The sequence below is a fragment of the Vanacampus margaritifer genome, chromosome 20 (genome assembly GCF_051991255.1).
Source record: "Vanacampus margaritifer isolate UIUO_Vmar chromosome 20, RoL_Vmar_1.0, whole genome shotgun sequence".
NCBI classification, from domain to species: domain Eukaryota; kingdom Metazoa; phylum Chordata; class Actinopteri; order Syngnathiformes; family Syngnathidae; genus Vanacampus; species Vanacampus margaritifer.
The window spans coordinates 7,400,966-7,545,144 of record NC_135451.1 but is presented as its reverse complement, the minus strand read 5'-3'; the positions used below and the strand labels follow the sequence as shown (position 1 = coordinate 7,545,144).

The following is a 144,179-nucleotide window of genomic DNA, read 5'->3' as shown; positions in this document are numbered from 1 at the left end:
CCTATAAATGAAAAGTGTGCTTGATTACTGCAGGAAAGATGATACAATGCAAGAAAGGTTATATTACTACGTATGATGTGGATGATACGTCACTTTAAAAGGGTTACAGTTGCACCATTATCTTTGAACTTCACAGGGATTCGGCAATTTGCTGAAGGGAAAAACATCCCCGTTATCGCGGCTTCATTTTGCTTAGCTACTTCATGAAAGGGTTTATGTTTGTGTTATGCTAGTTTCCTTTGACCATTGATGATTCAGTCCTAAATCAATGATGATCTTAACGGGGTTTTTGTTGACCTTTGTCAAAGGTGAGATTATGTATGCCGCAGTCAATTGTTGTGGTTTAACCTTTGCACCAAAATTGTGAATATACATCTGACAAAAAGAACGCAACAAATTATGGGGTCAAGCGTTCACTCATCCAACTTTCTTGTCTTATTATTATTCATTTGGGAATGTCCATAAGTAGTCTCTGCTATGTAGTCTGGCAATTTTGATTCTGACTTTTTTGTACAGAAGTGTGGAACTGCCAATGTAAAGTAAGCATTTTTGACTGCCGAGTACGTTCGAACTCCTTTGTGAGCACGTTTGAACGTATTTAAATATGTTTGAACGTACTTGCAAATACGTTCAATCATACTTGCAATTACATTTGAAGAAACTCACAAATACGTACTTGTAGGCTAAATGCTACAAACATAGCATATATTCCCATTGGGTATTACTTGTGCATGCAAACATAATAATAAATCATGAAAGTTACGAATAAAAAATGTTTTCTACTTAATTCTGAACATATTGGGTTAATGTGGACCAAATGTGTCTTTAAAAAAGTTTTTTGTTTGTTTTTTCATTCACGCATGCGCAATACACTGTGGCATTATGAGAAAATATGTTTGAAACATTTAGCCTACAAGTACAGTACGGACTCGCAAGTAATTTCAAACATATTTGTGAGTATGTCTGGACGTACTTGCATGTATGTTTGAACATAATACGTTTGGACGTACTCACAAATACGTTCAAACGTACTTGCCAGTCAAAAATGCTTATTTCTACATTGGCAGTTCCGTACTGCCATATTTTTTTTGTCATTGTTCAAAAGAGAATTTTTTTTAAGCTTTTCATCTTTCATTACTTGATTTAAATGACTCACAATAAATTATGCAAAAACTATTTTCACTCCTATTTTTTGAAGTATTCAGCACAATATTGCAACTTTTCCAGGTCCCTACTGTGCCCCCCGAAAGAGGCACATTATGTTGTTTTTTTCCTCCTACCCCTTGTCTTGTTTTTCCTTTTTTCTATCTTTTTTTCCCTTTTTTTCTTTTTTTTTTCTTGGAAGGTCGAGGGCATGTTTAATTTACAAATACGATGTCAAAGAAGAGAGCCAAGAAATCAATTTTTCGTTAGAATGGTACACTTACAAAAGCATAGGTATTGCCAACATCCAGTCTAACCTGCCTCTGGGCAGATTCATGCCCTGCGTCGTGCCGGATTTGCACCAATCATGAAAATATTGCTTCTTTTATAATTCACATGTCAATAGGATGAAGAAGCAGTAGCAAAATCACTTCACATGCTACAAATCCACTGAAAGGTTTGGACAATTAAATATTTTATATTTATAAGTTATGTCTTAGCTTGTGTCTGATGTAGTAGGTTTGAAGTTAGGAAGGTTTTTTTCTATCTAATAAACTTGAGAGGCTAAGTAGCGAAACGCCAGGGTTGTAATTCCTTGTGTGTTTTTACATACTTAGCCAATAAATCTGATTCTGATTCGCATTTGTGTACGGGCCTCAACGCGTCACATCATGGTTTGGTAATATAACATAGACACACAAATAACATTTAAACACTTAGAATAAAAAAAACTATTTGAGTAGTCTGAAACAGGATACAGAGAGAAATGTATTATTCAATTCTACCTGGGAGGAATGTTTACCGTTTTTCATAACTGAAAGTAAACCCCTTGTGTATGCCTTTGACGGTGTTGATGTACTTATTTCACTGGCTCGCACCTCCCTTTGATTGCAACCTCTGCTGGTTCTTAAAGTGAGAATCTAATTTGATGCCAAATCGTGTTTCTGAGGCCTTTTCACTCTTCAAAATTGACTCTCATCCTTAATTTATAAGGCAGCCTCCAACCGTCAGCACCTGCTCATATCCTCTCACCGCATCAACATATGGTGGCACACATAATCAGCCTGCTGACATGTAAACACATGCATGGTATACATTCACGGTCATATGAAGGACCACAAGCTTTTCACTTTTGTCAAGTTGTTTGGCTGTGTGGACCTGGAATGTCATCTCACACAGTGCTTTTTATGTTTGGCTTTGTAAGACTTTGCTTCCAATTTAACGTCATATTTTCAGTCATTTGACTTCCTAACCTTTCCATTTTCAAAGGGTCTTATGTATGTAACTGTTGCTTTTTATTTTTATTTTTTTACAGCACTCTGTGTTGCTTAAACTTAGAGAAAACAACCAATTAGTCAGACGCAGCCACTGAGGAGTCCACAGTTCAGAACAAACTTCTGAAAATGCAAAATGTGTCACTCAACAGTGTACACATCCATAGGGAAAGCTATATATATTCATAGGAATTTCTAAACAATGACAGACTAAAGTCAGGAGGGGACAAATGTATTGTTTGCACATTTAAATGAGGCTAACTTTCGGCATGTATCTCATTTGTGAGCAGGAAAATGTTCACAGCACTTGATGTCAGTTGCACAATGGTGAGGTGATTATTATATAGTTCATCGTATTTTACTTTTTTTACGGAAGCGTATTGCATTCACTTGAAAAAAAAGTTTTTCTGACAAATTTTTATGGGAGCTTTGTTTTTTGAGTATTTTTTTTTTCAGTTTTATTGAATATTTTTTTACTGTTTTTTTTAGGTTTTTTTCTGTTTTGCTGAGTAATTTTCACTGCTTTATAAAATAATTATTTTCCTGTTTTTCTGAATATTTAAAAAAAAAAAAGGGGTTTTCTTCAGAGATTAGAGAATAAACCACAATACAGTATACACATTCATTCCTTTATTGAGAGCCAGTAAGTAAACATGACCATCTTATTGCATATAGAGAGGTATGCCGGAAAGTGTCCGATTCCGCTATTAGCGAGTCTGCAACAAGTCACTTGGAGTTCAGAGTTTAAAAAAAAATACTCAGAAAAACAGAACACCTGCTCTGTTTTTCAGAATATTTTTTTTTTCTGTTAAAAAAAATATTTTAAAAAATCCTCTTTTTTTAAATTATGTTTTCCCTGTTTTTTTTTGAGTAATTTTTCCTCCTGTTTTTCTGAATAATTTTTTTCAGCCTGTTTTTCTGAATATTTTTTGACAGAAAAAAAAATTCAGTAAAACAGAAAATTAATATTCAGAAAAAAAGAAAATAAAATAAAAAAATACTCTAAAAAACAAAGCTGCCCCAAAAAAATTGTTTTGTTTTAGTTTTTTCAAGTGAATGCAATACGCTTCCGTATTTTTTAGAATGAATGTCATAATAACAATCCACCCATTGCTGTGCATTAGTCCTTGATAGAAATGCTTGTCATTAACATGCATCCCTTATTTGTTAAACGTCACAAAAGCTTAAAGACTTCTGCCAGGCAATAACATTTTATCAGTCTAAAAAAATGCCTTCTACAAGCCATATGAAAGCACCTGCCGTTTTGTAGCCCAAGGTTAAAGGCCCACACTGGGCTACGAGCAAATCATAATGGTCCACGCTCCCTGGCTGACACTTGCAGCCTGGGAGTACTTTAATAAGCTGCTGGCTGACAGACAGAGGCAGAGGAAGTGAGGCGCTCTCTTTGGGAACGACACCTTGCTCTCCCTGACGGGCGAGTATGTGCCGAAGTTATAATAAGAGGTTCAAAAACCTCTTGGCTGGGGTGATATCATAAGATTTCAAAAGAGATTGCCAAGCTACAGTACATGCTGATCATAGGTGAGACCCGGAGTAGATTTTGTATTATACAATATATTAATTGTTAAGGGCAGGTTATGTAGAATTTGAAAACTCAATTAAAATATATTTTGAATGGTCATGCTGTGTGTTAAATATTTTATAACTTGTTTTTTTGACGCTGTGGCACCTTGCTGTGTAGCCTCAAGCCAGACCAATTCCATTATGGGAGTGAATAAAATTGTTCTGCATTCTGCATTCAAGCCACATGGAGAAAGTCATTTCGGTCAGAGCAATAAGAGTGAATAAAAGGCGTTGCAAGTAACATTAAAAGAAATGAGTTAGCTACATTATAAGGATATACAGTATCAAATATATTATTTTGAACAGTGAGATGTTAAAGCAAAAATAAATCTGTTTGTATTGACAACTTCTCATGGAGAGCGTGGAACTGCCAATGTGGAGTATGTTTAAACATATTTGCAAGCACGTTTGTACATATTTAAATATGTTCAAATGTATTTGAAAAAACATTCGAACGTACTTGCAAATATGTTTATGCGTACTTGCAAGTATGTTTAACCTATTCGCAAATATATACATGTAGGCTAAATGCTAAAAACATTTTTTTTTAGCATTTGGCCTACATTATCCTAATATGTTCCAAATTTAAGTTAACTTAATTTTTTTTTTTTGTTCATTCGTTAATTAAAAATTAAAATAATTTTACCGATTTGACATGTCATCATCATTGCTCTAAAAAAAGAAAAAAAGAAACTTAATTTATTTGTAATTTTTATGATTTATTTTTATATCTGCAGTGCATGATTTTTGTTCTTCTAGTTTTTAGGATTTAGGTTACAAGTACATTTGAACATACTCACAAATATAATTTAAACGTGTTTGCAATTGCATTCAAATCTATTTGCCAGCCAAAAATATTTACTCCACACTGTCAATTACACGCTTACGTACATTCACAAAAGCGTTCATCAGGCACAAATACACTACGTTCGGTTCACGTTCGCCCAAAATATGAACAAGTTCATGAACTTTCATTCGTTGCACTTGTTCAGGTGCAAAACTTCCCCACAGAGAGGATCAACTGTTTTTGCAGTGGCCAGTAGTGCGAGATATAAACACCCCTGTTAAAAGATTATTCTTATCAGTCATCTGTGCATTGACTGAGCCAGCCCTCCGCCATGTAAAAGAATATCACCGCCTGTCCCAAGATTAGAGTTGTATCACAGTGACTTTCCATTGCAGGGCAATAAAAAGTAATATACCCAGCTTTCACTCACAGGTTTATACGCCGCCGAGAGAATAAGGAATTGGCAGTTAAAACGCAGGAAAAGATAAGCAACCTGTAATGATGCAGCTCTGTGGGAAATGCGGATAATGGGAGGCAAACTGCATGAAATATTGTTTTCACTGTCACACGTCATCCAACTGGTGTCCAACTCTAGTATTTAGATTTAAATGATACTAAGAGACAAACGGATCATGGTGCAAAATGTTACTCACCCACATTTTAGCATAATGTACGGAATGTGGCGTGAACATTTTTTATGGAAAACTCATATTTGCAAATACTGTTGAACTTATTTAAAAGTACCTTCAAACATATTTGCAAATACGGTCGAACATATTTAAAAGTACATTTGAACGTATTTAAAAGTGGGTTTTAACGTTTTTAAAAGTACGTTGTAATATAATTAAAAGTATTTTCAAACTTATTTGCAAGTACGTTTGAACATATTTGCAAATACGATCGAACATATTTAACAGTACATTCGAACGTATTTAAAAGTACGTTTGAACATATTTAAAAGTATGTTCAAATGGATTTCAAAGTGTGTTCGAACATATTTGCAAATACAGTCGAACGTATTTTAAAGTACGTTCGAATGTATTTAAAAGTACGTTCAAATGTATTTAAAAGTGAGTTCGAACATATTTGCAAATATGGTCGAACGTATTTTAAGTACGTTCGAATGTATTTAAAAGTAAGTGTGAACGTATTTAAAAAAAATTTGTTCAAATATATTTAAATTTATATTTGGACATATTTGCAAGTATGTTCAAACATATTTGCTGAACATACTTTTGAACAAATACATTTGAACATATTTAAATATGTTCAACCGTATTTGTAAATAAATTTGAATAAGTTTGCCAGTGAATTTTTTTTTTTTTACTCCACATTGGCAGTTCCACGCTTTCGTACTAATGGCCTGCTGTCATGCTGTGATTCGGCAATTTTGGAAGTGATTGCTCTTCTATAGTGCTTCTCATTAAATCCAATCTAAACACACCATACTGTGTATATGAGTCATGTTTCACACCTGAAGTCCGGGTTGTTCGACTAACTAGTCCATTTTCTTGGCTCCAATGCAGTTGGTGGAAGTGCTTTTTAAAAAAATTAAATGTAGACATACAATTAATAAAATCAGTCGTCCGACCAATTAATTAATGACAACCACTATCTTCCATACTAGAAAAAATATATATTCAAAATAAGCCACCAAGATTTCTATTTAGAAATCTGACCTCAATGAACTATCTGTTCACTAACAAAGTCATGATAATACATGTTAATGTATGTTTTACTGTCCGTGAAGTAATCTTGGGATTTCCGACGGATAACGTTAGAATGTGATAATTGCGGCAGAGGATGTTGACGAGAGAGCAAGCGGTTGTTGAAGTCAGGCAGGAGTTTTGATTTGACTACATTGGAGACTGATGCTAAACCCTTACGATACAGGGATCCTAGTAAATACCGTCCTTTTTTATAGATCATACTTGTTGCGCATGAAATATGTTTGCCACTTCAAATGACCTCCAAAACCCATCAACATTTTACCGAGCTCCAATACTTTTTCTGCCAATCTACTGGGATTCATGTTTCTGCATACAATAGTTAAACCCAAGTGACATACGAGATCTCTTTACAGCTCACTTCACATTTCATCTCAGAGCCACAAAGATAAACCAGCAGCCTTCACTTGCTCTGTCGGCGCTTGCTGCTGAGGCAATAGGACAGGAAATCATCGTCATCAAAACAATCTCGAGGAAGGTCAGCCAAATCAGGGGAATTCAATTAGTCACCTTGAGGAAAAGCAGAGACCTCGGAACCCATGTGGGGACAAACCCGGAGGCAGAGACACTCGCTAAATGCCACATGACAAAAGAAATTGAGTGTGTACTTTCTAATCAAGATGTGTAATTTGATCAGTCTCTTCCTAATTAGAAATATAGTTATCTGATCATCATTTTCAACAATGGCATACTTTTTTTTTTAGAACTGTATCTTCAGAACACTGAACACAGAGAGAAAAAAGGAGAGAGGAAACAAGCAAGGGAGATAGCGAATAACCAGTTTGCAGCCAAAGACTGGAATGCTTTGAGCGTCGGGATTGTTTCCACTTAATTTACATACAACTGTGCAATCTCATCTTCCAGAAATGTGTTCCCATTGTTGGAGACACAGAAGAGCTGCTGGGTCTTTTCAGCTTAGGGATTCATTAGACAAGCAAATCATTTGGATGTTTGTATGTCAGACACAAAGGCTGTGACTGTATTCTAGAGTCGTCAGGCAGAGTGAAGCAATGGAGAAGGTGGTCATGCTTATTGTTGGTTAAAGGACTTTTATGAATCAATAACACGTTCTAATGCGCATATGCTCTTATTTGGGTTTTCAAAAAAGAGCCGAGTTACCGCTTTTCTAACCCAAATATGTGGTTATATACGCGTATCTCATTTGAACATAACTTTAGTTTGTGTTCTGAACATGCTCTCATCGCAAGGAATCTTGGTCTGAACTATTTGTATGCACGGCGGCCATCTTACGTTGCCACTCGCTGAACCTATTTTCTGTCTCTCTCTGTCTGCCGCGCAACCCACCAGAAATACTCAGGCAGCGGTAAACAGTGTTCATTTTTTACGCCAACTAGTTCAGCTCACAAATTTTAAAATGAACTAGTTCAGTTGTTAAACTACGTTCATTGGTCCAAAAATAAAATCGTTTTTTAATTTTTATTTATTTTTTACTTGTACTTAAATGAGAAATTAAATTTGTAGGAGAGTAATATAAGAATACTGTACACAAAAATAAATAATGCATGACTTGACAATTTATAATAAATAACAAAAAACAAAGACATACCTGTTCCTGCGCATGTTGACCTCTTAGGGGCAGTGTGGTGCCGTGCATGCAATCAGATGGAAGAAGGTCGCATTTGAGCTCTGATAATACAAATCGTTTTTCACAGCTTGGGAAAAAATTGTGCCTTTGAGTAATGTTATCTTATCTGTGTGTATGTGTTTCCAAAGCGTTTGTGTGTGAAAAGAATAATTATTTGAAAGAATAGCACGCCCGAAGTTGATGATGCAAATTTTTTCTGTTAGCATTCGAATGAGATCTGCCGTCGATTTTAGCATTAGCTAGCACTAGCAATGTTTTATAAACGAATCATGTTTTGTATTTAAATAAACGATGTGTGTTATTCGTATGTCTCCGCTGTGGTTACCAGATAATGGCATTTCCCGCCTAATTAAGGCCCGTTTACGGTGTCTTTACTCTGTTTTTTTAACGGGAAAACCTGGCAACCTGGAGAAAAAAATTAACTGTGTTCAAAGCCGTTCATCTACCTCAGAATGAGCTCATTCATAGAAATGTTCAATGTTGCAAAAATGAACTAAGTTCAGTTCACGTTCGCCCAAAATATGAGCGAGTTCATGAACTTTTGTTCATTGAATTTGTTCAGGTACAACACAGGAAATAAACAGTGGTGGGGTTTCCATCCACCCGTTTTTATTCAAATTTTCAAGAAATGCGAAAATAAAACTGAATGAAAACGCTAGAAATTCAAAATGGTGCCCAAAATTCGCCAAAAAGTTTTTACGCTTGGCGGGGGTGGATTTTGAAGCGAACCAAAAATAGGAAAATGGCTATGGAATCAGGTTTTGCGAATAAACGCACGTTTTGACTGGATATTAAGTCACACGTACGTTTGTAGTCCCAAAGCAATGGCAGACGATAAAGTAAGATATGTTTGGGGGGACGACGAAACAGAAATATTTTTGGAATTAATTAAAGAAGCGAATATTAATGCAATTTTAGATGGAAAAAAGCAAAAAAAAAAACGCTACGGTTTATCAAGAATTGCAAAAGCAAACTCACACAACGTCATCGCACAGCGCAGTCGCTTCCTGTTCTTCTTCTCTTAAAGTACTGGTGGATCACATCTCTATGGTGTATACTGCCACCTACAGCGGCGGAGTCTCCTCTCAATATTCGCCAAAGATTTTTAATGAATTTGCTTAAAAAATTTGAAACAACTGACTAATGGTGAAACATGGCGGCGCAGGTCAGAACCAGACTTTTGGAGCGAGGAGGAAACCATTTATATTTATAAGTGTGATGATTGACATGAATATAAAGACATTTGTATGCAGGACGAACTCATGTAAACAGGTTAACCAGAATGATTAACTTAACTTGAATATTGCATGTTACCGTAGTCATTGAACAACAAATAAATGTAAAAAAAAAAATAAAATAAGTGAGTAAGAATTTGATGGTTATTTATACCTCATTAGTCAAATGCCTAGGGACAATATTTCACCCCAACTGACTGTATCCAGGGACCTCACCGCAGAATCGTGTCATTTACAGCACATTGTATGTCTTGGCACTTTCTTCCAGGCAATATAGCAAACTCCTAACTGACTCTCTGGGGATAGAGAATGACCCAGGCTCACTAAATATCCAGTGCAGCAGCCCAAAGTAGCCATTTAAGACTGCAATGTAATGTCCCTCCTGGCACTTCCTGCCCGGCCAATTAGAGGTCCGAACAGAAGTGCTCAGGCTGAGCGCTGCTTTGGATAGATGATGTCATTGTTTGGGGGATGAAGCTCAAGCCGTTAGGCTCGGCGAGGATCCCCAAGTGCAACTTTTTGAAATGCAAATGAAAGGCAAAAGCTTTCTCAACACTTTTCAGAAAATAGCAGCCTCTCTTCACATGCCACTGTTGCGTCTTTTATTCGGTTATGCAGGTGGACAAAAATAACTACACAATTCTCTGTGTTTATGCTCCAGAAAATATGTGACATTATGTTGAAAAATGTGGCTTTAGACCAAGCAATGAGCTGTGTGGAAAACAATGTGTTTGGTGATGAACTGTAACAGTAAGTTTATGTTGCTTCGGGACAGCGTTCGCCTTGTGGGCTCAGATTGTTTCTCTCACTGGTTCGCATGAGGACATCAATACCACCCAAGGCAAGACTCACTTTCGGTCATCTTTGTCCAACAATAGAAAAACTGGGAAAAAAAATCTCCTTTCCTATTTACAGTAACTCACAATACCATTACATTTATCAAATAATCAGAACTTAATTTTAATTGGTTGAAGTTGGAAAAATATGCATGAATGGTGGTGATGAGATTTAATTTGCGGTTAGTCCAGATTTTACTTGGCATAATCCACGTCTGTAGTGTGCCAGAAAACAGGCGGGCCAGAACATAATGAGGGTAGTGTTGTAAACAAACTACCAATCACGGCTGTCATGGCTCGCAGGCTACGGCACCGTTCCATTAAGCTGTTAAGCAGCTCATTATCCGTTTTCCTTTATTGTCCCTCCCGGTGCTTGCCATCATTCAAAAATGTAAATGGGTTTAGAAAATATCAACAGATTAAGAGATTAAACTGACAAAAATTGTACATTCGGACAGTACTTTTCCATGATGACACAAGCTTTTTCAGCAATATTGAGTCTTCTCAGCCGATCCCAAATGGAAACAACGCGGTGATCTGGACAAAGTAAACAATGCCTCATAAATTCAGGCTCTCTCTTGTTTCCATTTAAAATTCTCAACATCAGATAATGTGGCATAAAATCCTTTATCTGACCACTCAAGCTCTTTAATTTCATATTTTCATTTCAACTGGTTGAGGTTGTGCACAGATCGATGTATGCAATTAGACACGCAAGACTCAGCAATTGTGCTAATGGGCTTCGATGGATTTTCCCATTTGTGTGAAGGTAACCAATAGTGTACATCTAAATCTGTAGGCCTGGTCCTTATGGTCAGCATCTCCTTGACAAAACAGTTAAAGAAGTCTACAGTGTCTCTGTGCTACAGTGCATTGTTAATCCAATGGGGCCTTCCTACTCTATTTCAGAGTAATGGTATGGGCCCATCGCATATCAAGACGCGATATTATGCAGGACACTTAATAAGAAATGAAAAATGTTTATATTTTTTAGAGCAGTGGTTCTTAACCTAGGTTCGATCAAACCCCAAGTTTGGTGAGTCAGCCTCAGGGCTTCTGATGATTTGGGATGTCATGCCTGGCTTTGCCCTCTTTGGCTGCAGGTAATCACTTTATTCATTTAATCCCTTCATACTATGTCGAGCAAAAGAAAGAAAGTGGTTGGATGAATATGTGCGATAATGAGTGAAATCACATGTATGACAACATATGGTGTTCCACAGGGTTCAATTCTGGGGCCTCTGTTGTTGTCAGTTGCAGTTGGACCGTATTTTTCTCAAGTACGGGGGCGGCTTTTTAACTCTTTCACTGCCAGACGTTTTCAGAAACGGGTTGTCCCCATTGCCAGCCGATTTAAGCATTTTGAGTGATCTTTCAAGGTCCACAGAAAATGTTGTGTTTGGACTATGGAAACACACATACTACCAAATGAAAGATTGGACTCTCAGCTTTCATCAGAAAAAAAAAGTTTGTTTCTACCTTATTCCGTTCTTCAGTAATCAACAATAGAAAATGGTTACTTTCACCGAAATTCTCTGTTTTGAAACAAAAAACGGAGAAAAAGAGCTTTTTGTGAAATGATGGTATTTCATGCACTCTAGTGAATTGTACACTTCTTTTTGTCCATGAATGATGCCACAAACGCCTAAATAGTGCTTTACTTCTGTAAAACGCTTTCACCAACAATGAAAAAGTGTTTTTTGATTGCAAAATACGTTTATTTCCATTCAACAGTGTAACAATTTGACAAAACAATTTCGCAAACTATTTACAAATGTGTGCAACTGTGGTACTACTTACAATTATGTGGATGTTTCAAATACAGTTTTTCCTTTTGTAACACTCTCCTGCGTGCAAGGAGACGCCACGACTCGCACAACAGTTTACTTTCACTTTCGCATTGGTCCGTTTTGCGTGCAAACGTTACACTTTCTTGACGGCCTTTTTTTCCGGGGAATAAAAAGCAAGTAGCAGACTGTACACACTTCCTCCGATGAATATGCATTGGACTCGGGGCACTCTCCGTCGTCCGATCGAAGGTCCGCCTGTGCGTGCTCGGTTGCGCTCCGCGTTACGACACCGTCATAGCCGCCGCGTCAGCGGTTCCAATTTCGCCGTCAAGCTCGGATTCACCTTCATCATCATCGATGATGATAAATCGTCGTCATCAATGTGCTCTTTCAACGATGCTTTTGGTCTTTGAAAAAAACGGCTCGGGCGTGAGCTCCTCGCGACCGGCCGCCATTTTTCCTTTGTCTTCCATTCTCATCTCCTGCTCGACGCTCTAGCTCCGCCTCTACTGACGCCCACCCGATCTTGTCAAAAGAGAGTCATCGCTGCCCTCTAGGGGCCAAAAATAGTCATTAGGCACAACAGACCGGCTGGAAACGTTCACCACAGCTCCGGAAGCCTTGCCCGCACCCGTTTCAAAAAAATAAAAATTGGATGACGTCTTTAGATGTCATTGGCAGTGCTCCGTAGGTTTTTACTTGACGTCTATAAACGTCAATGGCAGTGAAAGAGTTAAGGGTGATTTTTGTGGCGTATTATACACGAGTGAGTGTTATTTTATGGGTACTTTATGACATATAGCACCAATTCAAAACTGAAGTTGTCTCTAGGCACTTTACATATAGAGTTTCAAACTACAAGTGTACAAGAGATTAGTAGAAGCTTAATATTCTCCATCAATTACCTAATTTAAGAGAAACGATTTTGTGCATAGAGATGTAATGATATCCAAACATCACGATACCATAAATATCACGATGTGAACCTCACGATACAATAATTATCACAATATTTTGGGGAGGTTGGCGATATTTAAAATAACTGTGTAAGAACTCACGATATTGCAAGAAAAAAAATTGAATATATTTGCTTGTATGACTGATTTACATGAGAGATAATCACTGCAGTGGCCAAAACATTCCTAATTAAAATAAAACTTCCCTAATAAACTAACCACCAGAGGGTGCTAGAACTACACAAATGGAATACAACCTAACCTTTTAACAGATGTTCTGCTTTTAATATCGTGACATGATGACGACGACATTGTGGCAATTTCAATATCGCAATATTGCAGTTATCATTATGTCACTTCGTGCATAGAGAATGTTATCAAAATGGTATTGCATACATTGTATTTGACAGGGAATATTATTTAAATGTTTGTGCTGAAGTACATTTGAGAGTTTGAGGTCTCAAACAACACTATAACTATACTTATATTGTAATGTACTTACTATTGAAAAGTAGGTTACATCTTTGCTCTGATTCAGAAAATATGAAAGAAAAAAGTGGGGGAATTTCTGGCATTTATCTTACTTTGTATTTAATTTAGCCTACGTGCTACGTTGCCATTTATATGCCCAATTTTGACACTTTTGTTTAATCAGAATAATTAGTTATACCGGCAAAGTTAGCGTCATTTTGTTAGCATTTTGCAGTTTTTTGGTGGAGTCATCATGCATGATTTGCTAATATGCTACATGGCACATAACAAGCTCAGCCTCAAATACTCATCGTAGTATAAAAACAGCTTTGCACGTTAAACTTTTCATGGTTAAGTGAACTTGAACATGCTGGCTAGAATAATTTTACAAATGTAAATTCCGCTGTGTGAATAGCCCTTCGATCTGCATAAACATAAAGAAACAGCTCAAATGAGAAAGCGGGCTTCTTATTATGTGACTTAAAGCAACGTGTCAGTGCTGCTCAGATATACACTATCTGTGTCCCTTAATATCCATACAAGCGTTCCTGTGCGAATGTGTCTGGGCCTGTCTGCTCAGATAAACGTCCTGCTGACACTAACTACCAGCACAGGTTCTCTCTTTGGCTGTCTTACCTTCAGGGTGAGATGCACAGCACCTTAACAGAAAGTGAATACTGCCTTCTGTCCCTTTGAAAGAGCATTGATTTTTTTTTTTTTTTTACTTTGCACAAACCAAGGTCAGCGGGAAGAACAAGCCGGGAGCGTCTTATCGCCTCCAAAATACCAGGCCTGTCTGTCAGTCTATTTGTTGAGAACAAAATAAACTCAAAATGCAGATACTTGACGTATCGCGTCCTTGTAATTATGACAAAAGAAAGTTAAAACTTCAGTTTAAAGAATCTGCATCTCTTTTAGGGCTTCTGCTGTAAAGTATGAATGTCAGCGCTTTAAATGGCTTATCTACCCTTTCACTGTTGAAATGTGCCTCTTAACCTCTGGCATAACAGTCCCTTGGTTGCTTGTGAAATCATACTTCTTTTTTTTTTTTACTGTGAAATGGACTGTGAAAAGCCGACACGTTCGCTCCCAGCGAGACATGAACAAGTAATTGGCCTAATCATGGCAGGCGACAGCATCTTCCTAATGAATTTTTCTCAAATGACTTAAACCTAGCTCCAAATACATGAGCTACTTTTTGAAAACCGCACATCATTTTTGAGCAGAAAAACAGACAGGCTATTATTATTCGTGGACCCCAAACACAATACAAAGAATTGAACTTGGGGACGAACTGATTTCTTAGTTGGCTTCATCGGTGGGGAAACACACGCACCACATTGAGAATGCAAAATAGCGCAACTTAATTTCAGGTTCACAAGCTGAATTTAAATGTGCCCAGCATTAATTACGGAATCTTAGCGCGTTAAGAGGTGAAGTTAGCATAATGGAGGACCATCATTATGGTTTAATGTGTGTTTGTACCCAAAGATCCGAGCTACATATATTCTTTTTGAAAGTTGGTTGCAGTCATTTTGTTGGTGTTTCTAACCCTTATAAGACTGTTGAAGATTGGATGAGTTAGTTCAATCATTGCTACTGAAATATAAACAGACGAACGAGTACGTATCAGGCCGATACCCGGCCTTGTTTCAAGGTATCGGTACTTCCAGCCAATAATGGAATTGTCCGTTTTACAACCAGGAACTACAAATTAGAAGAAGAAAATTGTCATTAATTTTATCTGGAAAAAAATCCTAATGAATACCATGAAAATATTGAGTTGATCACTTTTAAATGTTCTGCATTTTTTAGTTCCTTTTCACTCTGCCTTGCCTTTCTAGTCTCAAATCACACACCCACGATCCTATTGAGGTTAAGTGAAGAGGAAAATGGATTGATGGATGTATTATTACTTGCCAGTAAAGAGTCTTGTGGAGGTTTGCAGAATTCCATTGGGGCACATCCAGTTTGTTCTAATATATGAATGTAGTCATCAGATAAACGCCATTAAAATACTTTATTTTTTATAAATTGTCAGTTATTCCATCATAAGCATCCTCCTCCTACATACGGGGGCCACATAGGGCTTGTACTTGGTAATTAGACTTGATTGCATTGTAATGTCACTGATATTTGGATGCATGAAGGAAGAAGTCTACAGGGAAGTGGATGTAATTAATGAATTGATTTCCCGGGATGTGGACTGACGGGCCAATGTCTTGCTATGGGAATGGCTGGTGCGACAGTGTGTGGTGGCTTGGTGACTGGACAAATAAGAGAGTGGAAACCCCCCGGGCAAGAGATTTTGCTTTGGCCATTGTTAGAAGTTTTCCGCTGATAAACTCTGGCACATTTTTCTGATTCTGTGCAGTGGTATGCCAAAGTGAGAAATAAAATGACACACAGTTTGAAAAGGCATCTGGATAGATCCAGTTGTGGAACACGTTAGTCACTGGGTGTGCATTTATGGATGAAGTGGATGTGAATGTGTGGTATGAAAGACTGGCTTCACCTATTTGGGTCTTTTCTTTTGTGAGACAGATATCCAAACAGCCACCTAATGATCACCAGGAAGAATTCATTGCACCCTAGTTTTGTTGTTGAGCAGTACAGAATTCACTAAAACGTGATTGTGTAAAATGTGATAATTGTTTTGTTTGCTGGGTAAGGGGAGCGTTTTTGGGGGGGTGGTTCTGAATGTATTATGATTATGAAGTTACTGTGTCCCTTATGATGAATTATTATGCTTATGCAGGTCAGGGGGTCGTCGTGTTTTGAATGTATTATGCTAATGCAGTTACTATGTCCGTTATGATGAGTTATTATCCTTATACAAGTCAGGGACCATTGTGTTATGGGTTTATTATGGTTATGCAATTACTATGTCCCTTGTAATGAGTTATTATGCTTGTGTAGTCACTATGTCCCATATGATGAATTATGATGTTAATGCAGTTCCTATGTCAATTATGGTGAGTTATTTAGCTTATGCAGGTCAGGAGGCATTGTGTTATGAATGTATTATGCTAATGAAGTTACTATGTCCCTTATGATGAGTTATTATGCTTATACAAGTTAGGGACCTGTTTTAGGTTTATTATGATTATGCAGTTACTATGTCCCTTATAATGAGTTATGTTTATGTAGTTAATATGTCCCTTATGATGAGTTATTATGCTTATACAAGTCAGATACTGTTTTGTTATGGGTTTATTATGATTATGCGGTTACTATATCCCCTATGATGAGTTAGTATGCTTATGTAGTTGCTATGTCCCTTATGATGCGTTATTATGCTTATGCAAGTCAGAAGGCATTGTGTTATGGATGTATTGTGCTAATGTAGTTACTATGTCTCTTATGATAAGCTTTTATGCTTATACAAATCAGCGGTCATTGTGTTATGGATGTATTATGATTAAGCAGTTACTATGTCCCTTATAATGAGTTATTATGCTTAGATACAGGAGGGGTCATATTGTTATGTATGTATTGTGTTTATACGATTACTATGTATATCATGAAGAGTTAATTTGCTTGTACAGGTCAGAGGGTCATTGTGTTACGGATGTACTGTATTATGCTTATGCAGTCACTATGTCCATTATGATGAGTTATTTTGCTTTTGTGTGCCAGTGGGAATTGTGTAATGGATGTATAAAGCTTATGTAATTACTACGTCCCTTATGCTACTAATATGATGCTTTTTTCGCTGTATTAGCCACTCTTATTTTGCCAAATTGTATGCTATGCTATGTGCAGTTTATCCAGTCACTCTTTATTTTATCCTAGTGGTCTTTGTTCTGTCATATAGAATTGTGCCTTGCCTAGTTGCAGTTTCCGAGTGACACTTTTGTAGGTACGTCGAGCTCCTTTAGACGCGGTTCTCTCAGCACAAAGAGGTTTCCCATCCTTCTTCTACTTTTAGTTCTGTATCCAACCCGCTCAAGGTTCTTAGTCAAGGTTTCTCCGTTGTGTTTTCTCCAAGGCTATCTGAATCCAGACCAACTTTATGCTTTCTTTTGTAATTTTTATACAAATACTCTGTATTTCCCAACTACCATGTCTTGTGTGTGTTTGTTTGGGTCCTAATTCCACACCTCTCGTGATAGTTCTTCTGCATATAATATATACTGTGCACATTAGCATACATTTCATGTGACTGTGCGGATTCTGTGCGTGCAATCTGTGCATGCTCGTGTGCGCTTCCAGGAGAATGTTGTGATCACGTTTGTGTGTCAGCTGCAGCAGCTGACAGGTCCACTATTACTAACAGCGCACAGGCAGCTCCCATGAGGTCACACAAGCTGACCAAGAGGAAGAACAGCTGCTGGTGGCCTTCGTGCAAAGCCAAACCAGCGTTTCTTCCTTATATCTCTACTTGCCCCCCGATACACGCATACGGTTATACAACACTTATCACCTTATTTATTTTTTATTTAGCTTGTATTTCTCTTGCACACACAACCATTTTTTTGCATTCTTATATCGACCTATAAATTGATTGGCCACACTCCACAAGTCTAATTACCAATTTTACTATAGGACAATCAGCGTGAGAATCAATATAGCATTTCGGAGATTCACTCTCTAGGAAAATCCGTCTGAGAGGGCGGCCATTTTGTCACTCGCTTCCAATTGAAAATGACATCACAGTTGCTCAGGGCTCAGATAACAACCAATCATGGCTCACCTTCGACCAATCACGGCTCACCTTGCAAACGTCACATGACCAAACTTAGAAAACAGGTGAGCCGTTATTGGTCGTTACCTGAGCCCTGAGCATCTGTAATGTCATTTTCAGTCTACAGCAAATGACAAAATGGCCGCCCCCCTGAGATGGATAACAATATGGGTAATTTGCTGCCTAATTCGTATTACACAAACATATTGTATGTAACTGAAAAATAGTAATTAAAAAATAATAATAATTGGGGATTGACTTCCTTTTTAAGAGAACAATATTGTCACAAACTACACCTTTGAAGAGTGCCGCTCATATTTACCTTCAACTTTTGCACTTTTAGTTTTAAATGTCATACTGTATGCTCATGTTTTGGCAATATATGATATATTTTTGCAACTTTAGGTCCTCAGTAAGCGATTCTATTTCTAATACTGTGCCTTGAGATTAAAATGAGAACCTCAGTATTAAGGCATTGCCATGTACATGGCCTGATTACTTGTCTGTGTCTTTTGGATCGCATTGGACATCGTCCCACATTAAATTAAAACATATCTGTGTAATGGGCATGGCATCATACTTCCTTTCCAACTTGAACTCATTCATTTGACACGATGTCAGAAAAAGATGAAAGCAGCCAAAAAGTAGATTTCCTCTATGTACGAATACAGAGGATTTGTAATTCGCAATGTAAAGATGAAGGTAAACAGAGCCAGCTGACACAGTGGGAGCCGGACGCTGGCTGTATTGGGGTTTGGCAGCAGTTCTACCTGAAGCCTGAGAGGAGGAGATGACAACATGGCCAACGGGCTTCTTGTCTATCTGCCGGGTCCGGCAGCTATGCTTCCATCCTTCCTGCCAAGTTCATACCATCACAATGTGTCTGGATTTCACAATGCAGTCATGCATCCAACTGTAGATGCCCGACCTTACTTTGCACATCATCCAATTTTGCTTCTGGCGATACATCAATCAGAGAATCAGCTCCTTCAGTGTTAAGATGGATTTTTCATGTGTCTGATTCAACATACAAGGACATTGCGCTTTAAAAAAAAGAAAGAAAGAAGATTATGCTCGTTAGCTCATGATTGCTACTGTTCTAAGCTACATACAAAGCTGAATACAAAAAAAAAAGTCCCCTTTTCTTTCTTTAATAATAATAATGATAATGGCCTCAGTACTAATTGTATCCGTATGGTTAAAAAAAAGCCTTTTTGCAGGCCATTTAGTTTCTACATTCCACTATGCTTCAAATAGTATAACTTGAAACTCTCTTTTGCTTTGTTTTGTTCCTCAAATCTCTGCTTTTTCTTTCATGTTTTCATCATTATAACATACAGCTCCTGCTTGTTTGGCCAGTATCGTTTGGCAAAGATCTCTAAAAGTCCCATAGGACCATCAGGGTGAGAGTTCTGGCTGCCATAACTTTGGGAAAATCTCCGAAGTCTTGTGTGTAGCTTGTTAAAAGGTAAACCGCGTGGATGTTTAGATATACTGTAGCACATGAACAGAGGCGTAGATGTTGCAGTGTTACTAATCTCCGACAGACACGCATTTCCTGCAGATCATATCTATTATGTCATGGAATGTTGCTGCTGAGTATACAGTCCAATTTTTTTTTTTTTTAAGGGGAAGAAGACATTCAATATTTCGATTATGATTGTGTTTGTAGAATAATTAAGCAGCATAATATACCCATTTTTATCCATCTCAGTGGTCAGCCATTTTGCCACTGGCTGCTGACTGAAAATGACATCACAGGAGCACAAGGGCTAATCACTGCCAATCACGAAAAAGGAAAAAAAAAATCTATCACAGTTTGCGAATATCACACGATCAAATTCAGAGCATTTGAGCTGCAATGGCTGTTACCTGAGCCTTGAGCTACTGTGATGTCATTTTCAGTCAACAGAAAGTGGCAAAATGTTCGCCTCCTGACAGAGATGGATACAAATGGGTGGATTTTGCTTCTTAACTCATATTCCACAAATGCAATAGTAATCAGAATGCCGTGTTTTGGAGGCACATACAACATGTTATTGTTAAGAAAATTGTTGGATTATCTTTATTTAAATAACAATGCCACATCTCTCATTTACAATAACACATATAACGAAACACAAGAAAATGATTCACTTAGCTAAAATCTAAAATAAAATAAAAATAAGATAAATTTGAAAAGGCAGATATGTTTGAGAATATATTATTTTGTATAATGGTTATTGTTGGAAATAATGTATCGAGAATTCATCCTGTTACGTAAATGCTATATGTACCACCTTCTCCCGGTCCCCGAAGGCACCATCCAACTGTCACACCATTGCCGCTTTCTTGTGGGAAATGTAGTCCCTTGTAGCTTCACGTACGTGTATCGCGTGCTGTTTAAAACTACAAATCCCATTTTCAACAATGCGGAAGTGTCACACAGAGAAAAGCTTCTGCCGGTGGTGAAAATGTCTCATGTGGCGAAGAAGCGAAAGTTCGACAAAACCCGACAGGACAGCTTGTACTTTGATAGCTATTCCGATGTGACAATACACGAAGAAATGATAGCGGACCATGTACGAACCAACACGTACAGATTGGCCATTTTGAAGAACAGTGAATCGATTCGAGGGAAGGTTGTGCTGGACGTGGGTGCAGGGACCGGCCTTTTGAGCATCTTCTGCGTCCAAGCCGGTGCCAAGAAAGTGTACGCCGTTGAAGCGTGTTCCATTGCCGAACAAGCTGTGAAAATTGTCCGACAAAACAACATGGAGGACAAAATCCAAGTCATACGAGGGACTGTTGAGACTGTGGAGCTGCCGGAGATGGTGGAGGTGATAGTGAGCGAGTGGATGGGTTATGCTCTCCTGCACGAGTCCATGCTTAACTCGGTCCTGTACGCTCGCGATAAGTGGTTGAAAAAGCCCGGCGGGGTCATCCTGCCCAACAAAGCCGAACTTTTCATCACGCCCATCTGCGAGCCAGTGGTGGAGAACCGTTTAGACTTCTGGTACACGCTCAAAGACAAGTACGGCGTCGACATGTCATGTATGAGTGACTTTGCCAGGAAATGTATCAAGAACTCTGACATTTCTGTCAGCCCGGTGACCGCCGAGGACGTGCTGTCTCATCCGGCCCGGTTCGCCGAGCTGGACCTGCACACGACCACAGTGGAGCAGCTGCGGTCCGTCAAGGGCCACTTCAGGTGCGAGTCTTTCGGCTCGGCTGCAGTCAACGCATTTTGTGTCTACTTCACGGTCTCGTTCCCTTGTCCGGACAAACCGCAACCACTCGTTCTCTCGACGTCCCCATTCAAACCCGAGACGCACTGGAAACAAGCAGTTTTGTACTTGGATGAGCCAGTGGACGTGGTGCAAGACACGCTGGTGACTGGGGAGGTCAACATGTACCCATCGGAGGAAAGTGACAGACATGTATGCATTCACCTGGAGTACACCATTGGAAAAGATAAAACACACTCTAAGACTTTTTCCATCCCTGATTGGACCTCTGAAACACTATCATAACTTAATTTGCTGTCCTTAAACGCACCACCATATCCTATTTGAATTTAGTATTGCCACTTTGTGTCTATTTAACCGCCACACGGGCATTTTAGTTAAAAGTTTGGGTTGTGACATTTCAGTACACCACAAATTTGGGAAACGAATGAACAATTTTAAATTGAATTAAATAAATTGTTTGACTGCACTTTGAATTGTGTTGTTTCAGTTCTGACATGTTAATGTGCACAAAATATTCCACATTGCGTACCATTGTCTGGTTAGTTTTATTAAAGCTTAGATTACTTGCAAAGTTAGTTGTTTACTTTATTTTTGTTTTTTAACGTGGACTAGAGCGATAGATTCAAGCCAAAAGACAAAGTTAATTTTACTGTCTCAAAAACAATAATACATCTTGCAATTATTTTACCAGATAAATTAATCAATTATCAAATAATCAAAAACTATTTTAATAATTGAGTATTTGTTTGGAGCTATATTGTTAAACATATTATTGTCCAAATGCTCAGATTTTAGCCTCCCAAACAGGTATGATTCACTGATTTTTGTAGTTCTTCACGAAAGCAGACTGATGATCTTTTTTGTTTAATCAAAATAAAACATTTAAAACACAACACACAAAGGTTGGTGATTACATCAATCCCCACTTTTTAATCACTAATACAAAATAAACAACAATCAATAAACAGTCATCGGGGGGAAATGCTTTTGTAATACATTTTAATGCAAAAAAAGTCCTGTTTTTTTGTGTTTTTTGTTTGTTTTGGGGCTTTTTTTGTGAATAGTTTTTTCCACCAATTTGCTGTTATTTGATTTTTTTCCCTGTTTTTTTCTTTCAAATTTTCTGAACATTTTTTCTTGTTTTTCTGACCCCCCCCCCCAGTTTTCTGTGCATTTCCCACCTTTTTTTCTGAATATTTATTTTTCAGTTTTTTAATGAAAAATATGCAGAAAAACAGGAGTAGATTTTTTTCTCTCAGAAAAACAGAAAATTAAAAATAATTATTCAAAAAACCAAAGGCCCCACAAAAAATAGTCAGAAAAACAGGATAAAGTGATGATCAGTATAAGCAAATCGGAATGTAATGACTTTGTACTATATATAACTTTTTTACCAAATTATAATTTTTGTTCGAAGTAAGGTACTTTTTTTTTAAAGAGAGTACTGTATTTTCTTGGTCCTGTATGTAGCCAATCTAAGTGATTGATGCTCAATAATTTTTTCTATGAACAATGCTCGTTTATGGCCAAATGACAGTAAACCGTTTATCATGAGAACAAAATAGGATCCCATGAATGTGAATGGAAATGTCAAAAGGCAGGCAGTCCCAGAATCACACTGATGCATGCGTGGCCACACTCGGCTGCTAACTGCGATACTAATTGTGCTCTGTCCCTGCCTGAAATGATTGAGAAAGCATTAGAGGCAAGCGGGGCAAATTGAAATGTGATTATTTATGTTGCCGCGCAATGTTTGACACAAAGACACAGGTTAAGGTTGTGTATTGTAGTTTGTGACCGCTAGATGAAGTAGGGTTGTCCTTGAATTGTCCACCACTTGAAATGAGGGGAATAGCTCATAGCACATCTGTTTTTACCAGCAGAGTATTTTCAAGGACCCGATATTCAGAAAAATATAATATTGTGCAAAACAACCAAATGTATGGACAATGAAGAGAGAAAAAAAAAGTTTGGCAGGATTCTCACTTTATTCTCAGAATTTTCACGTTTAAGTGAGAATTCTGACTTTAACTTTAATCACAGAATTCCTACTTTAAAGAGAATTATGACTTTATTATTTGACTTTATTCTCAGAATCAGGGCTGGACTGGCCATCGGCAAACCGGGCAGATGCCCGATTGGCCGGTGTCCTTTGGGGTTGATGTGGTGCTATTCAATGATTATTTTCCTCCATTTCACCCCGAGAGACTGACCCACAATTTCGAAGGAGCAGCCCATTCATCCATTTTAAATATAGAGATCAAACTGCACCAATAATCATCACTGGTAGAGCTATGTGGTAGGCGAGGGCGGTCAGGAATTGGGCTGGGCCGGCGGGCCTAAGTCAAAATGCCAGGGCCGTTTATTTATGCTAGTCCAGTCCTGTTCAGAATTCTGACTTTAAAGTCAGAATCCTGCCAACTTTTTTTTTTCCTCTTCACTGGCCCTAATCCTCTAACGTATGTATGTGACAGTGTAGTTTACAAAGAAACCTAAACAGTATAACTTGAAGAAAAACAGTTGTTTCACAAAATTGCACACTAGTAACTTGCTAAACTCATCTTTTAACAGATTAACACGTGTATCAAATTTCTACTCCCGCTATCATTTCAAACCGGACAAATTATTGAACGTGTTTACAAGCATCTTGTTTGTCGATTGCCTCTGAAACCTGACTGGCGACGCAGTATCTAATCACGGCTACTCATTCATCCTTGTATGCTAATGACAGCATGAATAAGCCAATGGGATTCAATTCCCGCAGTCAGTTACAGTAAGCAATATTTCCGTCAGCACATCCTGACCACACAAATTAGAAGCACGGTATTGACAAAAGCTAATTTGGTGGACCAACCCCCAAAGAGGTAGGCTTCATTTCTCAGGGGGAGGGGGGAGGGGGGGTGCCAAGTAGACAATTTGTCATCATTAGCATTAGCTACCGGAACTGACCAGTAGATCCTGTGTCCACTGCATGGATAGCAATAAAACACTGTTAATTTTGACCCTGGGCTGCAAATCTCAGTCAAGAGCGACGCCGTCTTTTCCTCGACGTCCATCTTAAAGCACCGAGGCATGACGACATGGACGGACGCGCACCGTGTTAAGAAACCAAATCACTGGCACGTAAACCATAACAAGGTGGCCCCAATTCACAATCGACCCGAGGCTCTCGGCTCTCGTACAATCTACCAAACTGTGTGGGCCACTCCTCCCCCTGCCTTGCTAATCCTTTTCCAATCATGCACTTTTTGGATTATGCCTCCATGTAATTCTTTGCAGGTATTGTTTTATAACTTAATATGATATTTCAATTTAGGCGAGATGGTGCATGGGCTTAGAATAGCATATAGGATTGGATCAGCGGCGGAGGTCTGCTCGCAGCAGATTGGAGCCCAGGGTTAGCGCCAGGCTGATAAACACGGAGACTGACCTGATTCGCTCCTTCAACCCATCCCATATTGAAATGGCAAGTGACTTTTCACGATGTGACGGTCCCTGAAGGATGCTGGCTCAGCAGGTGGCGATCTTTTACAAGGGAGTCCAAACACCGCAAAGCCAATGACAACATGTGGTCATTTTATATTCAAATAAAAAGTCTAATTAGCCGGCTTGGTTACGCCAACGCCGTATTATCTACTTTGTGAAATTCACAGCAAGCAGTACAGTTTGGTTAAGCATGTTATCAATATACTGTAATTGTGAGATACATATATATATATATATATATATATATATATATATATATATATATATATATATATATATATATATATATATAGTTAAGTTTGATTGAAAACTGGCTGACAATTTTTTTTTTTTTTAAATATCTGTCCAGACCAATGTTATTACAATTAACGAAACCAATGAAATAACGCAAACTAAAACTGAAGAATTTTTTTGGGGGTGGAACAAAAAACATGCTTTTCATAAAACTGAAAACTAACTGAAACTCCATCTTAAATTAATAAATCTAACTTTTACTCTAATTATTGTGAACATTTTCTTTGTTTTCATCTTTGTCAGGTAGTATCATATGTAAGCTTTTGGCGTACATTTTAAATGTATTTATTTCTGTATTATGTACATATGAACAGAATAAGGAAGGCCAAACTAATGTTTAAGAATTGTAGTTTACTTTATTACACAACAATTATTGATATTTTATTAATTTTAGACTTGGTAAATACAAAAAAATAAAACTAATTCTAAAACTAAAACTAAATTAAAACAAAGCATCCCCCCCCCAAATAAAACTAATCAAAACTACCAAAACTTTTCAAAAAACTATTAATACTAGGTAAATAAATAAAATAAAAAAGTCTAAACGAAATTAAAATTAAAGAAAAATGCTTAACTATTATAACCCTGGTCCACACGGCTCTTGTCACTCATGACAATATTCAACAAATAGTCTATGATTTTTTTTTAAAATAAATACTAAAGTGAGATTTAAAAAATAAAAAAATAAATAAATAACAATAATCAAAACCAACAAATCTTCTCTGAAAATGAATTTAAACTACCTGTAGCTGAAAAAAAAAAGTCTCAACAAAATAAAAACTATTATAACCCTCTGGACATTGCTTGCGTTGTAGCTTTGGCGTCCATGCTCACCACACATTCAGATTTGTTATCCTTTCGTCATGGTAACAGAAGGCAATTCTTTGTAACAGCTCATTTTGACGGAATGTTTGGACTCTAAGGACTACATACACACACACACACTGTATACAGATATATATATATATATATATACACACTGTCTGTCTACACACACTCTTTCCCAAATGACAACAAAGCAACATTAGCCTCCTTTGAACAAGTCCTAAAATCTATGCCAACACAACACGACATCAATTTTCAAAAAACTATCATGTGATTTGGCGAGTGAGGAAAAAGGGAGGAACTTTATAAGACACAGGGGTGAAGGTGTAATATTGGAACTGGGAGCTTTAATCCTCCTTAACTCATTCACTTCCAGCCTTTTTTTTTACTGAAGCAACCCCCTTCGCTCCCGGCTGTTTTACTGGATTTTGACTGATTTTGCAAGGCCCACTGAATATTGTGTTCTATTGCTATAAAAACAACAATGACCAAAAGAAAGATTAGAGTCTCTTCTTTTATCAGGAAAAAAAAGTATATTTCTATCTGTTTCCGTTGTGCAGCAATTAGCATTAGAATATAGCTTAGTTTCATCATTATTCACAAATCTGTTTAAAACAGTGAGTGAAAGAGCTTTTTGCTACATGGCCCTGTTTGATCTCTTATACTCTGCTGCCACCTGCTGGCTGTTTTTGTAATAACTTCCATTGCTTTAAGCGTTCGCTTCAGTTCAGAGGCTGCATCAAAGCATTTAAAAAAACATATAAATACGTCTTTAGGCGCATGGTAATATTTAAAATAGAACGTATTTATAGTTTTTTGGCAGCAGATGAGTGAAAGAAAAATAAATGTCTTGAACACTAGTAGACATGAAGACTGACTGTTTTAGCATGTAGTTAGCATCTTAAACTATAGCCTTGTTGCTATCTGACTTCAGCAGAGGTGGCAAATCCAGTTCCAGAAAGTAAAAGCCCTGCCACAGTTTGGCTTCAGCCTCAGGTGCTAGACAGCTAGCTCCCTAGCTAGCTCCCATGGTGCATGGTGCTCGTTTACCTGCTAGGAAGCTAGCTAGGGAGCTAGCTAGCACCAGGGGCTAAAGCCAAACTGTGGCAGAGTATTTACTTTCTGGAGCTGGATTTGCCACCTCTGGGCTTCAGTTCAAGTGCACATATGCTCTGGTTTATTTCTACAAGGCTCAACCTTTGAATCAAAGAAAATAACAGGAATCTATATGGATTAACCCTCCAAAATGTATCTTGAGTGAACGTTTCATACGGCGCCGTAGCGTTTTCGTCTGTACTTAAAGTGTCTCTTTGTTAGCTTGCTGCCGTGTCACCGAGTGAATTAGAAAAAGAGGTTGATGACAGGCAAGTTGCCTCGGGCTAAGAGACAGACACAAAGAGAGAGACGGCTGCAAGGAGAGGTGTCTCCACCGTCCCCACCCTTGACGAGTCCAACAATGACGAACCATAAGTGATCATGCATGTGCTTTGGATCTGCCACTCTTGGTTTGTTGCGTTGATCCATGACAAGGATTAATTGCTGTCAAAATCCACTTTTTCTCTCATAGTCTCGCTTGGATATGCGTATTTTTACACGACGACGCTGCTTAAAAATGGAGAAAAGTGAACATTTGGCATTCGGTTACCTTTGAGGCCTCTTGGTGGCATGTTGTTCCTAATTTCATCCGTGATTTGCTTCATCAAAACCTCTGTCAACATTTCTTTTTACTGATATATTCCATTAATAGTTTTCATACAGTATATATGAAACTCAGTGTGCTGCTTAGTTGCCGTAAACCCATGTAAATTGACTTCAAACCAAACTTTTTCAGTGCAAGACACAAATTATTTGAATCAAGTATTGCCATTACATTGACATTTTCAAGAAAATGGCTTGTTAGAAAATTGGTGATACTGTTTTTTTGACGGGTAACGCACTTTGGGTTTTAGAAGTTTTAGAAACAGCCCAACTTGGAAAAATTTCAATATTTGCATACAAAAAAAAACAAACATTTTGAAAGTGTTTGTGTATTTTAGTGTAGAAAATTGTATTATTTAAAAAAATATATATATATATTATTTGGGGATGGGCGAGTACTGATACCAGGTATCGGTATTGGGCCAATTTTACAGAAAAATGCTATATTGGTATTGGCTAGGTACTGTAGGTATAAAATTCTTTATTTTTTCTTTGCATTAATTTGTTTCTATAAATATATATATTAATATATACTAAAATTTATTTATTAATGTTTATTTTTATTTTTTATTCATCTTCTTTTTAATTATTTTTTTTAAATTTTCTTTTTCTTCTTTCTTAAAATTCTTCTTTTAAACAATCTGTCATTGTTGAGTACTCATACTGTTCCATCCATCCATCCATTTTCTTGGCCGCTTTTCCTCACTAGGGTCGCGGGGGTGCTGGAGCCTATCCCAGCTGGCTTCGGGCAGTAGGCGGGGTACACCCTGAACTGGTTGTACTCATACTGTTATCGGTCTAAAAAAAAAGTGATATGACCATCCCTAATAAAAATGATTATTGTACATAACCTCAAGACAGACAGTCACGGAAACCAGCCACGCTCCGGACACTCACTAGGCCACGCCCCCATAAAGTTACACGGTTGTTGTGACTTCTGGCTTGTCCCAACATGGGGGCATGTGTTATTATTAATAAAGGAAATTTGGAGTGTATTGTATAAAAACATGATAAAGCAAAGAGAATGTAAAACAATGAATTAATAACTTATTAATTACTAATTTATTTTAATAAAAAAATTTAACAAAATGCTTATGATGTTTTTGTTTGTTTGTTTGGGGGGCGTAGCTGAAATGGTTTAAAGGAATTTCACTTTATTTCAATTATGAAATATTGATTTGACATACGGTCACAAAACGAATTAAATTTGAAAGTCAGTGTACTGCACTGAACTTCCAATATTCACATCTAAACACTTTTACAATTGTCAAACAGTAGCATAACAACCGTGATTAGAGTAATGGTCCTCACTGTAACTGTCCAATCATGTTAGACTTGAATTCATAGCAAGTCCTTTGAAATCTCGTTTGATACCCTTGAAACACCTTCGTGCATTCTTGCTTTGTAAGATGCCGTCTGACTTGCTCATATACGTGATATTGCAAAAATAAATACATAAAATATATATATATTTTTTTAAAGTGTCACACATTCCTCGCTTTATCCAAACTTGTGACATGCCGATGCCGAGGCATCTTTGATGAATAAAACAAGTGCAGTTCAAGGTGGTGGCTCCCTGGCAGCTGCTGTCTGCAAAGAAATCAACTTGAGCTGTCAAAGGCTCACAATAGTCTGCATGCGCGCAGCCACTCGGCTCGGCTCGCTCGCTCTGCGCCTCTGACGCTCACGACCCCCCCCCCCCCCCCACTAACCCCCCCTCCACCACCAGAGCCACTTGGAATGTTTGCATCCAGCAGCTTCTACATTTCTGCAAACTTTTAAACAATTGCACAGCTTGAGGGAGCGTTCAAAGGTATTTTTTGCCCCCCCACCCCCCCTAGTAGTGTTGTCTTCTCCATCAGTGTGGTCGCGATACTGGAAGCCGTCTTGTCTAACCCTGCGGGAGGGCGGGCGCAAAATGCATGGTGGCACCTGCAGGTTGACATGTCCCGTCGGAAAGCGGATTTAGGCGGCTGCAACAGGCGGCATGGACGGCTCTCCACGGGGCTTTGAGACTAAGGTGAGAATTTCCTTCCCATCCGTTCCGCTCTCGGATGTTGGTAAACTTTTGAAGCTTTATGCGCGCCGATTTAGGGGAAGCGATTCGTGGTCAGGTGACAATTTTTTTATAATGTATTTTTTACAATAAGATCTGCTCAAATTGCGCTTTTTTTTTTTTTGCGCTCTAACTCAAAAGTTGATGTGAAAATGTGTAAATCAACAAGCATCTCACGTTTAGGGGGGGTTCAATTTTACCTCACATCAAAGTATTTTATTTATTTATTTTATACAGACATCTTAAATATTATTGGCTATTCTCTTTTTTTTCCTGCTGTGATTTTAAATATTTTTGTCAGTTTGACCATGACCTCACCTTCTACAAGAAAACTTTTTTTCGTAACTCACTTTCTGCATTAAACACAACAAATTGCTGTGTCGTTAAATATGCGGCTAAATTAATCCTCTTCCTGTTGTGATGATTTCGCTCGTGCGTAAACATACTTTTTTTTCCTTTTTTTTTTGCAATAGGTACAGGCTATACCCAATTTCAGCCTTTAGAGTCCAATAAAATCCAATGCTTATAGCACGATTATTTTCGCACTATACCGTCAATGTTTTTTTAATTAATTAATTTATTTTTTTGCCAATATGCAATCACGTCTGTTATTTATTTATTTATTTTGTAATATAGGCGAGCACGCTACTCGGGCGCATATTATTATTATTATTATTATTATTGTTGTTGTTCTATATATTGTTGTTGTTCTATAAGAGATTGTGAGCGAGCGTGTGGGTGGATGTGCACGCTTGGGTGGGGAGGATGAAAAAGGGCAGGAGAAGGAGGTTGGGTGGGGAGGGGATGAGACCACCCATAGGTGCGCGTGGTGGAGGAGTTGCAAAGCTGAGCGTGCGCCCGGGAGCGCACCATCCTCCTCCTGGCCGCCACATCTCCCATACTGGATTATCATTTGTAGGCTGTAGTGCGTTTCCACAACTGGGGAGAGGCGGGTGCGACCCCCGCGCGCGCCTCAATCGTCTGTGGGAATATTGAAGTTTGTTTTAGTGCCAGCGTCAGTGTGTTTCACCTCGATCAGCGATGGAGTGACACTTGGATGATAATGGACACTTTTGCTTCGGAGCTGGTGTCCAGAAGTGGTCCGGTTTGCATGACGCGCGGTGTTGAGCGAGCCCCCGGGACGACCGTCAGTCATTTGCGTTCATGTGGCAGGACAATCCTCTTGATCGTCCAAATAGAGCAATGGTGGTGCGCGCGGCGAGTCCTCTGAGACTGACGTGCGAACTCATCACTTTGCGGCTCCAGCCAGAGCGCGTCTTAAAACGCCTCATTCTTCATTCATGATCATTTTGCTGAACTTGTTGATGAGCGCGGGGACCTCGGAGCTCATGTGCGCGAGTGGACTTCAACGCTTGTAAGTTCATCCTATTGCTTACCTAGTGTGCGTTTGTTCTTAACATGTTTTTTTTCTCGCCTTGTATCATTATGTATCAAGACTTGCTTCAAAAACCACCAATTCTTCTTTTTTTGTTTGCTTTCGTCCGTTACTATTACTTCACATTTCTTTAGTGGCGCCCCCTTGTGGAAATCATCGTCGTTTTCGTCATAATTGCATTAATTTGTTGTCATTCGAGCTGCCAATTATAGTTAGACCTCCCTCGGTACATTTTAAACAGGCGCTTTAGTTTACCAGCTCATTCAAATGCATGTTTGACAAAATTGACAGTGCTTTAAATTAGCCATAGAGGCTAGATTGTGCTTGATGGCATTAGTGAAATAAACTTATGTTGGGTTATCCTCAACAATTATTATTTTATGTAGATAACAGTTGATGATTACCACAAAACTGTCATTGCTTAAAAAATACATTTCTATTCAGGGCTCAGGTTCAGGCGACAATTTATAGACACTCTTTAGGCCAACGTAATAATATTTCAGTGTGAACTCAAGAGTCAGCATGCTGCTTTCACTATAGTTTTATAAATGTCTCGATTTATTGTTTCTCAACGGGCATTCGAGTTATTTTAAGTGGATGCTACTTTTAGGCTATGTGACAAACAGGGCTTCATTAGGTAAATGAAAAGAGTCTCAATGCGACTCAGCAAAATTGACTATTGGTGTTAATTCAACACCTTCCAGAATTAAAATTCACCCTTTAAAAGTGTCTATACTGGTGCACACTATATATAGATAAAACTATTTATTTTATTTTTTTACACTTAGATGGAGTTAAAACAACTCTGATAGTAGTTTGAAATTTAACACTAGTTAACACTGGTCAGTGTTGATTTCACACCACACTACTGTATAGTGTTAAATTACACCATCTAGTGTTCTGCTTCAAAACAAGTTGCTTTCATTCATACTAGAAGTGTTAATTAAATATTCAATTCTCAATTATAATTTAACATTACACATTAGTGTAGTGTGAAATCAACACTGACCAGTGTTAAAGTTCAACTACCATCAGAGTTGTTTTAACTCCATAAAACTTTCAAGTGTTGTTTTAACTATATTTAGTGTGCACCAATATAGACACTTTTGAAGGTGTTGAATTAACATGACTGATTTTGTTGTGCAAAATGAAAAACTCCCTACCTTTCTGTCAAGTAATTTTGTTCTGCGCTTTGCTCTTTACCCGCATTTATTTCTTTTTCTGGCTTCTTTGCAGTATTTCCCGCTTGTCGCAAGCTACTTCAGTGAGCATCTTCCTTACAGCTAAAGTGGGCATTTTTGAGTATCCAGGCATGTCACTGTGGTTGCAGAGTAATGTGCATACCGCCTTTTAGGAAAAGTGTGTTTAATTATGCATTAGGTGTTCCTGTGTCGCAAAGAGAGCTATGCTCGGTGGTGAAAAGATGCAGAGTGTCTCGATGTGTGTGTGGAGGGGGGCGTCTCGCCCTCTCATACGGTGCCCCGCACGCCGCCACTTGTATGTGGCGTAACTGACGCCTGAGGGCTCCGGACTCAAAGTCGGGGCAGCGTTCTCCACGCCGCACCCGTCAAAAGTGCTGCTCCTGCACAAACACAGTGCGCGCGTCAGACCGGGCCCACTCAAGGGAGGACGGCCGTGTGCTTAGGATGAAAAACAGTCACTGATAGAAAATTGTGGCAGATGGAGGCCAGTGGAGGCAAGTGAGGCGTATCTTTAGCACTCACACATTGATTGCATTCAAAGGTCTCAGACGTGCGGTTTGCACTTGATCCTGGATGTGAGGACGCTTGTTTTATTTGTGGGTCCTGTAACTGGACGTTGCAACGCCAACAACCGATTCTGTCATTCAGATGACTTGCCAAAAAAAAGAACTGACATGAGGACTCTTGCATTGCTTTATTCTTTCACGCCAAAATCTTTTCTGAAGTATTTTTTCAGCTGAGGAAAGTAAAAGCTCAGTCCCCAGACAAACACGCTAAAGGCTGTGAGCAGTAAAAGGTCCATCTGATTGGATGCTAGTTAATGTAATGATCTTTGGACGATCTATGCTTTTAATGCTAATAATGTAGGTGATGCTAAAACTTAAAGAGGAAGTCAACGCCCCCAAAAATTATTGACCATAATATGTTATTTTTATCCATGTCAGGCGGCGGCCATTTTGCCACTTGCATTAGAGTATCACAGTTGCTCACGTCTGAGGTAACAACCAATCACAGCTCAGATTCAGAAAACAGGTGAGCTGTAGTGATTGGTCGTTGCCTGAGCCCTGAGCAACTGTGATGTCATCTTCAGTCGACAGCAAGTGGCAAAATGTCCGCCCCCTGAGATGGACAAAAAATGGCTGGATTTTGCTGCATAACTCATATTCCACAAATATAATATTAATCAGAATGTCATGTTTAGACTTGTGAGGTCACATATAACATATTATTGTCAAGAAATGTTTAAGGTTGACTTCCACTTTAAGGCAGAATAACAGTTTGAAAAAAAATAATAAGAAAAAACGGATAAGGCTTTAGTGTGGACTATCGTTCAGTGTTAAAGTGCTTTATAAATAAAGTTGAGTTTACGGTCCTCTTCAGACCATAGCTAACCATAGAACTTGTGAAGGTTGCTACACTATGTGGGCAGTGTATGTTGTTTGTGAAATGATGAAATTAAATGAAACTGTTCAACAGTCAATAAAGCCAAGTTAGGCAGTTTATCAACACCTTTGTTTAATCGCCATTGGCCTCTCACGCCGTCCTAGCAAAAAGGACGAAATAATACCAACGTTAGCTTAGCACTAGCTAGCAGCTGGAACCACACAAACGAATAGATTCAAAATTGGTCCATTAAATCACCATGAATGCGTTCTGTTATTGGCCAGTGAGTGAGTAGGGATCCGGTAAGTTAAAATAAATTGTTAACAATAATAGATAAAGAAATAGAGAAATAAAAACCTATATAGCATTTTTTTCCCTCTCATATAATTACATGAAATTAATGGCCACAAGATGCTGAGTACATTCCTTCAATAACGATCACGTGTGCGTAACGAGAATGGATTACTTCTCATCATTCACACAAAAACAACTCGCCCACCCGCCTTTTCCCGGTTTCCCGTAAAGGTGGCGAGTTTGAAATATGTGACACCAAAAACCAATTGGCATTCTTTCAGAGTTCGCTTTAACGACAGACCTCAAAACAATATGACATCACAGGTGAAAATGAAGCCTGGAAATTGGCTGTATGGCGCTAAGCCCCCCCCCACCACTCCATCAAGCAGCCAACTTCTCAGGCACTTAAACAACCGTCAGCACTGCACCCATTTGCCATGGGCCGACATGATTAAAAGTTCATAAGGCAGCCACTTGTAGGCGCCGACATTTTCAAAAGTGGAAACGTGATGAGCTGACTCGAAGGCAAGCCCTCGGCGTGCATTATAGGCGCGTTGCACAGGAATGCACGGCTGTCGTGTTTGCAGGGCCGAGCTCCACTCTTGACATGTTTATTCATGAGGACGGTGGTCCTATATTGGCAGGTTATTAACAGCTAAGATGAGCAGAGCAGACGGAAGCTTCCATCCTTATCTATCTTTCATCTACCTCTGACTGTCTGCCCTGCTGTCTTTCTGCCCTTCCCTCTCCCGTGTTTCTCCTTTTGTGAGGCACTGGTGGGGAATATGAAACAGGAAGAGGCAGGAAAGATGAAAGTAAAAGAGGCAGGACAGAAGCTGTGTCAGAAATTGCCCTTGAAAGTGCATAAAATGCGTGAAATTAAAAATAAGAAGGTGGGGATACATCCCTCGTATCGGTGTTTTACCTTAATTCCAGCTCAGTTTGTGCGGAGCTTGTCCTTTATGACCTGAAGTAGACTGTTTTGAAATTATTGGCCATTAATAATTTGTTTAATTGTGGAATAAAATTGCTGCTTTCACTTTCAGCCACTGTCAGTGACTCATAGCACATTAAGCGATGATGTCATTAACGGTTACATGAAATGTATGTTGCGTGAACAACTATGATCACAGTGAATTATATGCAAAAAGTCGACACCGAATGGTCATTGCATTTTAAAATGTTGGGTTATGTCTATTATCTAGAAGAAAAAATTCGAATTACAAGCACCCACATGCCACAATATTAGGTTTATTTGCACAATTCACTGAGATGTAATTCCAAGATGATTGTGATCGTATTTTTATCTCCTGGCATAACAAAAAGAGAGAGAAAAAAAAAAAAATCAAAACCACATTTTTGTTCACCTTTTTTGCAGTTCTGCAATAAACCAAAGGAAAAAAACCACAATACAGTACTTTATTACTTTTCAGAGCAAATCTGGATTGTGGATCCATAAATTGTTGTATTCATCAATGCAAAAACTTGATTCGCAAAGAATGGATGAGTAGGCTTCTTTTTAATTCTTTTGACTGGCGAACCATTTTGAAATGTGCAGTACTGCCACCTACAGGGCTGGAGTGGAACATTGTCAACCGATTTTTGACTAGGTGACTAGGGGGTGGCATGGCTCAGTGGTCGTATCCCAACTGTGAGGTTGTGGGTTCGATCTTCAGCCCTTGCGACCATGTCGAAGTGTCCTTGAGCAAGACACTGAACATTTTACATTTCTAGTTGATTCATGTTATTTTTTGTAAATTCTCACTTATTCTATGTAGCCTTTTTTTATGCACGAATTACGATAACCAACATTTTTAAGTACTTTTTAAAGGATTTTTCAGATTCATTCATATAGGAGAAAGTAACTTTTGAATAGCTGTCCACTCTAATGACCACTGTCCTTTAAAGGGTTCATTTAGAAATACTTTGATTAATTAATTAATTAATCCAGGTAAGGTAATTGAGAACTGACTGCAGAGAACAGAGTAAATAAATAAATAAATAAATAAATAAATAAATAAATAATCCACATTAATTGCACAGAAAGTTGCCACCATTCTGAAATTTCGCAACCCTTCTATGCACGCTACAGTAGCTATCATTGTACATCAGAGGTTTAGAAGTCCTTTTATGGCCTCATACTTTGATCAATGTCAAAAAAATCTGTTTGATTCCCAACTGGAATAATTTATGCTTTGCCCACTTCCTTTGGTTTACACATACGGTAATGATAAGGAGTAAGAAGACAAATGGGGAATGGAGTGTTTTGCTTTATTATCGAGGTTAAAAGTAATACACACATGCACATTTACACACATGCAGTCACCATTCCAGGGAGCTCTTTAGTGTGCCCCTTAACACAGTAATAGCATGTCTCCTAATGGGAGACAGGGAGCTCAATGCCAAGAGTTCTTCTGGATAATTGGCTGTTTCCTCACCTGCTGACTTCTCACCCATTCACATTCTCTTATTTTACATTTAAGGGTCCCTTCACCTCTCATCCCTTTATCACAGTAGGCAACTTGATTACCCCCCCCCCCCCTTTTAAATCAAACACGAGTCTTGGTCCATTGATCATTGACTGATTATTTTGGTTGTTGAATCCTCATATGGAGGATTATTGTGACTGTGACTGCACCACATGGATTCCAATAGATCCCTGACATACAACTAGTATGTGCCACATTTAAAGGGAATAGGAAGAGCTGCACTCTAGTCAAAACAGTTGGGGTAAAAATAATCCAACTATGAGTCAAAAATGGACCGATGCTCTACTTAGGCCAATTTGACCCAACTTTGAGTCAAGAAATGGGTCTTTTAGTGTAAAACAACTCATAAATAATGGTCAAATTCTTTACTTGCGTCAAAAAAAAATGGGGTCATTTTGTATAAAACAACCAAGACAGTTGGGTCAAACTGACCCATAAAGTGGATCGGTCCATTTTTGATCCATAAATGGTTTACTTTTGACCTAACTGTTTTTTAGAGTGTGCTTTGAATGGCCATGATTGAAGTTGGCTTTGGCCACTCCCACAGTGACGCAGTCCTTTAAATACTTGAGGTCCGCTGGCCTGCGCTTGTCTGTGAAATTACCAACGCTGGGTCTAACCCGCCGCTGTGCAGAGTCCCGCCACGTGCCACAAAGCCGTTCAAGAAAATTATGCCCTTTTCAGACACAGCATTAGGTACTCTTATGCTGACCATTTATATTGTTATAAAATACAGTTCCTGGATCCATTCCCATCGTGATGGTGTACCTAATGAAGTGTCCAGTGACAGTACATACAATATTGTGCTTATGCTTGGTTCGCTGATTCCATGCCATCGATTGCCATTCAGCATACTTCGTCTTTAATGTACTAAATTCAAGAAGCATGTTTTTTTTTTAAACCCATACTTCCAATGGCTACAGTGGATGCCACCACTTCCATCATCATAATTTATTTTATCCCAGTGGGAGGCACACTGTGCTGCTCTGCTCTTAGAGCATAGAGAAGGAGTTGTACTGTCTATTATGACAGAAATACCCCAAGGCATGCCAGGTGCCCCTGTGATTGCACACAGGATCTGCCATCATGCATGTCATGTTTTGAAAACACATTGGCGGAGAAGTAGAAGATACGTTCAGGTGGAAAACAACTTGGCAGCCGCTGAAAAATACGGACATATCTATAATAATCTAACTAAAACACTTCACACCACATCACACATCACGATCGACCTACATGTGTAAGTTTTTCTTAGCTGAGCCTTGCTTATAATTAAAATCTTGAATATGGACTAAATTCTTAAAATATTTGTCCTCTTGTCCAACCCTCATGTAGTACTCGAACTAAAGCAGGGTACACACACACCTAATTTAATCATTTGGTTCAATTCTCTTAATGCGAGAGACCCAACACATGACTAAGAAAAAAATAGCATCGCAACACTGTTAGCATGTTGTGTAGCATCCATCAACACACGTGAGTGCCCCCCCTCCCACACCCCCAACAAGATTTCTGTTGTAGTACCAAGACTGACCTGTTATAGATAATGTGGCACCAGTGAGCATCAAGAACGCTGAAAATTACAAAGAAGAAATTTTAAGAAAAGCTAGGCTAACTGTTATGTAACTCTTGCTAAATCCTTGTCAATTGTATTGCTTTGATTGAACCAGTTGCTCTACTCTTACCACACCCCACAGAATATTTCAGTGTTGTATTGTAAACTTTTATAATTTGATCCAATCCAGCCCATTTTCTCTATTCTGTTTGGCCTACAAACACCAACTTATTAGCATTCAGCCTTGCAATGCTTTCAAACAATGTCACTTCATCCCCATTCTCTGTTTCTCATTTCTCCACAGTTCCAGACCGCCACACAGGACGAGCACAATGACTGACAGCCAGACAAGCTGAGAAGACCTGTCACACATTGTCTTATCAACACGTCAAAGGGCTATCTCCTTCTCGCCAACCCCCTTTTCCAGCAGCCTCGCTCAATCTTGTCCTCTTCTCAATGGGCTGCTAACACTAGAGAGACAGAAATAGTAAAAAAAAAAAAAAAAACAGAAGACGCCTTTAAGCCACCAAAAAGACATGTCTCCCAATTCCCGTTGAATGAGCTGGTGTCAGTGGAAGCAGAAGTAGAAGCGGGGACCCTTGTTTATAAGTCTTCATAAGGAGATCCAGCTCCAAGGGAAAGGGGGGCTGAGAGAGGACCAGTCATGCGTATCTACTTGGCATTGGCGCTGCAGGCGATGTGGACTGGCGTTTGCCAGGCCGCCATGCAGCACTACCCTGCGGCATGGGGCCACTATGATGTGTGCAAATCCCAGATCTACTCGGACGAAGGACTAACCTGGGACTACATGGCCTGCCAGCCAGAGGCGGCAGACATGACCCAGTACCTGAAGGTGACTCTTGATCCGCCCAACATCACCTGTGGAAATCCTCCTGAGACGTACTGTGCTCTGGTGAGTACAGCCTTTATGGAGTAAAACACAAATGTTTAATCAGCTTTTTTGTTCAATGGATCGATTCTGTCCAATTAGTGGCAGACAACTGGAAAGCCTGCGTAGCATTAATATGGATAAAGACGAGGAGACTTGTGCCGACTGACGTCACGTTCTGCTGTTTAGAGAGCTGCTCCTCAGTGTGTTGTTGACACTGATTACTCACACAAAACACAGCATAATGTGACTTTGCCAGGGAAAACAAACACCATAGCCTCAGTAGTACTGCACTAATGCAACCATAACTGGAAAAAACGTAAACATACAAAAGCATGAATGAAGGACATTTAATTGGGAGAGCAAATTTAGCGTATTTAAAGAGTTAATAGTCACTATTTTTTGCCAAACATTTCCTTGTCTTATACTCACATATTGTAGCGAGTGAAAAATTGATATTTTAAAATAAGTGTTTTTCTATGTAGATCACATTTAACCCTGGAGAACCCACGGGGTCAAATTTGGCCCCTATAAATTCTGCTACTCAAATAACAAAGACCTTTTTTTTCTTTCTTTTTTTTTTTTACAAATTTAACTTCAAAATTCCAGAGTGTCACTTCTGACCCCTGCGTGGGGCCATCTAGTGGATGAATATTGCACTTACATGAGCCAGAGTGGTGGTGACAAGATGGCTGTCAACATGCTGTTTTGTTGAGCTAGAAATCAATCCAAACAAAACCATCTTCTCAGCAAACCATCAGATGATAAAATTGTGGGGTTTTTTTTTGTTCATATATTTCATATCATGTTGCAGAATGCCTAGGAGTATGTTTTATATATATATTTTGATCAATTAGCAACTCTGAGCTAGTTCAAAAAACAAGGGTTAAAATTGAAATAAACATATTTTGGTGTTCAGTGAACTTATAGCAGTCATTTAATGTATAATTCATAATTTTCCAAAGAAGAAAAGGGTTCTTGGGTTCTCCAGGGTTAAATTGTTTGTATTTGTAACAGTGCTATTGATTACGACAGAGTATTAGGACCACGCATAATAAAAACATTTTTTTTTAAAGTGGGTGTAATATTCCGAGAAGAAAACTCACACTCTTGACGTGAAGATTCGTTGGTGGTTAATGGAACAATCTTTATGAAATGAAAAGGCAGGATGGAGACAGATATCGAAACTTTACTCGTTACACACGGCAAGCTACACTGCCAACACTTCCTGACCCACGCTCAGCTGACTAACACTAACCAATCAGAAGCTAGCAGACTTTAAGTAAATGCATGTGAATGACTGAGAACAGCAGATTCAACACATCAGTTTAGCGACTTGTATCCAATGCTCCAAAGTCTGAATGCTTAAAATGATATGGTTAATCTCTGCTAATGCATTCTCTTTATTTGAAAACCCGACCGAAAAGTATTGGTACAAACATACGAGTATGCTACGTGTATTTCTTGCTAGTTTCTAAGTTTTTTTCTCACAAATTTGCCACTTTACAATGTCACAAAGTTGTGAGTTTTTTCTCATAAATTCGTGAGTTTTTTCTCTCGCAAATTTACCACTTTGTAATGTCGCAAATATACGAGTTTTTTCTCGTAAATTCGTGAGTTTTTTCTCTCGCAAATTTGCCACTTTGTAATGTCGCAAATATACAAGTTTTTTCTCGTAAATTTGTGAGTTTTTTCTCTGAATCTCAGGGGTTTTGTGGAGGTCAACACACACACACTTGACTCAAATGGCTTGGCCATCATTGGCTGCAGGGAAATTGGTGCGCTCAGTAGTCGACTTTTGACTGTCGTGATGGTACGTCGTGTGATTTCTTTATTATTTTAATCCATCCTAACTATTCGAGCAAAAAAAGAAAGTGGGTACAAGCAAATATATCTAATATAAATTCACATGTATAACGGAAGGTATGGTGTTCCACAGGGTTCAATTCTGGGGCTGTTTTTATTCTATCTGCTGCCCCTGGGTTTCATCTTAAAAAAAATGTGGTGATCTATAAAAATTGTTCAGTGATTAGAGTCAGCATCAGCAAAATAATTTTATTTTTCAATGAAGAAGGGTTCGGTGAATGCGCATAGGAAACTGGTGAGGTTCCGTACATCCAAGAAGGTTGAGAACAACTGATATTGACCTTTTGAAAATAGGAAATTCTGCCATCAAATAAATTTGTTCATAAACTCAAAGTCAGAACTGGGTAACAACACAAAGCACCATTTAGCAAATATTCTTCGGATCTTTTTGTGTCAAAAAAAAAAAACCTTGGCCAGATACTGCTTTAGATACAGTTATTCTCGTGGATACTTAGCAACAACAAGAAGAAAAAAAAGCTGAAGTGCCCAATAAAAGCAATGATTGGTAGATTAGCTTTAAAGACCTCTTTGGTGCATCTGCAAATTATCCAGCAATCATGAAAATCACAAACTCCTTGTGGAGCTGAAAATAAAATGATGCATATTAGGTCAAGTATTTAATTAGCAAACCAGCCTCCTCCTTATTTGGGGTCCTTTTCACTTTGAAACTCACAGCTGGTCGCCCCAGATTGCTAAATGATGAATCAATTTTTAGTCCATCACGCAAGTCATCAAAGATTCTCTAAGAACAGGCACGCAGCCTCCAAAGCTTTTTAGATAAATAGCAAAATGTTCCAGGAAGAAAAGTAGTAACTTGAGGAATATAAATAGACTCGAGTAGTCGTCAGCAGAAAGTCAGCTGAGGGAAAGAGACTGAGAAACAGAGGGAGGGGGATTAACAAAATGGGGATGACAAAGGCGAGCAAATGATCAAGAAAGATTGGAGAAGACCCAAAGGACCATGCGCCGAGCATGCAGTGACTGAGTAGCTAATATCTCCTCAGCGGGCCACAACAGACTCGGAAATGTGAATAATTCAACATGTAGATAATGTATTTTGCTCAGGCTGCACATTATTCTGCTGGACATATTTGAGGGAATGTCCACACTTACATGTGGTTTTGAAAATGTTCTATGTCTTTTAGTGTTTAAAAAAACAGACAGGTGGTGTTTCGGTCCATTATTGTGAGGGCATAATCAACATCAAGTACAACAATTAAAGCCAAAGTTCAATCAATTTAAACGGCAATAACTTTTATTTCATTTACTTTTTCAGTTTTTTGTTGTTGACGATTTTTTTTGACTTTGTGTTTACTTTGTCTGGTGCCAAAGATTCCAAACTGTGTTTTGTCTAGATTCAAAGATAATTTGTTTTAAAAGGAACCCCGACTGTCATGACAAGTTTGCTCTATATCATTTATTTGGTTGTCACTAACATAACTATGAGATTCATTTTTCAAAAATTATTTCCAGTTTGCAATTATTTCCAGTATGCACATACACATACTCACACACATACAAAATAAAAATTTATAGAAAACAAACAAACAAAAAAAAAAAAAAAAAAAAAAAAAAATATATATATATATATATATATATATATATAAAGAGAGAGCAATGATGATGACATGTCAAAGCGGTAAAATTACCAAATGAACAATACTGAGCTCTAAGAAAAGAAAAAAAAAGGAAAAAGGGGAAAAAAAAGTTTTTTTTCCTTTCCAGTTTAATACATTTTGTAGAAACTTTATTTGGACGTACGTCACAATGCATTCCGTACTTAGTGACGTAGATGGCGGCAGGTTCTCTGCCGAGCAATGTGAAACGTCTATAAAGAAAGCAAGGTAAGCCTCCGTAGCGTTCCTAAAGGGACAACCAAAACTCTTGGGGGACTGTCCCGATCGCATTGTTTCTTTAGGAACGCTACAAGGCTTACCTTGCTTTCTTTATAGGCGTGCCCGGCAGAGAGCCTGCCGCCATTCTACGTCACTACGCACGGAATACGTTGCGACGTAAATAACAATGGCGGCGTACGTCCAAATAAAGTTTCTACAAAATGTATTAAACTGGATGATTTTTGAAAAATGAATCGTATAGTTATGTTAGTAACAACCAAATAAATAATATAGAGCAAACTTGTCATGATAGTCGGGGTTTTCTTTTAATATATTTAGTTCTATTTCTACAGTAGTCAGAAGATGCTCGAGATTTTCTCCAGAGCAATATAACGTTGTGTCATCAGCTGTATCAATAATTCAGGACCTAGCACCAATAGTTGACTCACGATTAATCACAATTTTTAAAATAAAATCTGTTATAAATGTACAATACAATTTTTTTTCTAGATTAAAAAAAATAATTAAATGAAATGAAAGAAAAGAGATAAACTAATAGAAATAGTTCACATAAATTTGAAGAAAATGACGTCTATAGTCGTCAATGGCAGTGGATGAGTTAATAACATTATGTGGCTTGTAAATTAAGAAGTAGTATGAGTAACAATTTTTTTTTTTTTATAGGTTGTGTGGAAAATGAAACAAGGGGACAAAATCTGATTTGTTCCTTAAACAAATTAAACTTAACAAGTGTATGCATGCAAAGGTAATTCAGGTTAAACACTGATGTTAATTGTTCATAGACTTTGAATGTTTTTGTACATTACAGCACATTATAAGCAAAAATCTCCTGTGAGCTTAATATGTAGTTAAATATTTTTCAACATTTAGACACTCAAATTGATTTTTTTTTTTTGAAATGAAACTAATTATTTGGCATAATCTTTGGTACCCTGAAGTATCTTTGCCCCCCCAAACCCCCTCCTCCCTCGCCTCCCCATTTATAAAAGTCTGTCTCTGCCAGTGCATAGAAGTGGATCTTTTTTCTCTGCACACTTTTCCCAATGAAGTGAATTCTATGTGAAAATTGTTTTCCTACATTTTTTTAAACTGCAGCATTGGTTTTGTAATGAGCATAGATGTTTCTCTCCACTTTTGGAAATCAGAGTAACGCTTGCTGTTTTCATTCTTTGATGGAAAAGTACCATTATGAAGGACAGGTTATGTGAAAGGTTGCGTTACAGAATGAGGACAAGCGCATTAGAAAGTAGAAGGATAGATACATTTTAAACATGAAAATAAATGCTTTATGTTTCTGTGACCTGTCCTCAAGCTCTGAAAAATTCGGTGTTCTCCACTTTCATCTTATTCATTTATAATCGAGTCGAGTGGAGGAAAATGAAAAGAATTGTGTCAAAACGGGGCCACCTTCTATTCTATGACTGCTCATTTCTGTGACCTCTGATTGATCCAAAATGAAACCTTGAGTGTATGCGCCTTTTTGTTTCGTTGCGACTCAGTGATGGACAAATGAATCACGGGAATTTGGAGCTGCTCTATTTCTTGATACATAAATAAAACACGGTATATGATTGCGATCACTGCCAGCCTTTTAAAGTGTGTGATGAACTCTTATTAAATTAAAGAGAGTTGACGCCATCATGTTGTCCCCGCGTCTACAGCTCGCCATGTGATAAGCGCTTCAATTAAAAAAAACAGTGGGTAGCTTCAATTTCTCATCACTCCATTCCAATTATGAAAAATGACACTAACGATAGTCACACATAACACGTGTCAATTATAATAGAGTACAATTCTCAACACTAGAACATTTACCTGTGATATTCCCGCTAGATTGTCAAAATTCTGCTGCGATTTCAACAGGTGTTTGTATCACAATAAGCATTTTAGCTTCAGGGCCATTACAATAAATTAGGCGGCGTTATCTGAGAATTGCACCAACGTGATAATTGATTTAACACTTGTGAAATGTGCCACATATTATAGCATTGTGTCTGTGGAGATGAAAGCGACAGACATGGAGTCTACTTTTTGGTTAAGAACAGAAAGAACAGAAACCTTCACCAAAAAAATAAAAAAATAAAAATCACAAGATAATTAAAATTTAACAACAAACCCTGTTTTGCTCAAATAAAATATTTATACTAAAATATTAGCACACCATTTATTTGGACTTTTAGATATGCTGTGCTTTTGTTATACCCCAAAATTTTAAAGCAAAAATCTGTTGTATATGCCGACACTACTCAAAACACGATAATATGATAGTCCGGATGTGAATAATAGTTATGTTGTTTTGTTTTTTAGATTTAAATGTTAAGATCTGTGCTTTTTGGTGACTTTGCTTTGTTCCATTTAGTTTTGTTTCATGTTTTGTCAAGTTTTCCTGTGTGTTTGTTTGGTTGTCTCCACCTGTTCTCGTCAGCCCGGTTCCTTGTGTCAACCAATCGGCTCGCACCTAACCCATGAATTTAGTTTTATTTAAGTGACTTCAGCACAATTTAAATAGGAAAGTATTGTTTTCATTTCACACATGATTTCCTAATGCATTAACTCATTCACTGCCATTGACGGTTATAGACGTCAAAAATGTATTTGAACTATTTCTATTAGTTTAACATTTTTTTCCACTTTTGTTAACAAGAGTATGAAAAAAATATATGTATGAGTATGAAAAAAAAATATTGTACATATAGACCAGATATAAAATTTGTGATTAATCATGAGTTAACTATTGAAGTCATGCGATTAATTACAATTTTAAAATGTAATCGCCTGACGCCCTAATTTTAATAATCTATTCTTTTTTTGAAAAAAGATCATTTTAAAAACGAAAAGAAAAGATTACTAAAAATTAGGTTTTTGAAAAAGATTATTTAAAAAAAGAAAATAAAAGATTATTATAAACTAGGTTGTGAGGCGATTAAAATTTTTTATTTTAATTAATCACATTACTTCAATAGTTAACTCACAATTAATCACAAATTTTATATCTGTTCTAAATGTACAATAACATTTTTTTCCAGGTTTTCATACTCTTGTTAAAAGTGGAAAAAATGTTAAACTAACATAAATAGTTCAAATGAATTTTTGACGTCTAAATGCGTCAATGGCAGTGAATGAGTTAACTTTTTTAAATTTATTTATTTTTAAATTTATTTTTTTGTTAACTTAACTTTATTTATTTATTTACTATAGAAAAGTAACCAAACCCTCTATTGACAATATTCTAATTGAGTAATCAAAAGAGCTTTGTTTTGTTTCTCGTTTGATGCTTAGGTCCAGTTAGGGGAACCCCATGAAATGATGTCTTAAAGGCTGAAGTTAGTTGGCTGACTCAACAAAGCCTAAATATGGCAACTGTTGCTAGGTGGTTACTGAGAATCAGCTGATTTGCCAAAGTAGTAAAGCAGGTTTAATTACATGGGCGGCTGCTGATGTGACCATTTTGTCAGGTATTAGTCAGAGCTCATGTACCGGTACTTCCAAGAAGACAGATAAAACCGTAGACGACAGTTTTACTTAGCGGTATCCTAAATTATACTCAGATTTACATTGTGTGCCGTTTGTAATCCTGAAACGTATGTTGCTCCATAAACCAAGTCCAAGAATGTCACTCGCCCAAAGCCCGTCGGAATAGGTTCTGGCTCTAGGGTGACCAGAATTTCCAAATTAACTCATTCACTGCCATTGACGACTATAGACGTCAAAAAATTCATATGAACTATTTTTATTAGTTTAACTTTTTTTTCCATTTCATTTCATTTTTTATGAAAACCTAGAAAAAAAAATATTGTACATTTATAACAGATATAAAACGTGATTAATCGTGAGTCAACTATTGAAGTCATGCGATTAACTACGAAAACAAATTTCAATGGTCTGACGCCCCTTATTTTTAATTAAAATAATTAAATTAGGGGCGTCAGGCGATTAAAAAAAAAATGTAATTAATCACATGACTTCACTAGTTAACTAACGATTAATCACAAATTTTATATCTGTTCTGAATGTACAATGAACAAATCTAGGTTTTCATACTCTTGATAGCAAAAGTGAAAAAAAATGTTAAACTAATAGAAATAGTTCAAATGAATTTTTGACGTCTATAGCCGTCAATGGCAGTGAATGAGTTAAAAATCCGTGACACTACAATTTAAGTGAAAATCAAACATACAATAAATTCTCATCAGGAACTATTTACAACAATTAATCACAAGTCAATCTGGTTGTGTTATTATTTTAGCTCATGTTAAATCTATCTTTGTTGAATGTTCAACAGCCGTAAATAAGGCAATAAACTCACCATTATCCAACCCTTTTTTGCTCCGTCCCGGCAGCCATTGGAAGCCATCTGTGCTGTTTATCTCGCGCCGGTCCCGCATTATAACATGCCACCAGAAAAGCCCAGCTTGCGTTGGGTCTGAGCGGAGACCTTCATAATTAGGCTAGCAGGAGTGCATTTCCCACGATTTTGAGCGATTTAACAGTTCAATTCCTTTTTAATTGGTTTATGGTATGAATCGCTATGACAACCGTGTGATTGACATGCACATAGCCCAAACAATTGTCATGCTTATTGGACTAAAAAAACAAAACAAAAACAGGATACCTACGTAATAGTGGGAGAGAGAAAAACAGGGGATTTTGGGACACAAGGCTCAAATGGGACTGTCCCGTTTTTTGTTACCTTTACCTATGAATTAACAATGCTTTTATACATTGGATAGTTACCAAGTGCAAGCCATCCACAGATTCACAAGGGGTGATGCAAACCTGACCTTTTCCAAAGCTGGTCCTGATTAAGGATTTACTTTGGAAAGTGTTTTTACTCCCTTATACCTTTTCTCCCCCCCGCTAACGCACTGTGCCGTCTCAACTGACTCCATAATGACATTTCCTTGAGAAATAAGACAACTGTCAGCCACAATATGTCTCAATTCATATCCTTAATATTGCTTGGTTTAGCGGCGAATGAGTGGGTGAGCAGATATTCACAGGGCTGCAATGTTTTCATAGACTATGACATTCTGTCTCATAAACTTGTTTATGGTGCCTTTTTTGTTGTGAAGTGGGCGAGAGAGCAACAGCAAGCACTTGGGCATTTTTCCAGACCGACTGCCTGACTTCAAAAAGGTCAGATTCTAGAAATGCAGCAGCAATTACCAGCAAAGAAAAACGAATTACACATCCATTGGAAGCGTTAAGCAGCGGAGGATGAAGTCAGCTTGTTCAATTTTATATGGCTTCTTTCATCTTTGTCAAGCTAAAACCAAATCATCGATTCATTGTAATATTACTGACAGAAGTGGAGGATTTGCAACAAAATGGATGATTTCATTTTCATTTCATACCTCGTAATCTGTGCCAAAAAGAATCCTGTTTTCTGATTTAATTAGCCTAATCAACCCTGAGCATGTTTCCTGTTTATGATTCAAATCAAATCAGACATTATTTAGGCTATATAGCACATTTCATACATAAAAATGCAACTCAAAGTGCTGATTAATTAAAACAGCCATAATAGCCTATAATATAAAAAGAAAACCTGCTTCACATTTTTATTTTCACTGCATTCAACGACTCTCTTTTAGGGATAGACCGATGGCGCCGATATTGGGCATTTTGAGGAATATCAGTATCGGCCTTTTTTCAAAATCTGACGGCCGATTTAAGGTAAAGCTAAAACCATTTTAATCTCAGGGAACTATTTATTCACATTTTCAGTTAACTTCATAAGAGATTTTGCTGACCCTGGGAACCTTCTGAGCCTTTTGCTTTTGTTCGACATTAAAATAAAGAAGATTTCAGGTTTTTTTTATATGCTGGAAAAACAAAGCTATGTTATTTATTCTTTAAGTTTCCATTTACAGTAACTTTTTAAGACATACTGATAACCTGTGGAGCTCCCTGAACATTTTTCTTTTAGAAATTTTATAATGAAGTAGGCTATATTGCCAAAGATTACAAAAAATAAAATCTACATTTTGAAAAGTCTGGAACAACTGTTCAATAAGCATTAATACTTTAAGACATTACAACAAAGTCAAGATTGGCATTTGTATTTAAAAAAATTTTTTTACGTCAATATTTTTCTCCCCCTTGTTACTGAAAATGAACATCGGCTTCAAATATCGGTTATCGGCCTCCTTGACTACTAATAATTGGCATCGGTATTGGCCCTGAAAAAAACATCGGTCTATCTCTACTCTCTTTACTAGTCGCCGATTATGCTATTTCACTGAATTAAAGCTGCACCCAAATACAACATTGTAACAGTATAAAAAAAAAAAAAACTCTCTGTAGTTAAAAATGCAAAGGAGACCTTTCAGATCCATCCAGGGAGAAAAGTTTGTAAATATAAACTTGGTGAAAAGTTGGCTTGCTGACAACATCAGGTGTTTTTTTGTTTTTTTTGTGATCGTGTGTGTGTGTGCGACTTGTCTATCTGGGCGCCATCAATGCGTTCAGTGTTGCTTCAACCGTTTATATTGCCACAATGCGATAACAGGGGGCCTCCTTGACTCCAGCTTCCCACAGCCTCTGTCGACTTCTTTGTAAAGTCTGGAGACAAACATCTCTTTATTTTGCCCAAAAACTATCAAGAGGCAAACTATAGAAGAGGAAAACTTTACGTGTTTGAATATGAATTTTAGAGTGTTTGTCTGTGAATAAAAATAAGGAATATACTTTGGAATTTTGTGGATTGACCCCTTTGGAAAACTATTGCATTAAATAATTCATTCAGTTGCGGTTTTCATAGCATTTCACATGACAGTTCCCGTCAAATAGCAATTGAATACAAGTCAAGTATGGATTATCTCCCGGAGATTTTGCCTCGGAATATTTTATAGGCTTACTTAACTGAAGCCCAGACATATCACATTGTCTCTGTGTTAAACACTCTTGCAGCTCACTGACTTTTTGGACCAATGGCATGGATTACCCTCTTTGAACTCTCATCTTTCTCTTTTATTGTTGGCCAAATTCATTCTGCTAGATTTTTTTTCTTTATTCCTCACAGTATGTGATCCCTGAATCTGTCCTGCAGTTATGGTGGGTGGGATTTGTTGCATTTCTCAGTTAATCACTTATGAAGAAATACGACGGGAAGGCACTGCTTTCAACCTACTTTTCTTCTTTTCTCGTTTGATGCTCAGAGAATTGATAGCAATACTGTAAAATTACTTGCAATTGCTCTTTGCAATCCTGCAATGGATTTTGGGTTGATTTTTTACAACACTGTTTGGGATAGCAAATTAAATATAGATTCTGAGGCATATGGTGGCTTTCACATTTAGGGGCACTTACGATTGTATTTGAAGTTGTCTCATTTTTGCTTTAACTCGAAAACGGCCAACAACCTTGAAATAAAATAATATTGCCATTGATACACGAAAAAAACATCATTACAATATGTTTCTGAACATACTGTAAATAGCTAAGAAATAGTACAGGCTACCAAGCAAAATCACCGCATAAAAAGCTAAGCTAACTAGGCTAGGGTTAGGCTAGCATGGCTCCAAGTCATCACATTTGCAGGTCACATGGTGCATTTGAAAAAGGTGGGAAGTGGGATTTATCTCACTTGGATTGTCCCAGATCCGACCTCAAAGCGTTCGAGGCTAATGTAAACTACAAAGATGGCTGATTCCGATAAATTGTTTGTTATAATTGTTTTTTTGTTCTGGATAACACGGTCAGTCCAAATCAGCTTGTGTTACGTTATGTTACTCATTTCAAACAACTAAATTAATGTTCTAATAAATAAAGAGATAAATATGTTTATAATCATGTAAATTATGTTTGGCCATTTATGGTCTATGTCTCTATTGAAAGAGGAATAAAATTATTTGTCCTCTTTGCGTGTTCCAAAATTTGAAGACAGATTTAATGTAAGAAAAAACACCTTTGCAAAAATGATTTTTTAATCCAACAGAGATCTCTGGACATTTAACAGCCTCTAATTCATCACTTAAACAGGTGGGATTCAGAGCGTCGAATGTGTCTCTTCCGCGTGTAAAATGGCTTCTTATAGTTAAAACCGACCGCCTCTCTTTCATTTGTAGACAAAACATACTCTCTGGGTACTTTTCCATGAGCGATGGCGAAAACAGAGTCAGGAGTGCGTGTTCGAAACAGATTCTGTTCTCAAGGACCAAATGTGTTTTCGCACAAAGCGCTGAGAAGGAACTTTTTAGACTAAATAGTCCCATTAAATGTCCCAGTTTAAGGTCAGATTATACCGAAATCAACACCATCTGCTCTGCACAGGACACAAAACATTTCAACAAGGTTAATATAAAAAATTAAAATGTTAATAATGTGTAACAATGGTTAATATATGAAATGAAGAATTAAAAATGTTATAATATCTATCACTATGGGGGTCGTCATTGTCAAATGATGTCAGATTGAAGCCGGTTGGTGATATTGGTGTCCTTTCCCCCTCCTAATAAGCAACTAAAAAGGTCTTCCTATGCACACTTTTTGGTATGAAGTTGGAAACGTCCGACTTACCACAATGTGACTTATTAATTAGCATTTACTAGCATTAGCCTGCCAAGCTAATCGTTAAGCCAATAGCTAGAGAAGCATGAAACTAATACTTGAACAATATAAAAATCATAAGTTTAGCATGTTAGCATTAGCATAATGGCTAGGCTAAAAGCTAGGTTACCATGCAGCTAACATTAGTAATCAGTATTGCACACTCCTGATTGATCTACTTCCTGTCATTTCAAAATAAGAGCTCTTCACAGCAGCAAAAACTTGACAGCACAGTACGTTCACTATGTTATTGTGGAAATATGTTTGGTAGCATATAGTCATAAATTTAGCAATTAGTACTCCAGGTATTGTGTTGCAATATGGTGTAGAGAAGCTACAGAAGCATGAAACTAATACTTGAACAATATAAAAATCATAAGTTTAGCATGTTAGCATTAGCATGATGGCTAGGCTAAAAGCAAGGTTCCCATGCAGCTAACATCAGTAATAAGTATTGCACACTCCTGATTGATCTACTTCCTGTCATTACAAAATAAGAGCTCTTCACAGCAGCGAAAACTTGACAGCACAGTATGTTCACTATATGTTATTGTGGAAATATGTTTGGTAGCATATAGTCATAAATTTAACAATTAGTACTCCAGGTATTGTGTTGCAATATGGTGTTAAATAGTTTGAAACATGCACCTTTTTTGGAGTATCCAAAATAGAACTCCGGCAGATGAAAGGCAACAGATAGACCTGTCTAGGAAGTACACACTCTGCAGTTTTTCAAAGCAATATAGCAGTGTGCTTGAACATTTTCATTTTACCGTGCACTCAAGCTTAATCTGACATTCGCCGCTGTGTATCATTGTGTCGACTACTCATTGACAGCCGCAAAAAGGCTCAAAGTTCAAACGGATAGCACAACGCAACAGAACGAATGAATGCAGATGGAATCTCTCCATCCGCTGTTATTGCAATATACTTTCTTAAATATACAAAAAAAAAAGTGAGGCTGTCATGCTTTGTTGTTAGCCATTTTAGTTCCATTCTTTTGGGACTGCACTTGAATGGCTCTTCTTCCCGCCCTCCACACGGCTCAGCCCCTATTTAAGCAAGCAAGCAAGCAAGCATATGCCGTGCGAGCGGAACACGCTGAAGCCTGGAAAATGTGCTTGCTTAATTAAAGAAGTGGAATAGCCAGTGCAGCTATTTACACCTAATTCTGACATAAATCTGTAGTTATCGCACTAGTGAGACCGTGCTCCCCCCAATTTAGTGAGGTACCCCAGAGCCTTTCCTTAATAAGCAATCTTCCTGATTGAGCCGAGGTGAGAGTTACATTATCTTTCTAAGGGAGGGCGAAAGGATGAGAGAAGCTGAATTTAAGCAGAAGGGAGGGGGGTAGTGAAGTGCTGTCAGGGCTATTCCGATTGTTAGCGGTCTATTAACTCAATTTAGGACAGAGAGAGCAGTTGGTTAATGGTGGGTAGACTGGTAGTATCTGTAGGATTTCAACCTTATCAATACTCCAAGCCATCCACAAAGACCACATAGTCATCTTCAGTCCATTTACCTCTTAATTTGTGGCTTTACATCTTGTGGATGTTTAACTTTGCCTTACATTGCACATTTGGGTCACATTGACACCATCAGAGTCCAAGTTGGAACCATTTAACGGGAGTTCTGTCTACACACCTCGTTCAATGACAATTATAACAGGAGTGGTGATTGACAGTCAACGGAGTGGATAGATATGGTGGCTCATAATAATGTCCAAACGAGGGCTAAACACGGCATAAAAAACGATTGAATCCATTATAAGTATTAAGCGGAACGTCGCTAAACCTATCCAAGAAAGCCAGTCACTGAGGTTTTCGATCAGTAAACACGAAAGCACCGTTAACTACAGCTCCCCACAGCTTTGATTCAATTTTGCAACATTTTTCCACAAGTACATTTTAGAAATAGAAATGATCCGTTCCAGGGTTAAAAAATGGGCTTGGTGTTGCCAGCAACCTCACGATACAATACGTCACAATACTATACGATACGCATCGCATCCACGTGGCCTTCATGGTGATACGTAACCTGATATTTTACATTACTTGCATACATTTTTATGAAAACAGTGTTGAGAGTCTTCTGCCTAGATTTAGTCATAACTGTTTTAATTTACTTATTTCCTTAGTAGAACTTTTATCTGTGGATGTGTCTTTGTAAGTGCTGTCGCAATTTCTGCTCATGTCATCATGTCTAAAGGACCTCGTCTGTTTCCGCATCAATGGGCCAGTGTCTGGGGTTGAACTCAATGTGTATTGGATGATATGCTGTAAAAGTGTAAAAAGTCTTATCTACTCCCGGCTGTTGTCATGTGTATTGAACTCAGGGCTGGGGGCTGTTTTCTGAGGGTTTTTCAAGATAGTATAAGAATGCTGTGAGTCCGCTGTAACTACACACTTGCGAGAGGAACTGCAGCCATTTGTCTGTAAACTTGCTTGTGTCCAGAATATTCTGTAAAATAAATCCTTCGAAGGACCTGTTCACCAATCTCCAGTCTGTATTCAGAAAATCAACATTTTCTCTACCCGAACAACAACGAACACGCGGAAGACAAAGATGGTCTTCTAACAACAGTCATGTATATACCCAAATTTTCATTATGCTGGATGGCAAAAATGTTGTATTCTTCTAATGTTAGTAGCGCTTCCGGTTTACCGCCCGCACCATGCCGTCGAAATATGTACGCACTGCATAGCAAGGAGCAGCGTTCAGAAACACACCGGTAAACTTTATGATTAAATATGCAATATTGTTTCTGCTCCTCCGTATTGTTACGTGTATTGTAATTAGGCCGGCAACGATATAAAGGGAGTCCCCAAGTTACCGCTGAGTTCCGTTCCTACGCTGGCGATGTAACATGAATTTCGACTTAAATTGGATTTTACCGTTAAAGTCGATATTTACATCTAAATACTTTGTACAGTAATTAAAAAAACAAAACGTATTTGCGTGACCCAGAAAAGCCAGAACCAATATTTTGCGTTTCCGCACAGACATTCATTGCTGACGGACCTGATGGCAAGCCGATTTGTTCGATGGACGTCCGTTGCTGGAGGTAACAACAACATATCTTTACATAACTTTAAAATGGCGTGATTACTGTGGGAATTTAACAGGGTGGAAAAAGGTGCTATGGACGAGGCACGGGTGCCGTAAAGTCGAAACGACGTACAACATAACTCGAGGTTTCCCTGTATTCCCATATTGATTTTTTTTAGCCCACCCCTAGTTACAAGGCACTTTACTTTTTTAGCTTTTGTTTTTCTCCCTAAACATGTACAAAAAAGTTACTCTGCAGTGCTACAATTTGCTCTAAGACAGAAGAAAATGGACTCTCTCTATTTTTGACATTATATTGAAAATAGCTCCTATAAGGTGTCATGCACTTGTTTCAGGGGCATGATTTGACAAGGGGGTGCAACCGGTAATCTTTTCATTATGCTCGAACGGACGGTAAGCACTTGAGAGGCTTGCCGTGGAAATGCATTTTACATCCCGTCTGTCTGCACATCAGACGCTCTAAATGAAATGATTTAGTGAGAGGTGCCGGGTATTAGTTGTTACTCCGGGACTTGTATTGTTGTCGCACCGAAAGGCTTCTCTTTCAATGCTTATTCAGCATCCTTCGGTCTGCTAACCCATCGTACCCCCCCAGTGTAAACACATGCACCACCATACAGTGAGCGGCAGCCATTGTGGTAGGCGGCGTTGGCATTCGAGATGAGTCGCACCTCGCTTGGATTCCCTTGGATCGCATCAAGGGCTTCTGCGCACTTGTGTTATTAGTTGGCATCCTGCCTTGCCATCAGATTGACTAGCGTAGAGAAATATGAAACACTAAGAAGCAGGTGATTATAGATAAGTAGTCAATTAAATGACAATCTGCGCGTCATTAAAATTAAGCATTTCTTTACATGCCCACCGTTTCAAATGTAGCATCGATCACCTGAAAGCGTAAGCATTGTCATTATTAGTCTCATTTTCAGATTTTTTAAAACATACATGGAGATGTCCACAAATGTTCTCATTCACAATATTTTTCTACAATTATTGAGTAATGTGTATTTGCCTCAGCGAAATGAATTACTAACCCTAATTAGCTTCTCCAACATACCGCCCCTCTAAATACTCCCTCTGGTATGCAATTTAAGTTGGAACCCATTCCACCCTGCCGCATCTCCTCTTATACTTATTTCAAGCTGCTGTGGGGGGAGGGGGGTGTCTTTCTACTGTCTGGAGACTTGTATTAATTTATTTTAGAATATGCCCTTAGTACACAACAATACATATACATCATTCGAACACAATGTTTATGTTTTATACAATCATTTATAACCTAATGGTTTCCCTTAGCAACACCAGGGGCGGGACTATCTGTTTGGAAAATGTCCGAGTTGACTCAGGCGTGTACCTGAAAAGCTTCAGACCAGAATGTGCGGACAACGTAATTACGTAAATAACGTAATTTCCGCTTTTAACTTACTATGTCCAGTATAAGACATTCTATTTATGTCACTCACCACGCTAAATAAAGTAGTCGGTTTCCTCCTTGCTCCAGAAGTGTGGTTCTTTGCTGCGAGCGTCATGTTTGCTTAACACCGGTTTGAGTATTTCCGGTGGGTTACACGCCAGAAGCACGGTCTTATATACTTGTCGTTTTTGCCGTCGAGACACAAAATAATGTGAAAACGCCACAAAGAAATCAATGTATCCAAGGGAGGCTTCTTTAGCGAGTGTTACTTTAAAAATCAAGATTCCTTGCAAATAAAAAAAAAAGAAGAAGAAAATAATTCAATCGAGGTATTCCAAATGCGTTTATATGCGGGTCTTATTCAGGATTTGTAAAACCCGTACAAGAGCATATTTGGGTTTTGCGCGTGTTTACATGGCTTTACATTCGGGTTTTTGAAAGGGTTATTGTCTGCATGTAAACATAGTCACTGTCAAACGCTGCCATTACCCAAACTTTGCGTTGTGATGTTGTGATGTTTTTCCATGCTTTAACCACAACCTTTTTCGGTTGTTGTCCGTTTTTGGGTGGTTAGTCTCCTAGAATGCATGGGTTTACATTTAGAGATTGACTTAACCCCTAGGCGTTATTGTGACCATTTTTTGGCTTTTTGTTGGTTCTGACCAAGCCATTTCAAAATAAAATACTGCCCACGGGTAGTATGAGACATTGTCAAAAGCACGGTTGCCTATTTATTTGTTGTCAGAGTGAAAATGTTTGACACTTTGAGTGTGTAGTTTTAAGCAGTACCAAAGTAAGGTGCCGTCCCAATTCAACAGTTTCATCAGTACTGACATGCCACCTAAATTACCGCCAAATGACTGGATGACAGAGAATCATACCCTCCACGCAACATCGGCAATAGAATAGGAAATACCCCATAATGCACCTTTTATCAACACTATGCTGGATATCCTCCATTGTTGTCCTTTATTTACTGTGACAGGCTGCGCTTCCTTATTGAATTTATTGGCAGCTTTCACCGCGTGTCGTGCTGCTATGATGTCCCTCTATTTATGTGTTGCCGACACATCCAACAGTGGAACCACAAGCCAGATAAAGATTTACTGTTCCAAATGGTAGCATGGCGAGAAAAAAATTTAAATGCAAAGCATGCCGATGTTGTGGTAATGGCAGAAAAATGCTGGTTTCATTGTGTCTATTACAAGTTGCGCAATCCAAACACTTCTACCTCATTATTTTGCCAGCTATTTTAGGAATTTTAACAAACCAGACCTTTTTGATTCTTTGCTGTTTTTTGCCATTCGGAAGCCACGGTGGTGTGCAATGAGTCATAAAAGCCAGCATGTGTGATTGTGCCTCACCACGTATCTGGGTGCCATGTGGCAGTGAGCGCCTCAGCATCGCTCTGCCAAGAGATAAGAACACAGAGTAAGCCGCTCACCGTGCCAGCATACTGGATTTCCACTCTGAATTATCTTTGTTGGAAGCTGTAGGGCTGCTCTATTTCTAAAGTAACAATTCCTACAGAGCACCATGTTGACTTTAAATTCTTTACATGCTCAGTCTGAGAAGCTATTTGAAATAGATTATCAATAGCGAAGCACTTGACAGTGAGGCAGAAAAAGTGAAATCCCGCGCGGGCTGGAATTTGTAAGGTTGTTAAAGCTTTGTAATGAAGGACACATTTGCCCGATGATTAGAGCTAATAGCATGTATCAGGGTGCTCTAATTGTTGTTGATTATGTAAGTACTTTAATCTCAAGTACTTCATGTTATATTATAGTGCCGTTGAGATTTAAGGGGGAGAAGCTTTTTAATTGAGCGTGTTATTGGAGATTAGCGCATTGTGATGTAAAGGGAGACGAGCTCCTGATAGAAAAGGTGGGAGACTGTTGTGCTGACTGGATGAACACCTTTCAGCAGACTTGTGCCAGCGTTATATTGGCTGAAGTCAGCAAACAGGTCTGCGACAAGAGGGCAGCGCCTACTGGGAAGTGTAGGCGGGGGCTGGCATACGGCTAACTGCTCTCATCGCTTTTGCTTCATCACTTCACAGCCTCGTTAGGATGCGTTTTCAGCTTGTTTGTGCTTGTTTGAGCTGAGATCATTCATTTGTGGGTTATGTTGTTGGTCGGTGACCCCACAGTGACGAGGCAGCATCCTATAGGAATGAAAGGCAAGTTTACACCAATAGTACAGTTCAGCTCGCCACAGCAATGCATAAATCGGATTAATCTCTTTTGCCATTGTTGCGTCATTTACATCCTTACACAAAAATGTGTCAGGCTTCCCTTCACAAATCTTGTCAACAACTGCAGCACCGACAAATCCAAATTTGATTACATTGTTAAAACCCGTGGGCAGTATTTTATTTTGAAATGGCTTGGTCAGAACCAACAAAAAGCCAAAAAATGGTCACAATAACGCCGAGGGGTTAAAACAGTCAGCAGGAAGAAAATATTTTCTAAGTAGGATTTTGTGTTGTAGTCAGTCTCAAGTTTTTTAGTCACAAACTCTGTCCATCAACTGTAGTCTGTCTACTAATCTCATTCACAGCAGGACCAAGAACAAATGCTTGCTGTGATGCAATTACGTATTTATTACAACAGGGAATATTGCAGTGTGTTCTTCCGTTGTCCTATGTTGCTTCTCATAAGCACTTATTTTTAACCAGAACTCATATTGAAGAAATTGCAATTTAGTAAACAAAGGTTTGGTAAAATGTGTCACAATGCACTAAATGTAATTGTCCTCTTTTTTTTGTTCATCGTTATTATGAATGTTTCAATTATGAATACAGAAGAGAAAATAAGACATTTTACTTAATAATGAACGACCAACTGTTTTCATTTTTGAGATAATCAACATTTCAAACCGTATTTTCTTCTCCAGAAACATTAGTGAGATTTGGGCTATGAGAGACAAAGTTGTCAGAACCACAGTAGCAATTTTGCGGGCTCAAACAGCACATTTGATTAAGCCTGGTTTGTAAAAATAAAAAATAAAAATAGTAGGAACTGCAACTGTGCCAGGCTGTCATCAAAAGTGTTATTTTTGTGTACTAAAATGCCTTTGAAACAAAGTCAAACGTTTCTTGACAGCCTATATCGGACACTAACTTAGCTGCTAGCCACTAGATGTTAACGCTAGCAAGATGCGCCATATGTCAATGTCAGTGTGATTAATTGGTTTTTTTTTTAGCTATTAAACATGATTTCAGGATGACTTATTGATACTGGTGGCAACAGTTTGTGACGGCAAGATAAACTGACCCCAGTTACAGTCAGGAACAATGTCAACATAAAAACGCGAACAAGGCATTGATGTCCATGTAGTCTTTGTTGAGTTAAGCTTTATTTTGAAGTTGGCATTCTTACACGCGTGCCTACGAAAATACCAAAGGGAAGAAAACTAAACTTATGTGCAAATGTAGGCCCCACTTTGTGCTATATGTATGAAAATCATTCAGAAATAGAAAAGCTGTGGGTGATTTGGGACGCTAGCAAGCTAGCTCACTGTTAGCTCCAGCAATTCGGATGACTTCGAGAGCTCACACTTTTCTTCGTAAATAATATTTCAAATGAGTTCCCGTATAAATATGGTCCAAAGAGTCACCATTTACAATTCCATGTCGCTTTTAAACTGTTTACTTTTGGGAACAATACCATGCCAATGACCATGCGAGTAAGTCACTGTGGCGATTTTGTTGCGCTGCTAAGTGCTAACTATGGATTAGGACAAGTGCAGACGCTCCCCAACTTACGAACGAGTTACGTTCCGAGCGATCGTTCATAAGGTGAATTCGTTCGTAAGTTGCTTCAGTGCTATAATTTGTATTATAATTTATGTTTAAAGCCTATATAAGTATATTGAAGGTTTATATAAGTATGTTTAAGGCTTGTACAAGTAACCTGCATTGGTTTGTACTGAAAAAAACTTTTAATAAAATGGAGAGAATACATACAGTACTGTATGTTAGAGAGAGAGCGAGAGACACTTAATGGAAGAACACTTAGGAAGAAGTTGAGGGTCGAGGAGAAGAAGATGAGGGTTGATGAGTATCTTCCTTGGAGGATTTACTAGAAACTGGCCGAAAGAAGCGATCCAACGACGATTGCACAGTTTCCTTCTTTTTTTCATCATAAATGATGCGGTAGCACTGTATGGCATCATTCAATTGATTTGCAACCTTTGTGCAACGTTCAATATTTGGGTCTTGCTGCTCGAAGAGTGCGATGGCTTTATCTATGAGCGAAAACACTCGGAAAAAGGCGCGCAATACAAAATCTAACTTACAGCATCTCTTTCCGGACATTTTCCGACACACGCGCAGACATGTTCATATGTACCGTTGTTCGTAACTCGAATATTCGCAAGTAGGGGAGCGTCTGTATACTCTAATCACTCTGCTACATCACTATTATAATAATCTCTTCAAGAGATAGTAGAAACAAAAATTCCAACAACATAGCCTACTGTTAAATCCACCAGCGTTTGTCTCTGTTGTGTAATTGCTTGTGGCATAATGTTAGTTGTTTTACTTTTGGGGTGTCAATACGAGTTACTCTATATGAATATTCAACATGGGCCTGCAGGAGAAACAATATACGTTTGAGTGACGGTACCTGAAACCCTCCCCGGCTTCTTCACAAACCTTGTCTTTTCAAATCCCTCCTGGACACCGCCTGGTTGCCTCCAGCATAACAATTTAAATCCCACCTGATAATAGCTCTTGTCACACTGACAGCTGTCATCAAGTCAGCCATGTACACTCTTTAGTTTGCTTCTCAAATTAGCAAGTGGATTTTCTCATAACGCTCTTTGTGTTTCTTTGTCTATAAAAAGGAAAAAATCACCCTCAGGGAAAGCAACCAAGCATAGAGCAAGTTCTGTTATTGTGGCTGATCATTTTAAGCAGTTTTGATTTTAACCAAACCACAATTATTGTAGCAGTAAATTTTTGTTGAGAGCTTCGTGTGAAAGTCACTCAGAGTTTTAAATCATGCATGTGCACACTATGCAATATTGCTGCTTGGTGACTTACATACACGCGACGTCTGGTTCACTGAATTGTAACATTTGCTTGGTTTTGACAGAAAATCAAAGCTTTAGTTAGATTCAGCTAGATAACGGCGCATGCTTATTAACTTCCACATTGACCGCCAACCATGAGTTTCCACAGCAGTTGAATTTTTGATTTTTGTAAATGTATAGAGGATTTTCTTACAAAATAATGTTGACCTAGTCTATGACCTTGTTCGAAAATAGGCAAGATTATTATTCTCTACTATACCATACTGTACTATTACTATAACAGTGATTTGCTTTTTATTTGTCCAATTGACATATGGATCAGTGTTAACCATGTAATGGAAATTGGTAAATGGGAATTCATTTGACAATATTTGTATTGATATTTTCTGTATTTTGTTCTTGAAATCAAATATGCAGTAGTGCAGTACTAGCTTAGCATTCTAAATGCAACGGTTACATAGCTCAACAACATGGCAGACGTCAGTGGGAAGCCAGCAGAGTTTATCCCTCGAAAAGATGAATGACATCACGTAGTAATGTATGTAATGGAATTGCGATATGGGACCCTAAGTGGCAATAACTTCCCAAGCCAGCGACCTATGGACTACACCAGACTCGAATGTAACAAGGAAGGTCTTAGACTGGCCAAGTCAACCACCAGACTTCAACCCAGTAGAACCTGTATTTTAATTCCTAAAGAGGAGACTGAAGGGCGAAACTACCACAAACAAGAACTGAAAGGGGCCGCAGTAAAGCATTTCAAATGAAGAATGCAACAGTCTGCAAAATGCAATTCTGGACTTGTGTCTCTTAACTTATTCACTGCCATTGACAGCTATAGACTTTTAAAAAATTCATTTGAACTATTTCTATTAGTTTAACTTTTTTTTTTTCATTTTTGTTAACAAGAGTATGAAAACCTAGATTTTTTTTGTACATTTAGAACAGATATAAAATTTGTGATTAATCATGAGTTAACTAGTGAAGTCATGCGATTAATTATGATTGCAAATTTTAATCGCCTGATGCCCCTAATTTTTAATAATCTTTTCTTTTAAACAAAAAAAAACCTTTATTTTTATTTTTTAATAATCTTCTTTGTTTTAAGGGAAAGATTATTACAAATTAGGGGCGCCAGGCGATTACAATTTTTAATCGTAATTAATCGCATGACTTCACTAGTTAACTCACGATTAATCACACATTTTATATCTGTTCTAATCCAATAAAAAAATTGTAGGTTTTCATACTCTTGTTAACAAAAGTGGGAAAAATTTTTTAACTAATATAAATAGTTCAAATAAATTTTTGGACCTCTATAGCCGTCAATGGCAGTGAATAAGTTAATATTCATCTTTTGATCTGAAACCACTAACTAAACTGTGAAATTTATCCTTGGAATTTCACCACCAAAAATACAATAAATTAATATGCTGATGATTATACACACCATTAGACTCGGGTTTGTTGTCACTCACATTGTGGCTTGATTACAGAACACCTCAAATGTAGTAGATTAATGATGAATAATAAGTATGTCACTTTTTATCTGCTTTAGTTGTCCATAGAGGAAGAATTGGGGCACTTTGCATTATCTTACTCTTTTATTGCAAACATAATCCCTGCGCACGATCCTGCTATTCAAAGGTGCATTAGTTCAGCTGCCATGCTCCCACTAAGAAGTCAAATGTGGGTGAAGGTTTGGCAAGGCTGTTCCATCTCACTGCCAACAGATGCTCTCCAAGGGTTTGCGCAGGCAGATGCCCACACTGAGCAGAGCCAGCCAAACAAGACTGCCTGCTCCGAGCGTGCGCGCCCCGGAGCCCCTAGAGGCTAGTCATTATTTGGTGGATTAGCATAATGCTACAAGCCAACATTTTCAATGGATTCTCAATGATTGTCCGCATAGCTGGTTTAAATCACTAATTAAGTGTTTCAATAATCCTCATTTGCTAGTCTCAATCTCTGGGGAATATTTTGCTGGAGAGTATTTTCGTAGTTTCTGTCACAAAATAATGTGCGTACCTTATTTAAATTGAAGATGCTAAAAGTTTTATGACGATGCACTCTATTTAGTGATGAGTAATGGCATGAACTGATGACACACATCAGAATGACTGTGAGCCCTGGTGGTGTTATTGAGAACCAGCATTTTGAAGGGACACATATGCAACTGTATTTTATTTTTTATTTTATTTTTTATTTTATTTTTTTTACGTAACCACAAACAACATTTGAGGAAGAAGGCAGTCCACATCTTGCTGCTGCTGTAGTTATTGTGTACCTTAATATAATACAAAGAAAGGAGATGAGCGAGAGTGTGGATTTTTGAGAGATTCTTGGCAATGATCGTTCAGTTGTGTTTTTAGGTGACAGAGACTCTCCAGGCTTTGCTTTTTTTTTACCCACAGGTACATGTGAAATTACAAATGTTGTGAAGTATTATTGTAACTAGTGTCAAAATGAGTGTGTTCATTTAAAGTTCCTTTAACACAACAATTTTTTTAACGCGCGATTAATGACCACCCCTTACTTGGAAAGGCAGTCCATGTCAAAATTTAGCAGTAATAAATGTGAAAATAATACATATATTTGTGGAGACTGGGGTCAAGTTTTGTTTTACAATATTAAAAATGTGCAGAATTTCACAAGTTGCTTCATGTTAAAGATTAGATAGCTCTTAATATTAGAAAAATGCACGGAGCTGTCACCAACGTCTTACAAATGCAATGATGCCATCTAGTGGCAGAAAAAGGAACAACACAAGTCAATATGTCACCAACGTCTTACAAATGCAATGATGCCATCTAGTGGCAGAAAAATGAACAACACAAGTCAATATCACGCTCGTTACAGTGCATCTTTTAAATTTAACTCAATTGTATGAATTATTATGAAATTACTGTATCAATAACTAAAATATGCAGCCATATTTCTATTAGTTAACATTTTTTCCAGTGTATGAAAATTGTGAAAAAAATATTGTACATTTTATTGTACATTTGAAACAGATATAACATTTGCAAATATTCGTGAGTTAACTATTGAAGTCATGCGATTAATTACGATTAAAAATGTTATCACACCTAATTGTAACTAAACTAAAAATCAAGAGACATATCCAAAGCGTTTTGTGTGATTTTTTTTTTTTCTCCTGAAAATGTTCATATAAATTCAAATCGAATGACCTCAGAAGTTGTGTATTTAGCATTAAACATGCAGTGCTGACAAACCCCGACCTGCAAATATTCTCACAAATTTCTCATATCCAAGCAGTGAGAATTTCTAACGCTGGAGTGATTAGATTGATGCGAAAGGCTAAATTACATCTCATTTTCATTTGTGTCAATAATGTTGAGTCAGAAGTAATATAGAAGCTCGATGCTCCCCAGTGATAAGCGCTAATAAAAACCTCGTTTACAGTAAACTGCTCACTCTTTGAATGCATCATTCGAACCTGGATTTTTTCCCCCCTCTAGAATTTACTGTCAGGCTACCCTTGCTTTTCAATGCCACCACCTCCATGCCAGTGAGCTTTCCCATTCCAGCCCCAAAAGTAGGCCAAGCGAAGAGGGTGGAAACGGAGTAGTTTACCGGTGTAGATGAAACGAGGTACAAAGGCTGGAGTCAAACAGGCTGCAATGATGCACCGCATTTTTGCCGATTCCCCGCGTTGCACCCAAGAGCTGTCACGGCGTTCGCTTGTTGCCATGTTTAGAGCGGCGACAGAGCAATTGTAGCACCTCCGCCCGTGGCTTCCTCAACTCTGTCACGTCAGATGAAATCAACTCTAAGAGAGGATAAATAAAGGAAGAGTCGATGGAGTTGGAAAATAAGGAGCAAAAAAAAAAACGGTTGGTGAAATCAGCGTTGCACTTCGTTTCGCTGTGACATTGAATATTTTTATTGTTTTCAGCCACTGGGGAGAAAGCCTTGCCTATTGTGGATGCAGGATTACAGAAGAAAAAGGAAGCCAGTTATAATAGATTGAAAGGCGCCCTCACCTGAAATTCACCTCACCTGACAATATTGCTTTCCATTGTGCAGCTGTCAGCAAAATCTGCCAGCAAGGATGAAATGAATGCTTGCAAGATGCATTCCCTTCCAGCCAAATAACAATTTTGCTAATGCTTTTGTTACAACTACCTTTATGTTTGCTAAATATAGCGGTGACTTGAGATAAGAGTCAAACCATCTTTTGCCATTGAAATAAATGGAAATGCCAATAATCCGTTCTAGGCCCCAGGTTTTGAACCACTGTTATAGTTGTAGTAGTCTTCAATTGGACATTTGACAATCACACATTTTACGTCACGCTATTAAGAAAAAAATGCATAGAATAATAAATGCTCTAAAATAGTGATATGGGCCGTGACTACTGTCGTTGCTATGTGAAAAACACTTTTTTTTTTTTTTTTTTTACAATTTTTGTCATTTTTTACATTTTTATGTTTTTGGGATCAAACTGAATGCAGACATCCCGAAAACATCCACAAAAAAAAAAAGACAAAATGGACATAAGTGTTTTTCACGATATGCTGTGGAATGCTAAAAATAGAATGTGGACCACAAACGGTTAAAGGATTGTGGCACCGCATCATACGCTATTTAGCATTTCGCTAACTGACTGAAAGGCTAAATTATGTGGTTGTTTACATCACTAGCCTGCATCAATTTGAATCCCATCACATTTTCAAAATGTACACGCACTTCTCACCAGCCCCCTCAAGTCCGATCCCTTGCTGACGGACTTTTTCTTTATTTCCCATCCTGTCCACCTAATGAGCATGAGCATGCGCAGCGATCACAAGATCAACCACCGCATCTAATCCCTCATTAACGAGGATTGCAGCCTAAAAAACAGTGTGCTTCTGCTGTGTTTGGCGCCGGAAACGTACACATGGAATCCTACAAACAGGCGAGCCCTCGTCATGCACACACAAACACAGGCTCGTTAATTTGTATCTCTTAGTTTAATTCATGACAAAGAGAGCGCTTAATGTATCTTTAATTTCAGCAGAGTGGAGTTGATTGGTGTGTTTTTACCGGCTCTGTGAAAAGTACTTTTCAGCTACAAAAACCGTTGGCTCCCTCTCATCTTTATAGTATCATCCTGATTATCAGGCGTTCGGTCACAATCAACTGGTAGAGCACCCTTGAGTCCCTTTTGAGATTTGTGAGTTATAATTGCAGTGGATGATTGCAGTCATTGTTGGGAATGCAAGTGGATCCACTTGTAATTAATCAGTGGCGGCTGCACTTCTTCATACTGCTTTTTCCCCCCTTATTTTTATTTTAGTTTTAACCTCCATGGGTTAACGAGGGCTCAGTGTGGCTTGCCTTTAAAACCAGATTGTGTGTCTGCGCGAGTGTGCGCTAGGACACTTTGCCTGTCAGTGTGTCCGAGTGTCGTGATCTTCCAAGCTCAGAGAAAAGTAAAAGGCCCAAGCTCCCTTTCCCCAAGAGTCATCTGCCAATCATCTCCGATTCAGACTGGCGGAGGGCTGGGAGGGGGTGGGGGTGGGGGGAGGGGGTGTGTCGTTGGGGGGCATTCGAATGCATGCAGGAAAAAAGACTGTGAGAGAAATAAAGACGAAAAAGAAGAAAGTCTCCCTTTAGAATGACTAAATAGACCTTCAGTGATCTGACAGAGGGGCCTGGAGCTGAATCACAACTACTCTCTGCGCAGTTAAGTATCCACAGAGGGAATGCTAGGCCTAACCACAATATTGATTTTAATCATCTCTTAAAAACTAAGATTTAAATAAAATAAGACTTAAAGGGTGGTGTGGAAAAATCAGGAAAATGACGACCACGTGTTCCTTTCGCTTTGTCTCACCAAGCCTCCTTTGGAAAATAAAACAAAAATAGGGGAAACATTTCAGAAAGAACAGAATAAATGATATTCATCATTATTATTCTTGATTCCAAATAAAACAGTGCACTGATTTAATTTGCAATGTTAAGTGAACCTGATGACAGACTCATTGATTACCTCTCCCTTGTTCATGATCCATCGCATCATTTTAATTTTAATATCAGTTTTAATAATTTAATATCCCCCCACTACCTCTGCTAATGATTCTACTAAAGAAAAGAACAATTCAAACCGACAATTTCAAAACTCTACCACAGGGGTGGCCAAGTTCGGTCCTCCAGAGCCACTATCCAAGCCTGTTTTCTATGTTTTTCTCCACGTAACACACCTGTTTCATGATCAGGATCGTTATCGGCTTCTGCAAAGCTTGCTGATTAGCTGATCATTAGATTCAGCTGCGCTGAAGGAGGGAGACATGCAAAACAGGCTGGATAGTGGCTCTCAGGGGCCGAACTTGGCCACCCCTGCTCTATCAAGTACATAATAATAATTGGACTTTTTTGCCTTCGTAAAATCACTTTTGTCACTGTCATTGTTGATGCACTTGTTTTGAAATATTTTTGCTGCATTTGACCAATTATGGTTTTAAAATTGTGCGATTTGGAAGAAACCATTTATGTAAATTGGTGGGAATAAATTTGAAGACTACAGATTAATAGTACCGATATCGGGTATCTGTATTAGGCCGGCCGGCCTTATTCAGTGTTTCCCACACCATGTTAATACTTGGGCGGGCCACCCAAGTAGATTCCCCCCCAAAAAAGTAAAAAAAATAAATAAATAAATAAAAAATATATATATTTAAAAAAAGTGTTGCAACCAAGGCCACTCGAGCAGGTATTTGTCAACTATAGCACCCTGATATCAGTACAAGAGTGGATGAAAAAATGTGAAGCAATTGTTGGGTGATGCAACAACAGTGACAATTTGATGAAGCCTCAGAGTGGAAAACAATAACGGCTTCCATTATCTGATAGGACAGTTTGATTGAGAAGCGTATTCTTTTGAGACACATATTGGCAAACCCGGGCCATTACGCAACCAGAAAGTGAAAATCGATGTGGAAGATTTTCGATGAGTGTTCCGTGTGTCTGAGGTCATTTTTGCCCATTTACCCAGAAGTGCAGGTGTTTTAATGGGGTTGAGGTCAGGGCTCTCATCTGCACTCTCAAGAGTTTTATCTAGTGTACAATTTGAGCAGCTTGGTGTTCTAATAACTCATGCTGGGCTGCCCAAGCCATGAACTCTCTGTGTTAGCGATGCACTTATCACCCGGCAGTGACTTTTACACTTACACTCTCGAGCACGGGGGCCATCATCCTGTCCTTCAAAGCATATGATAGCGACACCCCATATAAAAGATAATGGAATGTAAAATGTATTTTTATATCCTCTAAATGCGAGGAGTAGGTGCTGAAGGCTCACTCTACTACTATTGTTTTAAGCTTCGTGAATCTCCCAAATTGACAGGCACTAAAAGAGGCGGATGCATGATGAGGATATGTACACACGGTCCCGCCTCATAAGCTCCGCTCGGTTTATGTGGCAGCCACACACTGGTGCTAAAGGTGGTTAACCAGAAGAGCTCACCGCTGTCTTGGATCTACCCCACTGGGGCCACAAAACAAAAAGTGTTGCAGCCAATGAACACCAAGCAATACTCTTGGTGTGTGTGTGTGTACAAAATCAATTATAGCCATTTAAAGGATTAAACTCATTCCTCTATCCAGGTTGTAAGTCTGCCGGGAGACATAAGGCAATTGAAAAATAAATACTTTTTTTTTTCTCTCTCCAGAAAAAAATTAAAATAATAATAATAATAAATATGATGTGAATATCCGCTGTGTGGTCCGCTGTCACCTGCTTGACCAGCGTCCAGCCTGGGCGTCCTCCGGCCGACCCTGAACCATTTGAAAATATGATTGTAATCCTTGTGAGGATTTGGCCCGGGTGTCTATTACCGCTGTAATCTGTCACACTGGCATCCAATATTCATTCCACGTCCAGGTTAAGCCCGTCTTTCTGTCTGCACCACCTATCACCATGGGAGAGGGAGCAAGGAAGATGGGAGGTAGGATGTGATGGCTGAGCTACTCAAGGCATAGATGGAAGGAGGGAGAATTTCCAAAATGAGATGGTGCAGTAAAAAAAAAAAAAAAAGATTCCGGGGTCGTTATGAGGAAATTATTATTGAGGAGCAAAAGTCTTCATTATCATGAGGAGGGATGTCTTGAAGCATTTAACACATCACAAATCCCAGTTAAGACAACAGATAATGTGCATGACTGCTTACTGTATGTATGTACTAAACGTAGCTGCTGTATGGACTGTCATGAATAAGCAACAAGCTAATTATGCAAATTTTCATGATGAAGGTGATTAGAATTTGCATGCTGGGAATGGCTTCAGTCATTTTTGACCTTTGACATAAAAAGCAGAAGGAGAGATGATCGGTGCTCAAGAATTAGCATTAGCATATATGATATTAGCATATCATCTAAGTCAGAGCTGTATGTCTGCCCACTCAAACATAAAAGGGGTCAAATGATTCAAATTTGACATTTTAATAGTTTTATATACATATATGAAACACATTGATGATATTTTTTATTGATATAAATAAAGGAAATTATAAAGGTTTGCTGGAGGTCAAAATGTGAACCATAATTTGATTACAGCCATCTTTGTCGTTTACATTCGCCCGACTGACTTCCCACCTTCCTCGAATGCAGTATGTCATCCAATCAGCACCCTCGAGCCACCTGCGTCTATTCCAGGTGTACCTTGTTGTCTCGTTAATTTGTTTGTACAGTATTTCTCTGGTTTTGTTTAGTTTGTACTGATTTTCTCACGTCACGTTTACGGTTGATGGAAGTCTACTCCTATGTTTTCTTTTTGTTTGTTTTTTTGGAGGGAGATGCAGATTTTTATCAGGTATATTGGTTATTCCACTGCCTTGTTTTTTTTGTGCTTTGTTTGTTTGTTTGTTTTACTTTAGGGTTTTCCGCTTTTGCATCCACAACTCTGCGATGCAAACCTTCAAAATTGTCAATTTTCACAGCTAATTTACATAATATTTACCCCACACACATTAACATTAGCTAACAGTGTTGCCATTATAGCGTCTGATAACCAGCACGTGCTTGAATGTTCAGCTAAGTTGGTAACAAAAGCATGAGACTTAACTGCCTCCCCATACCAACTGATTTCAGCCAAAATGTTACAAATAGATATTAAGTTTGCTGTAATTATTCGTGTATGTTGACATAATATTTTTTTGTTTTTAGGCCAAAACCAAAAATACGTTCTTGAGTCAGACCTTTTAATAAGCAACAGATATATTGATTTAAATACAGAAAAACACAGACACATTTACTGCGATAATGTTTAAAGATGAATAAAGAAAGAAGCTGGACACAAAAGGAAAAGGAAAAGAATAGATGCTACAGGCTGGGCTCAATTTGCTGTCTGAGCTATACATCGGACACATCTGTCACACATACACATTGATTTGATTGGTGAGAGCCCATCCATCTTGATGTCTTATCAGCAGGCAGTAAATTTATATTCCCTCAAGTCCCATCCTCCATCAATGGCTGCGGTGTAGACAGGCCAAGGTTGTCAGCGCCACAATCACATCTTGGTTTAAAAACTGGGCACAGTTTAAAATCTCAGACACATCTTTGTCCTTATCTCTATTGCTTCATCCTCAAAACATTTTTGGGAATCTTCATTTTGCTGTATCTGTTTTTCGATACCTGTGAATTGGTCAAGAAACCTTACCTTGAATCGTTATGCGCTAATAAGGTAAATTCTTAGTTTTTGCATTGACTTGTGTGCATTTATTTTAGATATGACCATACGCTGTATGGTGGCAGATGACTGAACATTCTTCAAAAAAGTGGTTTATTGCCACTCTCAGATTTTGATTACTATTACATAACCGCGGCTAACTTAATGCTAGCATACAATGGGAAACTCTAAATGTTAGCACACGGGCTAACATTTAGCGCCTATGCGCCGGTGTTGTTGCACTTTAAGCAACAGATATCTGAACACAAACAACAGCACATGTGGACGGATAATATAACAATACTCAGATACATATATTCTTTGTCTTCTTCAAAGAACAACTAATATTATTGGCGTACTGACAATGTGTGGTGCATAACTCTATTTTTCTTATTAAAAAAATATGTATTTATTTTTTTGTGGGGGGGGGGGGTAGAATGGATTAATAGCATTTCCATTCATTTCAATGGGGAAGGGTGATTTGAGATACAAGCATTTTGAATTAAGAGTGTATTTCAATTATTCAAGATAAGAACAAAATGATCTGAAATGAAACGCTTAGTGACAAATCCCCAAACTGGGGATGGATAGATGTACAAAAGTTTGAGATTAAAATTAATTTCGACAAGTGCTTTATTATGTGTCTAAAAGCCCCTCACATAAAGAGCAAGAGTTAATCTCTGTTTCCAACGTCTGAACACTCCAAACAGCTCAGGCTGTGTGAAGCGCGGCTGAATGGAGTCTGCAATCAAATTCATGAGCCTCTGTTTACGACATTGTTGATTTTTATCCTTCTCGTTGGCTGTTAAATTGGGTTAACAGTTTGACAGTAATGGGGACAATGCGATAGGAATTCAGAGCAGTATCCTGCCAACACACACATACACCCATAGAATCGCTATTCTAATCTGATCAAACCGGTGTGTTATGATGACATCAACAGCAATTAAGTGCTCAGTTCTAGCTTGGTTTTCTGTGATGGTTGAACCCTACCCCCATTTTGACCACCCAACACCCCGTTGGGATTTATACAAACATCTTTAGTAATTACAGCGATGCTCCGGTCAATTATTTCTGCATGTGCCAAACCATTAATTGCTTAACAAAGCCCTCACAGGTTCCCCTCCAGTAAAACACAGATGTCTGCCATTGATTTTCATGAGGCCATACACTCAGCATTTTATCTCTTTCCTCTTCTCCGGGTCGAGGTTATTGATCTGCATAAAGGCTGTATTTTGAAGCGTGGGAGACAAGTAACGGCGGAGGCAGTGATAAAATATATTTAACCTGTGGGTTCAGGAGAGTGCTGGACGACTGGCCAAGGTTGCCAAGTTTAACACGCAGCACATTTTCAGCTCCTCGGGGCACAGGAATCGATTATGTTTGGACATATCTAGTGACAACAGCAGTGGGTTTGACAGCATGCACTCGAGAGCCACAACATTAGGTACACCTGCATGTAACAATGGCATCCAAAGCAAGAAACTCAATTTCAATAACTTTCAATAACTCCCTTAGCACAGTTAGCCTCCCAGTTAGCTTCAAATTTACATGTTTTTTTCCCCCTGGTGTCAATCTGACCACAGAAATATCATCGAGTTAATTTTCTGCCTACAAGGTGGCAATGTACAATACTATACGACAAAATAAAGGCCTTTATAATAAAAAAAGAGTGACTAGACAAACTAAAAGAGACGGGGATAGAGGCACATAGCAACTGACCAAATAATCACATTATCATCATAAGGGACATAGTAACCGCATAAGACTAAACATACTAAGAGTGGCTAATACAGTACCACCAATCATACATTATCATCATAAGGGACATAGTAACTGCATAAGCAACTGACAACATCAACATCTTGTTACCCGATGACCTAACCCAAAAAGTCATAAGCGTCCCCAATAAATTAGGGAAAATGCATGAAACATTTACAAGCAAGCAAACAAACAAAACGCCAATCTTAAAGTTAGGGATTTTAATCAGTAAATGGAGTTAAATTGTCCCCAAAAATAATAGGAGGAGGGCTAAGTGGCTCTGTAGTTCTGTTTTGTTTTATTAACAATAGTAGTTAACTATTGATTCTGAGATGTTCTAGAATAAAGTAAAAATTTTAAAGAGAAAGTGTTGTAGTTCAATCAAATCTTGAGTTTTACCATACGTGTTAGACTGTTTGGCAAAAGTCTGCAATTCCTGACAAGACCATTTGTCATTTTAACCAAATGGATGAAACAACGATAAAAATCAATTTTCAAAATTTTCCTGCCATTTTGAAATTCTTGCAAATTGTGACATTTCAATGAAATGTATAGCACTGCTACCATCAGCACATTTGGTGTTTCTGGGTTTTTCTTTGGACCAAAGGGATGTTTAGGCGACATTCAATTAATTTTAAATTTCTTGAAAGTTTTTGACGGAAGCTACCACTACATAAAATGCTATTTGTTGGCGTTTCTCAACACTAACGAAGTCTAGACGTTGTATTTAACTTTCCCCTACAACTTTTCCTTCTTTCATTAGTAATTCCAAACTTTTTCCAAAACGAGATGGACTAATAGGTATACATAGGCTTTGTATACTAAACAGGTTTCAAATATTTATGGTGATCTGCTTAATCCTATATTAAATATATCCATGATATTTTGAAATAATTGCTATCTACCCATTAGCTAGCCTTTTACGATTGCCAAGTGGACATTTTACCACAGTCATTTGCAACAGCTTTACGAGATACTGACAAATACTGTCTTGTCTTTTACCGTGTTTAAGGGCATTAACTCAAATAATCCAATGGACATTACTTGGATACTATATTTTAATTGACCTCGAGAGACTTTTTGTACGGGGGAAATTATTTTCTCATGCATGCAGTCTTGAATATAAAGCTATCGAACATATTAGCTCTGAAGAGTTTGCATTTTCAATATACCAAGAGGCCAAACACACACAGGGCACCAGATGCTGCAGTTAATGTCACACCTTACCTTGCCACCATGAGATTGTGTTAAGAAACCTAGGTGGAAATTTCCACCACCATCCAGCCTTGTACCACCTCGCAACCATGACTTCCCAGAGCAGGAAAATGCCTGTAGGGGATGGTCGAGGCAGGATATTAATGAGGCCCTCCAACAGTTAGGAGGCCTGAGAGATTGCTGTTTCATTGTCACCTTGCCATGGAGGACGGGGGGAAAACTTGCAAAGCTTATTAGCTGAATGAAGCGGTTTCTAAATCTAACTTACTTGTTCTTTGCCTCATTGGATCGCCTTACATCTAAGGCCTGATTCCGTCATGTTTTTCACTACATCAGAATCACTTCCACGCATATGCTGGGTACCATTTAAACTAATCAAATACTGGATTATCTTTTACTGATAAATTGGAGCTGGTAGCACTTAAAAGCGGAGTGCCTTAGGCAGACAGATAAAGCCTCAGGGACTAATGTTTTGAAAAGACCTTTGAGGAGGTGGTTTAGTGAGTTAATGGTCCAAAATTATGCAAGAGCTTTTTTAACCCTTTTTTTTTTCATTTCAAGTTATATTTTTTAAGTATTTGTGGCTAAATAATTCATAAAAGTGAAGATGCAACATACAAAATGAAAACAATTCAAAGTAAATATTGACGTCTCATCATCATAAAAGGTTTGCACAGAATCAGCTCTGCTTCCAAATCAGTGTCTTGATTTTTATTGATTCCACTTAACATCTAATCTTTTTTTTTGTTGTTGTTCCATTTATAGGAAAACCCCTACATGTGTAATAATGAATGTGATGCCAGCACTGAAGAACTCGCCCACCCTCCGGAACTCATGTTCGACGTCGAGGGACGCAACCCCACAACGTTCTGGCAGTCGACATCCTGGAAAAGGTATCCAAAGGCCCTCCTGGTCAACATCACGCTGTCTTGGAACAAGACCATCGAGCTGACGGATGATATCGTCCTCACCTTTGAGTCAGGCCGACCGGAACAAATGGTACTGGAGAAGTCGCTGGACTACGGACGTACCTGGCAGCCGTATCAATTCTATGCTACTGACTGCCTGGATGCCTTCACCATGGAGCCCAAGACGGTGCAGGATCTGACCCAGCATACTCTTCTGGACATCATCTGCACTGAGGACTACTCTCGAGGTTATGTGTGGAAGTACGATAAAACGGTTCGCTTTGAGATCAAGGACCGCTTTGCGCTGTTCGCCGGGCCTCGACTCCACAACATGGCTTCGCTTTACGGCCAACTGGACACCACCAAGAACTTGAGGGACTTTTTCACCATCACCGACCTGAGAATTCGACTGCTCCGACCTGCCACTGGAGCTACAATGGTGGATGAGAACAACCTGTCCAGATACTTCTACGCCATTTCTGACCTTAAAGTCCAGGGCAGGTAAGATCTCAATGCTTCTGCACTGTCCAAACAATCCGTCTCTCACAGACTTCTGTGCAAACGCAATATAATTACCCAACAGGGAAAATAGGTTTACCATTTGTAGTACCTTACCAAATAGACCAATTCACTTATCATCATATAATTTGCTGCTCAATTTCAGTTTTCAGTTAAGTGCCTCAGCATTTAACTGTGTTAAACATCAGAGGTACAATTTCAGCTGCCAGGTCACAGCCGGTAGTAATTAATGTTTGATTTCTGGCTTCCACAGTGGTCAGTGGGTCACATAACATGTAAAACAAGAAGTCATTATACAATTAGCGGAATGAGTAACAAAAGGCTCCCCATATCCTGAACACAACTGTGTGTCACTGGGGCACACACCTAAGTGGATGTGTTTTACGCTGTATTTTACACTTTGTGGTTTTTCAATTGGACGGATGCGAGTGTGGTTGCGGCGGTGTAGGAATGAAGATTTAATCACGCTTGTTTTGCTCTCAGCACTTGAGAGGCTTGCAGTACAAAATGTGCAGCATGGCGAAACATCACAACAATCCAAGTGTTTGGTTACAGTACTAAGTGTCGGGGTCATGTGAGCACAATGTGGCTCACAACATTTGGTGTGTCACAACATTGGCGGGAGATAGATTAGGGACAATGAGAACAAATGAAAACACATCTACATCTATACAAATCAACATGTGATTCAATGACCATTAAGCTTGTGTCCCGCTGAGGAGCGAAAAAACAATAAGAAAAAAACGTTAAAATTGTTGGTGAATGACTTTATGACTGTTTGCGACCTTGAACGAACGCTGACAAGAAATCAGCATTCGCTACCTTCGCAAACGTTCGTCCCTCAGTGGGATACGGGGTTTAGGAATTTAACTGGTCTCATTTTGGTCATTAATGGATTGACCTTCAGTCCTGTTACATTTAGTCTGGTTACTCATGTAAGCGCAGGTTTATATCAGCACATATAATTATAAAATATTTTTAAAGCCCATATCTCACTGTATTGTAGCGGATGTTGTTGTTTTTTGGCCAGGGTTTTTTCAAGGTCACAAACCGTTGCAAAGACAGTCACCATCAGTTTGAATCATTTTTCTTGTCACCAATAAATTTTGAACATTTTTTCAACATGTTCGACCATGTTATTGATGTAAACAATGCAAGCCAACCAGGACTTAAATGAACATGCAAAAAATTTCTTGGTGACAATAAAAGCTGTTTGCGACTATTAAAACAGTTGGGTGACCATCTGGCAAATATCTGCGATGGTTTGACATGACAAGTATTTGGTGCGTCCCGCCTTATCCCTAACAACACAGCTTTTTCAATTTGAATACACTGCACTTACAACCACATGTAAATGTTGTTGGACTAGTGGTTGCCAGTCGGGGAACTGACGATCATCCTTTTTCCCAGCTGCCGTAGGTCACTGGCTCACTTGTTATGGGGCTGTTGTCCCCCATTAGGGTAAAAAAATAACAAAAGTATTTTCAGTAACACGAGTTTAGAGAACTTAATGGCCATTAAAATTGGTCTGCCATACGTGCAGCTTATTTATCTAACTAATCAGACCAAACCTAAGCATCACTAAGGGGCTGTAGCTTTGAACAATGGCCGCGCACCATCATCAGGCCACGGCAATTCACCAGCTCACCGCTGTGAGAGTGATGTTTGCCTGAGAAACATACTTAACTGTTTACCAAAGGTAACACACAGTTCAGCCATAATGAGATACACTTTATACTGGGAGGCTTCACTCTCCTTTTTACCCTCCCATGGCAAATCACTGCTCAGCTCTTTTCTTCATGCGTCATATACGAGACATAAGCTCCTTAACCCCTTGGAATACAGTTTTGTGAGACTCGGCGGGAGCGATTTCGCTGGGGCAGTGAGGTTGAATCTGGCACATTCGCCATCCGCCTGGATCAGGAACGAGAAGCGGTACGGAGGGAGAAATTCCGGAGGAGAGCTCCTAGATTTTCTGGCCTTGCCACAGGAGTATGAAAAACAAAGACAGGATCGTAAGCTCTTTCCTCAAGTAGGTCAACCTAGAAAAGATAGAGCGTGAAGGAACAAAGTCCAACTTTGCAGAAGCATGGCCCTCTATAGGAAACTAGAAGTGAAAGGCAGGGGTGTCATGCATGATGAGCCTTCTTCTGGGGTTTATTACTGTAAGGGACCGTACTAGAGGCACTTGGATTGAAAGAAATCAATGCAAAGAATTTCAAATCCAACCAAGCATGTAACCATGTGATGGATGTGAACAATGCAAGCCGCCCAGAACTTCAATGAATTTGACACCCTTATAATTTTTTATTGTATCAGCTGTGCTAAACGGGGTATGGTGAAAGAAAGCGTGAAAGGTTCGGAGGATTTTCTAATTATCTACCGTATGACTTTAACATAATTGCAAAGCCGCTCTTTTCCTACATCTTTACAGTTACGGCAGCCTGCAATTTCACTAACTGACCCCTCCTCCGCCATCTCGCCTGTGATCAATACAGTGTAATTAAAGCAAAGAGCCCACCAAAGGATCCCTTCCTCCCTGCCTGTCACCCCCCCGTCCCCGTGTTTCGCTCTGTTTCTTCTATGCAGAGGACACGTCTCTGAGGGGACTGTGGTTCCCTTTCTTGAATTATACACGAAGTTGCAGACCCTTTCCATTCCTGTACCTTCACTCCAGGGATAAACAACAATCACGGAGCCATGAAAGAACCGATGCTGATAACTGTAGATTGGATGTTTGAGCATATTTGAATCAAAGCACTGTTGCATCTTTTGATTACCAAAAGTCTGCAAGGACTTTTATAGGGCAGAAGTTACTTCCCATTCAGATTTATGTCATCCCTCCAAAACTTTTCTCACATGGTCATGAAGTGCTTAGGCAGAAACCCTGTTTTCTGCTGGTAAGAGGACGTTTTGTTTCTCTGTATTTTCCCCTATCCCTTTTGGAGGTTGAAATTCAATTTTCACAGCTTACACATAAATGTGTCATGTGGGGGATTGTCCCTAGATGTCATAGTAGCCTTTTACCTGGCATTGCAAAGCCTCTTTGTTTTCCTCCGGGTCATTCCATGCCAAATCACCCAGTGGGTTTCATTGAAAGTGTAAGGGTATGGAAGCTTTGGCTCCTTATTGTCCGTACATGTGCGAGATTACACTTCATGAAAATTTCCGTTGATGTCACTTGATCACAACGTCTGTTTCAAGGTCAAACGGTTAGTCAAATATGCACCAGTCTTAAATAACTGCAGATTTTGAATCCTTGTTTAAAGCCCGTCCAACAATACCTGTCTTGTGAAGAATGACCCAGTAATTCCTGAGATAATGTGGGTTCCAAGGACGACGGAACCACCTGTTTTGCCAAAAATGTCCACATTGTGGGCAGGCCGTATCTCCCAAATCCCGGCTCTGATTGACCTAAAATTTAATATTTAGTGTTGTGCCATTCCGATCAAGAAGTACACCAAGTTTCATTAAATCAAAATCTACTTGATTAAAATGTTCACATTTTATGGGGGTGATTTGGCATGGAACGTCCCTTTTTTTTTCTTCTGTGGAATGGCAGTTGAAGCCGACACACAAATTGTCTAGCTTCTGAGGTTGGAATCAGAAGTGGAATGGCGGCTTTGTGTAAAGGAATAGGGGGAAGCTGGAGCTAGGGTGTGAAGTATAACACCCAAGGATCCCTCAAGTCACCAGACATCTACGTGTAACTACCGGTGCAGGTTGGCGAGAAGCCGTAACAGCTGTATAAACAAACACAGACACAACAATCTCCTGTTTGGGGTAATTTTGTCTGAAAGACACAGGCAAGTACTTTTTTTTGTACATTTTGTGTGAAAGAGTTTTTTGCGTGTACGGTACATGGGTAAAACATCTTGACATTTTACAGGTCCACCAACCTGCTCCAAGGAAAGCAAGTAGACCACAAACCCCCTAGATCACAGGTGTCAAACTCTGCAGGTTTTGGATGTTTCCGTTCTCCAATATATGATCAGCTCATCAGCAAGCTCTGCATAAGCCTGATAACGATCCTGCTGATTGGAATCAGCTTGTGTTGGAAGAGGGAAACTCACTCTCCTTCGTCTGTCCTTCCTTCCTTTCCTCAGTCTCTCCTTTGGTCTCTTGAGGTTTCCCTGATTTGTTGGAATTTAGATGTCTCGGGTTGGTGAAGGACTCTGGTTGGTGACCTGGTGGGTGGTGTTTGGTCGGTGCTAGATTTCACTTTCCTTTCTTTTCTTTGGTCCTTCCTCGGGTCTCCTAACGGCCTCACGACTCTGGCTGGAAGTGTTCGGTTTAGGTGAACGGTATGGGATTTTTTAATAGGTTTTAGATGAACTAATGAATACACACACACACACTCACACGCACGCACGCACACACGCACATACACATACTCACCCACATACCAAGAAAAAAAAAAAAAGAGAGAGCAATGATGATGACATGTCAAATCGGTAAAATTACCTAATGAACAATACTGAGCTCTCCAGGAAAAAAAAAAAAGGAAGAGGGAAACCTCCAAAAACTGCAGGACTAAGGCCCTCGAGGACCGGAGTTTGACACCTAGGCCCTAGATAGATAACAACCATTTCTGGTCTGGGTTTGATTTTCTAAGGACCTGCTATGGTAAACAAATTGATCTTGGCAGATCCGTACACTTTCTGAAGAGACATTATTATATCTTTGGTGTAAATACGTCTTCTTACTGGGTTAGTACCTCTAACACTTATCTTCACCTTACCTGGCCTACGGTATGTCAAGAATCTGTACTTAATGGGTTACATTAGTTTAGATTTTGGACAAGGACTGCAGTTGTCTCCCTATTGTATCACAGAATAATAGCAGTGATAAAAAATGTCACCCAGTAATCATTGTTTTTATTCTGTTCTCACTCAATTGGTGCATTTTAAACGTACTGGAGTGTACGTGAGTGCTGTTGGATGTACATATCAGCAGTTTAGTGAGTGATGGCTCTCCCTTAAGGGAGAAACATACAAAAAGTCAATCTGCCTTTTTCCCTCCCTCCCTGGCTCGCTCCCTCCACAGTGCTTGGCTTGCTCTTAGGCCCGCCTGTAGTCGACAGATAATCTATTTGTGCTAATTTCATGTTTCTTCCTGTCCAGTTCCCCCTTGAATAAGTCATTCCACTTGTCTTCCCCCCTTAGTCCATCTTTTTCCCGCACACTCAATCTCCCCACTCCCCGTCTGCCACCATAAGCATCTATTGACGATGTGCTACGCTCTGCATTTTTTGACTATTGGCAATCAGCAGTCTGTACGAGTCCTCATGTGGGAGAATGTCACGTTTGTTGGAGAATCCAACTAACCGGTCGCGCTAATGTGGACCATCTGCTTACATCCAGACCGCATGCTATTCAGAGACGTGCAGCTGCAGTCTGATGACCCACATCCCTTCTTTTGGTTCAGCAAAAAAAAAAAAATACTGGGATGAATTCAATCATGGGAAGCTTGTTGTATTTGTTTTGTCAAGGTGATTGCATCATCCCCAACAACATTCCAATACAGCCTAATTTCATGTTTAAAGTCCTCATTCACTCATCCGTACATCCCCTTTGATTCTGCCTAACATTTTGTATCCAGGCCAGGCCAATTTTCATCTTTGCCTCTTTTTCCACTTTTCTATCATCACCTACGAAACCTGTTGCTCCGGACTTCCACACATCTCTCGGCACCTCCCTTCCATTGATTGTCTTTTCTCACTTCATAGGTTAACCAAGCTCAAAAGGAGTTATTTTCTCTGCCGGACCAGAACTGCTCTGGTCACTGTGTTCCTAAATGCAACTGATGTCTTCATAATATTCTAGAATGAATTTGAATGCATCGATTGTAGCTTTTAACATTTCCAGTCGCAGACATTATATTTTTATTGTGATTGTTGTGAAGATTGGAAATTGCCTTGGCCTTATCAACCAAATGGTAAAACAACAAAACATGACTGATATTAATAGTGGTTGTGTGAAAAGAGGGTGTGATGTGTGTCTTTTTGTTAGCAATGAGGTGTAGCATCTTACCCAAAGACCACAGCTGCTGCGTGTGGTGTTCTCTGCATAGCCATAGGCAATAGTTGACCGACGTCTGTGTCCTCATATGGCAAAGTTATTTTCTGTCAATCAAGCTACTATCTGAAATTGACTACCAATTTATTGTGCATGGTAAAAACTACATGGCAATCTTTCCTCACATACAAGTTGGACAATTTCCTAGTAGAGGGAAATGAGCTCTGTTGCTTCAGGGGACTTTAAATTTGTTGTTCAAGGGCATCTGTCAAGTCACTTTTCTGTCCTCCATGTTTAGTAGGAGAGCAAGCACAAATGCTCAGGTGGACCTTTGTGTCACACACACTGTCTTCACATTTTTCCAAGCACGGATTCCTTCTTTTCTTTAAAGCCTTTTCTATCTGCCTATTCCCTGCTTACCATTTTCACATTCCAGTGGCAGGACGAACAAGGAAGGATTTTACTGCTTAGTCTCTGTTTGCTGAGTTGCTCATTTCCACACACAAGACCATCTTAAAGCTATTGTGCTGTATTTTTAATATTCTAAACCCAAACAATAGATGGTTTACCTCCAGCTGTTTCCTGTCTGATTGAAGCTTGTGGCAAAAGCAATATTAAGAGGAGTACTGCAATGCAGTTTTTTTTATTCTGAATACCAGTAACTCTTGAGTAGTCACCGATACCAATACTATGCACCGATACCACTAGTACTTTTGATATATAACATTTCCCTCAAAAAACACTGACAGATAATTTTAAAGAAAGAACTATATATGCTATTTTTCTTAAAATTACATGAATTTATGGCAATTTTCTATTCTTCAAATTTCAAATTTGTAGTTCCTGATCGTGAAATGGCCATGAGGTTGGCCGATGCATTTAACACAATTTTCATTCCAACTAAATTATAATGCGGACAAAGAAACCACTAAAGAAAACAAGAATTTACTAATTCCAACAAACAAATAATAGATGACAAAAAAATGATAGAAATAGCAAAAGACGCTGACAAAAAGAAAGTGAGTGAAAATCTAACTTATAGTGATTTAGAAGTGGAACAAGAAGGGTAGTCAAGAAGATGGAAAATCTGACTCTTAACTCATTCACTCACAGCCATTCTCACCGAAGCAAACCCCTTCGCTCTCGTCTGTTTTACTGGATTTTGACTGATTTTGCAAGGCCCACAGAATATTCTGAATGTTCTGTTGCTATAAAAACATGGAACCTACCAAAAGAAAGATTTGAGTCTTTTCTTTCATCACGAAAAAAAAGTATATTTCTATCTGTCTCCATTTTGCAGCAATTAGCATTCGTATGTAGCTAAGTTTCATCATTATTCACATATCTGTTGAAAACACTGGGGACAAGAGCTTGCTGCAACTTGGTCCTGGCTGATCTCTTATACTCTGCTGCCAGCTACTGGCCATTTTTGGTGCTACCTACCATTGCTTTAAGCGACCTCTTCGGGTCAGAGGCTGCATCAAAGCCTTCTTTATGCTCGAAAAGCTGCATAAAATGCTCAAGCGTTAGCTGCTTGCAACCGGTCGCCATTTTCGCTTCCCATCCCCAGCCATTGTCCCCTCTAGCGCCGCCTCACGTCTTCTACTGACGCCTACCCAATCTTGTCAAAAGAGAGTCATCGCTGCCACCTAGGGGCCAAAAATAGTCATTAGGCTAACTAGATCTGCTTGAAACTTTCACCACAGCTGGCCAAGGCTTTCCTCCACCCGTTTCCCCCAAAAAAATAAAAAAAATTGGAGAACGTCTTTTAACGTCCTTGGCTGCCCGCCGTAGGTTTTTACTAAACGTCATTGGCAGTAAAAGAGTTAAAGTAGAACATATTTATACTTTTTGGGGAGCAAATGAGTTAAGGTGGTGTTCATAAACCAAAAATACATGATTTCATTTATTTCAAAAGAACAGCAAACCTCAGGACTTATTTGCATCAAACTTAGATTATTCAGATTCTTTAATATACTTATTCATACAGCAGTATTCTCCTAACTTTTTTTTCCTCATTCAACTTCCATATACAAAATCTGATTTACACCGTTCCAGTTTCAACTTGCTCCAAAAATTCACGGCAACTGGGCTCTAATTTTTCTTATTCAACATACGTATGGGTTTCTCACAATTTAGTGTTTAATTAAAAAAACAATCAATTTCAATGGGACATTCAACTCCCTCACATACCACTTATCTTCATTTCCAGGTGTTTAATACGTTTTTTGTGTCGCAGTTGCTATTCAATGTCATTTCACGTTATTCTTACATTAAAGTATTCCACATCATTCCACATGCATTCAAGTATTAGCATTCAGCTTTCAGCATTCACACGCAATTTCTATAAAAAAATTACGTCTAGTTATGAAGGCTATCTTTGCTCGAAGTAATAGACTGCTGATCAAAAAAATGAAGTACGGAGTGGCATCTGCGATTATAGCTAGCTGGGAATGCTGGTTCCCACAGGACGGCCCAAATGGGACGTAAGGTTCCGAAGAGCTTCCATAATCTCTAGCGGGAACGACTCGTGCTGGCCAACCAGATGGCTTTGGTTTGAGAGAGCATATTCGTATTCCATGGGGTCCATTTCATGGCCAGATCGTTTGTTGAATATTATCGACTGGTTGGACCCTAAAGCAGATTGAAAGTATTGCCTTGTTCCACCTTTCTCCGCTGTCAGCCGTGCTGGTTAAAAGATAAATGAAACAACACAAGGTTAAGATTTGTTTTTTTGCCACTATAAAAAAATAGGAAGTATTAAAAAAAAGAAAATTCTAAATTCATACTTTAGCATTTAATTTTGTATCCCCCATTCAATCATTTTTGCATGTCAGACACCCAAAGATATTTCTCAGCCAAAATTGAATGAAAAATGTATTTCCTCTATCAAAACAGGGATCCACTTATTTCACTCATAAAGCCACATCCTGCAAATGTCTGTAAATAGCAAAGAGCTGCTGCACCGTGAGATCACATCAAGTTCACTGAAAGATTTATGTACAAATAAATTCATGTGATAAGTGTCGATGTCGCCGACATTGAACTTGTAAAAGCCACACTAGCCATGCAGTCCCTCGCTATTCATCACAGACCGGCGGTGTCGAACTGCTTTAGAGATATAGCAAGCAAAGCTACAAGCGACATCAAGATTTTATCAGCAGAGTACATGACAGGACCCACGACACCTCAACAAATCCCTTTCCTGCTCTCAAGCGGCAGGCAAGATTATTATTTTTTTACACTTTAATCTCATTCTGTGGCTAGATGTGTTAAATGTATTGCTATCGTGAAATATTCCTCTTATTCCTGTTACTGTATTGACATGGCATGAAAAACAAAATACTTGACTATCAATCTTGGAACAAAAAACGAATATTCCATCGAATTTTTTTGAATTTAGCCACTCACTTTTTTTCAAATGTTTACTTCCAATACATAAAGAAAACTGTTTGGAATTGTTATCAATAAGGATTAAGAAGATGGATTAGTTGTATTTTTATTTATTTATTAATGTGGTCCAGACACACCCAGACTCCAGTGACCCCAAGTTGTAAAGTGAAATAAAATAAAAAACTGCCACAATACACAAATCCAGTAAATATAACACCAGACACACTCTTGCATTAAGAAACTGCAAAATCTTTGATTTCATACATCACTTCCTGGAAATAAAAAAAGACTAGTAAATTAAAAGATGACATAAATATATAATATATAGCTTTAATAAACCCATTTTAATCTAATAGAACTTTCTGTAATAATAATAATAATAATGATATGAATTAAAATCTGTGGTTTTGGAGAGCCCATTTGTCTACTGCCAGAAATGTCAGGCCTTTCCTCTTTCTCACTGTCGACAGACCACATTGAACATTCATGTGCTGACCCATTTCATTAATGGAGAGGTCTTTTTTCGGTGTGTCTTGTCAACCCCCCCCCCCCCACCCCATGCACCCCCCCCCCCTTTGTGGGCTGCAGCCATCCTCATAATGGTGCTCGCTGTCAGGGTTTCATGACTAATCCCCTCATTGACCTCTCCTTCACTTGCTGCATCCGTCCACTCCCACCGCCGCGACCCAACACCGCCGCCCCCCCCCTTGATGATTCCATAACTAGTGGAAGTACATGGAAACACTTGCCTTTGTAACGTCAAGAAATACATGATGAGTAAGCAGTAAGCAATATGAGATAATAATGGTAAATTTTCCTTTTTTTAATTTAGATTTATGACTTCTTGGCACTGAGAGTCAGCTGCCAGATACAACAGCTGTGCCTAACGATTTGATTTAAACCATTTCTTCGAATCGTTATGGGGAATGTCAGGTTGACTGTCAGAAACCTGCAGTTCTTTGTTTACATTCAACAATAAATAACATGCTGAAGCATTCCCATATATGTTATTGTCATTAGCCATGAATTTGAAGAAGTCAAGTTAGGTCAGTGCTTAGAGCAGAGGTGGCCAATCCTCGAGGGCCAGAGTCCTACAGTTTTTGGAGGGTTCTCACTTCCTGCTGATTCCAATCAACAGGATCGTTATCAGGCTTGTGCAGAGCTTGCTGATGATCTGATCACATATCAGCTGTGTTGGAGAAGGGCAACATGCAAAACCTGCAGGACTCCGGCCCTCGAAGCTCCACCTCTGGCTTAGAGCAATTGCCTCCCACCACAGAGAACCTGGGTTCAAACCCCACTTGGACCACATTTTAGTACATTCGATGGTTCGATACCAACCGACTATCTTATCAGAAAATGGATGATAATTTCTCTGAAATTATTAAATCCCACTTTAGACAGATTGCAGTTCAAGTTTTCTACTTTTTTACTACAATTAAATCATTCACTGCCATTGACGGCTATAGACGTCAAAAATGCATTTTAACTATTTATATTAGTTTAACATTTTTTCCACTTTTTGTTAACAAGAGTATGAAAATGTAGAATTTTTGTAATTCTACATTTAGAACAGATATAAAATGTGTGATTAATCGTGAGTTAACTAGTGAAGTCTAGTGATTAATTACGATTAAAAATTGTAATCGCACGACGTCCCTAATTTTTTATCTTTTCCTTTTTTAAATCGCGTCAGGCAATAAAATTTTTCAATTGTAATTAATCACATGACTTCAATAGTAAAAACATGTTAAACTAATAAAAATAGTTCAAATGATTTTTTTTTTTGTCTATAGCCGTCAATGGCAGTGCAGTGACTAAGTTAAACATTTGTAATTTTCATATAATTTATCTTTCAATCTTTCAATTGACTTCATAAACACATGCATTCAGATAATTGCATTCATCTTTTCAGCATCCCCACGCAATTTCTGCAGAAATTGCACTTTGTCTAGTTATTATTACTATTCTGTCTCATTTTACAAACTCTATATATGATAGAGGCCAGAGTGTTATTAATATGGACGAACCATATGTCATGGTACTTTTTCTCAACTTAAGTTGAGGCTGAAACATTTATAACCAAAGATTGTCGGCTGCGTCTTCATCCTGTTTTGTTTGCATAATTCATACAACCGCATGCACACTCACACGACAACAGAGTTGATGTGCTAACATCCCGATTTTCCCAAGCGAGATATTTGATTGTGATCTGGCGACGACGCAGACCGATGAATAAAAAACGCTCGATAATGGGAGCATCGAGTCATGAAAACCGATCCAGAGTTATCTTCTCGGGCAAAGCCAGTGACTGCAGACGCTCATTATGTACGGTCATCCGACGGTGCATTAGCCTTCAAGCAGAGCAGGCGCAAACAAAAGAGGGAAAGGAATAAGAATTGGACAAAGAAAAAGTGTTGTATCGGGTTTTCCAGACCTTTGCGGTTTTAGCGAGCTGATGTAAGTTATTGGAGCAAAATGACTCCCAGTGGGCATGTGGGCTGGGTAAGGTTCAGTGTGGAGGTCAACATATTTGTTTTTATTAAGCTCAACAAGTTGCAAGGTTTTTTTCCACATATTAACTCATTCACTGCCATTGACGGCTATAAACGCCAAAAATTCATTTAAACTATTTCTATTAGTTTAACTTTTATTCCCACTTTTATTAACAAGAATATGAAAACCTAGTGTTGTTTTATATATTGTATTAGAACAGATATAAAATGTGTGATTAATCGTGAGTGAACTAGTGAAGTCATGTGATTAATTACGATTAAAAATAGTAGTCGCCAGACGCCCCTAATTTTTAAAATTAAAAAAAATTATTGTACATCTACGAAGATGTAAAATTTGTGATTAATCGTGAGTTAAAGTCATGCAGTTAATTACCATCACAAGTGTAAATCGCCTGACATTATTTAAAAAAAAAGAAAAGATTATTAAAAATTAGGGACGTCAGGCGATTAAAAGTGTTAATCGTAATTAATCGCATTACTTCACTAGTTAACTCACTATTAATCACAAATTTGATATCTGTTCTAAATGTACAATAAAAAATATATAGGTTTCCATGCTCTTGTTAACAAAAGTGGAAAAAAATGTTAAACTAATAGAAATCATTTTTTGACGTCTATAGCCGTCAATTGCAGTGAATGAGTTAATAGCGAAACAGAAACTTTGATGGAATGTAGGAATAATATCTCAATGTGGCTGACCCATTCGTTATTTAGTATTCAAGTGTTTTTCAACATTTTCCACAGTTGTCTGCTATGAAATGAAAAGTAAATTAATGGAGGATGCAGTCAGTACTCGTACTCACTACAAGATTAAAATAAGAGTAAAGACCAATAAAGGTGAATTACTTTGCTTATAGGGCTGATGAGTGCACTTAACATGCTTCATTTCATCCGTTGCAGTGGGCTTTGCTTCTCTGTTTCAAAGCAGTAAAACTGTTAGTTAGACGTTGACCCTCGATTTATGGCTTAATTCCTGATCAGCTAAATCTGTACGTTTATATTGTTCTGCTATTTTTGACTTCTTACTGGGAACATTAACAAACACAAGCAATAATGAGGAAATCCTTCTGACAACTTGAGCACACGCATCATATACATTATATTACACACTTCCTCCTCTTGAGTTTTTCATCCGTTTATTGTCATTAAATACTGTACAGAAAAAGCATCCTGCTGTTTTTTTTTTTTTTTTTTCATGAGAGCAGAACCGTTAATGGCTGGTCTATCAAGGCAGGTACAAGCTCCCATGGTACCTCGCACTGGGATTAAGAGAGGAAAGAGATGTTAAGGGAGAGAAGAGTTCACCCCTGTGCTATCTGGGAAAGTGCCAACGTTCTCTGCAATTACACCTGCTCTTCGGGCCCCTGCGGCGGGTTCTGGCTATGGCTCCCGATGGCCGTTGCCATGGGAAAAAACTGGTCCAGACATCAGTATTAAGTAACAGTAAAACAGTGGCGGTTTACCAAAGGGGAAAATGGCTGCTCTGTTTCGCTATGTGTTTTTCTTTACGATTAACTTAATGAATGACTTCCACTTGTTTTTATTATTCATTAAATATACTGTACACTATTCCCAAAAAGTTTCATCGTACAATTCAGATTCATTTCAATTTATATATACAGCATACCATAAAATCCCGTGTATAATATGGCGCAACCAAAATCGCTAATAAGTGCATTACTGCATTTGGAAAGATTTTGAACTAGGGACCGCCATGTTTGCTGCATGTTTTGTCATGGAAAGCGTGAACAATTAATGCTGCTGTTAGCTAGACTAGTTTTCCCCACAATCTACACGCAAACAATATTTTGAAACAATGTACTTTATATTACATACATTTGTAACATTAGACATTAGATATCATGTTGGAATGGAAGTATGCCTTTTTCTACAACATCTACCCGTACCGGCAGAGATGGGGCCCCCGTGTCTCTCCGTCGGCCCCATCACTGACAGATGTACACATTTTCGACGAGTGCTTTGTGATGCGATGGAAATACACAGACAAAGCACCAAGCTGAAGCAGATTTTCATCCGTCGATTCGGGTCAATACAGACGGTCCTTCTCAGTCCGTGTATTTTTTCCGAGGCGTTGCGTCATAAAGCACTCGCCCAAAATGCGGACGCACTCGCGGAAAGGTGGGCATCCGTCAATAACGGGCCAATATAACAACGGAAATGCCCAAATCAGGGTATCGATAAACATTGATATTTTTTTTTTATGTTTTATGAACCTGTGTATAATACAATGGGGCACTTTTTCAAAATATTTTTTTATGGCAAAGAAAACACATTTTATTCACAGGATTTTACGGTATGATTATACTTTACAGCTAGCAAAAACAACAAGAAAATATGTGAATATTATGGCGGAAACCATCAAATTAGGCAGGAATTAACATTTTGATGTGTTTAATGAATATGTATAATATTCAGATTTCCCTTTTCGTATAGACTACTGAAATACATTCACTTTTTATATGAACATGTATACCTGTCATATGAAATAAGCCCGCATAATGTTATTTCAGCTCCGCCCGTCTCGTGTGCCTCTGCAGTGGATTCTCTTGTCACTTGATGCACAGCCAATAGTCTTTAACGCAGAGCTGTATCACTGAGGCCAACATATTGATTATATTGAGCTTCCTTAGCATGTCACAGGCGGTAAACACCTCCTGATTGACTCCTGTTTGGGTCGCATGTCCAACTCTATACATTTGCAGAGGCTGTGGGTTTGATAAACAGCGCAACTTGATTGATGCAGGTAAGCGCTACGTTTTCCTTAGTGTGGGAGGCCATACATGAATTTAAGGTGCAGGACCTACAGTAAGTGTTAATTTTGACAAGAAATATTTAATTTAGTTTTAGTTATAGTCTTGTGACTAAAATTAATTAACGCTTTAGTCATAATTTAGTCATCTGTATTTCCGTTTTAATCCAATTTGACATTTTAGTTGATGTTTTCTTTCAGCATACATTTCTATTTTTATACAGACAAATTATAACACCTATTTGTAACTGTAGTTTAACAAGCAAGACACAATTAACACAACAGTGTCTTTATTAAAATTTGTTTTAATGAAATATTTTTTTTTTTTTTTTTTTTTTTTTTTTTTTGGGAGATCTCAGTATTGATCATTTGAAATGTCATCATCATTGTTCTCCCTTTTTTTTTTTTTTTTTTTGTATGTGTGTTTGTGCGTGTGTGTGTGCGTGTGTGTGTGCGTGCGTGCGTGCGTGCGAAAAAAAATAAAAATAAATAAGAATTCCCATACCGTTCACCTAAACCGAACACTTCAAAATCCAGCCAGAGTCGTGGGGCCGCCAGGAGACCCAAAGGGGGACCAAAGAAAAGAAAGAAAAGCGAAGCCCAGCACCGACCAGACACCACCCACCGGGCCACTAACCTTCACCAACCCCAAAGACATCCCAACTCCAACAAATCAGGGAAACCTCAAGGGCCCAAAGGAGAAACTGAGGAAAGGTAGAAAGGACAGACGAAGCAGAGTGAGATCCACAGACACCAGCCTCCACCGAATCAATGACCTGAGGGAGAAACAAATTGTGTCTGGGTCTCGATAGATGCTGGTGTGGTGGATCTAGCATGCATGAAAATCTCCACCAAAGAGGGGAGCCGTCGACCTCCGCCAGGACAGAGCAAGCGCAACACCTCAGGGCCCCCCAGGCCGCGGCCGCGCCAAAGGACGACCCCCGGGCCCCGCAGGGGCCACCGGCCGGAGAGCAAACCCCGGAGCAGGAGCGCCCCCCACCCCAACGCGGCCCGCGCCCCCAACCCAACGCAGCAGGACGGGGCACTGCAGGCCCACCAGGCACCCCACCGGCCCACAACCCCCGCTCCCCCCGCGACCCCCCCGCCCCCCACCCCCGCCACCCACCCCAACCCAGCCCCAACCGCCCCCAGGTCCCCAAATCCCCAGACACCCTCCCCACCCCAGCACCCCCCACCCCGGCACCCCCACCACCACCCCCCCACCAACCAAGCCGCCCCCGCCCCCCGCCCCCACCCCCACCAACCGACAGCCCCCCAGCCCCCGACCCCAGACCCCGGGGACACACCGCACCCAGGCATCCGCGCCGAAGAGGGGGCCGGGCAGCGGAGCGGAGAGGGCACCCGCGCCCACCCCACCACGCGGAGGGACGGAACACCAGGGGCAGAAGGGGAGATGGGGGCACCGGAGGACGGGCGGCATCCCCGAACCCCAGGCCCAGCGGGGAGAGGCCCCGGTCGTCACCCCAACGATCAAAGTGAAAAACTAACCCTGTTACTAAGTTCGCCAGCTCGCCGACTGGCGAACTCTACCCCTAAACCGTGTGTGTGACCCCACCCAGTGTATATACATAAGTGTGTGTGTGTGGTGCATTAAAATTGGGGGCAGGTGAACCGGAGCAGAGGGAAATGATATCCCCCCCTGCTCCGATCCATCCGCCCCCCAGGCATGTCAATGAGCGTATGTGGTGCATTAAAATAAATTAATGGGGGGGGGGGGGGTGCACATGGACAGGCGACCGCAGCACTGCTTCATACCGCGGCCGCCCCAACCGATGCCCCCCCCCCCCCCCCCCAGTTGTGTGGTGCATTAAAATTTGGAGGGGAGCTGCAGGGCGGAGACGGTGTCTCCACCCCACCCCACTCCCCCCCAAAGTGTGTTATGTGCCCTAAAATGTATTGTGCAAAACTAGTGCAGTGAGTTAAGAGGAGCGACCAGCTGGGCCCCCCCCAACCGGGCGGGGGGGGGGAGGCGCACCCGCCCACCAAAACCCCCACCCACCCCACCGGGACCCCGGCGGGGCTTGCCCCCCGGATACCGGGGCCCGCCCGAAGTGCCCGGAGGCCCACCGGAGCGGGGCGGGCACAACACCAATCCCGCCCACTCCCCCGGCTCCCGGAGCGCCGAGACCCGGGCCACGGACGGAACCCCCGGCCTAGGGGAGGGGGAGGAGGGCGGACAGGGGAGGGGGAGGGGACGGGGGAAGGAGACGACAGGAAGGGCAGGAGGCAGCAGCAGGGCCGCAGAGAGAGGGGGAGAGGAGGAGGAAGGGCGACGAGGGAGAAGGGACAGGGAGGCGGAGGACGGGCGGGGAGAGGTGAAGAGGGAGAGGAAGCAAGGGGGAGGAAGGGGGAGGGGAGAGGGAACCACGGGGCACCCCGGCGGCCCACAGGCCCCGACCCGCGTCGCCGGACCCAGAGCGACGGACCGCGCCGGGGCGGCGCCGCCCCGGACACCAGGGAGAGCCCCGCAACACAGCACCCACCACGAGACCCAGGGAACGACCAAGACGCAGCCGCCACCCAGCAGCCAACAGAGGGGCAGACCCGCCCACGCCCAGCCAGGGGGGACAGCACCTGTAGCGTTAGTCCCCTGGCATGCAGTGAATCCGAATATTAGCCTTTAGTGCCCATTGGAGGTGAATCTGTTCGATCCTGTTGGCAGCAACTGGGTTCCTGACTATAAAAACACAACCATTAGTAACAAACTGCCAAATGCAGAGACATCAATGTAAGTTATCACAATGTGGTGGCTCTCGCTAACAGGCAGAATTAAATAACCAGAATTAGGTTAAAATATTCTATATACGTAGACCATATTTCTATGAATTTTGATATTTGTTTTTTATTTGAGGCCGATATTTTTTCCATTAAAATGTGATTTATAAGGAGGTTAGACCATTGGTCGATATTCAGAGTTTGTTTATTTTTCCAGTTAACAAGAATTGTTTTTTTAGCGATAGTAAGGGCTACAAGTGTAGATTGAAATTGTTTATGTGGTAGGTCAGTTGTTGTTAGGTCACCTAGCAAACACAAGTTTGGAGATAAAGGTATCCTATAGTCCAAGATAGCGGAAAGTTTTTCTAAGACTTTAGTCCAGAAATACATAACCGGGGTGCATAACCATAAAGCATGAAAATAAGTGTCTGTAGTGTTTTGTAAACACTGGAGACAAATGTCGGAGTCGGAGAGGCCCATTTTCTTCATCATATATTGAGTAATGTATGTTCTATGGATTATTTTGTATTGGATAAGTTGTAAATTTGTGTGTTTTGTCATTTTAAATGCATTTTCACAAACTTGAATCCAAAAGTCAGATTCCGGAGCTATAGACAAGTCTGTCTCCCATTTTAAGATGGGTAAAGACATTTTATCCGTATATGAAAGTAACTTATATATTTTTGAAAGTTTTTTTGTTGTTGTCGGAGAGAGCTTGGTAATATCTTTAGCTAAGCCAGGCGGTTGGAGCGTACCCTGAAGTGTTGGAATTTGTTTCTTTATCATATTTTTAACTTGCAGATAATGTAAAAAATTTCCGTTTGTTATTTTGTATTTTTGGAGCAAAGATGTATATGATATAAACATATTATCTGAGAAGAGATGGTGAAGATGTGTGATTCCTTTCTGCTCCCACACACCTAAATAAAACGTTTGGTTGTTAATTCGAAAGTCAGGGTTATGCCATAGGGGAGAAAGCCCACAGGGCTCCACTTGGGCTTTTGTAATTTCTAATGCCTTCCACCAAGCAGTCAGGGTGGCGGAGATCATTGGGTTTTTAAAACAATTATGTCGCTTAATCGATGTTGTAATAAAGAGTAAATCTAGAAGTCTGAGGTTATTACAATCCTTCTGTTCTAGTTCCAGCCAACAGTTAGTATCTCTGTTGGGTTGTGCCCATAGAACGATATATTGTAGCTGGTTAGCTATATAGTAGTACATAAAATTTGGTGCCTCTAGGCCACCTTTGGATTTACTTTTCTGAAGAGTAGATAGACTAATCTTTGCTTTTTTTTTTTTCCAGTAAAATTTTGTAACGGCTGAGTCCAACAACTGGAACCATTTAGCCGTAGGTTTAAATGGAATCATTGAGAAAAAATAGTTTATTTTAGGTAAAACTTTCATTTTAACGGTGGCTATTCGTCCTATTAAAGAAATAGGAAGATTATTCCAGCGTTCCAAGTCACTATGAATGTTATCCAGAAGTGGAGAAAAATTTAAATGAATTAAATCAGTTAATTTAGGTGAGATTTTTATGCCTAAGTATTTTAAATTACCTATAGGAAATGAGTAATGTGGGTCCTGGCTTGCAGGGTTCCATGAATTTTCTGTAATAGGTAGAAGTGTTGATTTTGTCCAGTTAATAGAATAATCTGACAACTGTGAGAATTTAGTTATTAAGTTAAATACTTCCCCTAACGAAATCGCCGGGTTTTCTAGATAAAGTAAAATATCATCGGCATATAGATTAATTTTATGTTCTGTTACCCCAGAGTGAATTCCTTGAATCCTTCTTTCCTGGCGTATGGCTATTGCAAGTGGCTCGATAAATATTGCAAATAATAAAGGGGATAGTGGGCATCCCTGTCTTGTGCCTCTCTGTAAAATAAAGCGCTTAGATATAATCCCGTTAGTAGTAACTGTAGCTTTGGGAGAATCATATAATACTGACACCCAGTGGATAAATGATTTCCCAAAGCCAAATTTATTTAAAACAGCAAAGAGGAAGGACCAGTTAACTTTGTCAAAAGCTTTTTCTGCATCCAACGATATAATAACTGCCTTCTTATCATGCCGCTGTGACATGCTAATAAGGTTAAAGAGCCTCCTAATATTATTAGTAGAGTGGCGATCTTTAATAAAGCCTGTTTGGTCGCTATGAATAATTGTCGAGATTACTGTTTCTAATCTAGATGTGAAAGCCTTAGTAATAATTTTGATATCAGTGTTAATTAGTGAAATCGGACGGTAACTTGATGGAAGGGTGGGGTCTTTTTCTGGCTTTAATAAAAGTTTAATTGCTGCTGTATTCATGTGTGGACGTATGTAACCATTAGTTTTAATTTCTGTTACTACTCTTAAGAATAGCGGAGCAAGCATTAACCAGTAGTGCTTAAAAAATATAGCCGGATAACCATCTGGGCCAGGTGCCTTGCCATTAGGCATACTATCTAGAGCACTGTACAACTCGTTTATAGTAAGTGGCGCTTCTAACATATCTTTATATTCAGTAGTTAACTGAGGCATATTTAAGCTACTGAGGAATGCCTCAATATGCTCAGGGTTAGGTTTGTTAGTTTCTGAGTATAGGTTGCGATAATAGTTATAAAAAATTTGATTAATTTCTTCTGGTGATTGTGTACATTCACCAGTTGTCCCTTTAATAGCCGTTATAAGAGATTTTTCCCGATTGCGTTGAAGTTGGTTTGCAAGAAATTTACCTGATTTGTTATTATATTCAAAGTTGTTGTATCTCAATTGTTGTATTATAAACTCTGTCTTTTTAGTTAGCATATCGTCTAACTGTATTTTTGTATTTTGTAAGTCAGTCCATATTTGGTCATTTGGGTTTATTGCGTACTCATCCGTCAGTTGTTTAATTTTATCTTCCAAGTCATTTTCAAATTTTTGATCCTGTTTCTTTTTATAAGATGAATATGATATAATTTTACCTCTAATTACTGCTTTCCCAGCTTCCCAGAGAAGAGATGGCGATAGGCCTGGAGAGTCATTTATTTCCAAAAAGTCTGCCCACTCTTTCCTTATAATTTTATCAAACTCTGCATCGTTTAGAAGAGAGATGTTAAAACGCCATGTTGGTGGTGGTTTAAAAGTATAATCAACTTGTAGGGAAAGTGAGACTGGTGCGTGGTCGCTAATAATAATAGGATGTATTTTTGTAACAGTTTTATCAGCAATAGAGTTATTTGTAAGAAAATAATCAATTCTTGAAAAAGACCGGTGTACAGCGGAAAAGAAGGTAAATTCCTTCTTATTTGGGTTTTTAAGTCTCCAGCTGTCGACGAGGCCAAAATCATCCATATATTCCCCTATTACTTTAGTAGATTGTAATCGCCTTATACATGTTGTGTTATTAGAACGGTCTATTAATGGATTTAAGACTGTGTTAAAGTCTCCTCCAATAATAATAGTAGAGTTCGCTGCTAAATCAAACAGCTGAGAGAAAAATTCATGGAAAAAGGCCGGATCATCATTATTAGGGGCATATAAATTGCCAAGTGTATATATCTTATTAAATATAGTTATCTGAATAATAATGTATCGGCCCTCTGGGTCTGTTATTGTATTATTTAGAGTAAAGAGTAAATTCTTATGTATGAGTATACAGACTCCTCTTTGTCTGCTGTTATAAGGGGCAGAGTATGCTTGGCTGTTTTAATGAAATATGTTGAACTGACAATAAATACTTAGTTTTCACCTAAATAAGAAAAAAGTGCACAATTGCCTGAGTTTAATCCTTAATTTTTGTCTCATTTTCGTCTGTTAAAAAAATTGTTGATGAAAAATATGCCGAAAAATTTTAGTCTACAAAATTATCACTGGCACTAAGAAGGAAACATGCCCTTTTCAAAAAAAATTTTTTTTTTTAACATACAGTGTAATTAATGTGAGAATTATCATCTTGAAATATGAGCAATTACAATTGTAGTAAACATTATGACAGAATCCTATTGCCATTTGCGGCCATTTGTGGTCCGCTATCCATTTCCTAGTGGCCCTCTGGATATACAGTATATATATGCCCCCCCCAAACCCGTGCTGTGTGAGACACCTTACTGACAACTACCACTAATTATAAATTTGACTTGAATTAAAAATAAAAAAAAAAGCTTCATTTTCTGCTGTCTGTGTCAAAATCTTATTTGTTTCACATTAATTATTAACAAAGATTCTCAAGTAAACAAAAACGCATTTAGAATTGTCAACTTAGTACCTATTGCTAGTTTTGAATGTGGAGATCTGCTCAGGGCAGAAACGGATCTATTCTAGTGGGATACAGGGCTGTGGGACACCCAAAATCATGACAAATTCCAAACTGTTTGCCTTTAACAGGTGTACAAAAAAAAAACACGTTCAACACATAATCGCTTGATGTATTCGTTTTAGTGTGATAAAGTCAAATAATGTCCTCACATCCTTAATTTTTTCTGAATGCAGCACTTGAAGGAAAAAGTTTGGACCTGTGAATAATCAAGTAACCAAATGCATCATATTTAAAATGTCGCTTGTTTTCATAATGCATTTTCAATTCATCACTGACCCCAGCTCTACCTCACACTCTGCATGCTTCTTTCCTTACAACTTCTTGTAGTAAATTCAACAGCCATCAGTGGTGGGAGACTGTGCACCTGTGTCATAAAAGAATAAACACCGGTATCAAAAATTCAGCATTTCTAGTTGTAGTTTGCGCTGATGGAGAACTGCACTGCATCGAAATAAGAGGTAACGTGTTACCTCTGCAGATGTTGATTTGTTAGTTACCAGGGCTGCTTAAAATCCGCACAACTGATTTCTATGAAATAAAGATTTGTTAGCTGTTATGGTAAAACTTATATTGTGGTCATGTGAGCTGCAATACCCTGGAGAACCCACGGGGTCAAATTTGGCCCCTATAAATTCTGCTACTCAAACAACAAAGACCTATTTTTTTTTTTTTTACAAATTTAACTTCAAAAGTCCAGAGTGCCACTTCTGACCCCTGCATGGGGCCATCTAGTGGATGAATATTGCACTTACGTGAGCCAGAGTGGTGGCGACAAGATGGCTAAAATGCAACAAATAAAACAAAAAAATTATATTGTCCAATGTAGCTGTGTATTTGATGGATTCTTTTCTTAAATTTTAAATAGTTTACTGACAGTTTTTGTTATTCAGATTTTTCGAAATGATACCCCTAAATAGGGTCAAATTTCGCCCTAATCCTAAATTAGGTAATAAATTGAAAACAACATTCAAAAAACATATACAGTATTTTGGTGTTCAGTGAATTTATAGCAGTCATTTAATGTATAATTCATAATTTTCCAAAGAAGAAAAGGGTTCTTGGGTTCTCCAGGGTTAAGTCAGGCAGATTTAGAATTTAGACTCAAGTCGGCGAAGGTACCCAGTGCTGCCTGATTTCATATTTCCTAGCACTCTAATACATTTTCATAGACGTCTCTCTAGTGCAGAATGTTTATTCTCTTAATGAAAAATGCCCGAGAGGTGCTGTCTAAAAGCCTGTGTAAACAGTCTGTATTATTTCATGTTTACTACCTGTACATAATATCACAGCACCTGTCAGTTGTTTCATGTTTACTTGTGTTTCCTCATGGCGGTAAATAAAAATGGAGAGTGAAGATGAACAACTACGGGGAATTCTGCAGGTTTCCTCCCCACACCTTCATTTTTTTCCCCCAATTGAATACTTGCGAAAGGTTGGGGGAAGAAGGGTATCATTACGGCAAGTTTGAGGACTTAGGTCCATCCCAGGGGGAAATGGTGCTTCCCACAATACACTGCAGCCTGGTAGTAAGCGGTGGTGAAGGCAATTACCAGATAACATGTGGAGCAGGACATAGAAAGCAGCTGTGAGCTATGCGTCACAGGGGGAAGAGGGTTGTGTATCGAAGAAGTGTTTGTGTGTTCGGGGAGATCAGCTGAGACAAAAATAGTGTTCTGTATGTTTCCTTTGGCGCGACGCAATTATCTCTTCCACTGTTGACAAATCACGTGTGCACACACCTCAAGGTCATTCAACCAGATATCATCTTGTACCTCAGACCACCTTGTGTGTTGCTGCTTATTCACTCTGGGGAAAAAAGTACATCATTGTACTTTTAGGGGGAATGTATTGTGACTTAAATGGTACCTTGACGCTGGAAGTGGTCTACTAGAATCCAGTAATTACCCATGTGGGACACAAACTGTAGGTTGTACCATGTTGGTTAGGAGAAGACTCAAACTACACCCTGATTTCATATTTACGTGCTACAAAAAATGACTGAAAATCATATTGAAGTTTAAGTTAGCTTTCATTTTGTTAGCTTAATAGTATGTTAGCTAAATCATTTTTAAGCTAAGTGTTTCTAGAAAAAAAAAGTCAACAAGAAGACAAAATGTGTAGGCTTTAAAATGTTGGTCAGAAATAGACTCCAACTGTATTCTGATTTCACATTTACATGCTACAAAAAATGACTGAAAATCATATTAAAGTTTAAGTTAGCTTTCATTTTGTTAGCTTAATAGCATGTTAGCTAAATCATTTTTAAGCTAAGTGTTGCTAGAAAAAAAAGTCAACAAGAAGACAAAATGTGTAGGCTGTAAAATGTTGACTCCAACTGTATTCTGATTTCACATTTACGTGCTACAAAAATGACTGAAAATGGTATTGAAGTTAGCTTTCATATCATTAGCTTAATAGCATGTTACCTAAATATTTTTTAAACTAACTATTTCAACAACAACAAAAGTCAATAAACAAGAAGACAAAAAGTGTAGGTGGTCCAATGTTGCTCAGAAATGGACTCCAACTGTATTCTGATTTCACATTTACATGCTACAAAAAATGACTGAAAATCATATTGAAGTTTAAGTTAGCTTTCATTTTGTTAGCTTAATAGCATGTTAGCTAAATAATTTTTAAGCTAAGTGTTTCTGGAAAAAAAAGTCAACAAGAAGACAAAATGTGTAGGCTGTAAAATGTTGGTCAGAAATAGACTCCAACTGTATTCTGATTTAACATGTACATGCTACAAAAATGACTGAAAATTGTATTTAAATTGAAGCTAGCTTTTGTATTGTTAGCTTAATAGCACAATCACCTCAGTCGTTTTTATGCCAACTGTTTCTGGGAGAAAATAAACAAGAAGACCTTAAGTGTAGGTAGTCTAATGTTGGTTAGAAATAGACTCCAACTACATCCTTATTTCACATTTACATGCTACAAAAATGACAGAAAAAATAGTATTGAAGTTTAAGTTAGCTTTTATATCTCTAGCTTAAATAGCATAATTAACTAAATCATTTTTAAGACAACTTTTCGGCGGGGTTAGAGGGGAACCAAAAAACAAGCAGAGTTTAGGTTTTCCAATTCAACCATTGCAGATTAACATGGCCTGCATGACTTTATTGATGGTGTGACAAGAGGTTGATTTGGACAATTTTGCTATTACGCTAACAATATGGTGAGTGGTGACTTTAAGATAATGAACATATGAATTGATTCTGCAATTAAGGTTTTTATTAGAGGTGGGAAAAATTATTGATTCCTATATGCATTATGACACAGATTCTGCATCAGTTAATACGTGCAGTAATTGATGATAATGGCGAGTGATAAGTACGTACATACTGTTTGACACGAAGCCAGCGATGCATGCAGTTCCTCTTCTGTTGTATTGCCAATTATTTTAATATGCAAAATTTACACCCCATGGTTGACTTTTTGGAAATGTGACATTTTCATTTATACATCTTGTCTATTTTGTTTTGGTAATAGGTAATAAAAGTAAATGTATCTGTAATTTATTTTCATGGAAAGGCGAGTGAAATACTATTATAATGTTGAAAGTCTTCATACATTCAGAAAATAAGATGAAATGCATGAGTAATGTGAATCCGTTTCAGTGACGCCACCTTAGTGGATATCTGTACATTCGGAGGCCAATTTCGATTGGCAGCACGGCGTGTCTTTGACACCCTGCGGGCCCAACTGGCAGGCTCTGTCATTATGCCGATGGAGATATCATCTTTTCGCTCTGATTAAAATGTATGTGATGTTGAAATAAGCTAAAGGTTTAACCAGTAGGGACTCCACAAACACACTCAAACACATACTGGGCTATGACTAAAAGGTTCACTTGTTTTTTTTCTCTACCAAGCTAAAAAATAATTTTTTTATTTTTTTTATCAAAAAGCATAAATAACATTACTGCTCATCTAGTCCTTGCCGTGGTGTGAATGTGTACATTTTGATTGAAATCATAACATCAGAACTTAAACAGACCCAAATGTGTTTTATAATGACATATCTACTTTTTGCTCCAAATACTGTTTGTGTATTTCATTGACCTGAAACTAGCTAATCCTACTAAAAAAAGACAGCCTGCTAATTCAGGGTAAGTAGGAGACAGTGAATATCAAGAAGTGAGTGGTTTAAGACTTAGCTTTTCCTCCAACTGTCATGTGTATTCTGGCTTGAGGCTAAGCTTTGGTAAATAAGGGTGAGCTTGTTGTCACTGGAGGTTTTCACAATGACGTCTGTGGCCACTGTGGGGCTATCTGTGTCATCTGGCCTTTCAACACCTTTCGTGAACGTCTCCATCTGGCAGCCTGAGGAACAAGTAGAGATATGCCATTCACCTCAAACGCTGAATGAAAGGGCACTTTCAAACGAGGGCTCGGATGTTGCCGTACAGCCCGCCTGAGGATTTTTCACCTAAAATAAACAAAAACAAGCACAGTTGCTAATCTACAGTGAGTCATGCTTGGTGGAAGTCATGTGAAGTTGCAGCCAACATTGCCTTTAGATGGTGAGTCATAGTAAACTTAGCAACAATGGATTATCTTGGAAAACGAACCATCCTTCTGCTAAGCTTTTGCATATTTTATATTCCACCTTAATGTCTACTTCTGACTTCCGATTTCATTTTTGAGGACTGCAACACAGAAAGTTTGAATTTAGCTAGTGTTGCAATAATAATAATAATCACACATAAACATGGAAATGAAAGTGAACCTAAAGTTTGTATGCAGTCTTGTAACATCTATGTGTTATTTTCGATTATATCCACTCATCAAATACTTTTTGGTTGCACAACAATTTAGAGCCACCTTGAAACTGAAATGGAAAGTATTTGCAAATAGGAAACTGATACTACAGAAGCACTGAACTGCCAATGAGGAGTGAACATTTTTGATTTGGCAAATATATTCAAATGTATTTGCAAACAAAAGTATTTTTCAAATATGTTTAAATGTATTTGTGTTTAAAAGTTAAAAATGTGTACTCATACTTGCAAATATGTTCAAACGTATTTGCAAGTCGGTTTGAACGAATTTGCTTCCGGTCAAAAATGTTTACACATGCAAATATGTTCGACCATACTTGGAAATATATTTGAACATATTCACAAGTACGTTTGAACGTATTTGCAAATACTTTTAAACATATTTGCCAATCAAAAATCTTTACATTTACTTGTAAATATGTTCAAACTTATTTGCAAATATGTTTGATTGTACTTGTAAATATGTTTGGACGTATTTACAGCACGTTTGAACGTATTTGCGAATACCTTTAAACACTTTTGCCAGTCAAAAATCTTTACACGTACTTGCAAATATGTTCGAACTTACTTGAAAATATGTTAGATCGTACTCGTAAATATGTTTGAATGCATTTACAGCACGTTTGAATGTATTTGCAAATACCTTTAAACGTATTTGCCAGTCAAAAATATTTACACGTACTTGCAAATACGTTCGATCGTACTTGTAAATATGTTTAAAGCATTTTGGAAAAACCTTCAAATGTATTTTTGTTGTCAAAAATGTTAATACTTGCAAATATATTTGAACGTACTTGCAAATACCTTCAAACTTATTTAAATAAGTTTAAACATATGCAAATTTGCTAGTCAAAAATATTTACTCCACATTTGCATTCAACTGTAAGAAAATAAGAGGACTTCAAAATCAAGAATTGAACTTAAAGGGCCAAGGCTGCCAAGTTACCGTGACTTTAGGTGCCTTAACAGAAAATTGCAAATTTCTTCTTAAAATATGTTCCAACTTAGAGCCGTTTATATGTTTCTGTGAGTACATCACAAGGCGAATGATGTGGATCGTTAATTAAAGAAAGTAATGACATCCCCTCAATGCTCTTCTAGGGACAGTCGAAAATGAATTTGTCGAGTCCATTGTTGAATGAATGTAGTGTGAGTGAGGATTTAGTGCACCTTAAGGGAGTCCATACTGAAAATATGCTTCTGAGAGCTCATCTCATATTAATCCCTGACGGAGAGTGTAGATGTGGCTCCATGCTGCCCTCTGGCTAACTTTGAGCTATTCATTACTTTTCAGAATTACGAGCTCCTTGCCTTTTATTCTCCCCATGTCTGTTCCACTGTTTCACCGGGCTTGTGTTCCTCAGCCTTTTGTCCTCTCGTTCCAAATCCCTCAACTATCGGCTGTGACCTTGCAACAGCTATGCATCCTCCTGCGGGACAATTAAACCTTAGCGAGAACAGACGGGAAAAGGGATATAAAGAAGCCAGGTTTGTCTTTTTTCCCGACTCACCTTCCTCCTTTGAATCCCTCTTGAAGTCTGAGAGGAGACTGTTTTATCTGCTTTATGTCGCCTTCAACTAAGGACACGCAGGCCTCCACCTGGCTTGTCCAACTATATAAAACCCCGAAGTGGAAATTTTACCCACGTTGACGCGTTTGTCATTTTCAACTCCACCCCTGTCCCCTCTTTGACAGGTGCAAGTGCAACCTTCACGCCAACAGCTGTGTGTTTGACAAAGAGAAGCTTAGCTGCGAGTGTGAACACAACACCACCGGGCCCGATTGCGGCCGCTGTAAGAGGAACTACCAAGGCCGAGCGTGGAGCGCCGGCTCCTACCTGCCGATCCCGAAAGGCACCGCAAATATATGTGAGTACACACGCTCATTACACGCACCGTTGATTAGTAATAGTGACAGGTCACGTGACAGGTGTTTGGCAGGAAAAAAAAAGACACAATGAAAGTGAAGACTTCAGTACAGACAGCTGGAAAGAGTTGATACCCAATTAGCAGCATCCCACATCACCATCTTTGACTTCTGACGATAACAATTTGAAAAGTAAGACAGTGACTTGTCTGACTGCTTCAAGGCAACACAAGGCAATTAACAGGGTTTCAAAGAGACAAAAGGCAACTTCGTTAAGGCTATTTTTATATTTTTTTTGTCGTCTTGAGAGAAATGTGTCTAAATGGCAGACTACAGGTACATGCACAAACTTTTTGGGAGGCAGGTGCTCAAGCTAAAAAAAAAATATATATATATATTTTGTTAACACAATCAATACACTATAATGAAATAGTGTAACTTTTCAATGTAATAAAAAGGCTTAGAAATAACTTAAAGGGGAAGTCAACATTAAACATTTCTTGACAGTATGTTAAATGTGACCTCACTAGTCTAAACATAACATTGTGATGAACTCATTTGCTCCCAAGAACGTATAAGTACATTCTATTTTAAATATTACCATGGTCCCAAAAATGTATTTTAATGCAGCCTCTGAACTGAAGAGAACGCATGAAGCTCCTTCTTCTTTTCCTTTCGGCTTTTCCCTTCAGGGGTTGCCACAGCAAATCAGTTGCCTCCGTCTAACCCTGTCCTCTGCATCCTCTGCTCTCACACCAACTACCTTCATGTCCTCTTTAACTACATCCATAAACCTCCTCTTTGGTCTTCCTCTAGACCCCCTGCCTGGCATTTGGAAACTCGGCATCCTTCTGCCAATATACTCACTATCTCTCCTCTGGACATGTCCAAACTATCTCAGTCTGGCCTTTCTGACTTTATCTCCAATGCCTAACATATGCTGTCCCTCTGATGTACTCATTCCTGATTGTATCCATCCTGGTCACTCCCAAAGAGAACCTCAGTATCTTCATCTCTGCCGCCTCCAACCCTGCCTGTTGTCTTTTCCTCAGTGGCACTGTCTCCAGACCAAAGCATATTGCTGGTCTCACCGCAGTTTTATAAACCTTTCCTTTCATTTTATCTGAAACTCTTCTATCACACATCACACCTGACACTTTTCTCTACCCGTTCCAGCCTGCCTGCACACGCTTCTTCACTTCCACACTCTCCATTGCTCTGGACTGTTGGCCCTAAATGTCATCTGCAAACATCATAATCCATGGAGATTCCTGTCTAACCTCATCTGTCGTCTTGTCCATTACCATAGCGAACAAGAAGGGGCTCAGAGCTGATCCCTGATGTAGTCCCACCTCCACTTTGAACTACTCCGTCACACCTACAGCACACCTCACCACGGCCTTACAGTCCTCATACATCTCCTGCACCACTTGAACATACTTCTCTGCTACTCCAGACTTCCTCATACAAAACTACAGTTCCTCTCTGGGCACCCTGTCATAAGCTTTCTCCAGATCTACAAAGACACAATGCAGCTCCTTCTGACCTTCTCTGTACTTCTCTATCAACATCCTCAAAGCAAATATTGCATCTGTGGTACTCTTTTTTTGGTTTTGGCATGAAACCATACTGCTGCTCACAAATGTTCACCTCTGCAGCTTTATTGCTCTGTAGTTGCCACAACTCTGCACGTCTCCCTTGTTCTTAAAAATGGGCACCAGCACACTTCTCCTCCATTCCTCAGGTATCTTCTCACTATCTAAGATCTTGTTGAACAACCCAGTCAAAAATTCTACTGCTACCTCTCCTAGTCACTTCCATACTTCCACAGGTATATCATCAGGACCGAGTGCCTTTCCACTCTTCATCCTCTTCAATGCCCTTCTTACTTCATCCTTACTAATCTTTGCTCCTTCCTGGTCCACAACAGTCACCTCTTCTACGCTTCGTTCTCTCTCATTTTCCTCATTCATCAACTCTTCAAAGTACTCTTTCCATCTTCCCATCACACTACTGCCATCTGTCAACACACTTCCATCCCTATCCTTTATTACCCCAAGCCCGTCTCAACTCCTTCCTGAAAGTCATACAACACGCTTCCTTTTTCAGCTTCCAACATTTCCTCCTCTGCTCTGCCTTTGCCGTCTTTGTCTTCCTCACCACCAGAGTCATCCTACACACTAACATCCTATGCTGTCTGGCTACACTCCCACCTACGACTACTTTGCAGTCGCTGATCTCCTGCAGATTACACCGTCTACACAAGATGTAGTCTACCTGTGTACTCCTACCTCCACTCTTGTCGGTCACCATATGTTCCTGCCTCTTCTGGAAGAAAGTATTCACGACAGCCATTTCCATTCTTTTTGCAAAGTCAACCACCATCTGTCCTTCTGCGTTCCTCTCCTGGATACCAAACTTGCCCATCACCTCCTCATCACCTCTGTTTCCTGCACCAACGTGTTCATTGAAGTCTGCACCAATGAGAACTCTCTCACTTCTAGGGATGCTCTGCATCATTTCATCAAAGTCCAACCAAAAGTTCTCCTTCTCCTGCAGCTCACATCCTACCTGTGGCGCATACCCCCTAAGAACATTGATCATCACACCTTCGATTCCTAGTTTCAGGCTCAACACTCTATCTGAAACTCTTTTTACCTCCAGGACATTCCTATCAAACTCCTCCTTCACGGTAACTCCTACTCCATTTCTCTTCCTATCTACCTATAAGAATGGTAGTTATTACAAAAACGGCCAGCAGGTGACAGCAGAGGAGTATAAGAGATCAACCAGGGCCATGTTGCAAAAATGCTCTTTTGCCGAGGGTTTTAAACAGATTTGTGAATAATGATGAAACTTAGCTGGATTCTAATGCTAATTTCTGCAAAATTGAAAAAGGGACTTCCCCTTTAAAAATAAAGCAAGTATCTGTGAAACATGCCTGAAGGCATTGTAGAATATATTGCAGTTGATGAATGAGATATCTCCAGCATATAACCACATCTTTACTCCTACTCTTAAGCAAAGGAAAGTAGGTCACCGCCTTCACATCTGATGTCCTATGTTGGTGGACTCACATCATGTGCAAATAGAACAAGTTCAGTGAAATATTATTTGTGACTTGACTGCACATGACTAAATTCTTTTTTGCTTGTACACATGAAACCCAAGCAAGATCAGCATACTTAACGTGAAGTCTGTACAAATAAATGGCAACATGTCCTGCAATGTTGCTTATACTGTTTTTTTTTTTTTACTTACTATAATGACATAAAACTACTAGAACGTTCCCTATTGACATTAGAATTTTAAACTTTTTGTATATACTTATGTTGTGACTCAATGTTTTTGCCCATCCGATGTAGTTCAGCAACACTTAAATAAAATGCTAATGACATGAAGTATTCATTCGTCTTATCAGCCACTATGACCAACAGACTAACTGCCACTTAATTCATTAATCAGTTGAGGGATGAAGTACAGTATCGCACATACACATTGCCCGTTGCCGTTCATATATCAGAATAAACTATGAGCTGCATTTATATGCTTGAGCGTGCTGGTATGCATTTGAAGCTCAGGTTTTTATCCTGCTCCTTCACCCTCTTGCATCTGCTGTGATTTCTGCATTCATCACCGGTGCTCGAAGGCTCCTGGCCACCGACTAATGACTTATTCTCCCTCCCAAGGGATCTCTGTTATGAGACTTGAGAAGGGCGAGTGAAATAACCCTTCCTAGAGCCCGGATTGACAGCACATTATTAAAAAAAAAAAGAAAAAATGGTGTTGCACAGCCATTGATACCATAACCACTCCACAGACCCACATTGTGTTTTCCCTGGATTTGATTAAACTTGGGGTGTCAGGCAGGCGATTTAAAATTTTAATCGTAATTAATCGCATGACTTCAGTAGTTAACTCATTATTAATCACAAATTTTATATCTGTTCTAAATGTACAATAAAATGTACAATAAAATATTTGTTTCATAATCTTAACATAATAGTGGGAAAAAATGTTAAACATAAGAAATAAGGTTGCATCTTTTAATCATCAATCAAATTAATTTCATAAAAAAATCTTAAAATTTTGTTAAAATTAAAAAGATGTAATGTACTGTAAAAAGCGAGCATTGATTTGTGTTGAGGTCATTTTTCTGCCACTAGATGGCATAATTGCATTTGTAAGATGTTGGTGACAGCTCAGTGCATTTTTTTCTTTTTATATTAAGAGCTATCGAATCTTTAACATGAAGTAACTTGTGAAATTCTGCACATTTTTTAAATTGTAAAATACAACTTGACCCCAGTTTCCATAAATATATGCATTATTGTTAAATGTATTACTGCTAAATTTTGGCGTGGACCTGTCTACTGCGTTGCGACTGGAATTCCCCCAGTACAGGATTTCCAAGTAAGGGGCGATAATTTGAACCTCGCCAGCCAGATTGATAATTGTGATTCACTCGAGGGAGTTCATCACATTATCAATCTGTTACTTCACTCGGCAGACCCAATCGGGAAAGGCGGGACTTGCTGTACAATACTTCGAGCTGATTATGCACCATCTTTACACATTTGTTTTGACCAATCAAGGCAACGGATGAAAATCACGTCTTTCGTCTCGTCTTGGGGGTGGGGGAGCACAGACATCTTTACCAAATAAAAATGCACGAAACGCCTCTCGCTGTTCAAATTCAACAAGGAAACTGTGAGTAAATCTGCGAGAACATCATTAATTGCAGCATCCATTCATCGGTTTGTTTGTTTCCCCCCGCCATCGGGGCTTGTTGGTTTTGTCATGCCTAAACACCGCTTGATTGGCCCGACCTAAAAATGGTCGGCTGCAAACGTATCAGCGGGAGTGGTACAAGATGTATTCTCCGAAGTTTGTGAACTCACAATTACCACGAGAATCCATCTTGCTGGCAAGGTTACGGTAATTAATCACGTGTTGAAAAAATTTGTGGCATTTAAAAAACTTTCAATTAACTCAAAATTAACACACTCATTTTGACACCCCTAAATGAAACATGTTTTTTAAATCTTTTAATTCAGGCAAAATCTGCATGCAGTGTACATTAAAAGACTACACACCCTTGTTCAAATGGGATTCTTAATGTAAAAATAAGTTTTTATAAACTAAAAAGGAAAATATTCCTGCGGGTCCCCATGCTGTCACATTGCGCCGGTGTAGGCTACACTTCGATACCTCTTCGAATAAATGAGTATAAGGAAATTTTGATCAAAATGGAGTTCTCATTTGTTTCTTTTTCTTTGTGATCTTCGATTTCCTAGCCCAAAAATACACAGGAAATTGTTGTCACGTACTAAATAGCTATCTGTTTTGCTTCCTGGCAGCCTTCTTGACCAATTTCCTTCTCATGTGTTCATTAATTCTGGAGGGACGCCCAGTTGTTGTTAATATCACAGTTGTGCTATATTTTCTCATCATGTTTAATGCGTTCACTGTATTCCAGGGTAAATTCCAGGTGGACTGGTGTCACAAAAGATACATTTCAAATCCAAACTACAAGCTTTCTCTTCAAAAGTAATCCCAATAGAGTCTAAAACACTTCCCTAGCCTTCTCGCTCGCATGCACTCCTCAAAGGATTCTTCTGGAATACTTTGCAGCTCCGTCGTTGCAGGCATCTTGAGGTAGTTCATGTGTTCAAAACATGTCCCCTTGGTGACCAGCTTCATCTGAGGAAAGAGGAAAAAAAATCACACAGCATGATGATCTCGGCTAGGAACTGTCAGATGCTCAGGGCATTGTGAGCAGGCCTGTTGCCATGGTGAAGCCCACGAACGAAGCAGACACCACAGGCTGTCCTTGTAGATGTTTGTGGAATATATATTTTTGTGTTTGAAATGTATCTTTTATGACATCAGTCCTGGAACTTTCCTGACACACCTTGTGTTTAATGCCGAGGAAATTCTTTTGTACCCTTCTCCTGTCTTATAACTTTGAATAATGAGATCCCTCTGATGCTGTGGAATCTCTCTACGGACCATGGCTTGTGCCGTAAGATCCATACAGCCAGTTTCTATACCGCTTATCCGCATTAAGGCCACGGGTATGCTGGAGCCTATCCCAGCTGACTTCTAGCGAGAGACAGGTACGCCCGAGACTGGCCGGTTATAATTAAAATGAGCTTTAATTTCAATTAAGCCTAACTCTTCCAAATGAAATGAACATGTAATTGTACCTTTGACATGATAAAAGCAATTACAAGTAACAACCCAGTGATCATTTGGCAGTTCTTAAGACACAAATCAAAAGTGGGTGAAAAAATCAATTACAGTGATCAATAATTTATGATTTTTTTTTACATGGGTGCAATACAGTCCTCTTACAAAGGAGTGTAGTAGAGGGAACAGAGAGGAAGAACAGGATTTCATATAGAAGAAAGAAGGAGTGTCGTCAGCCATCAAAATGTCACCGTTAGCTTCTCCCTCGATAGTTGAGAGCTGTTAAAACGTGACACACACGCGCACACAAGCAATCACCCACCTAACATAACCCTCTGTCCCTTAGCCTCACACATTCTTGTGGAATTCCCTCCTCTGTGGAGAATGAAGGAGAAGTATCAGTTTGACAATCAACCATGGCAGTTCATTTAACTGTCGGACCGAAGGTGCTGTTGAAGGCAAGTAGATGGCATAATTTTGGAATAATTTAAAATCAACCTTTTCATGCATATTGGTCGCAGCTGTGGTAACAATTCAAAAGATGTTTCTTCCATACAGTATTTGTGACTTTTAATGTCCAAATTGTGAATCTATCACTACAATGGGCACACAAAATAGCAGACAGAATGTCAGAAATGCCACTTTGTTTAAAAAGAAATATAGTTGAAACCCCATATTTTTTATTTGAATATTTTTATTATTTTTATTTATTTTATTTTTATTTTATTATTTATTATTATACATTTATTATTTATTATCTCATTATTATTATTTTTTTTAACAAATAACATTTTTAGGAATATCTTACACCACTTTTTTCAGACCGATACCAATACGAGTACTCAACACTTAAGTAATCATCGATACTGATACCAAGTACCGATACCACTAGTACTTTTGATACATACATTTCCCTCAAAAAAGACTAATAACAGATCAATTTAGAGAAAGACCTATGTATCCCAATATAGCATTTTTCATTAAAGCTTTCAATTCTAATTTCTAACTTCTAGTAGTATCGGCCGCCATCACCAATGCCTTGAAGGATTACCTGATAATGGTATCAGTACTGGCCTATTCCTAATTATTTTTTCAAGCTTTGCTATCATAAATAATTTTGACCTATAGATTCTGCAGTAATGTTGGCAAATGGCACAGTCCAACATAAAGTATATCATCATCATAACAATGCGTGACAGATGACATCCATTTCTACTTTTGCCTGTAGAAGATGTTTAAAGAGAGTACTCGATGTAATTACATTACTTGAAATTACTTGACATAAGCAAATCTAATTATAGTTCATTCTCCTCTCATAGATGATGTAACATTATTTGAATGTGTTTAAAATGTCAAAATAACAGCCAGGATTAAGCTCTACAAGATGCTGCGGCTTTATTTAAGTCCAACCGAGAGGTGCTGATCATAAAAATGTGACTCACCTATTTTCATGGGTGCAGATGCTGCACATGCCGTACAGTGTAATGCCTCACACTCATTAACGCACTGAATATTTTTGATGAATCTCTCCTGCACAGTGCAAGCATGTTTCAGTACATATTTTAGCTGTAGGAGTAAATCCCACAGGATCTTCTAATGTCGCTGTAAAATAAATCTCATTGTCAGTGAGCACAAACAACTATTATGCAAATAGTCCTCTAATATCACTTCTCCACAATAACACCTTGAATTACATCCACTTTCGACTGGAACCTTTTAAGAGTCATCGGTAATATTATTTTACTCACTATTTCCTTTGAACAGTGGTGGATTAGAAATAAAGCATGCGTGATTATATTTTGTCCATGTTGTATAGCAACCAAGCTCAATATGATTAAAAATATTTGTACACTTCTTAGAACTATGATCGTAATAAAAAAGGAAGCACTAATAATTTCAGAACCATATTTATATTAGGTTAACATTTTTTTTCCACTTTTATGTTAAGAGTATGAAAAACTTTTTTTATTGTACATTTAGAACAAATATAAAATGTGAGTTAATTATTGAAGTTATGTGATTAACTACAATTAAACATTTGAGTGTGCTCTATATATATATATATATATATATATATATATATATATATACATATATATAAAGTTGTGATCCCTGTAGCTTCATCAGAGAACATGTTTATTAAGGGCTTCATATAATTTATTATTAAGGTCACAGTGGTGATCTCAGATGGATGACTGAATAAATGTGCAGAGCCTGTGAGGCATTAATTTCTCCAAGCACAGATCTCTGTAAAGAGAGATTTATTGTAAAATCACTCGACGCTACCGCACATGACTCAGCCTAACTCGTGCGTGTGTGTGTGTGCGTGCGTGGGATGGCGCATGGGCTACTGACCCCACATGGTCATAGATCATTTTCAGTGAATCGCACGCCCTTCACAGATCATGTTCAGTGACTTGCAACCGTGATCTCTACACAGCTCGTAAAAATCAATGAAGCACACCGTCAACATGAGCCGCTAATGCTCTTCCTGTGTGATAGGATAAAATTAGATTGCCGTTATGCCCTCGTAATAATAGGGCCGGGTCACGTGGACGGGATAGAAAATGACAGTGATTGAAAAATTATGGAACGGCCGCGACACTGGATCTTGGAAGTCTGTTCGACCCCCACAGGTTGTTCATAAGGAGTGAATAATTATTATTATTATTTTTTTTAAAAGGAGTGAATAATTATGCTGACGGGTCATTTGTGCTCCAAAGGAAGGAAAGAAGTGTGTTAAATAGAATTTTCATAATTTTGCCAAATTTACATTTATTTGTTTATTTCAGATCTAGACACATAAAAAAATTGAAAAAAGTATTTTTATATATTAAAATAATTATATACAATATACATATGATAATAGTCAATATTATTCAATAAATTTTTACACATAATACAAAGAATTGAAGTAATATAGATTGAATATAGGTTTTATATTTGTACGTAATGGACCTTTTGAGTTGAGCTGTTTATTTATTCAAGTGCACAACCCACTCTGCGATTAATTGGTTCATTGTGTCTATTAGAGTGGAGGCCACAATTAGAGGAATTATTGCATATTAGAGCACCACTGAGTACATTGTGCCTTTATCACAGCATTCTAATCAACAGCTCCTTGAGTGTTGTGGCACTCTCATATTTCCTCGCTGAAGGCGAAGAGCAGTCGTTTAGCGTTGGCAGAAGATATTTTTGCTCTATAAACCATGTGATTGCTTTTTTCGACTATTCCTGCTCAAGCTGTGAACTTGGAGTTTTGTGATGCTCGCTAACAAGAGCCTGTCTCTGTCACTTCTTCTGGATTTATATTTACAGTAGTGTATATCCATTTTTGAGTATATTATTGTTTGTACATATTTGGAACCACAGTGATTATTATCATTTATTATTATTTTTTACAACAACACAACAATCTCTTTGGTGTAATCACAACCAAATAGACAAGTAGGGCAAGATGGTGGACGAGTGGTAAGCACGACTTTGTCACAATTGAGAAGTATGTAGCGTGTCCTTGTTCTTATTTTAAGTGTCCCGTAGACTCTTTACGGTCACGTGAGGTACGGATTTAGGACCCAAACGCAGACAATACACGTTGGCAAGTTGAATCTTTATATACAAAAATGCAAAGTGACAACAGAGAGAAGATCTTGAGAAAAAAAAAAATTGACGGACAAACCTTGACTAAAGACATTGAACGGGCTGGATGCAGAACTCAAAACTACAAAGTAACCACAGCAAGCAACCCTGGAAGAACACATGGAAGAAAACTAACCTCAACGTGCTGACAGAAAACCTCGACTAAGCAACCTGGAAATACTGACCAAAGCGTTTCTCAGAAACTCTACCCAGGGTAAGGCACAATTCTGTATGACAGAATAAAAGCCTATATGACAAAATAAGAGTGCCTAGACAAACTAAGAGTGACTAATAGCATAGCACAGCGGTGGCCAAGTTCGGTCCTCGAGAGCCACTATCCAGCCTGTTTTCCATGTTTCTCTCTACTAACACACCTGATTCATGATCAGGATCGTTGTCAGGCTTCTGCAAAGCTTGCTGATGAGCTGATCATTAGAATCAGCTGCGCTGAAGGAGGAAGACATGGAAAACAGGCTGGATAGTGGCTCTCGAGGACCCAACTTGGCCACCCCTGGCATAGCAGCTGACAACAGTCAAAATGAATATTTTCATAAGACTCGACAAACTAAAAGAGTGGCTAACACATCATCAGCAAATAGTAGACATAGCATATGTATAGCAACTACAAAATAAAAATAATTAGACAAAATGAGACTAATAGCAACTTAATGGCAACTACAAAAAAATTACTGGACAAAATCAGACAAACACCTCCCATAGTAACTGTATAGCAACTACAAACAAAATGACTAGACGTAAATCAGACTAACACCAACCATAGCAACTGTATAGCAACTTCAGAATAAAATTGAATGGACAAAATAAGACTGAAATGTCTGGACAAAATAAGACTGAAATGTCTAGACAAAATTATACTGACTAACACCTCCCATCGTAACTGTATAGCAACTTCAGAATAAATTTGACTAGAGAAAATAAGACGGACTAATACCTCCCATAGCAAAATGAAAATGACTAGACTAAATAAAATATATAAAATATAATAAATAATACCTCATAATCATATAAGGGTCAAACTGGTTCCATTATAATTGTAGAACCTTTAACTATTTTGCAATATTGGAACAAAAAGTGAAGTAACAATGCATATAACAGAGACAGTTTTGTATTCATCCAATACTTATTTCCATAAAACTAACTTGAATACTAATATCCCAGTTGGATCCTTTGTTTTCCAAAAGTAGAGTCAATCCCAACATCTTTGCAATCTCAGGCTAGCATCACATTATTTTCATTTTCACTGTTCTTTATCAGCATTTATTTTGACCCTCTAAGCTAATACCGTCCCACAAAAAAACGCACTCTTAAGCACAATAAAGGTGATTATGATTCAGCTCGTCGTAACCGTTGTCCTTCCTGTCTCCTCGATGGCATCTGCCCACCCACCCCCCCGGAGGTCCGACATCCATTATGCTCCGTCGCCGTGCGTCGGCATCGCTTCCTACAGTTCGCAGCTGTTAATTTACAGTACGCCTGGCTGCCAATGATCAGAGACAGTGATTGAATGACAGCAAGTTGGAGTGTCACAACCAACACGTGCACACGCTTGCCGTGACCTTCGATCACAGTTCTTCACCAGGGATATGCGGAAGATTTGAAATTTGAACTTTCTCCCGTACCTAATTCAAAACCGTCCATTGCTGTGTTGTAAATATGACTTCTAGAAAACGGAGACATCTCAATTCCACAGAAGCACAAGCAGTGGACACCCTGAGGTGAGAGGGATCTTGTTGAATGAGACACACCACATTATATGCTCAGTTGCCGTCTGGCACGGGGAGGGACGGCGGACAGGCAGGCTGCAGGATGAGACGTGTTCTCGTTGGCTTCACAGGCAAACTTTTCTATCTGCGGTGACATTTGATATGTTTTGTCGGCGTTTGGTGTGCATGAGAATTCTGTCTGGCGTTCCTTTGACAAAGAGTATTTTTAACAAAGCAGGCGAGCTCAGAAGCATCTTCAAACGTCTTTTTAACTTTATAAGATAAAGGCTCGTATTGTTTCTGACCCTATTGTGTCCACTGGAATTAGTTTTTCAATGACGCTCATGCGGTTGGGATGTTGCGTGAAGAAAGTGGTGAGATCCGATCAAGGGGATTCATGAATACAAACAGTAAGAGTGGATTGTATATGAATGAATGTCTTAATTTGTCTTAATTTAACTTTCTCCTCTTCCTGTCTTGCAGGTATCCCTAATAACATTGGTCCAGTTAGTAAGTAATCCGCCATAAAGAAACTATCACAATCCTGGATGCTTTCGCTTTGCCTATCGTGCCACCCCTCACCACACGTCTCGGAAATTGGTGCCAAGTGTTCATTTCTGATAAGATGCTGCTCTTTAGGGTTAAAAATGGGTTGTTAATATTAGGGATGTTCAATACCACTTCTTTTTTTTTCATCATCAATACCAAGTACCGATACCACTAGCACTTTTGATTGATAATTTCCTACATATGTTAATATAGCATTTTTCCACAAGATTGCATACAATTAATGGCAGTTTTCTATTATTCTAATTTCTAGTTCCTAATCATAAAATGGCCTGAAGAAGGACCAATACTTTGAATTAAAGATAGGAATCGGTCTGATACCAATACCTGGTAATACCTGTAAATGTACTACACTAAAACAATAATGACACCAGAAAACATGGCGGATATTTTGCACATTTCAGCTATGAGAACATTGTATTTGTCTATCGTTACCAACCACTTAGGGTAATAGTTAGGGATAAGAATTTATTTTTAAAGAATTAACTAATTAACCTCTAACATCTAATTAACACATTGAACACCCTAAATCATGAATATAAGTTAGGGTATTGTTCTTAATTCTGCATCACTTAACTCTGACTTAAGTGGAATGTGGGCTTTAAATTGTATTGGTGGGACTTCATAAAAAATCAAAAAAAAATCGAGGCTTTGTAATCAGAGGTGGCAAATCCAGGTTCAGAAAGTAAAAACCCTGCCACAGTTTGGCTATAGCCCCAGTTGCTAGCTAGCTAGCTCCATAGCTAGCTCCCATGGCGCTTGTTTACCTGCTAGGGAGATAGCTAGCTACCTAGCTAGCATCAGGGGCTAAAGCCAAACTCTGTGGCAGGTTTTTACTTTCTGGACCTGGATTTGTCACCTCTGTTTGTAATTAATAAATCACTTTTAGGAAAAAAAGGTAATATTTAACTCATTAAGCAACATTTTAGTTGCTAAATGAACAAGACTCTAAATTCAAGCTTGCTACATTCAAGATTTCAGAGGACTTATTCAAGACTCAAGCACGGTATCGTGAGCAAAAATAATTTGCAATGAAGGCCATGCCAGATTGATACATATTTACTATAATATCATGACAATACCTCAAAATGCATTCATTCACCTATTATGTTGATATATGTTATGAAGTTACTGAAAAAAGGTTAACCAAAAAAATCATGCAAAATCTCAACATTATAATTTATTAATGTGACAATTTGAAATTTTGGTGCAAATTTTAGCAAGGATCACGGAAGTTGACACACATGATTTGCATTCACGGACCACATCAAAGAATGTGGCAGGCCATATTTGGCCCCCGGGGCTTGAGTTTGGCACCGGTGAATTAGAGTGTGTTGCTTTCCATTTGCGTATTCCACCTCATGAGAACAGCTCAACATATTTCTTTACCGTCTCAATAGCATGCCAACTTTATTTAAGTGCAGAGACCTTTCTAAAAGCTTGAGGTTGCCTAAGGTTATTTTAATATAAGCTATATGGCACCGTGCACTGATATTATCACCATCAAGCTGTGACCTTAGAAAAAGAAGAGAGAGAAACAAGGTGTGTGGTCTCATGTTGATGCTGTCTGGACGGCTGAGTGATGCAGCAACAGTAGGACTGCATTGAAGACAAAGTCAGAGTGCATTCAAAGCCTGTGCCAGCCTTTTATTGCAATTCTTAGAGAATATTACCGACTACTACGATACTGTTGACCAAAACGTCAGATTCAAATTTAGCATCCACTTGCGAAGAAATGGACCCGATCATCCATTCGGTGGTCAAAAAACATCCAATTGTAATTTAATCAAATATGTCAGCATTTCAGCAATCAAAAGAGAATTTCATGGCACAAAATAGAAATATTCAAAGCATGCAGTCAACACAGCCATTAAATGTTTTCCTCTTATTAGTGTCATAGGAATAAAATAGATTCCATTTAGTAATCAAGACATTTGAATAAGTACGGTATATAATTTAACAAATGTACCACTAGAACAAATACAAATAAGCATACATTAACTTTTTATAAAAAAAAATGTCAAGAATTTCTGAGTGAGGCTTCATTCAAAGACTCTCATGAGTCTAACTTATTTTTTATCGCAGTGGTAGCGCCACCTACTGGCTAAAGGAAAAACGTTTTAAAACCAGATTTACTTCATAGTTGCTTGGAAGATGACTTTGATGTTGAAACACAAACTGTGTGATATTTTTGGGAAATAATAATGAAATGAAAAGCATTATTAACTACTTTTTTTGTGATTAAAAAAAAACTGTAAAGCGTATCTGAGTGAGGTTTTCTAAACGCTGTTGCCGTGGCAACACATTGTTCACCAACAATTATGTCCAATATCATAAATAATAACTAACAATTTTTTTGCGATTTGAAAAAAAAAAACTGTAAAACTTATCTGAACGAGTTTTTTTTTCAAGGACTCTCGTGTGTCTTGTTATCACGCTGCCGCATTGGGCAATCGTCCTACAAGCGTGTTACGTGAGCCCCCGCGTGTAAACAGATTGTCCTCAGGTGGTTTTTAATCAGGCTTAAGAGAAAAGTGGTCAGCATAGTAGTCAGAAATGGACACGAGGCAAATGAGACCAACCAATTTTCTGCTGCTTGCCTTCTTTATCACCTTCACTCGTCATTTCGCTTCCCCTCTGTGCCGTGCATGGCATGACTTGAGCTCAAAATCTGTGCATGTGTGTGGGGAGGGGGGGGGGGGGGGGGTTATGGGATGCATGCTCTTCTCACAAACTAAACACATATGCCGCAGAACACTAGTCCTCTCAATGCCATGCATCCAAATGCCGGCCCCACCATGCACGAAACCCGTCCTCAAGAGCTTACTTAACATGGAGTGTGCATGCCAGACACTCACACTGCAGCCTTTTCACAGTAGCGGCACAAAACGACTCCGACGATATGCGTGGATGAGGATGAGGCTGTGCAAACAACACACGTTTGAATAGTAAACGACTAAAGAGGATGAGAGAAGTTCAGCCGTCCTTGAGGATGTTAAATAGACAGAAATGTGGAATGAAGGGGTGTCTTGCATTATTATTATTATTATTATTATTATTTGCAATTTAATTTATCATGTTTGATTATTTCCTTTTCCTTTCATATATTTCAGGGTGATCAAATGTGACTAAACTGCAATATATTAAAGCAAACCTGGCCATACTAATAGCATTTTATTATTATTGGTATGACATTGATTGAAACCCTCTCACGGCCCTTCTGAGCAGGTCCAATCATCTATGAATATAAATAAACTAAGCAATTTTGATAGCAAAAACTCTAAAATGAAATAAATGGATGCAAGACTTTGAAATGCAACTTTGGGCATTATATGGGCCCTTTGTTTTATAATCCATCATAAAAATCTGTCATTTTTTGGTTTGAAGCCACCAGGGGTAAATTCACAATCAACGCCTGATTCCAAATGCAAGATCAATCATGAATCATTTTTTTGGGAGGGATTTGGGTGAGGGGGCAAAAAAAAAGATGAGATTGGATGAGAGTCTTTTGTCTCTCTTAAATCAATAAATGCAAACGTTGGGGGATTAAAAGTGATTGTCACGGTCTTCCGAGCAACCGAGCTGATGTATTATTCAGTTCAGGGGGAAAGCAAGTTGAAACGCAACAGCTTGAAAAATGTTCTTTTGTTCAAGAAGCCTCTGTTGACACCTTTTTTATATTCATTAGCTTTGTGTTAACTAAGTGTGGAACTGCCAAACATATTTGACTGGCAAATACATTTGAACGTACATGCATTTGCGAATTGGTTTGTACGTATTTAAATACGTTTGAATGTTTACATTTATTCATTTTATTATTACAAATATACTAACATGCATTGGCTAAATGGTAATTTTTTTTTGCATATTTCCCGTATTGCCATGGCGCAAGTAAAAAAAAAAAAAGTTACTTTATTTTAGCATTTAGCCTACATTATACTAGTACATTAAAAAAATAAGTAAACATTGTTTATTTATATTTTTATTTTATTTAATATTTATTATTTAGTTTATTATGTCTACAGTGCATAATTACCAAACCATTTTTTTTATTCCCCCCTCCTTTTTTTTTTTTAAGCATTTAGTCTACATTATACCAATATGTTCAAAAATTAAGTGGGTATTCCTAATTTTTATGATTTATTACTATGTCTGCCGTGCATGATTTCCATTTTTTCCCGTAATGCCACGGCATTATGGGAAAAAAATGCCCAATGGAAATCTATCAAGTATTAGACATTTAGACCACAAGTACTGTACGTTTGAATGTACTTACGTATTTACAAATAAGTTTATACGTATTTACGAATACGTTTATACTATTTATATACATACTTGAAAATATGTTTAATCATATTTAAATAAATCGCTTTGAACATATTTGCAAGTATGTTCAAACGTAGTTGCAAATTGGTTGAAGGTATTTAAATACGTTAAAACATATTTGCAAGAACGTTCCAACATAAATACATTTGCCAGTCAAAATTTTCTACTCCATATTGGCCAGTTCCACACTTTCGTAGTTAACCACAGAAAATTGCATGATTTATAGAATCAAAGGATAAAGAATGATGAAGAGAAAAGATGGAGGGGCATGATAAGGGAATGTATCCGTCCGTGTTGCTTGGCACATGAGTATTTCCCCGACACGGAAATACCGACGTGTATGTACGCTGAGGTTATGCTTCCCACAGCAGTCCGTCATTCCAAATCCCAACACCTGCCATTATTTATTCATTGTTATTCCTCCACCAGAAATACACTGTAATTAGATATTGATCACATAGTCAATGTGATGAATTAAACAAAATGCCCCCTAACGTCTTGGGTTGCCATTAATAGTTAAGTCGCTTGCATAAGCCATGACTCAAATGTGAGCTTTCAGAGAGGATGTTTTTTTGTTTTTGTTTTTTTTTCATATATTTTCCGTTTGTCAATCATCATCGCCATCATCATAAACATACAGAGCACAAGTCACGCTAACTACATGCAACGTGTCCCCGGTGTCCTCTAATGGGTGCTTCTTCGCCCATGTCAACCTGTGCCACATTACATCTGCCGTTTCCCAATTTTGACTGGTTTGACTCATGCCGGACTTGTGCGTGTCTCCAGTTGTGTGTGTTCACTACCACATAGTTCCCCCTGTAGACTATCTGTTAAGTGCATCACACAAGTGCACATGAATAACTGATGGTTTCTCTCAATTGCACGCAGTTCGGCCGAACGCGTCGTCCCTAGGTGTCGCTAACCGAAAAGAAGGTAGGCATCTCAGATTACGCAATCATGTTTTTGCTTTCACACAGATTTATTTACTGTAACAACTAAGCCACTTTCTAGCTAGGTGACCCCTTTTTAAAAGCTGAGTATTTATTTCCCAAAGATGTTCACGATAACACATGTTGACTCTTCACTGAAGATTTGCCTTTTGATGAGACGCCCGTTGTTATAATGTGATTTGAGTCTGCACGCTATCTTTTGACTACCCTTGGACACGCATCGTGCGCATTTCCACTGCTTCTATTCAGAGCTTCCTTGAATTCTTTGTCCCATCGGAGCGCATCGGGAAGAAAAGCGGAAGTGGTTTTGTGCATATTGATGCCGGGCTTAAATCCATCATGCGGATATGATGCGCAGCCGTCTCGCAAACAACTCTGCGCCCTCCGAGGGCTGCAGCAAAAGTGTCAAAGGCTTATGTCACGCAGTTTGATGCATATTTCCTTTACCGGCTTTTTTTGTTCTGTGACTGAAGCACAATTGGGAGATTGATGCGTTCAATGGCAGTCTGTTTCCTTAGCCACGCTTCGCACACACATTTCGAGTGGAACATTGTTGGCTGGCCTCCAGTGATGTGGAGGAGCGGTTTGTCAGAGGCTAGTTTGTGGACGCGCAATCCTTTGAATCATACAAAACACTTGTTAATGAAATGAAGCATAAAATAATAAGACTTTAAACCTTCGGCATCTCTGGCGTTAGTAACAGATGCTGCCACATGCAGCCAACTGCGCCACTCCTCGTTTTCCAGAGCCATCATTCATCTTTTACGGCCTGCTTTTCTGTTCATGATCAAACTCAATGCTCCATGTTCTTAATTATCTGACATTACATGCTTATGTTTGATTGCATTATCATGTTGTTTTTCTTTGTTTCTTTTTTTTTTTAAATTTGTTTCTAGTAGCTCCACAAGTTGCATTGTCCACTGCCCCTTCAGTCCACGTTGCAAACCGCAAAAGAGGTAGGAATTGCCCCATACTGACAACTCTGACTTCTTATTTAATGAACCAATACTTTTGTCATACCTTGAAGTACTAACCTATGCTTAGACTGATCCTTACCTAAAGCTAAACGTCAAGAAAGTGTGAGAGACTATAACTACAGTATGTTTACACAACTTTTTAGTCCCCTTGTATGCTTTACTTACTACGGAAGAGTGGAACGGCCAATGTGAAGTAAACAGTATTTAGCGGCAAATACGTTCAAATTTATTTTTATGTTATGACATTTAAATACGCTCCAAGGAATTTGCAAGTACATTTGAATGTAATACCGGGTACGTTTGAATATACTTATAATATGTTTGAACGTAATTGCAAATATGTTTATACGTATTTCCAAATACGTCTGAACGTACTTGCAAATACTTTTGTAGGCTAAATACTAAAACATTTTGGCCTACATTATACCAAATGCGTTTATAAATTAAGAACGTAAACGTTATTTATTTGTAATTTTCATGATTTTATGATTTTATGTCTGCAGTCAGTGAGGTGCATGATTTCCATTCAACGTTTTATAGCATTTAGCATTTTAAATAGTATGTTTGAAAATATTTTAAGCAGAGGTAGGCAAAATCGTTACAGCAACCCGTCATTGACGGATGCCCACCTTTCGGTGAGTGCTTCCACATTTTCACCGAGTGCTTCATTTCGTACGGGCTGACCTGGTTCGACGGAAATAAACGTCACGTCATGAAGCACACAAAAATGCCAAATCTGTCAATGACAAGCCGACGTTTTTTAAGTACGTTCAAAGCGTTTTTAAATACGTTCGAAGATACTTGCAAATAAAATGTATTTGTAAATATGTTGCCAGTCCAAAAATGTTTACTCCACATCGGCAGTTCCACGCTTCTGTAATTTACAACCTCAGTCCATTTCTAGACAATTTAGTTTGTTTGAAAATGCATGAAAGTAAGTAAGTAATACTTCAATCTTACATTGTACATGTTTTTGCAGTGGACTACACGGGTTTTCCTTCATTGTCAAGCCTTGTCAGGTTGTTAGTAAGTGGACAGGGAGAATTGACCTCAATACTCATCCTTAATAACCACAATCCCTTGGACAAAAAGCCCCAATTTCGCCCTTCCCTCTCTGGGTTTTCCTTCCAAGTGGTTTCCGATTGTGAGGCTTAAGAGTTCACATCTGTCTCAACTGTGACACGTGGTGTCAGTGGTCATTCAGCCTGCCCGTCTTATTGCTATGAGCGGAGTTGAAGTGAGGCTGCAAACCTGCCCGTCCTGCATCCTTCAGGGCAGGGATGATAGTAAGCATAAAGGACTGCAGCATGAGGTTTCACAGTCCGAGTAGCAGCTCCATGCTTGTAATTTAAGATGACATTGCACAGCATAGAAGCCGATGAAACCTAGCGGCAAATTATCTCGCTTGCACCAATGGCTTAAAGCTTTTAATGGCCACAGGACCTCATTTAGCAGTACGGCTGTATGTTTTTATCTTAGCAAATGTCGTTTGTGTATATTGGTAAATAATTTGTTATGTTGCAACTTTGTGCCAGCTTAACTAATAAGCATAGGTAAATGGTACCCTGTTCGCTAAAGAAGGACATATTAATTCAGGGCCAAATTGGAAGTAGGGTTATTATAGTTTTGGATTTTTCATTGCAGTTAGCATTTATTTTGTTTTGACTTTTGTTTTTAAATTTAGCTAGCTGTAATTTTTTTGGGAGGGAATTGGATTTTTTAATGCTTTGAGTTGTTTTAGCATTAGCTTTAGCTTTTTTCAATTTATCGACGCCTTCTTAAAATAAAGTCAAAGTTTCTTCTTTCATCAGGAAAAAAAAAGTATATTTCTATCTGTTTCTGTTTTGCAGCAATTAGCATTAGAATATAGCTAAGGTTCATCATTAGTCACAAATCTGTTTAAAACAGTGGGGGATAGAGCTTTTTGCGACATAGCCCTGGTTGATCTTTTATACTCTGCTGCCAACTGCTGGCCATTTTTGTAATAACTACCATTGCTTCAGCCTTCTCTTCAGTTCACAGGCTGCATCAAAGCCTTCTGTATGCTCTAGCATTAAAAAAAAAAAAAGTTTAAAAAATAACATATAAATACGTCTTTGGGAGCGTGGTGATATTTAAAATAAAACGTATTTATAAATTTTTAGGAGCAAATGAGTTAAGAGGGTGACGATATGGAGTATTTGTCCAGTGCAAGGTAAAAATTAAAAAAAAGTCCCTAATTATTGTTTAATAAAGTAAACTGTAATTCTCAAATAAAACTTTGACCTTCCGTATTCTATAAATACGGACATACAGTAATACCAAAATAAATCCATTTGAAATGCACCCTGAATGCTCATGTCTGCTATTAATTGACAAAGATGAAAAATTACATGTTCACTATAATTATAGTCCGTTTTATAAACGTAACATTTAATTTCAGCTAGTTTTCAGTGTGGGAGGGGCTTGTAAACAAAAATGTTTTTTTTTTATTTTAGTTAATTTTGTTAATTTTCATGAACTTATTTGGAAGTGATTCTAAATCATCTTAGCCTCGTTTCCACCAAGCAGTGCAGTTCAGTCAGCCACATTATAAAGTTTAGATTAGATAACCCCTATCAAGGCTTGAATTACAAGCAAAATCAGTTTCATCTCATCCTCTTTCCTTCCACTTCAAATCAGAACAACCATGAAGCTGTATTTAGACAGGCAATGTCTAAAGTCTACGCTTCTGTTCCCTGGATTAAAGTCCCTTCATGGTTTGAGCTGTGTGCTAATCTTAATGTGAGCGTATCTCTGTGACCGACCCTCGCCTCGCCTCGTCCTGTCTTGTGATGTGTTGTGATTCTACTAACGCTGTGCTTTTGTAACGCCGTTTCTCAGCCGTGGCTGCGCTCATGCCAGACTAATCATGAAGTCCCCCCCGCCTACTCTCATTAACTCACAAACATCTCCTCCCATGAACCGCAGTCTCCATTGTTAACCTGGCTGGCATGCCGTGGCATCAAATTCGTGCTAACCCGACCGCCGTAGCGCTTCAAGCAACAGAGCAAATTCCAACGCCCTATACCACCTTTATGTCTCCCTTCCACATCCGCCCCCTCCTTGCAAGACTGCGAATGCTTCGGCCACTCCAACCGTTGCAGCTACATCGAGCTGCTAAACACGGTCATTTGCGTGAGCTGTAAACACAACACTAGGGGGCAGCACTGCCAGCTATGCAAGCTGGGCTTCTATCGCAATGCTTCGGCAGAACTGGATGATGAAAATGTTTGCATAGGTTAGTCCCCCGCTTCCCTTCCTGCCTCTTTGTTCTCCTACGAACTGTCCTCACTCTGACCTGTCCATCCTTAACCATCTTTCTGTTCTCCTCATCTCCCTCTTTTCCAATCCACCACATTCATTGACATCTTTCATTAAATTTACATGTCGAGAATAACGTCGGATGGAGGGAAATGAGTAAGAAAAGGAAAACAATTAGACACTTTTACTAGTGCAGGTCCAAATGCCCACATTTTGATTTGTTCATAATTTTGAAATCACCTTATTTTCTAAGGCTTACTCGAATGGGAGCCATTAATTTAGTGACAAACTGATATTTTTAACTCATTTACTGCCATTGACGACTATAGACGTCAAAAATTCATTTGAACTCTTTCCATTAGTTTAAAATTGTTTCCACTTTTGTTAACAAGAGTATGAAAACCTAGAATTTTTTTTATTGTGCATTTAGAACAGATGTAAAATGTGTGATTCATCGCGAGAAGTCATGTGATTAACGCCCCTAATTTTTTTTTAACCACGTCAGGCAATTACAATTTTTTATTGCCATTAATCGCATGACTTCAATAGTTAACTCATAATTAATCACACATTTTATAGATGTTCTAAATGTACACTAACAAATTCTAGGTATTCATACTCTTGTTAACAAAAGTGGAAAAACATGTTAAACTAATAGAAATTTTTGTCGTCTATAGCCGTCAATGGCAGTTAATAAGTCTGAACTGCACCTTAAACTTGTTAGATTGTGGAGCATCTTCTATGTAAAGCCCCCTTCAGGCCACCCCACAAACCGTCTTTTTTTTTCAATTGGAATCAACTCTGTACCCAGGCTAAGATATTCCGAATCTTTAATCCTCTTTTGGTGAAGCCGTTCTATTGCAGATCTGGATGCATGCTTTGTGTTGAAAAGGGCTGAAAGGGGAAAGTAAAACCCCCTCTCCACTTCAACCGCCGTCATCTCTAGAACACGCCTGAAGGTTTTGAGCAAAAAAACTGAAAGGGAAAAAAAAGATTTCTGAAATTGCTGATAATTCCTGTGACCTTGACAAAAGCCATACTTCAATGCAAAGAGGGAGGGGCCTATTTTACGCTTTCTTTTGGTATTTTCATACATGGGTGCAGTCAATTTGCATTCCCGGCCAGTTGAAGTGGCTCCCAAATTCTCTTTAAATTAAGTGAGTCGTGTGAAGTCAACATTACAGAAGCATATCGAACTCGCCGGAGTACGTTTAGGAGCTTGCCGTGCGCAAATGTAAAGAACGTCAAGAATATTTCCACTTGCGGATGATGTAAAGTCAGCAGTGTGTTTGATGCGCACTGTTATTTAGTATATTTATGAATGAAAGTCATCCAAATTCACCAAAATTGCTTTACATCACCTGCACCACAACTTAGACCTGCTTTTAACTGGTCTAGTCTAGTCTACTTTCTGTCACCAAATTGTCAGGCGCACCAGGGGGCGTTTAACAAGTAGCAAAGACATTGTTATTTTCTAATGGAAAACTTGAGTTATACTTTAAAAGGAGAAAGAAATGTGATTGTAGTGCAAATCTGTAATGTTTTTGCCAAAAACATATCCACGTTGTAGATGTTTTTCATTTTTTTGGAAAATACACGAATCCAGTAAAGATACATTAGGAGAAAAGCAACTTTCTACTCCATTTAGCTGCAGGTTTCCGTTAAAACACAATATCATATTTTGCTGACGTCGTGCTGAACCTCTTATGGCACAATTTAAGAGACAGAATAGAGAGCCCTGATTATAGTAGTAATTGCAAATATATCCCTAATACAATTCTGGTTGAAGTCTAAATAAAGGCATGAATAGAAGATTCGATAATCAATTGAATATGATCCAATGATATATAATTCAAACAGGTAATTAAGTTGGCTTGTATATGTGTGTGTTGTTGTTTTTTGGTCTAATAAAGTTGTGGGAGCATTAATGAAGGGGGCTTTTTTTTTTCATTTCTGCATGTGGCCTAAATATAAAGTGCAACATGAAAGCAATTCTTTGTTATGTAATATTACTCTGCATCTCTTTTTTGGCGGCAAGGTAAACAAGCTCAATTTGGTATTACTTTAAATAGCTCCATCATTTGGGAACAAAGTCCCTGTAATCAGAATTTTTCTGCCGCACAATTAGTACCAATGTAGCTTCTTTTTTTTTCTTTTTTTGTCAGTTACAAGCCATTTTAATGTTGCCGTGACCTCAGCTGTTTTTCTTTGTGTAAAACGTGTGAACATATTTGGCATGGTCCCCCCATGGCGAAAGTTACAATTCCCCGTCTTTCGACGTCCACGGTGCCAGGTGCATTTGTGAGTCCTGAGGGGAGGTGGAGTGTGTGTGAGTGTGTGGAGGGGGGGGTGGGGGGGCTGACAGGCTAAGACAGAGGAACCAAAGAAGTCAGCGTCAGTCAGACGTGCTATATGACTTTATGTCATATATTCAAAAAGGCCTGAGGAGCAGCAGCTGAAACCCGTCACGAGGCATTAAAGAGCCGCCGACAATTTACCTTGTGCCGAATTGGCGGCCTCCCCAGATCTGTTAATGCTGACCTCCGTGCTTTGATTTGTCACTTAAAGTCACCTCTTTTCTGTTACGTTCAAGTTGATGGGCGGGGGTCGTCTAAAATACGGCAGGTGTCACTTTGGGAGCACGGGGTTGCTGGAAGGGCAACAGGACATCCAGTACAAAGTGTTCTGAAATTCACTGTGAGCTTGTATTCTCATTACATAGTCATGTTTTAATTCAGAATACTGGAAATACCGCCTGTATTTTACGAAACAAAATTCAGTGACTTTTTGAACACCCTGTATTGCTCTGGCTTTTGTTTTTAATCGTTTATATTTTGAGGAATTGAAGGAAGATTGATTTACAATTAGTCTGGCCATTTAAGAAATAATGACAACAATGCCCATTTCAATGTGATGTCCTTCCACTCATTCCACTCACTTGTCTTGATTTCATTCCAATGCGTCCTTATAACTGTCATTTCCACCCTCCCTTTTCCCACTTCTGCATACTTCTGCCTGTTTTGATCAATGTAATTTTACACATGCATGTGCAGTATAGCCCATTTGGTCCATCTGACATTGGCACTAATGATTATGCGTATAGTTGCTCACTAAATGCTGTACATTAAAAAGATGAATTAGTGTGGCAGTGAAAGGAAGAGCAGGATTTCATATGATGCTTTAAAACGGGAAAAAAATTATATTTGCATGCACATTTACAACTAAAATTCTATGTACAAAATTACATTCATTTAATATAAATTGTTGATCTATAATGGTTGCTAATATTTAATATGTATTTTTATTTGATGGGTTACATGTCCTGATATACTATAGTATATTTATTGGATCATATTTATCTTAAAGGGAAGTCAACAAAAAAAAAAATCTTTACAATATGTTCTATTCAGCCCCACCAGTCTAAGCATAATATTCTGATTATTTTTTGTGTTTGTGGAATTTTAATTAAGCAGCGATATCTACTCATTTGGATTCATCTGAGGGGCGGCCATTTTGCCACATGCTGTCGACTAAAAATAACATTACAGTTGCTCAGGGCTCAAGACCAATCACGGCTCAGCTTGCGAATGTCACATGACCAAAGTCAAAACAGGTGAGCTGTGATTGGTGATTACCTGAGCCCTTAGACACTGTGATGTCATTTTCAATCGACAGCAAGCGGCAAAATGGCCACCCCCTGTGATGGATGAAAACGGGTGGATTTTCCTGCTTAATTCATATTCCACAAGCGCAATATTAATCAGAATATTGTGCTTAGACTAGTGTGGGGCACATAGAACATATTGTAAAGAAAATATTTGAGTTGACATTCAAATCCAACTTTATTTGAGTACCATTAATGACTGTTTATCATTATTTAAAAAATAATAATAATTTGTTAATTATCAAAACTATTAATTAAGAAAATCCTCACACATAGAATCAACTTCACAATGTTTCCATTCCGTGTTGCTGTTGAAATGGTCGCATTTATTCCAGATGACTAGCTCAGTAGTTCCAGGTTTTCATAACTTGACTGTTGTTAAACAGTAATTGAGTTGAAGGACTGTCGGGCCACGCTGTGAACATTCTCGAGGTGTGCTGGGATGTCAAAGCACGTGTCTCCAGCTTGAGTGTGTGTGTGTGTGTGTGTGTGTGTTTTTTTTCCAGAATGTAATTGTAATCCCTTTGGCTCAGTCAGTGATCGCTGTAATGGCACAGGATATTGTATATGTAAGGAGGGCACTACAGGGCACAAGTGTCGCGAGTGTCTGCCCGGCTATATGTGGGACGATGGCTGCAAATGTAAGTAGAACCACAACAACCACCACATAACAGCTTCACTCTTCCCTCATCCCTTAATCAAGTCTCTCTTTTCCATATTTTGTCTGAATCCTCGGCTTTGCTGGAAAAAATGATGTGTATAGATCATAAAGCCAGCTGGAAGCAAACTGAACATAGAGATACACTGTATAGCTGAAATGGAGGCCTGAGGGCGGAAGCAATGGCCCGCATGCTGCTCACTAACGTGGTCATTCAGCCGTGCAACACAGCGGCAACATGAAAGCTGAGTCAATATTGACGGCTTGACAGGCTGCCTGCAATCTGTTTGAGTATCCGTCACCTTTTGGTCAGTCCACAACACCAGACAATGTCATCCAAAGCTAACGATTGATTCTAGAGGAGGAGGTTCTTTTCCGATTATGTATAAATGTCCAATGCTAACAATTACCGTGAATTTAAAGGCTGTTTGTCTTACTCACATGAAGTTCCGTCAGTAAGACTGAAGGCAGTATGTTTGATGCACACTGTTATTTAGTATATTTATGAATGAAAGTCATCCAAATTCACCAAAATTGCTTAACATCACCTGCACCACAACTTAGACCTGCTTTTAATTGGTTGAAAGTCTAGTCTACTTTCTGTCACCAAATTGTCAGGGGGCGTTTAATAAGTAGCAAAGACATTGTTATTTTCTAATGGAAAACTTGAGTTATACTTTAAAAGGAGAAAGAAATGTAATCTTACTCACATGTAGTTCCGTCAGTAAGACTTTCCGGTTATGTGTAAATGTCCAATACTAACAATTACCGTGAATTTAAAGGCTGTTTGTCTTACTCACATGAAGTTCCGTCAGTAAGACTGAAAGCAGTATGTTTGATGCACACTGTTATTTAGTATATTTATGAATGAAAGTCATCCAAATTCACCAAAATTGCTTAACATCACCTGCACCACAACTTAGACCTGCTTTTAATTGGTTGAAAGTCTAGTCTACTTTCTGTCACCAAATTGTCAGGCGCACCAGGGGGACGTTTAATAAGTAGCAAAGACATTGTTATTTTCTAATGGAAAACTTGAGTTATACTTTCAAAGGAGAAAGAAATGTAATTGTACTCACATGTAGTTCCGTCAGTAAGACTGAAAATTGCTTGTTGCTTTGAAAAGTTTTCTGTTTTGACCTTCCATTATAGCGTCAGCTTCCCAAGGTGTTGAGTGTGTGGTCAAGTCTCCATTTGTATGCAGACTGAGGAATGCAATTAAATCTGAAATCTCTCACCAAACACATTTCACTTCCTGGCAGACACGCCTACTTCATCAGTCCCCTCTCCAAATATTTTCCCTCATCAAAAGTAAATGCGCCAGATCTTATCATTCGCTACCTGTGTACACGTAGACTTGCGCTTCGTATTTGACTGATAGGAGATGAAGTCATAAATCGGGTCGGAAAAAACAGACTTTCAGTTAAACCCAGAAATAACTAATTTGGTTAGTCATCACTGTTGGATTACTGCGACGCTAACGCATGATTAAAAACCAAAATATGTAGCTCCTGATAAACCTAATGAAATAGCTTTTTAGATACCTCAAAGGCCAACGACATCAATCAAAGAAATGAGTACAGCCATTAATGTAATAATGCTAATATAGCCTACTGTACATATGCATCAGTGTACTGTATCTTCCCAATATATATTTGATCCTGATTGTATCTTCCCAATATATATTTGATCCTGATTTGTCAAGTCAGATAGCATCTTATTTTCTCTCGCTCTCTTGGCCAGCTTTCTAGTGTCATTTAAAGTCTAACCTATTTGATAATAGACGGTGAGTTGCTGAGAAAAATCTTCCCTATACATTGAATTTGTTCTTGTCAGGTCAGTGTTTCTGATGTCGCACAGCAGGAATCGAAGCTGCTGTGAATATTCTCGGAAGGATGAGACTTTAGCTTGGAGCAGCAGGGACATGATAAAAGGTCACGGTCTAATTAAAGGAGTCTCCCCTGCGTCCTGATCGTACCGCTGCTATTTTCTAGGAAACGCCTTATTTTAATGAATACACCTCAGTGCCTTTTATTCTCTTCCCTGAAGTTTTTCATTTGTTACCAAAGCGGGGTACACACATACCCATTTTTAACATCTGAAGCATTTTTTTTTTTTTAATGTGGGAGACCCCACGTGACAGGATAAAAATAGGAAAACGAGTGGTCACTGTTCAAAGAGGACACACGGCAAACCTTACAATTAAGTATTAGTAAAAGAAGAAACAGCTAAGCTAAGCTAACTGTTAGCTTATCTAGTAACTACATCATAAATGCGTTTTCTTCTCTTGCCCAGACCGAAGTGGATACCAATTAGTAGTACTAAAACAATATAAGATGCTCGGCTAACTGTTAGCTTATTTAGTAAATAGATGATAGATGAATTAATACTTACCTTATATTAATTAATTTAATAATCTAATTAATTAGTACTTCTCTTCTCCAAAGTCAGTCATTTGTTAAAGCAGGCTGCCTATTTTTAACATCTTAAGCACAGTAGTAGTAATAAAAGAAGAAATAGAAGAAGCTGGGCTAACTGTTTGCTTAGTAAATAGATACAGATTAATGACTACACCTCAGGGCCTTTTCTTTTCTTCTCCGAAGTTATTCATTTATTACCATAGGCTACCTAACATCTTAAGTGCAGTAGTAGTAATAAAAGAAGAAATAGAAGAATAAGCTAATTGTTAGCTTATCTCGTAGCTACATTGTAGATTAATTAATACACTTCAGTGCCTTTTCTTCATTTGCCCAAAATGTTTTATTTGTTACCACCGCGAGATACCTTTTTTTCTTCTTTTTTTTTCTTTTTTACATTTTAAGGAGAGTATTAGAAGTAAAATAAGAAATAGAAGAAGCTAGGCTAACTGTTATCTTATGTAGTAACGATATTACATTTGCAAACGCTGTTTAACTTTTACGATTGCTTCCCCTGATTGTTTTCTTAGCAGATCAGGCAAGAAAAGCCACTAATAACAATTTACACCAATCTTAAAGACATCCGAGGAGCAAATTTTTGCTGACTTGGATCAGAAGGTGGGGGTATGTTCAAATTCGGCCCTTTTTCAGTAAGTGTCTACCCCGCTTAAAATATTGCATGAAGATAAACAAATTTAATCTGCATTTGCTATTTTGATTACTGACCCATTGCTTCTGATTCTATAGAGTTGTTAACATCCTCTTCAAAGTGATATTTGAAGGTTAAAATACATTGTTTGGTTCAGAGTCTGTGGCGAGCTAAGGCTTGAAGCAAAACCAGACGTGGCCAAATAGAAGTCAATATTTTTTCGCACGCATCCCATCAAAGCCCAATTTGACTCCTCCTGGGAGACTGCATGCATCCAGCTGAGAGCCCTGATATTTCTTGTTGTGATATTTATGTCCCCATCGGGTTCATAGATTGCTTACCATATTGTTTTCCACTCACGGAAAAAGGAGGGAAATGGGTAGAAGTGTCTCCTGTGTTTATCATTGTTTATTTGTCTCTGTTGGTTTATTAGTTTGCGCAGCCTTGCTTTGTTTGCCTGCAGCTTGCTTGACAGCTTGCCTCCGGCGGGAATATAGTGGCCTCGGTGTCCCAGCTCTAAATATATACCAATTTTCAACCTGATGTTCACTTTGTCTAAAGTCGCTGCTGTTTGAAGGTGTGGAGGGAAGACTCGCAAGCTTTGGGGGAAACTGTGGATTCAGCTTTGTTACACTGGAAATTATCTCATTCACTGCCATTGACGGCTATAGACGTCAACAATTTATTTGAACTATTTCTATTAGTTAATTTTTTTCCCCCACTTTTGTTAACAAGAGTATGAAACCCTAAACAATTTTATTGTACATTTAGAACAGATATAAAATTTGCGATTAATTGATAAAAATTTTACTCGCCTGATGCCCCTAATTTTTTATAATCTTTTCTTCTTCTTTAAATCACGCCAGGCGATTAAAATTTTTAATTGTATAACTTCAATAATTAACTCGCGATTAATATATTTTTTAAATATCTGTTCAAAATGTGCAATATTTTTTTCTAGGTTTTCATACTCTTGTTAAGAAAAGTGGGGGGGAAAGTTAAACTAGTAGAAATAGTTCAAATGAATTGTTGACGTCTATAGCCGTCACTGGCAGTGAATGAGTTATCTATGTGAAAATAGAAATTGTTGTAGAATAGCTTTAAAAAAAAAAATTGTTTTATTTTTATTTAAATGCTTGATGCTGTCATGATCACAAAATAATTCAAGAATACTTTTCATTCAGGGTGTAACGATGGAGTTACTTTACAATAAGGGTACCCTATTAATGATGTATCTAGTTATAAATACTAGATTACTAAAGACAATATATTAAAAAATAATAATTGCCGCACTGTTTTATCTCTTTTTAATGATCCTGCAATGATGCGCTCTTACCATTCATACAGTAAGTGGCAAAAGAGAGCTTTAGTCTGAAGTACAGAAATCTCAATGATGGTTTATCGCTAACAAGACGTGAGTCCATTAGAGGTTACGCTCACTGTTCTTCTTTAATAGCTTGTATCATTTATCAAGCCCCTACCAAGTATTTAAAAACTAATTAACAGTGAGGAAAGAATTTATAAATCCTTGAGGGTACTCTTATTTTGAAGGGACATCCAAATGACAAACAATGACATTTCAAAATGTTTTTCTTGGCATTTATGTTTTTTTGTGAAATAGTCGGTTCATGGATTTTGACTAAATGAATTATAGCTAGAAAGCCCAAATGTGCTTCTGTCAGAATTTTCTTCAACATTCAAGTTTCTCGTGGCGCTAAGTCGCGACCCGCCAGGCTTCCCGTTCTGTTCGGATGAGTTGTGACTGTGAATCCGTAAATCTGATTCTGATATTGGAAGCTGAGCAGAATGAATCAATAGTGGGGTTTCCATCCACCCATTTTATAAGAATTTTAAAGAAATGCAAAAATCAAACTGAATGGACACGTTAGGAATTCGAAAAAGGGCTCAAAATTCGCCCAAAAATTTTTACCCTTGGAGGGGGTGGATTTTAAAGCATATCAAAAGAAGGAAAATGCTAATTTTGGCTATGTAAACAGGTTTTGCGAATAAGCGCTGACAAGATCGGATACATGTCCACGTTTTGACTGGATATTATGTCACAGAAGTCTTTTTGGAATTAAATAAATAAGCGAATATTAATGCAATTTTAAATTGAAAACAACAAAGAAAAGCTACGGTTTATCAAAAGCAAACTCATACGACGTCATCGCACGGCGCAGTCGCTTCCTGTTCTTCTTCTTTTAAATTACTGGTGGATCACATCTCTATGGTGTATAGCGCCACCTACAGCGGCGGAGTCCCCTCTCAATATTCGCAAAAGAAGAACAGATGGAAACGGGCATTTTCAGTAAATTCGCTTAAAAAATTCTAAACAATTGGATGGAAACCTGACTAATATGAAAACAATGTATTTTGATGCCGGGCCCCTAATATAATAGTCTATTTATTCCTCACAGTGCAGCTCAAGTAAGGTATCATAAAAAAAATATTCTAATGAACTCACTCTTATCTCTCTTTGACACCACAGCTCGTGTGTGCGACAACGAGCTCATGCGCTGCCAAAACGGCGGCGTGTGCGTCAGCAACGTCCGCTGCAACTGCCCCGCGGCCTACACAGGCCTGCTGTGCGAGAAGCCGCGCTGCGAGTCGGAGCTGGGGGGTTGTCGAGGCGCCGGTTCGGGCCAGCTTCCCCTGAGGCCTCCGTCCTTCTTTGGGCTGCCGCTGCTGGTTCTTCTTCTGGGCTTGGCACTTCTCTAAAGAGACCTGGTGGGAGCGATTAAACACCCCGCACACACACACACAGCCTTCACCCCCCCCCCCCCCCCTTGACCCATCCCTCTTTCGAATAACCGACAAGCATTCAAGCAGAACAATCATGAGCTTTGTGGACTGTACTGTACCAGCTTCTTCTTTGAGCAGCCTCAGCGGACACTGATGTGAAAAGGAATGTGCCAGAAAAATGAGTGCAGAAACATGTTTTTTTTCATTCAATATCAAAGAATATATATAAAAAAAAAATGTATACTTGTAAAAATGCAAGATAATATTGAAATTTAACATAAAAGAGTGCAATGAGACCCCCACAGCCGCCCCACCCAACTGCTCCGGCTCATCCCTCTTCTAAGCCATACAGGTGCTTAAGCTCCCTCCAGTTGGAGCGAATAACCGAAGACGACTTCCTCTGTTATTGCCACGGCAACAACGGCCGTGACCAATTGACTCACACCGCCGACCGTGGCTGGCGAGGCCCCTTTGGGACGCCCCTGTAAGCTTAATGGTGGCTGGACTGTTGAGGAAGACAAATCAAAGAAATATTTCCCTCTGCCTCTTCGATATAATGTTCATGGGGGAGCCCAAACGGAGAACAGGTTCAGAAATGTGTGCGGACTGCTACTTTGTAGCACACAAACTTTTCTTCCAATTTCTCCGCCTTCAAGCTCCTCTTCCTTCCCCCTCGCCATGCTGCCACTGACCTGTGCTTTTGTGAATGTTACTCTGTAAAACCCTCGTTGGTTGAAGGATTTATTTTTTTTTGTCCAATGTTGGTGATGCACATGTGTAAGAATTCTCTTTCTCTCTGTCTCTGCTCTCTTATCATCTTTCCTCCTCTAATAAGCTCCACTAAAGCTGACTGATTATTTTCTATTAGACTGTTCGCTCTCTCATCCCGGTCGGAGGATAGTTTTTCACACTACAAGTGGATAGAAAATCATCAGTGTATTTACAGGTTCTCTTCTAAACTGAGCAAACAATACAAGTAATGTAGTCCTTTTGTATCTTTGCTGAACTGTGATAAAAGAAGGCAACTTTAATGTATCTTAACGGCACCCAAAATGCTGACTTTTTTTTTTCTTATCTACCCCGTTCATTTTTGTTTAATGCTTTTAGTTGTACGGGTCATTTTCCTTTGTGTTGGCAATGTGCTGGCATCAAAGAATATCAGTTTACATACAGTATTAATAAAGTGTATTTCAATCCCACCAAAGGACATTCTAAATGTTATGTTCTCGCGTTAACACTTGAGGATTTAAGTGAATAAAAGGTGAAAAATGTGTGCTGTTTCCAGTTTTAATGAGTCATGTTTTATGTGTTTTTCATCGACTTGAAACTGTTTGCAATATTCGAGTACAGACTGAAAGAAAACTCCTAATGAAAAGACACATTCACATTCTGCCGCCTCTGATAGCAAAGGTCACACCGGTAATACAAAATGATAAGACACATGCATAACTGTGATGTGTCATTCCTGGATTTACATTCAAGCCACAGCTACATTCATCGTCTGATCATGGTTGGAAAAGTAAAAACAAAAATAAAAAATAAAATAGAATGAAATAAAGTCATGTGATCATGACACTCATCAGGGACTTTATTCTACCTTTATTTGCCAATTAACTTCTTCAACATTTCTTGACCCATTCAAATCATTCTAACTTCAAAATGTTCCAAAGAGTCACATTTTGTGGGATATTATTTCTCTCAGTTCAAACTTTCACAGTTTCCACACAATTCAACATTTTACACCCCTTAAATTCACATTCATTTATAATGAGACATTCAACAGGCAAACTGTTCATCTCATTCAATGCACCTTAAGGTCAATTTTTAATATTCCCTCAATTCCCACTTAGTAGAAATTACATATTTTCACTTAATATTGCACATTTTTGACCAACACAATCCTCACTCATTTTGAGGGAAGGATTTGGGTTAGGGTTTAGGTTTTGCTATTCAACTTCTACATTTCTCAACCAATTCAAACCGTTATGACTTCAACGTGTTCCAAAAGTTCACGATTAGCAGTCTATTCGTTTTCTCATTTCAAACATTGACAGTTTTCCCACAATTCAACATTTTTTACCAAAAAATTCCCCTTTAATTTCCAATGGGATGTTCAACAATTTGCTCCCATTCAAAATTCAAAGTTCAGCTCATTTAATTCACCTTGAGATACATTTTCAACACTACCCCAATTTCCACATAGCAAAAAAATCCATGTTTTTTTTCCCACTAAATATTACACATTTTGACCAACAAAATTCCTCTTATTTCGAGGGAGGGGTTCGGTTTAGGGTTAGGGCTTGTATCGTTCCTATCCAAATTTCAGAATCATTTCTATAAAAAATTCATTCAATTAAATATAATTTCACCTAACTTATGGAATTAGATTTTTTTCAAGGACAGAAGCTTGTGGTTCTGTTGGCCTAAACTAATATTAAATAAGGCCTTGGGTGAGGAACATCGTCAGTCAATAAAGTTTTCCTGGTCACTTATATTTTATCATATTTTTTTTTTTTATATCGTCATCATCTTCAGAGGTTGAAAAAAAATGTTGACAAAGTAAGGATTAGAAACTACTTATATGTTTTCTGTTGGGAATAAAAGTAAAAAGTGTCAGAAAAAATCTAATCAAATAGATCAGCACATTAACAAATGATTTGTATTTGTAAATCCCACCACTGCTGCTGCCAAGGATGTGCTGTCAAAACATATTAAATCTGAGCGACAATCTGGCTAGCCCAATCTAATTGTGACATGAAAAAAAGAGTGCATCAGCTTTGGCGATATTTCTGTGCCATTTAGCTTGAATTCTATCTGGTAACGATTTGTTTCAGTGGTGTGCCTTGTCAGAGGCACAGAATTAAATATTTACAAGCATTGATGTGTCCCTGAGATCTTGTGCTCAAAGTTTATATAGTGGCTCTTGTCATACGCTTGACAGTTCATCTATAAGCTGAAATACTGAAGTTTCACTCACACATTCTCATTTTGTGCACTTAAAAGTTCGACTCAAAGGCTGTTCAATACATTCGGATTGCAAATTGTTAGGGCCCTTTCTCGCTGCAAACCGTGCCCCGTCGACCAACCCTTTCAATGCAAATGTACGGTACTAGCTCGCAGAAACGCTTGAAATGAAAAAAAAATTCAAATCGGGGGCCAAGTATGCTGTGACGACATCGCAGAACATCCAATAGGAAAAGATGGTGGCGGAGTGATTCCATTGTCCTGAGCTTTGGGACAAATGTCGACAAAAAACGAAGCTGCCTGGGATTTGGATTTGTCAGGTTGGTTGAAAGTGGTACAAATGTATGATTTTAGCATTTTTTACAATAGCTTAAAAAAAACAGCATAGCCAAATATGTATCACATCTCCTCCTCCAACTTATTTGAAGCAAAACAGGGCTGACAAATGGGCTAAATATTGCCCAGCTGTAGCCTACTTAATGCCCAAACAAGCGGTAAAAGGCACCAGGCTACTTCCTATTTGGTTGCTTAGCAACCAGCACCGAAAATGAGCAAGCTCGCACAAAACCCAAGAGCAGTGTGCGAGCACCTTTACACTGAAAACTGAATTAATTATAATTTGAAAATATTATTTATTTATAAATTATTGATTTTACCTTGATTTCTGCGGTAAAATACTTTGTTGGTGGGAAACAAATACAACATTTCAAATAGAGACAAATAAAGTGAAATGATGTATGAGAGTTATTTCAATAAAAAGAGGAATGTTTTTTTTCTCCAGCGCTTTTCATTTTTCATTGTTTATGTTTGTTTTTAGGTGAAGCTGTGTTGCTAATTCAAAACTATCACGACAACTAGCTACGTACAGATACAGACAATAACTTTAGCGTCTGGTAGGCACAAATATATATTAAAGATTTTAACTGATTTTGTCTGTTCTTACTACTTGTATAGTATTTGTTGTACTCAAGATGACCAAAAGAGCACACCGCACACATATCTCCATTTTCAAGCATGAGCCTCCTTCAAATCAGAAGTCAATGCAAGAAGCTAAGCTAGCTAGCTCTTACCTTATCTGTTAATTACGTTGCGGGTATGTTGTTGTGGATGACTTGGTGGGCACATGAAATACGCAACACAAAATTCTCTATTGGGAGAGGGGAATGTATATATTTGTTTGTCGATTTCACGATGAAAATAACTGATAGCAACAATGTCAACATGCTAATTTAAAATGTTAATTCTGGAAGTTGGTAAAAAAAAAAAAAATCCTCTACAATCCCTAAACTTCTTTTAACCGGAACATCTCAAATTTAATTGGAAAACAGTCCTGATTATTATTTCAGGTATCTGTGGAATTCTTGATATGTTTTTATTCAGTGAGTAAAGTCTGATGAATTTCACCAAAGTCACCTGTTTGTGAAGGTCCCCTCCAATGGCCCTAATTTTAGCCATGTGTTGAGTGCAGGTGTCAATGCGTCATGCTGTGTGGAGAATTAAAAAAAGGCTCGACATCGTTTGGGGAGAAGACTCGTCCCGAAAATCTCTCCTCCAGCAGCTGTTGGCCAACCTGACCATGAAGCGTCACCAGAATACCACGCGGCAAATCGTCCCCAGACGTCCAGCTCTCGAAAAATGTTTACAAGTCGCGGTGGGTGTTTAATTTAGTCACCAGTGCAGCAGGCCTACAGTATGTGTGGTTGAACTAAATGCAAGAGTGTAACAATATAGAGATTTAAGCGTCTGAATAAGTTTTTTTGGGGTGGAAAATGGAACAAAAAGATGATAAATTATTTTCATAAATAGAGCCTCTGCGGTTCGATGTCTGTGTCCTTGGAACTCTGTCTCAAAGTCTCAGACAGGCTGGATTGTTGTCTTTTTTTAAATCCCTGGGAAAAGCTTGCTTTACCGCCTGGCTTTTGTTTTATTGTTGATTCTACGCCTCCGCTGATATATTCATGGGGTTGCAATTGGCCAAGAAATAAATTGTAATATTGCAGCTGTGGCTAATGGGATCTTGTGGTGCTCTCGAGCAAGGCACCCATATCACTCCCTGCTCCAGAGTGTAATAAATAAATTACAATAAATAAATAAAATAAATAATAAATAATCTTGTGGTGCTCTTGAGCAAGGCACCCACATCACTCCCTGCTCCAGAGTGTAATAAATAAAATACAATAAATAAATAAAATAAGAAAGAAAGAAGATGCTACTTGAGGTAAACTTGGAAGGGAGACCAATGTCGGCCATTTTTTACATGTCAAACGCTAAATTGATTCCAAAAAAGACACGGTGGGGGAAATTTAGACATAGTTAACATAATCATTTAGGGACCGGCTAATTAAATCAGGAGGTATAAATAAATGCCTTAACCTTAGTCAAGGTCATTTGTAAATGAGTCTTAGTCTTCCAATAAGAGTCTCTTTTGGTGACTGATGCTGTTGGACTTACAAACTGTTCGACTCTGGTAGTCTATTCCCTGTTATCTAACCTGCGTCGCCACAGCAACAGCATACGTTGAAATTTATACGGGTTTAGCTTTTCCTATTCCTCTAGAACAGGGCTCAGCAACCTTTACTGTCAAAAGAGCCATTTTAGGGCAAACAATCTGTCTGGAACCGCAAAACATTTGAAGATTGTGATGAAGGAAACATTGGTTACGTGTTAGTCTAATTCGCCAAGACAAATTAGAGCTGCACCACAACACCAAAATATGACAGCAGCAACCAATACTTAGACATTCATTTTATTTAACCTTTCCTCTTCTCTTTTTTTATTTTTTTTACTTTTGGGTGTGTAATTTTTCAAACTTAGTTTTTCATACATTTTTACACTTTTATATCTTTCTGTCAAATTTCTGACATTTTTGGGCAATTTTATTGTTTGTTATGGTCATTTTCTGCCTCTCCGTTTTTGGACATTTTATGGCAATTTTTTTGTAATTTTTTTCTGCCATTTTTACTATACATTTTTGACAATTTTGTGGACATTTTATGGTCATTTTCAGGATTTCTTCTTTTGTTTTGGGACATTTCATAATTATTTATTAACCGTTTTCTTTTCTGCCTTTCATTAAGTCCATTTTCTGGCATTTTTGGCAAATCCAGAGACATTTTATGGTCAATTTCTTTTGTTTTTGGGACGTTTTATGTTAACGTTTTCTTTTCTGCCTTTTTTTTATTATTATTAATTTCTCTGACATTTTTGGCAATTTCATTGACATTTTATGACAATTTTCTGCTTTCCCTCTTCCTTTTTGGATATTTTTAGGTCATTAAAAAATTTGAGGGGGAAAATTTGGATGCCATTTTTTAAAAACATTTAATTATATTTTTTAAATCTAAATCATTGATTAATTTAAAGAATATTTTTATTTAAAAAATAAACAAAATATGTAAACAAATAAAAATAAAAAATAAAGACGTTAATTCCTTCTAATTTATTTTTATTTTTTTGCCATCCACAGGGAGCCACAAAAGATGGACTAACGAGTCACATATCTTAGGCTCTCTTGAGCTTGACTTTTCTGTTTTGATTTATTGGCACAAACCTTCTATTTTGATGGTGAATTGGCTAGTGCATTGTAGTCTACTTATAGGCATGCACTCAAACTAAACTGGCAAACTCCCAGCTCAAATTTTTGACTGACGAAAGGGTCTTGGCAATGTCAAAACGTTCTGGCTGTAGAAGCAACAATGTGCTTTCACTACTCCGTCGTTCCTCGCGGGATTGTGACACATTCGCTCATGTCAAAGTCAAAAAGTTAAATAATAGAATATCAAAACATTGAAAGTGACAGACTGTGTTTGGTTCCTGTGTGTGCAACACCAAGCTGAGTCCACACTGGCTGATTTCCACAAATGTTGTGTGTGCAGTGCACAAACATTGTATGCTAGCGCAGCATCAACACAACACAGCACAACTAATAGACTGAACAAATGTTTGGGTTGTAGAAAGTCGCGAGGCTCAAATACCAAAAGAAGAAGATATAACTGTAGAGTTAGGTTGAAGTATTTGAACAATGAAAATGATTTTCTCTTATCATCATTCTGATACATGTTGACCTTGGTAGGACAAAGGCACGAACATGATCTTACACGTCTGTTCACTGCCAGTTTGGAGATGATAGACTCGTCATGTTCAATCAGCTGCTGGATCTAAAGGTGTTAAGTAAAAAAAGCTATCTCTGTTAGTGTCACTCCAGACTGTTTTGACGCTAATCGTATATTAGCATAACAGGTCCTCATTCACGTATCATGTTCTAAAGCCGGTCACATGACGGCTTACTCTAGACTAGTCAGTGATTCACTAATAAGACCTGTGGCAGCTGCCTTGCTCGATATAGAACTGATGTGCTATGCCCGCAGGGAAACACCTGATGTGTAAAAACCTTTTCAGACATGTGAGATAGACACTGACTTCTTGTGACTGCAGGAGAGACAGCAAGGTATAAAGGCCAAAGCAGCTTTTTTTTTTCTTTTTCTTTTTTAAGGGTATACCCTGTGGTGCCACTTGCTGGAAGGATGAAATGAATTACAAACATTAGTTTAGTACTCAGTTCATTTATTTTACATCAGTCACATTGTTAGACAGACAGTGCGCCATTTTATGTCAGGCAGGTTATTGAACAGCTAATGTGACGATATCAGTAACATAAACAGTCTCAACCGGAAAATAATGGTGACAAAATGTAATTTAGCATAACAGAACATTAAAATAATAGAGTTCGCCAGTCGGCGAGCTGGCGAACTTAGTAACAGGGTTAGTTTTTCACTTAGATCGTTGGGGTGACGACCGGGGCCTCTCCCCGCTGGGCCTGGGGTTCGGGGATGCCGCCCGTCCTCCGGTGCCCCCATCTCCCCTTCTGCCCCTGGTGTTCCGTCCCTCCGCGTGGTGGGGTGGGCGCGGGTGCCCTCTCCGCTCCGCTGCCCGGCCCCCTCTTCGGCGCGGATGCCTGGGTGCGGTGTGTCCCCGGGGTCTGGGGTCGGGGGCTGTCGGTTGGTGGGGGTGGGGGCGGGGGGCGGGGGCGGCTTGGTTGGTGGGGGGGTGGTGGTGGAGGTGCCGGGGTGGGGGGTGCTGGGGTGTGGGGTGGGGCGTCTGGGGATTTGGGGACCTGGGGGCGGTTGGGGCTGGGTTGGGGTGGGTGGCGGGGGTGGGGGGGTCGCGGGGGTTGTGGGCCGGTGGGGTGCCTGGTGGGCCTGCAGTGCCCCGTCCTGCTGCGTTGGGTTGGGGGCGCGGGCCGCGTTGGGGTGGGGGGCGCTCCTGCTCCGGGGTTTGCTCTCCGGCCGGTGGCCCCTGCGGGGCCCGGGGGTCGTCCTTTGGCGCGGCCGCGGCCTGGGGGGCCCTGAGGTGTTGCGCTTGCTCTGTCCTGGCGGGGGTCGACGGCTCCCCTCTTTGGTGGCGATTTTCATGCATGCTAGATCCACCACACCAGCATCTATCGAGACTCAGACACAACTTGTTTCTCCCTCAGGTCATTGATTCGGTGGAGGCTGGTGTCTGTGGATCTCACTCTGCTTCGTCTGTCCTTTCTCCCTTTCCTCAGTTTCTCCTTTGGGCCCTTGAGGTTTACCTGATTTGTTGGAGTTTGGATGTCTCTGGGGTTGGTGAAGGTTAGTGGCCCGGTGGGTGGTGTCTGGTCGGTGCTGGGCTTCGCTTTTCTTTCTTTTCTTTGGTCCCCCTTCGGGTCTCATGGCGGCCCCACGACTCTGGCTGGATTTTGAAGTGTTCGGTTTAGGTGAACGGTATGGGAATTCTTATTTATTTATTTATTTTTTTCTCACGCACGCACGCACGCACGCACGCACACACACACGCACGCACACACGCACGCACGCACACACGCACAAACACACATACAAAAAAAAAAAAAAAAAAGGGAGAACAATGATGATGACATTTCAAATGATCAATACTGAGATCTCCCAAAAAAAGAAAAAAAAAAAAAAAAAGAACATTAAAATAATGTATTTTAACATCCACGTTTTAAATCTATCTGTGTCGTGTCTGTCATAGAAGCTAGGTAGCGCTAAGCTAACTGTCGACGCAAACACTTCTGGATCTGGAAAAGCGCTATTCACACGATGCTATGTAGTGGTGGAAGGATCGATCAAAATATCGATATTATCGATACCAAGTCAGTATTGATACTGGCACTATAATATTGATCTAGTAGTTTAGTTTCAGTTTGGCTCTTTTTGTAATTGCATGATAATCTTTAATATCTTGTTTATTTAGGTTGAAAAAAAAGTGATGAAGGCAGATTTTTTTTGTTTTGTATTGTATCTGTAGTTTCTGTATATG

General features: G+C 38.8%; 2 protein-coding genes across 11 annotated transcripts; both read left to right on the top strand.

Annotated features, from left to right (window-relative positions):
* The first annotated feature begins 20,500 nt into the window (after positions 1–20,500).
* Positions 20,501–21,792, top strand: prmt6 (protein arginine methyltransferase 6). Its single transcript, XM_077554470.1, has one exon. The coding sequence runs from the start codon at positions 20,550–20,552 to the stop codon at positions 21,606–21,608; it is 1,059 nt and encodes a 352-aa protein (XP_077410596.1). The 5' UTR covers positions 20,501–20,549; the 3' UTR covers positions 21,609–21,792.
* A 7,595-nt stretch (positions 21,793–29,387) lies between these two features.
* On the top strand, positions 29,388–136,183 carry ntng1a (netrin g1a). 10 transcript variants are annotated; one of them, XM_077554400.1, is made up of 10 exons: positions 30,516–31,060; positions 38,309–38,917; positions 74,094–74,737; positions 102,955–103,127; positions 115,164–115,190; positions 120,462–120,506; positions 121,420–121,479; positions 124,592–124,759; positions 128,953–129,087; positions 134,659–136,183. In XM_077554400.1, the coding sequence occupies exons 2-10, from the start codon at positions 38,669–38,671 to the stop codon at positions 134,886–134,888; spliced, it is 1,731 nt and encodes a 576-aa protein (XP_077410526.1). In that variant the 5' UTR covers positions 30,516–31,060; positions 38,309–38,668; the 3' UTR covers positions 134,889–136,183. The 10 variants fall into 10 exon arrangements, with proteins under 10 accessions (XP_077410518.1, XP_077410526.1, XP_077410520.1 ...); XM_077554394.1 differs by lacking the exon at positions 124,592–124,759 and having other exon boundaries at positions 30,517–31,060; positions 121,423–121,479; XM_077554393.1 differs by lacking the exon at positions 124,592–124,759 and having other exon boundaries at positions 30,518–31,060.
* The last annotated feature ends 7,996 nt before the right edge of the window (positions 136,184–144,179 follow it).

Excerpts from the sequence above, each read along its gene's own strand:
- prmt6 (XM_077554470.1), top strand. The coding sequence starts at position 20,550 with ATGTCTCATGTGGCGAAGAAGCGAAAGTTCGACAAAACCCGACAGGAC.
- ntng1a (XM_077554400.1), top strand. The coding sequence starts at position 38,669 with ATGCGTATCTACTTGGCATTGGCGCTGCAGGCGATGTGGACTGGCGTT. Across the intron at positions 74,738-102,954 it reads GACCTTAAAGTCCAGGGCAG|GTGCAAGTGCAACCTTCACG; the intron begins GTAAGATCTCAA and ends CCTCTTTGACAG. Across the intron at positions 129,088-134,658 it reads GTGGGACGATGGCTGCAAAT|CTCGTGTGTGCGACAACGAG; the intron begins GTAAGTAGAACC and ends TTGACACCACAG.